Below are 144,179 nucleotides of genomic sequence, written 5' to 3'. Positions count from 1 at the left end.
TAGGAACTGTGAATACTCCAAATTTGTTTTTATTTTTCAAGATTGTTTTGGCTATCAAGACTTCTTTCAATTGTGTAAGAATTCAAAAACTGGCTTTTGTGTTTCTGAAAAAAAAAAAAAGATCATTGGAATTTTGATAGGCGTTGCATTGAATCTATAGATTGCTTTCCTAGTATTAACATCCTAATGATATTGTCTCATTTACTCATGAGCAGACATGTCTTTGCATTTAAATATTTAGGTATTTAATTTCTGTCAGGAATTTTTACATTTCCAGTATACAGATATTTTACCTCTTTGGTTAAATCTATTCCTATGCATTTTATTCTTTTAGATGCAATCAAATTGTTTCCTTAATTTGCTTTTTTTGATTGTTCATTGCTTCTGAATAGAAACACAATTAACTGTTTTCCAGTTTTATCAAGAAATAATTGACACACATTACTATGTAAGTTCAAGGTATACAGCATGATGGTTTGATTTTTATATATTGTGAAAAGATTACCACAATAGGTTCAGCTAGCACCCATCTTCTCACATAGATACAATAAAAAGAAAAGGGAAAAAAGGAAAAATATTTTCTCCTTGTGATGAGAACTTCTAGGATTTTCTCTTTTAACTTCCCTGTATATCATATAGCAGTTTTAGCTATAGTCATCATGTTATACATTATATCCCTAATATTTGTTTATCTTATAACTAGAAATGTGTACCTTTTGACCACCTTCCTCCAATTCTCCCACCCCCGCACCCTCACCTTTGGTAACCACAAGTCTGATCTCTTTTTCTACATGTTTTTGTTTTGTTTTGTTTAGATTCCACATGTGGGATTACGCAGTATTTGTCTTTCGCTGTCTGACTTATTTCACTTAATATAATGCCCTCAACGTCCAACCATGTTGTAGTAGGTTTTTCTTCTTTTTTATGGCTGAATAATATTCTATTGTATACATGTATACTGCACCTTCTTTATCTAGTCATCCATCAGTGAACAATTAGGTTGTTTCCATGTCTTGGCTATTGTAAATAATGTTGTTATGAACATGGAGGTGTAGATATCTTTTCAAGTTAGTGTTTATGTTTCCTTGGATACATTCCCAGAAGTAGAATTCCTGGATCATATGGTGGTTCTGTGTCTAATTTTTTTGAGGGTCCTCCTACTGTATTTAATAGTGGCTGCTCCCTCTTACAATTGCACCAACAGTGCACAAGTGTTCCTTTTCCTCCACGTCTACTACAATATCAGTTATCTCTTATCTTTCTGATGATGGCCATTCCAACAGGTGTGAGGTGATATCTCATGATGGTTTTGATTTCCATTTCCCTAATGACTAGTGACATTGAGTATCTTTTCATGCACCCATTGGCCTTTCATGTGTCTTCTTTGTAGAAATGTCTATTCAGGTCTTTTGCCCACTTTTTTTTAAAGTTTGTTTGTTTGTTTGTTTATTTATTTAGAGTGTGCGTGCACATGGGAGGAGCAGAGAAAGAGGGAGAAAGAGAGAATCCCAGGCAAGCTCTGCACTGTCAGCATGAGCCGAATGCAGGGCTCAACTCACAAACCATAAGATCATGACCTGAGCCAAAATCAAGAGTCAGATTCTTAACTGACTAAGGCCACACAGGTGCCCCTCTTTGCCCAGTTTTGTTTTTTTTTTTTTCACTATTGAGTTATATGGGTTCCTTATATATTTTGGATATTATTCCCTTTTCAAATATGTGATTTGCAAATATTTTTCCCCCTTCTGTAGTTTTTCTTTCTACTTTGTTGATGGTTTCTTTTATTGGAAACATAATTGATTTTTTGGAGTATTTATCTTGTTCCCTCCAACTCTGCTGAATACACTTAATAGCTTTAGCAGAGTTTGTGTGTGTGAGTCTTTAGAATGGAGTCTTTAGAATTTCTATATATAGGATCATGTCATCTGCACATAGGGATGGTTTTACTTTTTTCTTTCTAATTTAGGTAAATTTTATTTCTTTATGTTGCCTAATTGCCCCACCTTTCACCTTTGAGTATGATGTTAGCTGTGGGTTTTCATAAATATCTTTTATCATATTAAGGAAGCTTGCATCTATTCCTAGTTTTCTGGGTATTTTTATGATGAAAGGATGATGGGTTTTTTTCAAGTACTTTTTCTGCATCCATTGAGACTATCATGTGTGTGTGTTTTTTTCACCCTCAATCCATTCATGTGGTGTGTTAAATTGATTTTCTTGTTTGAATCACACTTGAATTCTGGGTATAAATCCCACTTGGTCATGATGTATAACCATTTTAATATACCATTTAATTCAGTTTCCTAGTATTTTGTTCATGGTTTTTACATCTCTATTGATAATGAATATTTATCTGCAGTTTTATTTTCTTGTAATGTCTTTGATATCATGGTAATACTGTCCTCTTAGAATGATACTCTAAATTCTGGAAGAGTTTGGAAAGAATTGCCATATATACTTTTTTAAATATTTGGTATAATTTACTAGTGAAGTCTTCTGGTCTTATGCTTCTCTTTGGGAGGCTTTTGATTATTGATACAATCTCCTTACTGGATATGGACATTTTCAGATTTTCTATTTCTTCTTAAGGCATTTTTGGTAGTTTGTGTTTCCAGGAATTCATTTATGTTGTGTAGGTTATCCTCAGATTTACTGAAATATAATTATTCATAGTATTTTTTATAATCATTCGTGTTTCTGTAAGATTAGTTGTAAGGATTCTACTGAAATTCCAATTTTAGTTACTTAAGTCTTTTTCCCCCTTATTCTAGGTAAAGGTTTGTCAATTTTGTTGATATGCTTTTGTTTTTGTTAGTTTTATACATTAACTTTTTTTTTAAGTAGGCTTCATGCCCAGCATGGAGCCCAACGCTGCTTGAACTTACAACCCTGAGATCAAGATCTAAGCTGAGATCAAGGGTCAGATACAACCTATTGAGCCACCCAGGTGTGCCCTTCTCTGTTAACTTTCTGTTCTCTGTTTCTTTTAGTTCCACTCTAATCTTTATTATTCCTCCTTCTACTAGCTTTGAGTTTAATTTGTCTTTTTAAAAAATTCCTTATGGTGCAAGTTAAATTATTCCTTAAAGGTATTTTTTTCTTTTGGGGGGGCTGGGTGACTCAGTTGGTTAAGCATTGACTTTGGTGACCTGATGCTCAGTGAGCTCAAGCCCCACTTTGGGTGAGCATGAGACCTGCTATGAGTTCTGCACAGTCTCTCCCTCTCTCTACACCTCGTGGGATTCTCTCTCTCTCCTTTCTCTCTCTACCCCCTGCTCACTCACACTCTCTGTCTCAAAAATAATGTGTGTGTGTGTGCACATTAAATGTTGAAAGAATCAGCCATATACATCCCACCAAAGAATATAAAGAAGTGGTCAAAAATAAACACACTCAAGCTCAGGGGGAAAGCAAACCTAAATTTAAAAAAAATATTTTTTATTTTTTAATATATGCATTTACACCACACACTTCCCTCTTAACATTTTTTCTCCTTTATCCCATAAGTTTTGGTATGCTGTGTTTCATTTTCGTTTGTCTCAAAGTATTTTCCAATTTCCCTTGTGATTTCTTCTGTGACCCATTGGTTGTTTAAGAATTGGGGCATTGGGGTGGCTCAGTCAGTTAAGTGTCTGACTCTTAGTTTTGGCTCAGGTCATGATCTCATGGTTTATGGGTTCAAGCCCTGCATCAGACTCTGCACTGACAGCATGGAGCCTGCTTGGGATTCTCTCTCTCTCCCACCTCTCTCTGCCCTTCCCTGCTCACTCTCTCTCTCAAAATAAATAAATATGCATTAAAAAAAAGAATGGGCAATTTAATTCCACTTATTTGTGAATTTTCCAGTTTGTCTTCTGTTACTGGTTTCTAGTTCAATCCATTGTATAGGTATTTTGTGAATGATTTTACTGTGAAGATATTTTGTGTTGATTTAAATCTTTGGATATTTACTGAGATTTATTTTGTCCTCTAACATATGGTCTAACCTGGGAAATGTTCATGTACATTTGAGAAGAATGTATACTGTTCTGTTTTTGGTAGAGTGTTCAGTACATGGCTTTTAGGTCTAATTAGTTTATAGTATTGTTCGAGTCCTCTGTTTCTTCATTAATTTTTTTAGTCCAGTTCTCCCATCAATTATTAAAAGTGGTGTAGTAAGGGGTGCCTGAGTGGCTCAGTTGGTTAAGTGTCCAAATTCAGCTCAGGTCATCATTTCACAGTTCACGAATTCGAGCCCTGCATTGGGCTCTGTACTGACAGCTCAGAGTCTGGAGCCTGCTTCGTGTTCTGTGTCTCCCTCTCTCCCTGCCCCTCCCCTGCTCACTTTCTCTCTCTCTCTTTCTCTCTCTCTCTCTCTCTCAAATAAATAAAAACATTTTTAAAAGAGTTGTAGTAAGTCTCCAAATATTATGTAGAACTGTTTGTTTCATAATCTTTAGTTTTGGCTTCATATATTTAGGGGCTCTATGGTTAAACGTGTATATGTATATAATTATTATATGTTTTTGCTGAATTGACATTTTTATCAAAATATAATGTTCTTATTTGTCTTTTATAAACTTTTACTTTAAGCTTATTTTTTATGATATTAATATAACTACTTTAGCTTTTCTTTGTTTACCGTTTACAGGGAATATTTTTTTCCCCATCTTTTCACTTTCAAACATTTGTCTCTTCGTATCTTAAATGAGTGTTTTGTAGATATATAAATAGGTCAGGTCATTTTACTTATCCAATCTGCTAATCCCTGAATTTTGATTGCAGAGTTTAATTCATTTACATTTAAGTAATTACTGATAAGGAAGAATTTGCTTCTCCTTTTTTCTGTATGTCTGGTTTTTGTTGCTGTTGTCCCTTGATTCCCATATTGCTGCTTTTTTTTTAAATTTAGTTTAATTTTTGTAGTACAACATTTTGATTTCCTCCTTCTTTCCCTTTCTATATATTTTTTGTTTATTTTCTTAGTAATAGTTATAGGACTAAAATTAACATCTTAAACTTATAACAACCTAGGGGTGCCTGGGTGGCTCAGATGGTTAAGCGTCCGACTTTGGCTTGGGTCATGGTTTCCCAGTTCATGGGTTCTAGCCCCATGTCGGGTTCTGTGCTGACAGCTGGGAGCCTGGAGCAAGCTTTGGGTTCTGTGTCTCCCTCTCTCTGCCCCTCTCCTGCTCATGCTCTGTCTCTCTCTGTATCTCAAAAATAAATAAATAAATAAATAAATAAATAAATAAATAAATATATATTTAAAAAAAAAAACTGATAACAACCTAGTCTGAATAATACCAACTTAGTTTCAATAGTCCATAAATTCCTTTTTTCTGTACATCTGTATCTCTCCTCCTTATATTATTATCACCAAAGAATACATCTTTATTTGTTTGCTTGTTTGTTCATGCTTATTTTATATTATATCCTTATGGTGTGCTCATTAATATAGATTTATAATTTTGTTTTATGCATTTGACTTTTTCATCACATAATTTAAAAAATAGGAGTTACAAAGAGTATATTAAGACTGACTTTTCTATTTACATATGTGGTTACCTTTACCAGTGAGTTAGAGGAAACAAAGGCAAACACCTTGCATCAGTCCTTCAGGTAGCCTCCAGATAGGTTAGGAAAGAGAAGTACAAGTCTTTGAGAATAAGGTCTATTCTGTTCCCTCCAAAAGCAGAGACTATGTTCCCATATGTGAAATGTGGGCTGTGCTCTTCAAGAATCCTGCATAGTGGGAAAAGGGAGTCAGCAAAGGCAATTAGAAACATACAAATTGGGCACCTGGCTGGCTTAGTCAGCAGAGCATGTAACTCTTGATCCCAGGGTCATAAGTTCGAGCCCCATGTTAGGTTTAAAGCTTAGTTGGGAAGGAAGGAAAGAAGGAAGTACACAAAGGTTTCTTACCATTTTAATGTTGCCTTTTTCTTGATCCAATAGTCTCTTCATTGCTATAAACTTTTGCCTTTTTCCCAGAGTTCTGACAAAATAGATTCTGACAGTTTTTGTTCAATTTTTCAATGTTTCTGTGGTGGGATGGGCCCCTGAAGCTATCTACTCGACCATTTTTATTGGTGTCTCATCTCCTATTCTCTTTTAAAGCATGTACTTTAAGTCCATTCCAATGAAGTTTCATCCACACCACTTCACCAAGACTGTTCATTTCTAGATCACCTGTGACCTCCTATAATAAGGGCTCTGGTCACCAGTTCCAACATGTGTGCGTGTTTTTCCCTAAACATCCAACAATTCTCCAAAACCAACTGGGTATCCTACAATTCAACTCAATTCTGATACTATGTACCCAGAGATAGCATCAGATTCCATAGGTTAAGGGCTCAGTCTCACAAGACTGCCCTTTACTTCAGATGCCAATTGCAAACCCAGATTGTTACCTGTGCTTCTGACCCACTGGTTACAGGTTAGAGGTTCCCACAACCACCTCCTTAGGTTTCATTAATTTGCCAGAGTGGGCTTTAGATGCCAGTCATGAGTCCAGATCGATACTGGTACTTCTCACAGACTAGTTATAAGGCAAAGTTTCCCATGACCATTTCCATAGGTTCAATTAATTTGCTAAAATGGCCACAGAACTCAGGAAACCTATTCACTCACTAGATTACTTTCTTATTACAAAGGATTTTAAAGGATACAAATCAACAGCCAAATGAAGAGACACATAGGGTAAAGATCCCAAAAAACAGTTTCTGTGCTCATGGAATTTGAGCCTAGCATGGTGGTATATGGAAGTGTTCTGGTTTCCCAACCTGGAAACTTTCCAGATACCCTCCCCGCTTTTGTTATGAGGCTTCATTACATAGGGATTATTGATTTAATCACTGACTGCTGGTAATTGATTCAACTTCCAGACTCTCTCCCTTCCCTGATAATCAGAGGTGGGACTCAAACTTCCTCCCCTCTGTTCATGGTTGAATCCCCTGGCAACCATCCCCCATTCTTTCTTTATGGATTTGAAGCAATTTCAGGAACTGAGGACAAGACACCAAATATTAAAGCAAAAGATTTTCCCATTGCTGTTATCATTCAGGAAATTCCAAGTATTTGGGGAGCTATAAGCCAGAAATCATGGAGGAAGACCAAATATATATGAGAAATATATTCTGCTTATCTCAATGACCAAATATATATTTCTTATAAATCACAATATTGTGCCTCCTCACTTGTAAATCCTCATCTTACTTGATCTATCAGCCTTACTTAGCATTTTTCTCTTTTTAGATTCCAAAACTCACACTCTTGTTTCTCCTACCTTTCTTGTTGTTCCTTTTAATCTCTTTGGTCATTTCTTTCCCTTCTCATAAGTTGTAGTGGTCTAGAATGAGGGTGTCCTTATTTTCCCAGGACTTTCCTGGTTTTAAAACTGGAAGTCTCAGGGCGCCTGAGTGGCTCGGTCAGTTGAGCATCCAACCTCGGCTCAGGTCATGATCTCACAGTTCGTAAATTTGAGCCCTGCATTGGGCTCACTGCTGTCATCCTGTCAGTGTGGAGCCTGTTTTGGATCCTCTGTCTGCAACCCCCCACACCCCTCCCCTGCTTGTGCTCCCTCAAAAACTAAGTAAAATGTTTAAAAAAACCGGAAGTCTCTTATTCAGGAACTGAGTCCATCTCAAGCAAACTGGGAAGGTTGGTCACGTTTTCCAGAGACCATCACTTGACCCACTTCTCTTCTCTGTCTGCACTCATCCTTTGGGGATCTCATTTATTCATATGACTTTAGAACTCTCTCTTGGGGCGCCTAGGTGCTTCAGTTGGTTAAGTGTCCAACTCGATTTCAGCTCTGGTCATGATCTCACAGTTCATGGGTTCAAGTCCCACAATGGGCTCTGCACTGACAGTACAGAGCCTGCTTGGGATTCTCTCTCTCACTCTCTCTCTCTCTCTCTCTCTCTCTCTGCCCCTCCCCTGCTTGCACTCTCTCTCTCTCTCAAAATAAATAAATAAACTTTAAAAAAAAAAAAAGAACTCTCTCTTGAATTCTTCCTGATAATTGAAAGGTCTACTTGACTTCTCAAATGTATCCTATCCTACACTGAACTCCATGATCTCCTTCTACATATGCTGCTTCAGGAAACTTCCCCAGCACTGTTGATGATTCCCTCTGTTGATGGCAACTGTACCCTTTTAATTGCTCAAGCAAAATATCCCAAGGTCGCAATCTGTCATGAAATCTAATTGTATCTACAGAATATCTCCAGAATCTTAACAGTTATCACCACCTGCTCTGCTACCACCATGGTCAAAGCCTATCACCTGTCTTTCCCCCTGCAATAGAGTCCTAAATGATCTCTCTTCCTCTTTGTCTCCTTTGTCTATTCTCAATACAGCAGCCAGAATGATCCTTAAAAAAAAAAAACTTTTAAAAATGTTATTGTAGTAAGAGCACTTAACATGAGATCTAACCTCTTAATTTTTTTTTAAGTTTTCCTTTCAGTAGTCTTAATTACAAAGAAAAAGTGGTATATATAGCAGGTCTCTGTTTCTGAGGATGTGGAGATATGGAAATTTCCACTGTGGTGGGGACGTAAAATGGTGCAGCTGTTGTAGAAAACCATATGGAGATTCCTCAAAATATTAGAAATAGAACTACCATATGATCCATCAATCCTACATCTGAGTGTTGACTAAAAAAAAAAAAACCAGAAATTAGAATTTAAAAGAGATATTAGCATTCCGATGATCACCACAGAACAATCGTCAAGATGTGGGAACAACCCAAATGTTCAACAGATGAATGGATAAAGAAAATTTGGCTGATACACACAATAAAGTATTATTCAGCCTTAAAAAGAAAGAAATCCTACAGAATGTAACAACGTAAGGACATTATGCTAAGGGAAATAAGCTAGTCACAGGACAAAAGTGCATAATTCCACCTATATGACGTATCTACAAAACTCAGAGAGTAGAATGGTGGCTGCCAGGGGCTAAAGGAAGGAGGGTGAAATGGGGAGTTGCCAACCAAAGAACATAGAATGACCCTTGTAAGATATATCATTTCACCTAAATCACAGAGTTAAATCCAAAGCCCTTGCAAAGGTTACCTACCAGAATTAGACACCCCCTACTCAGGTGATTTCAGTTACTTCCCAAAGCACAGCCCTTATACGTCTCTAGTTTCCCCAAGATTCTCATCCCTAACCTACCCTGTATATTCTTTCTGCTGAGTGAATGCTTCACTGCACCCCATATCCTCCCAGCACAGTCCTTATGCTTTATGGAACTCCCACTCAAGGATCGGCAGACTCCTCCCCTCCTTCTCTAAACATTCCCTCCACCACTTTGCCTTAATTGAAGTCTGTCTGTCCTCTGCGGGCAGTAACCTCCTTCAGTTCGCCCAAGCAGAGGCTGTTTAGGCCCTCAGACTAAAGGTTGAGAGTTAGAATATAGTGCCCCTTCATATTCCTCCAATGCCAACTCTTGACCATAGTTCTCCATTCTTCTTTTTTTTTTTTTTTTTGAGATTTATAAAATTTAATTCTTAAACAGAAAAAGAATAGAAGTGGCTGGCCAAAAATTCAAATTGGGTATACCCCAGAACCCAGCCCCCCAGTCATCCACCTGCACATATATGTGTCCCTGTACATGTATACATGTACACAAATAGACTCATACTTGCATCTTTACAAAGCGTGTACACATATAAACACATAAGAGCGAGCAAACATCTCACATGCACACATGAAAGTCTGCTCATCTACATGATTTTTTTTGTAAAATGAGATCATGCTTTTCATAGTTTCAGTTTGTTAGTATACATTTTCTGAAGTAGTATATAGATACATACAGAAAAGTGCACCCATCAGTTTGACAAATTGTCTCAAAGAGAATATACACATTAATACTCTCTCACTGCTTATTGCTTTCACTTAGCACTGCATTGTGGAGATCTTCCCATCAATACATAGAATTCAAGCTAATCCCGTTTAATGAGTCCATTCTAGGGCTGAATGTATAATTTATTTAACTAGCCCTGAATCTTTAGGCTTTTTGCATTATTCTGTTAGAAAAATGCTATCGTTACTATTTTTTATTTATTTATTTATTTATTTATTTATTTATTTATTTATTTATTTAGAGAGCATACATGAGCAGGGGAGGAGCAGAGAGAGAGGGAGAGACAGAGAATCTCAAGCAGGCTCCACACTCAGTGCAGAGACAGACATTGGGGCTCAATCCCACCACCCTGGGATCATGATGAGCTGAAACCAAGAGTCTGACACTGAACTGACTGAGCCACCCAGGCACCCCGATACAATTATTCTTGTGTATGTCTGTTTGGCTATTTTTATGAACGTATCCAAGAGTGCAAATACTGGGTCCCCTAGCCATCTTATGACAACACGTCCACAAGTCCCCTTACAGCCTACTGTCCATTAGATGGCAGCCTGGGACTCCATCATCCCCATGGGGACTCATGAGCTCAGTTCTGGGCCTGCCTCTCCTGCCATCACCCCAGCCACCAGAGGAGCACCTCTGAACTTCCTAGCGATACCACTGCTCTTGTCATCAGGGCATTGCCAGTGGCTTCAAAGGATGGAGTGTCCTTGGGGTCCTCCTGTCAAACATAACCCCCTGGGGGACTGCTGGCCTCATAACATATGCCTTCCAGCATGTCCACTTCCCTCAGCTTCTTTACTTCTCCCACCTCCTGCCATGACAACTCAGGCATTTCACTTCACTTAGTGTTGGCCATCACTTTCTCTGGACTCCAAAGAGCTCCCTGGGCAGCAAGTTTGCCCATCCCTTGGGGTTAGGGTTACCACTTAAATTTGACTTTCAGGGGCTTCTGGGTGGCTCAGTCAGTTGGGCATCCTACTTCAGCTCAGGTCATGATCTCAGTCTGTGAGTTCGAGCCCCGCGTCAGGCTCTGTGCTAACAGCTCGGAGCCTGGAGCTTGCTTCAGATTCTGTGTCTGCCTCTCTCTCTGCCCCTCCCCTGCTCATGCTCTGTCTCTCTCTGTCTCAAAAATAAATGAAAACATTAAAAATTTTTTTTATTTTAAAATTTGACTTTCAGATAAACAACAAGTATGTTGCAGCAAAAATATGTCTCAAATATTGTATTAAACATACTTTTATTTAATATAGCAACCCTCCCTAGGGTCCTTGCCCGGGTTTTAAATCCTGTGTCCCCAAATCAAATAGATTCTTGCTTGTCCAGTCTTATATTCTGTTCCTCTTGATCAAACATCTTCAAAATCCAGTGATAGGGATACACCCTAGCTCATGTCAGGGTGTTCTAGGTAATGCTTGCAACGCCTTCCATATATATTCTCTTTCTCCCCTTATCAAGTCTAATACATTCCCGGACAGGTTTTGCTAGGATTTAATTATAGGCCTGAAGTCTAGAAGAGGAAGTAGAAGCGGTACCTATTGTTTTGTGGAGGAGAGGGCTCTGTAGCACCTTTGAGCACAGGGAAGCTCCAACTCTTCCTAGTGAAGGAGGGGCCCTCTCTGCAGGTTCTGAGGGTCCAGGTGGTCTGCAGAGCCATAATTTTCTGGAATTTGCATCCACATGTTTCCATCCCATGTTTCAGAATCCCAGGCTTTACCAGCCAACGCCCTGATTAGTGGTGTGCTAGTAAGCATTTAACAACTAGCTCTCAGAAAAGGAGGAGGAAATCTCCCTGAATCTTAGTATTTGTTGATTTCCAGGATATAAGTATACCACAGCAGCTGATTTTAGACTATGAATATGATACCATTGGACGTGAAGCTCTGAAGAGACACTAGCAATTGGTCCTTGAGAACTAGAAAGAACTGGGTCCAGCATACCACCATCACTGCCCTTAGCATAACCAGACTTTGGCTGTACAATTTAAACATCTCTGGAGCTCTGTCACTCTATCAGGCCTGTGTCTGTTACACAGCTGTGTCCACTCTTCTGCTGCAGGAGACAAGGGCCTCTTTGTCAGCTACTGAAGAGGCCATCTGCCTCTTACACTTAGACTGCTAATGGCCCTCAGTCTCCCATTGTCCTTCTGCAGGGCAGCAATACAACTTAGCAGTAGCCAGCCAACTCTGCATCCTTGTAGGCATTGTTCCCTCCATATTTTTCAAATACCTGAATGACACAACCTACAAGGATATTATCCTTCCCTGGCAGTTTCCCCAGGGTACCACCAATAAAATCTTTAGTAATTGAGCCCTCTTTGAGTCAGGGACTAGCTTAATCTCATATAGCACTCAGAATGACATTCTCTTTATCCACTAAAAGATAAATGAGCCAGTCTCTAAGCCCAATCTTACTGTCCGTTTTTTGAAAGACTCCTGGCACCATTAGAATTAGTTTTGGTCCTGTGAGAAGCAAATGTCAAAATGGGATTAGATGGGCAAAATATTTATCAAGGGATGTGTCTTTGAATTATAAATGGGAGGGAGTAGGTAAAGGTGGTGAGTGGTCAGACCATGATGCAGGTCTGAGTCTCATGAAGGAGAAGGGGAAGAAAGGAATTGGAAAGTATAATCACAACCTATAGTGCATTTCTGAGAAAGTTCCATCTGAGCTTATCCAGAAGTTGTAGGCCAGAGAACTGCATCTCACAGAAATGGCTTTTACTAAGACCCGGGAAACTCTCAGCTATTGACAGGTGGGAGGCGAGGGAAGGAAGGCAGCCATGCAGGTGTGGATCCAGAGGTCCTCAGTCAACCACACCACCAACAGCAAGGAGATCTGAGCCTTGCATTACACGGTTGCCATTTCTGTGTTTTCTGGAAAGTCTGTCTAAATTATATCTAAATGGAAACTGTGTCTAAAGACTTAATGGATCGAATTTAAGAATGTTTGTCTAGAATGGATCATTGGCAACGTTATGACCTCACACCGCATCAATTTAGAAGGCTCACAACATCTGGTATACCTGCAATTTGTGATGCTTACACTAACCCCTGGGTTTGGACCATAATAGTCTCATCAATGTAGTCATCCTGGATCACAGTCTTCCTCACCAGTGACCTCCCCCCTCACTGCCATCTCAGCCACCCATGACCACCGTCTTAATGTGAAACTTGTCATCTCTGAAATCCTGCCATCTCCAAAATAGTTACTCATATGAACATTCCCAGCCCCATGTATCCATTCATCAAGCACATTTCACAAGTGTTCTGCCTGGTTTGTTCCAGTGTTGATAATGTAACTATTTTCAATCTCATCAAGAAACAAATTGTGTGGGAAATGGCACATATTTCTAAAGAAACATTTACTATCTTTCAAGTTCTGTCCTTGATGTTGCAAATCATATTTAATTTTCAAAAAGTTCTCTGAGGCAGGTATGGTTACCCCTATTTTACAGGTAGCAAGTGACAGAGATGGGTATGAAACTGTGTCTGCTGACCCTGGAGCCCATACCCAGCTAATAGAGACAGTCTGGAAAGGCAGCCAGAGGAATTCATACTCAATGTGGTAAGTTAAAAAAAAAAAAAAAAAAAAAAAAAGGAACCAACAGGGATTATTAAATAGGGAAGTAATATAATTAAAACAGTATATTTAAAAAATTAGTTTGGTGATGATACGCAGTTGAGATTAAAGGAAAGAAAAATTGAAATCAGATCATTCAGAAGGCAAGCACAACTATCTAGAGGCTATGTGCAGGGGAACGGGGACAGGTGTAGCGAAGAATATAAGATTTAGAGACATTTTGAAGGAGAAATTAATGTAAAGCTGTTTGCCTAATATTTTAAGGCCACTGAAAGAGTTAACAGAGTCAAAGATAACTCCAGATTTCAAGGCAAGGTGACTGGGAAAATTGCATTGCCCTTAAAAGGATGGGGAGACGGGTGGCTGGTATGGGAGGTACATTTGTGAGTTTTGTGGATGGGCTGTTAGTGGAGTCATGAACATGGAGGTGTGCTTCTGAAGAGGCCATGAGCAGGGAAGGCAGAGGGCCAGAGGCCATGCTTTGGGGAAACTCTTCATTCAGAGGGTAGAGGGGGGAAAAGCCAAGACGCCAAAGGAAAATAATCGAAGGAGAGGTTGGATGAAAACCAGTCAGTGAAGGACCAAAGAAGCTAAGTGTATGGTATTGAAATCATATTATTCCAAAGATTTTTATATTCCCTGGAGTATTTAAAATTAAGGGCAGTATAGAGAATATTCAATTTAGCATTTTTGGTTGAATAATATCATTAATAATAGGGCTGTTTTTAAATGGAAATTTTTGCAACTGAGCCGAGGATGTGACATGTCCCACAATAAAAAAGGACTAGACACGGTTCCACAATTAAGATAAAAGAACCAGTAATTATAGAACAGCCAAATAGGTCTTCAGACAAAGAAAAGGCCTGCTCAGAAATAAGGTGTTTGGAGTCTGGCCATCCATTTATTCATCATTCCTGAAAGTATGGATACTTTTAGAACATCCTGTCCTCAGCCAGCAACCTTGACTCCCAGCTCCTTCTCTAAAATTGAGGCTCTGGAGATAGCTACCCCCCAAATACTGGCTTTTCTCCCGGACTGTGGCAAGTAAATATTGCTTTGGTTTCTTTTCTCTGAAAATTGTCAGATTTTACTTCTCTTATGCTCTTAAAACTCACACAGTTGTTACTGGTATTTAAGCTGTCTCTACACTGGAGTGTTGCGTTTTACAAATGTTTAGGCAAGAACTCACCAAAGTAAAAAATGAGCTAAGTGGATATGCCAAGCACATGAAACATAATAAATGAGAAGAGTGAAACCACCCCCCCCCCAAACTGGAAGCTGTTCAGCAAGCTTAGAACATAGAACATAGCCCCAAAGCCTGAATACTCCAAAGCAGTTACTTTGCAATATTGTGACTTATAATAAGCAATATATGTCTGGTCTTCTTCCTCATTTCTGGCAGTGTTCTTAAAACCCTTGGAATTTCCTAAGTGTTAAGAACCATAAAGTTGTCTTGATATTTATTTAACAAACCCTTTTCAACTACACCTGAGTTTATATTAGTGAGGTGACTTTTGAAAAGCCCCTAAGGATGGGGACTGGTGATTGGAGGCTTGGAACTTTCAGTCTCTCCCTCATGAGCTCCAGGGAGGGGGGGAGGGGCTGGCGATCGAATTCCACCACCTAAGGCCAGTGATTCCATCAATCATGCCTATGTAGTGAGGCCTCCATTAAACCATGAAAGGACAAGGTTTGAAGGGCTTCTGGGTTGCTAAACATGCGGAGAGCTGGCTCCTTGGGGACGTGGCATGGGAGCTCCACACCATTGCCTTGCTTTGTGTATCTCTTCTGCCTTGAAGTTCCTGAGTTCCATCCTTTTCTGATAAACTGGTAATCTAGTAAGTACAATGTTTCTCTGAATTCTGTGAGCCACTCTATCAAATTAATCACACCTAAGGAAGGGGCACTGGAGCCTTTCATCTATAACCAGTGGGTCAGAAGCACAGGTGATAACCTGGGCCTGCAGCTAACGTCCGAAGTGTGTGTGTGGAGGAGGTGGTCTTATAGTACTGAGCCCTTAACCTGAGGGGTCTGATGCTGTGTCCAGATAGATGATGTCAGAATTAAATTGTGGGACACCCAGCTGGTGTCTGAGCATCGAGTGCTTGGTGGTATGGGGAACCCCCACCACCACCACCATTGGAATTGGGTGCAGAACTCATACGCACACAAAGGCCATGCATGTTCAACAATCGTATCAATATTTCTTGTACTGTGTTCTAATGCAAGGCAACAGTCTCAGGGTTTTTCTTTTATTTTAGTTTTACAGACAATTATTTTCTAACCCACAACAAATTGGAAGCCTGTGTGTGTGTGTGTGTGTGTGGCTTTGGGCAGGGGCAGTGTGGAGAAAGCCATTAAAGCTACAGCAGGGAGAAGCAGAGCAGACATGGTGGTAGTGAAGAGCAGATAAGAAACCCCAACGCGCAGAAACAAGAACTAAAATGAGTAAGGTTGCCCGGAGTCCTTTATTGTCACAGCAAATGGGGCCGGTTGTCAAACATGACCTCTGTCGCCCCAACTTAAGTTCAGTGGGGACTCTCAGCCACAAAGAATCACTTAGATTATATGCCATATTTTTCCTGGCAGGAAATATATAGTATATTTAAGAAAGTTATCCATCCAGGGCACCTGGATGGCTCAGCTGGTTAGGCATCTTGCTTCATCTCAGGTCATGATCTCACAGTTCATGTGTTTGAGCCTCACATCAGGCTCACTGCTGTCAGCACAGAGCCCACTTTGGATCCTCTGTGCCCCTCCCCTGTTCGTGCCCTGTCTCTCTCTCTCTGTCTCTCTCAAAAATAAATAAAACAAAACAACAAAAAAGGAAAGCTATCCATCCAAAATGGTTAGCATTTTCCAAAAATGTTTTGAGGACTATAAAAGTAGAATTTGTGACTTCACATTTTTAATTAGCTTATTGTACCCCCACTAATGTTGGATAAATGAAGTTTTACTATGCTACAATTCCCCCGCTGTGTATAATGATGCCACACTGAATAATTTGAAATAGATGGAAATTGAAGTTTTTGAACCTTGACACAAAGATTTCTTTTTTAATTAAATATCCTACATATGTGTTAATAGATATGCCTGTAAGGTACATTTCCCTGTGCATGGAGTCGAGTCCAAATTTCTCATTGATTTATATATTAAATTCATATGCTTAAAAAACTTCCCAAAGTATTTTGTAAACAATAATAAAGTAATAAGACTAATCCAGTGCTTCTCAGAATCGGCAGCCAGGTGGTGTGGAACAACAGCATGGATTTCTTACGGCCCTGAGTCAAGTCTGGAGCCGATCAAAGGTTGTTAGTGTGGCCCTGAACAAGCCACTTTGCCCCCAGAATCTTGGCTTACTCATCTATAAATGATTCACCTATGTAGACGCTTTGCTTATTTCAGAAGCATTTCTAGAGCTTCTACTAAGCTGGTAGGTCTCCACCACACAAAGGTAAGCAACACAAGGCCTCTGGCTTAATAGGTTTTCAAAGGACCTTGAAACTATTTTGAACTTTGGGGACGAATAAATTCAGAAATGAATTCAAGACAAATGAGATTTTAGTTGCAAAATGCAAAAGCTTATGAAACTCACTTCCTGCTTATTGTCTAAGAAGAATCATGTTTCATTTCTCCTACCTAGGAAGTGCTAAACTCCAGTTTAGCCCGGGGTCCGTGCTGCCCCAGCACCACCTACTGGCTCCTGGGGGGACGGTCAGGCCAGCCCAGCCGCCTGCTTCCCCTTCCTGGCCGCCTTTACAGAGGCGGAGATGCTGCGGGGGACTGGAGTGCTGGAACATTGCGGTGTAGAAAGCTGGTTCTCACCGAAGCCCCAACCCCAATGGGCTAACACAGCAGCTTCCCAGACTGGCGGGACCTCGCCCATACAAAGCCCTGTGACTGCTTTAATTATTACAAGATGGGAATCATTATTTTATTAGAGCACAATATCTGATACAGGTAACAATAATAAGCTCACATAACTTAGAGCTGAAACTGGAACCTAGGTGTCTGACTCCCTGCCCTCTCAGTGTTTCCTCTACAGAGCTGTCTGGTAGAGGGTGATTAGGCAGGCACCTGCTTGCAATCCCCTGGGCACCCTCGTGCAACACGGCTGAGAGCCCCGTGTTAGCAGAGACCCCATGAATATTTACAGACAACTGAGGGCCCAGGTTTGCCCTTAGACCCCTCTTTTCTGATTCTTACTGGCTGTTCCTAGCATTTTACTAGAGTTAGGGATTTTCTATCAGAATTGTATCTGTTTCGGCTTTGAGGAAAAAATGAAATATTTGTTCCTGTAGAAAGACAAACTATACAGTGTTGAGCTGCCTGGATTCCTCCACAGAGCAGAGCCTGAGACAAAGGTTTGTGCATGGATAGTTGATGCCATGGGACGGGGGGGTGGTACGAGGGGCTCCAGGCAGGGAAGGAGAGAACCACTAAGGCAAGAACACGTTCTCCAAGGGTTTCCACCACGGCTACTGAAGTGCTGTCCAGCCTGAATCTTCTGAAGAGCCTTAGGAAATGTGTCTCAGAACTTGTCTCGCAGGGGATGGAGAACGGACCCTGGCCTATATCTCCCACACAGTCTCTGGCTTGTGCACTGCAGCCTCCAGCAGGCAGCAGGGCAGGGAGCAAACTCTGTGAACCAGCGAGATGTAGCCAGATCCCCGCCCCCCACCCCCCAGCAATGGCCTTGGAGAATGGCGCGATGCATGTTCAGGGATGATGCTGTTTTGGCTCTACAATAAAATATTTTGGACGTGTCATAGATGATTTATAACAACCACCTAAGTTATTAAAGCATTATTGATTGATTGGGTAGGTGGAAAAAGGTGGAAGCTTTGCTGGGGTTGGGAATAGGGTGGGCCCCCTTTCAGCCTATGTAAGTCTGCAAAAGAGTATCTCCGGTCACACCTGATGAGTGCGCTCTCAGACTGTGAGGTTAGCAGTGTTGCTGCGAATAATAATATTATATTTAGAAATCTGTTCTTGAAACCAAGGTTATGCATGAATGGTTCCTAAAAAACAAAGAGTTATTATTTATTTGGCTAATTATGTCTAACTAGGTAGCTAAATGCATAATAAGGATCCAAAGAGCATTTTACCACAGAGAGAGATTAATTGAATAATTAATAGCCTTCTCCATTTGGCCTGAATAATTAAAAAGTCCAAAGGAAGTACAGGCTGACTTCCATCACAACGAAACACCTCGAGGGCAGGACCAATGGCATATTAAAAGCAGTATTCAATATAACTAAGTTGCAGAACAACAGCAAACTATGTGAGCGTTCTCTTAAAGCTTATCACAACAATTTTAACCCTGAGGAATAAACATTGGATTTTTCAATACTGCCATGTTGCGGGTACATTTTGTGATCTGTTTGCTTCTTGTCCAGGCGGACAAAGTGTGTTAGTCCAGGAGCAAACCAGCCACTTCATTGTTAGGGTGGCATGTGGATAGGAAGGGAGAGCCAGTTACTGGCTTACTTATCGTGCACATTTCTGGAGATTATCACACCGGTTTTAAAAGCAAAAAGGACACATTAAATGAAAACAGATGGGAGTTTTTCTATAATAAGCTTCACTCCCTCTTTAAGTTCCTCTTTGTGATTTAGTATCTAAAATTCCCCTCACGTTATGTCGTAGTAGTGGGGATCCTGTATAGCATTGTTAGGCTGGTTGGTAGTACCTTGGAAGCCTCAACTTCAGCTATTAGCACTCTCTAGCACCAGGACCATCTCCTTCAGCACTTTTCCCTCTAATGATGGCTTACTGCCTGCAGGGCAACAAGAGTTTCTGGTGTATTAAATTACAAGCCAAGGGCTTTGGCTAAAATCCAAATGAAAATCATGGTTTCTCCACTCATCTCCTGTAACGATATAATTAAAATAGTTCCTTGATTAAAAGATCAACATTTTTATGGGGCGCTTGGGTGGCTCAGTCAGGTAAGGGTTTGACTTCTGCTCAGGTCATGATCTCACAGTTTGTGAGTTCAAGCCCCGCACTGGGTTCTGTGCTGACAGCCCAGAGCCTGGAGCCTGCTTCGGATTCTTTGTCTCCCTCTCTCTTTTCCTCCCCTGTTCACACTCTGTCTCTCTCTCTCTCAAAAATAAATGAAGATTAAAAAAATTTTTTAAAAAGGTCAACATTTTCTTATTGCAACGTCTCTTAAGACGCATCTTAGATTTGACATCAACTTTTTATATTATGTTGTCTGGTGCACTTTGCCATCAATTCCACCATACAATCAAGAAAATACTGAACTATATAAATCCAATATATCATTGTATTTCAGGAAGGTGCAGAGGAGTTTAAGAACAATGAAGTTTAAGGCAGTGCTTTTTAACTTTTTCCCTTCCAGCAAATCTGTAGGACCTGACTGTGATTACAGGTGTGGTGGAAATTTGGAAAGACTCCTGTATTGGGTGATTGCTTTTGCTCCTCCCTCCCCCCCGCCCCTCCCCTTCCCACACTTGAACCTTAAGGGACAAAGTCTACCCAAATTACAGCCCCTTCTCCCACCCTCTGCTGGGCCTTCCCTGCTCTACAGTTTGCAAATGTCACCATCTGACATACTAGATGCTTGGCTTATATATTGTGCTTTCCCCTCTCTCAATAAAGTTCCCAAGGATGGGAATCTTTGTTTTGTTTACTGATAAACTCTAAAAGTACATGCTGTTCTAGGCACATGGTAGGCTCAGGAAATATTGCTTGAATGACTAACCATTTGAATGGATAACCATTCTAATGGGGAAAGACGCATAAACAAACTGATGAATAAACCAAATAATTGCGGGTTATAACACCAAGTGATGAGAAAGTGAATCATCAGTGAGGCCCCTGAGGGGAGGGGAGACTTCTGGGAAAGGTGACTAGTGCAGACCCAGTGATGAGGGTGCCACAGCACGTGTGTTTTAGGCAGAGGCAGCAAGACGGAGTCCGGGAGGAAGATGAACAGCGAGGTTCATTCCAGGCTGTCACTGAGAGGGGAGGGAAAGATAGAGGCTGGGGGGAAAGTTGGAACCAGCTGGTGCTCAGCCCTGGGGGCCATGATAGAAAGTGCATTTTATTTCTAAAGCAATAGCATATCATTGAAGGATTTTGAAGTCACTTCATGAACTACCTGAACTAAAACTCTTGATTCTTTCTCCAGGGAAGTATGCACATTACCTCTGGTCTAAGCCAGAACTTGGTACCTATCTCACTAATCCTTAAGTATTAGGATTCCTTTTTTTCCTTCTTTATGGCTTCAAAACAAGAAATCCTTAGCAACATCTCTCAGGCCTTAGCAACAACCCCTATACATCTGTATAGCTCTAGGCTCTGTGATTTCACATTGTATCAAAACTCTTGTCTGTCTACTGCCTGGGGAGGGGGTTGCCTTCTTTACTAAAACATCGGTGTTCCTCTGTCTCTTTCTCTCTTCTGCATCCCCTCTCCCAACCTTCTCTCCACTTCTCTTTTAAATGACTGCTCCTGAGCTAATCTGAAAAGCCAGATTTGATTTGCATTGCTAACTTCTGGACTCCTATTCTCCTGTGAGAAGCAGGTTACAACCACTCAAGCATTCTCTATGCTAAACACAATTCCACACCTTTTCTTTTCCCCAAAGAGAATTTGCATTCCTTTCTTATATTAGCCCTCACCTTTTGGGAGAACTCACTGGCAGCCATCTATTGAAGACTGGACTGTCAAGACTCCCTTAGCACCTCCATAGCAATGGCTAAGATGCACCTGCGACTTTTTGGATTGCCCTGGCATAAAGTTCCCCCAGAGTTCTTTCTGAAGGCCTGGATGTCATCCCATAAAAACAAGTAACAAGCAATCTTTTCAACAAGGCTTTCTGAATGTAGATTTGGTTTCGTGTTGTTCTCGTAATAGACTTATGGTTCAGTCCTGCACTGAGCAATTTTAGCCTATCATAGGAACTAAACTGAAGCCAACAGCCACCAAATGATGACAAAGTTGTCATTCTGCCTGAAAGCACAGACTCTTTTCCTGGGTAGCATCCTGGAGATGAAAGGAAAAAGGTTTTATTTTTCCCCTCTCCAAGTGAGGGAAACTTCTCCAGCATACATAAGGGAAAAATGAGTCGATCACACATGTGAACATGGGCATTCTTATTGTAGCAAATCTTAAAAGACCGAGAGGCCAATGAAGTGCAAGTAGTCACATTTTTTTTTCTTTAAAGTCTATTTTTATTTTATTTATTGTGAGAGAGAGAGAGCAAGTGGGAGAGGGGCAGAGAGAGAGGGAGAGAGAATCCCAAGCAGGCTCCATGCTGTCAGCACAGAGTCCAATGTGGGGTTCATACTCATGAACGATGAGATCATGTCCTGAGCCGATATCAAGAGTCAGACACTTAATTGACTGAGCCACCCAGGTGCCCCAAGAAATCACATTTCTTTTTATTTTTTTTAATGTTCTTATTTATTTTTGAGAGAGAGAGAGAGAGCAAGCAAGCATGAGTGGGGAAGCGGCAGAGGGAGAGGGAGACAGAGAATCCAAAGCAGGCTCCAGGTTCTGAGCTGTCAGCCCAGGGTGCTCAACACAGGGCTCAAACTCACAAAACACGAGATCATGACCTGAGCTGAAGTCAGATGCTTAAGTGACTGAGCTACCCAGGCGCCCATCAAAATATAAAACTTCTAACTGAAAAAAATTACGTTGGTTGTACTTCATCAAACCTGCCTTTCTGGATTCAGATGCAAGCATGTCATATAAGTGTGTGTGTGTGTGTGTGTGTGTGTGTGTGCACGCGCGCGCATATTTACACTGTGACTTGGTCCCAAAAGGATTTTGGGTGGCTCCATCACACCATGTGATAAATAACCTAGGCTGTGCCAAATGCAGAATATGAACAAGGGTTCCAAATGACATCACATTAAACTTCATTTGACTTGTTAATAGCAAAGGCATTTAAATCAAAAGTCTTACTGTCTTCCAAGTGCTAGTGTTCCACACCTTCATAAACGGAACTATCTCTTTAGCTAGTCATCAGGTCCTCTGGGTGGCCAGTTTTCACTCAAATGAAAGCAATGTGGAAAAGCACATCGTTTACGATGTGTGCACTTAGTGTTATTGGTCACTTTCTAATTTCATACATGAGTAGGTACAGTCATATGTGTATGTGTTTTTCATCTCCTCTGACAAATTCCATGGGTGAATTATTTTTTCTCAAGAGAAAGTCTCTATTCTGTTGACTGTAACAGGAACATTAAATAAAATAGGGGAGAAATGGAAGTTAAAATGTTGTTTTATCCTGGAGCTAAAACATATTCATCCCAATATGGGATAGATACATATTATAATGATTAAGCACCTAAAAATGTAAACTACCCTGCCAAAGCATGTGCACTAGATGCAGCTTTTACTAAATAGAAAATATGACTGCTGGAAAAGCAAGACATGTTTTACCCCTGTGACATGTTGCTGACAAATTAAGAACAGCTTTATCCCAATGAAGATTTTGAGAATGTTTAAAAATCTCTTCGTGGAGTCTAAAAATTTGTCAAATCATAGCTGGACTCAAAATACCATAAGCAATAAGAAACCAAGTGAATATGCCATAGTTTGCTTGAAAATTTTGTTTTTTAGAATAAGGTTCTATGGAAAACAACCCTAAACAAATAGAACAATGCGTGTTACACTATTCAATTTGGTGTGTCTGCTGAAAGGATTATTTATTCTTACTATTTTATAGAATCCTTGGGGATATATTTGTTTGTTTTGCTATGTTTTTCAGGCATACTTTTAAGTGCCAAAATAATTTTAATGAATTTTTAATAATTTTTTCATTTCAATCTATCGCTCTAAATATGGTGAAGCAAAATATGGAGCTTTCTATCAAACCTTAACTGGAAAAAATAACAGACACAATTTTGGGGCCAAAGCTTTCACTTTGCCAGGCACATACATCCTTAGACATTTTCCCCATGTAAAGGTCTTCCATAATGATGGCCTTGAAAGGGCCTTGGATGCCTCCTTCTAAGATGAGATGTTTGTATCTTGTTACTTATTCCGGGGACACCTTTCTCTTCCAAGTAATGAAATAATTCTTAGAAGCTAATACACAATATTAAATCACTCAGGTAATACTCAGTCAGGATCCTAACTCCTCTTTAACTGCTTTTCCTATGCTGATTTGGAAGATAATTCTGAACAGAGAATTATGCCCAAGAATCACACTATCTATACTTGTTTTACATTTGAACTACATTATGATGGGTCCCTCAAATATGAGTACTTATAAACTAGTGATAAAATAGCAAAAACAGTCATCTCTGTCTCCGAGGGTTAGTGTAAGGATTACATGACATAATCCATGGAGCAGAGTCCTGGCATAAGATAAATCCTCAACATATGCTAGATTTTGTTAGTGTTGCTAGAGGCAGCAAAGCGACAACTCTTCTGCAGAGAACAATTGTACATTCTGCGTAAAATACAGGGATAAATATTTTAAATTGTATTGATGAGCCAGCAAGAGTGAAGGAATCCTGAGCTAAACACTAAATGAAAATGAGAATCCTGAGTGATAAGCAGGGGAATTAGGCTTTTGTGTTGAGGGCATATGTTCTTTTATCGGGTGGGGCAGGGGGTGGGTGAGGGGTGGCTATCTGTATGGAAGTCAAAGCCCAGGACCTACCTTGGGACATAAATGGAGGAATGTAAGAATAAACCCTCTGAGGACAGCTCCCATGTGGTGTGACAGAGACAGGGGAAATCTTGCCTCGTTCTGATGGGGACCTGAAAGTCAGCTAAGGAGAGGACAGTAGTCCTTACAGGATACCTCTCAAAATGAAGCAACAGGGACCAGTAGAGGCTCAGGGAGCTGAAGATCTACCTATGCAAAAGGCAGGTGGGGACAGTCTGCAGAGAGACACTGTTGAACCCTGCCAGTGGGAACAACTGACATCATCTATGCATCAATCTACTGCAGATGTCTACATAAGACGAACCCAAAAGAGAAAGTGGACTTCCCTATGGGCAAACTATCACCCAAACCAGAGAGTTCAGTGAGGGGCTGAAATAACTTCAATTGAAACGAAGAAAACTGTATCTTCTGTTTGCACGGCCTTATTACTGTAGTTTATATCCATTGAACTAATAATTACTGAGCACTTACTATGTGTTGAGAAATTGGGCTAGCCCATTATATACATGATCTCATTTAATTAGAACTCCATAAAGTACACACTCTTATTGTCTCCATTTTGCAGATGAGGACATTGAAGGCTAAAGGTTTAATAATTTGCTCATGGTTACACAGCTGGGAAATAACCCACGTGGATTCAAACCTAGGCAGGCCCATGTTCTTAACCATTATAGTTTTGTTTTTTCTTACAAGCTTTTCAGGGTATCTGTATTGAATGGAAGGAAGGAAGGGAATAAGGAAAGAAAGAAGGAAGGAAAGAGGGAAGGAAGGAGAGAAGGAAGGAAGGAAGGAAGGAAGGAAGGAAGGAAGGAAGGAAGGAAGGAAGGAAGGATACCTCTGCCTAAATCTGGCAACCTGAATGGCTAAATCTGCAATGTAAAGGTGAACCGGAAATGTGTCCTCTCCCTCCATTCCCAGGACTCCAGTGAAGGAAGTTGCCTGTCGCAAGTCTGGGTACTAGTGGGAAGAAAAAACACTTTCCCTCCCTCATCCCATATTTTATAGCCACCAATTGGACTTCACATGTTTTCAGTCTGAATTCATACTATTGGGTTGAATCAACAAACCTCAAGCCAAGAACTTTAATTCAAGCAACCCAGAATTGAGAAGGAACTCAGACAACCAGCAGATACAAGTGTAAATGCTCCAGAGGAGTCCACCTTCAACTCCATCTTCAAAGAACTTCCACAGATGAAAGTCTGAAAAACATGAGCTCACATTTTAAAATAATCTCTCTCTCTTTTTTTCTTTCTTTCCTTCTCTCACCCTCTCTTTCTCTCTCCCAATCTATCTTTCTATCTTTCTATCTATTTAATCACCTGTTTATCTATCTGAAAACAAAAAACATTGGGGTGCCTGGGTGCTCAGCTGGTTAAGTGTCTGACTCTTGGTTTCAGCTCAGGTCATGATGTCACAGTTTGTGGGTTTGAGCCCTGCATTATGCTCTTTGCTGATGGTGTAGAGCTTGCTTGGAATTCTCTCTCTCTCCCCCTCCCCCACTTGCTTTCTCTCTCTCTCTCTCTCTCTCTCTCTGTCTCTCTCTCTGCTTCTCTCTCTCAAAATAAATAAACAAAATTAAAAAAAAAAACAAATGTTGAGGAAGAGTCACACAAATCAACATAGATCTGCAAAGATTTAGGATATTATAATTAATATTTAGAAAGTATTAAATGTGTCTTTAATATGATAAAATATAAAAGAAGGGTCTAAAACATGTAAGCGGTGATCAACCTTTCTATATTTGTCTCATCTATATCTATATCTATATCTGTATGTAATTAAAAAGCATGTGAGCCCATGCTGGTATTTTGGATTCCAACCCAACACCCCAATTTCATCCTAACCTGTCCCCCTTTCTTATTTGTAACTCCTTTCTCTGACATTGAGAAACCTGACTCCCATACTCTGCATTATTTTATTTTCTCAATCCTAGAATACACCTAAAAGAGCTTCAGAATCTCTAACGCATGCCCTTGAGAAAAACAAATTTACTATCTCGAGTACAAGATTTGGGTACAATTCTTTCATAAAGCAAACTCACACTATACAACCAAGATACTGTTTTCCAAAGTGATCAGGTTATTTCTTCTTTCTCCACCTCTTCCGCTATGGTTATGTTGTTCATTTGTATTACCATTAGGCTCAATTGTCTGTTTGTACTCCATTTGATTTCCTCCCACAGCCTGGTGGACTTTAATTCTTTATCTTGGAAGTATGTGAAACATTACCATAAGCACATTTTGTTTAAAACCACAAAGACAAGATAGCCTATTATCACCATTTTATTCAACATTGTACTAGAGGTCTTAGCTGATATAATGAGGTCAGAAAGAGAAACAATGTTTACAAGGACTATGAAAAAAATACTCATTGTTTTTAAACAATATTATTGTCTATAGAGAATTCAAAAGAATTCTATAGATATCTTTTTATAATTACTAAGAGTTTAACAAGATAATTTGCCAAAAAAAAAAAAATCAAGATGAAAACCAATGGTATGCCTATACTGCAGTGACAAAAGTAACATATAATAAAAATACCATTTTAAAAGCATTAAAATATAAACTATATAGAAAAATCCAACAAAAGATGTAAAAGAACTTTATGGAGTTTATGAATGTTATGTAGAACTTTATGAATGTTATGTATGAGACATTATTGAGAGATGTTAAAGCACACCAAAATAAAGGGTGCTATATTACATGTCCAAAATTGGTATACTTAATAACATAGGCTTATCAGTTCTCCTCAACATAATCTACAGATTTCATGCATTCCAATCAAAATCCCAACAACTGAGGGAGGGAAGGTTAGGGTTCCTCTTAATGGATTTGACAAGATGAATCTAAAACAAAGAATAAACAAAATTACGCAAGACTCCTGAGAGAGAGGAGAACAAAATGGGGGACTTGTCCTACTAAATATTAGCACTTAATATATAACTATAACTAAGACTGAGTGGTACCTACACAGGAAACATCAAATGGAAGAAAATATCAAGCTCCGGAACATATCCACATGTATCTGAAAACCTGAGTTCCTACACAGCTGGCTTTGCAAATCAATAGAAAAAGAGTGGAATTTTCAACAAATGGAGCTGTGTCAAGTGATTATCCATATGGAAACAATGAAAATTGAATCTTATTTTTCATCAGACAAAAACAACTGTAGGTAGATTAAAAACTTAAATGTGAAGGGCAAAACCATAAATTCATAGAAGACTGAAAGGAAACTCCTTTTATAATCTCAGGGGAAGCAGAGTTCTCAAAAATAGACAAAATATCATAAATTTAAAAGGGAAATATTAATACATTTGACTACACTAAAATTAAGAAATCTGTTTATCGCACAACTTCAATTAGGTTAAAAGATAAGCCAAAACAAGGAGAAAATGGTTGCAATATACATAACCACCAGTATAAAGAATTCCTACACACCCCCACTCCAAAAGGCAAATAGTTATCTAGAAAAATAGACCCCAAACATGAACAGGCTGTTCATAGAAGAGGAAAAGATGATCAACCACATGAGCTATCAGAGAAGTGAAAATGAAAACAATGAGGTGCTATCTCATAGCCACCTGATTCCCCAAAGTTTAAAAATGCAATAATGCCCAAGTGTTGGGCAGGAAACGGAGTAACCAGAACTTCTACACTACTTGCAGGAGTGTAATGGGTATGATCAGTTTGGAAAACAACTTAACATTATCTGTTAAATTGAAAATGTACATACCTGTTAGAGAGGCCAGTCCTAGCTACCTGCCCTAGATACTTTTGCACATGTATGTCAAGGGATATATCCAAGGAAATATATAGCAAAAAATTAGCAGTGGTCTAAATTTTAGACAATAATAAAATGTATGCATTGAGGGTGGTCTAGTCATTCAATGAGCCTTTGCAGAACAATGAAAATGAATGAGCTACAGCCACACATATGCACTTGATTCCCTTCACATAAAGTGAAAGACATGAAAAACTATAGAAAGGATTGTTCAGGGATGAAACATACATGGAAAAACTATAAAAAAAGGTAAAGGAATGATAAACACAAAACTCATGTGAGTGGTTACCTGTGAAGGATAAAGGTAGGGGACAGGCTTAAAGAAGCTTCCAAATCAAAAGTAAGATTCTATTTCTTAAATGGAGTGTTAGGTGCATAAGTGTTTGTTGTCCCGCTATTCTGTATACCTTACACACATTACAGATGAGTTTATACCTGAGATTCAATAATGTATTAAGAATTTTTTTTAATTGTAGAATACAGTGTAACACTTTTTTAGTTAACCCATTCTCACAGACACAACTGCATACATTTGTGACTGTGTAGCTGTGTAGCTGAAGGGTCCACTCTGAAAACAGTGCCCACTTCTAAAAAGAAAGACTGACATTGTGGTTAGGTTTGGGGTCAAGGCAAATTTCGATATAGTTTTGTTTTTGAATTTTCTACAATGAGAATATATTTTTATATTAACTGTGTAACTTAAATAGATTTTATGAATTTGAAGAGAAGAAATTTGAAGAGAATTTGAAAGAAAGAAAGGAGAAAGGGAAGTGGGGAGGGAGGAAGAAAGGATGATGAGCAAAAAAAATTCAAAATAAAAATCAATATGCTCATAAGGAGACATCTAGTAAAAGGAAGAAGAAACTGAGGGTGGGGCTGCTCCCCCACTGTTGGGCAGGCTTCCGGGAGGGAGGTCACTTCCCCAAAGAGTGGCTGACCTTCACTGCTTCAGGGCCAGGGGTGTGGGGACAGGATTTAAATGACTCAGATGCTGGGTGAGTCACTTGGTTTCAGGAAAGGAAAAACCTGGGATTAGCTTCTCAGTGGAGTCACCTTTTCTGCTTTCAAGGTGTTTCTGCAAAAAGTATTCTATTAAGTATGGCTTTAAAAAAAAGTAGACACTTCAACTTCTATTGTTAATTATTCATCATGCATTTTTGCTTCTAGAGCACTGAGTCCTTAAAAAAATGAATTGTATTTTTTTAAACAGGTGAGGTTCAAATTTTATCTAACATTCTCCTGTGAGAAAATGTCACTTGTTGGTGAACGTTAGGTTCTGTCTCTTCTTGATTCCTCTCCTTGGCTGGTAAATGTTTTCCTTCAAGACAGTAATCAAATTCGCAAATGAAATGATTTTTAAATGTACTTAAAAATGCAATAAAGTAAGCCAATCGTTTGTTGTTTCTCCAAGCACAGGTTTGGTTTCAAGGCAAGAGAGACATTAATAAAGGCAGAAAGCTAATCTGTAACCCAAACGCTTTAATAAATAAAGAGAATAGCTTTAAAAGAGCAGAGAAAATGCACTGACCTTTTCAAGTCTCTCTGTAAATGCAATATTATTTATGACACGCAGATTTGTTAGCATGTTTCTAACCTTGAAGATCATCTATCCTAGGAGTCCTGTTCCATTTGGCTGACTTAAAGACAGTGATTGGAAGGCCAGCAAAGAGTCATCTTTGTCTCATTATTTGGAACAGTTGGCCACATCTGTTATGAAATCATAACCACAAATACATTACTGCATAGACTGTGTTTTTAATTTTTCATAAGTTGTAAATTATATGTGCTTTATAAATGAAGTAATATGTAGCAGACATTTTAAGAATGAAAGGGAAAGGAAGAAGGGGAAAAGGGAGCGGTAAGAGAGGGGAAAGAAAGATGGATGGTCTTCTTCTAGGAGCTTAACAACATCCCCTATGGCCACAGCAGGCAGAGAACATGGTGATTAGGATGGTGACTGCTCATCCTGCAGATGGAACAGACCAGTGGCCAGTGGATCTCAGCACATGCTCAGGGAATTTATTATGCAGCCATTTATGGGTTAAAAAGCAAGAGTTGAAATCATCTGTGGTCAACCCCAAGTGCCCTGAAGTAAGATGCAGACGTCCTGTTGTCTGAATGTTGCAGAAGAGAATGCAAGCGGACAATTAACACTCTGGAGAAGGGCTTCCACAAGTTTTGGTGATAGTGGCTTGGAGACGGACCCATATGACTCATTGTGTGTGAGGGTGTGTGGCTCTTATTACACGATATAGGTTTATTCATTCTAAACAAGTCCTTTTTCCAGTCCCATGAAGTCCCAAGTTTAAAGAATATTTCTGGGTGTTAGACATCTGAACTGGGTAGACTCTGTGACTCTAAGAGTCAAAATTCTAACACCCAGAATGAGCAAGATTAGGTGCAATCTCTCTTACATAATATTTTTTCTTAATGAACCAGGTTTCTATATCTGAGTGTACTGCAGTAGGTTTCCAGAGTACTTTCCACATGTGACTTGGGTTATAGTTACTTGTGTAGTTAGCATATTTCCCCACAAACATGCCAAACTCCAGGCGGGCAGGGCTACCTCAACTTTCTATCTCCTCTAGTGCTCAGAACCGAATAGTGTTAATAATGATGATGGTGATGACGATGATAGTGATGATGGTGATGATGATGATGGTGATGGTTGTGCTGGTGATGGTGATGACAGTGGTGGTGATGATGATTATGGTGAAGATGATGATGATGATGATGTGTGATGATGATGGTGGTAATGAAAGCTAACACATTTATGCTCACTATTTACAAAACATTCTTCTAAGTGTTTTATATTTATTGATTCATTTAATCCTAATGACAACCTTTTGAGGTGGGTACTATGATTTTCCCCATTTTACAGATAAAGAAACTAAAGCATGGAGAGGTTAAATAGAGTATCCAGTTCCCGGTAATTTTGTAGTAAATATTTGCTCAATGGAACTTGAATTTTATCTTTTTGAAATAGGCTTAGTGACATTAGTCTAATTTAATTTTTATATACATAAAAATATATTCCTATTTTGATTTTTTACTTGTCTCAGAAATTAAGGTATTTTCCACAATATTTATCTGAAGACTGGTTCATGATAGTTTCAAAACAATACAAAAAATAAAACAGAACTCTTGTGCTACCTATTTGACTATTTCTGATGTTTTACTATCTTTCTGATGGTTTTAGCTTATCATAATTAATAACAAAATTTCACTTTTGTCTATGTGCTCAGCATATTCCATCTTGTGTTAAATGGTCAACAAAAACTGTCAGTCTTTTGCCTGTAATTTCTTTTCTTTTCCCCAGAGGCTAATATTGTTAAGTCACTGTTGTTAAAAATTATCTGCTTATGAAGAAAAGAGAGATAAAAAAAACACTAGACCATGAGGGGAGAATTAGAGAACTGAATGATTCAATGAAATGTAATAATAGCTGTATCTTAGGAGTTCCAAAAGAAAAAGAAGAGAGAGAGAAAGGGGCAGAAAGTTTACTTGAACAAATTATAACTGAAAACTTCCCCAATCCAGGGAAGGAAACAGACATCCAAATATAGGAGGCACAGAGAAATCCCTTCGGTGTAACAGGAATAGGTCTTCTCCATGACATATTATAGTGAAACTGGCAAAATACAAAGATAAATAGAGAATTCTGAAAGCAGCTAGGGACAAATGGGCCTGAACCTAGAAGAGTAGACACATAAAGATAGTAGCAGACCTGTCCACTGAAGCTTGGCAGGCCAGAAGGGAGTGGCAGGAAATATTCAATGTGCTGAATAGGAAAAATATGCAGCCAAGAATCTTTTATCCAGCAAAGCTGTCATTCAGAATAGAAGGGGAGATAAAGACTTTCCCAGACAAATAAGAACTGTAGGAGTTCATGACCATTAAACTAGCTGCAAGATATTCTTAGGGGGACTCTGTGAGTGGAATTCTGCAAAGACTACAAAGAACCAGAGACATCACCATAAGCATGAAACCTACAAATAACACAATGACACTAAATCCATATCTTTCAATAATAACACTGAATATAAATGGACTAAATGCGCCATCAAAATACATAGGGTATCAGAATGGATAATAAAACAAGATCCATCTATATGCTGTCTACAAGAGACCCATTTTAGACCTGAGGACACCTTCAGATTGAAAATGAGGGGATGGAGAACCATCTATCGGGCTACTGGATGCCAAAAGAAAGCTGGATGAACCATCTATCATGCTACTGGATGCCAAGAGTAGCCATACTTATATCAGACAAACTAGACTTTAAAGGTTGTAACAAGAGATGAAGAAGGACATTATATCATAATTATGGGGTCTATCCATCAAGAAGAGCTAACAATTATAAATGTTTATGTACCCAACTTGGAGGCACCCAAATGTATAAAACAACCACAAATATAAGCAATATTATTGATAACAATGTGGCAATTATAGGTGACCTTAATATTCCACTTACAACAATGGACAGATCATCTAGGCAGAAAATCAGTAAAGAAACAATGGCCCTAAATGATACACTGGATTAGATGGACTTGACAGATATATTCAGAACTTTTCATCCAAAAGCAGCAGAATACACATCCTTTCAAGTGCACATGGAACATTCTCCAGGATAGATCACATACTGGGTCACAAAACATCCCTCAACAAATATAAAAGAATTGAGATCATATCATGTATATTTTCAGTTCACAATGCTATGAAACTTGAAATCAACCACAAGAAAGTTTGAAAACCTCTAAATGCATGGAGGTTAAAGAACATCCTTGGGCGCCTGGGTGGCACAGTTGGTTAAGCGTCCGACTTCAGCCAGGTCACGATCTCGCGGTCCATGAGTTCGAGCCCCGCGTCAGGCTCTGGGCTGATGGCTTGGAGCCTGGAGCCTGTTTCCGATTCTGTGTCTCCCTCTCTCTCTGACCCTCCCCCGTTCATGCTCTGTCTCTCTCTGTCCCAAAAATAATAAATAAATAAATAAATAAATAAATAAATAAATAAATAAATAAAGAACATCCTACTAAAGAATGAATGGGTCAACCAGGCAATTAAAGAAGAAACTTAAAAATATATGGAAGCAAATGAAAATGAAAACAAAACACATCCAAACCCTTTGGGATACAACAAAGGCAGTCCTAAGAGAAAAATGCATTGCAATCCAGGCCTATCTCAAGAAACTAGAAAAACCCAAAATACAAAATCTAATAGCACACCTAAAGGAACTAGAAGCAGAACAGCAAAGAAACCCCAAGGCCAGCAGAAGAAGAGAAATAATAAAGTTTAGAGCAGAAATAAACAATATAGAATCCAAAAAATCCATAGAACATATCAATGAAACGAAGAGCTGGTTTTTTGAAAAAATAAAAAAAATTGATAAGCTCCTACCTAGACTTCTCAAAAAGAAAAGAGAGAGGACCCAAATAGATAAAATTATAAATGAAAAAGGATATACACAACCAATCCCTCAGAAATACAAGCAATTATCAGAGAATACTATGAAAAATTATATGCTAAGAAACCAGACAACCTGGAAGAAATGAACAAATTCCTAGACACCCACACGCTACCAAAACTTCTTCCATGGGAATAAATAGAAAATTTAACAGAGCTAGTGAAGAAATTGAATCAGTTATCAAAAATCTCCTAACAAATAAGAGTCCAGGACCAGATGGCTTCCCAGGGGAATTCTACCAGACATTTAAAGCAGAGTTAACACCTATCCTTTTCAAGCTCTTCCAAAAAATAGAATAGAAGGACAGCTTCCAGATTCATTCTATGAAGCCAACATTACCTTGATTCCCAAACCAGATGAAGACCCAACTAAAAAGGAGAATTACAGGCTAATATCCCTGATAAACATGGATACAAAAATTCTCAACAAGATACTAGCAAACTGAATTCAACAGTATATTAAAAGAATTATTCTCCGTGATCAAGTGGGATTCATTCCTGGCCTACAGCGCTGGTTCAATACTTGCTAATCAATCAATGTGGTACATCACATTAATAGAAGAAAGGATAAGAACCATATGATCCTCTCAATACATGCAGAAAAAGCATTTGACAAAATTCAGCATCCTTTCTTAATAAAAACCCTCAAGAAAGTTGGATAGAAGGAACATACCTTAACACCATAAAAGCCATAGATGAAAGCCATATATGAAAAGCCATATATTAACACTAATATCCCCAATGGGGAAAAACTGAGAGCTTTCCCCTGAGATCAGGAACTCGACAGGGATGTCCACTCTCCCCATGGTTGTTTAACATAGTGTTGGAAGTCCTAGCCTCAGCAATCAGACAACAAAATGAAATAAAAGGCATCAAAATTGGCAAAGAAGTCAAACTTTCATTTTTTACACATGACATGATACTCTACGTGGAAAACCTGAAAGGCTCTACCAAAAAGCTGCTGGAGCATACACATGAATTCAGCAAAGTCACAGGATACAAAATCAATGTACAGAAATCAGCTGCATTTCTACACACCAATAATGAAGCAACAGAAAGAGAAATCAAGAAATTGATCCCATTTACAACTGCACCAAGAACCATAACATACCTAGGAATAAACCTAATCAAAAATGTAAAAGATCTGTATGCTGAAAACTCTAGAAAACTCATGAAGGATATTGAAGAAGACACAAAGAAATGGGAAAATATTCCATGTTCATGGATTGCAAGAATAAATATTGTTAAAATGTCAACACTTCTCAAAGCAACCTACACATTCAGTACAATCCCAATCAAAATTGCACTAGCATTCCTCTCAAAGCTAGAACAAACAGTCCTAAAATTTGTATGGAACCACAAAATACCCCAAATAGCCAAAGTAATGTTGAAAAAGAAAACCAACGCGGGAGGCATCACAATCCCAGACTTTAGTCTCTACTACAAAGCTGTAATCATCAAGCCAGTGTGGTATTGGCACAAAAGCAGACACATAGGCCAATGGGATAGAATAAAGATCCCGGAAATGGACCCACAAATGTATCGCCAACTGATCTTTGACAAAGAGGGAAAGAGTATGCAACGGAAAAAAAAAAGTCTCTTTAGCAAATGGCGCTGGGAGAACTGGACAGCAACATGCAGAAGAATGAAACTTGACTACTTTCTTACATCATACAAAATACACTCAAAATGGATGAAAGACCTAAATGTGAGAGGAAACCATCAAAACCCTAGAGGAGGAAATAGGCAATAACCTCTTTGACCTCAGCCGCAGGAATTTCTTGTTTGACATGTCTCCAAGGCAAGGAAAATAAAACCAAAAATGAACTATTGGGACCTGATCAAGATAAAAAGCTTCTGCACTGCATGGAAACAATCAACAAAACTGAAAAGCAACTTACGAAATGGGAAAAGATATTTGCAAATGACATATCAGATAAAGGGTTAGTATCCAAAATCTATAAAGAACTTACCAAACTCAACACCCGAAAAACAAATAATCCAGTGAAGAAATGGGCCGAAATCATGAATAGACACTATTCCAAAGAAGACATCCAGATGACCAATAGACACATGAAAAGCTGCTCAACATCACTCATCATCAGGGAAATACAAATCAAAACCGCATTGAGATACCACCTCACACCAACCAGAGTGGCTAAAATTAACAACTCAGGAAACAACAGATGTTGGCGAGGATGTGGAGAAATAGGAACCTGCTTGCACTGTTGGTGGAAATGCAAACTGGGGCAGCCACTCTGGAAACACTGTGGAAGTTCCTCAAAAAATTAAAAATAGGTCTACCCTACGACCCAGCAATAGCACTACTAGGAATTTATCCAAAGGATACAGGAATGCTGATTCATAGGGCCACATGTACCCCAATGTTTATAGCAGTGCTTTCAACAATAGCCAAATTATGGAAAGGGTCTAAATGTTGGTCAACTGATGAATGGATAAAGAAGATGTGTTTTATATATACAATGGAATACCTGTTGGCAATGAGAAAGAATGAAATCATGCCATTTGCAGCAACGTGGATGGAACTGGAGGGTATTATGCTAAGTAAAATAAATAAGTCAGGGAAAGAAAGATCATATGTTTTCACTCATATGTGGAACATGAGAAACTTAACAGAAGACCATGGGGGAAGGGAAGGGGAAAAAATAGTTACAAACAGAGAGGAAGGGAGGGAGGCAAACCATAAGAGACTCAAATACAGAGAACAAACTGAGGGTTGATGGGCATGGGGGTGGGGGAGAGGGGAAAATGGGTGATGGGCATTGAGGATACCAATGTTGAGATGAGCACTGGGTTTTGTATGTAAGTGATGAATCACAGGAATCTACTCCCAAAACCAAGAGCACAGTATACACACTGTATGTTAGCCAACTTGACAATAAATTATATTAAAAAGAAAGAAAAGAAAAAACAATTATCTGCTTATGTCACTTCCCAGTGTAACCCCATGAGATATAGCTTCACATTGCTCACAGGCAAGAGATGAAAGTCAGTTGGGATGCTCCAGCAAATGTGGGGATACCAAATAGGTGGCTGGTGCAGATTAATTTGTCTTTTGTGAACAAATATGCAAGCAATGTGATACTAGCTGATACACGCTTTGGAGAAAATGGTAAACCAGGTGGAGTGTTTGGTGTGTACATGCATGTGTGTGTGTGTGTCTACCATTGTGTTTTCTTTGATGTGTACATTCGTACAGGACAAGGCAATCAGCCAAATACCCTGAGCAGATTTTCATAAAGTTTTATGATCTTTGAGCCACAGTTACACAGAACTGTTTTCAAAATGCCTTTCCCCCACTATCCCTTGCATAAAATATAGAAAAAGCAAATTATCAGCCTTTTATGCAGCTTGGTTATGATTCAACAGTTCAAAATGTCCTTATTTCAAACTGGCCTGAGGGAAGTCTGACTAAAATCAAGACTTTGGGGAGACAAGTGACATGACACTAAGCAAATTCTGAAGCTCACTGTTTATCTTTTTCCAATTTTGGATCCCATATGTGTACTTCTTTCTAGATTGTCTAGAATCAAGCTGATTTTTTTTTTTTCCTTCAAGGATATTCTGTAAGCCTGGTGCTTGCTGCCAATGGCCACCCCCCGGAGAGCAAGGGGCACACTGACAGGAGAAAGGGCTGTGCCGAGCCAGCATCATGGGGCTCATTAACCCAAGCTCTTCAATATGGCTGGAGGTGAGAATAGAACTTTACACTAGAAAACCTCCTTACAGTCCCAGGAATTGAGAAAAATAAATCAGACTCCATTTTTAGAAATTAAAATAAAAAGAAATTTCTTAATAAAAAGAAAAAAACAATCTTCTCTCTTTATCCTATGTCCATAGATGGAGAGGGAATGGTAGGGGTAGTGGAGATTTATTGGTTCCAAACAAAGATCACCCTTGGGACGTTATCTTATGTGGCTCATATATATGGCAAATAGATTTTTTAAACCAGAAGATGTGACATATATTCATAGGATGGAATTTTTTAACCGAAACTATCTGGAAAAATATAACTAATGTGGTAATATTGTTCAGGTTCTCCCAGAGGCAGACCCTGAGACAAGGATTTGAACACACATGGTTAATTTGCCAGGTGAAGCCAGGAGACACTGGTAGGGGAATGGGGAAGTGAGACAAGAAAGGAAGCACATGAAGTTCTCAAGCCACTAGGAGGCAGCATCCAGCAAGCCAGCCTGGGAGTTCATGCCAGTTGAGGGGTAGAGACCGTGAGGGTATTTATTACCCAGGAGCTGCCCATGCGCACTGGTTGAGGTATGCTTCCAGGAGTCTATCTTCCTGGCCCTTCTGGCTCACCCTGGAAGAAAGCTAAGAACCAAGTAGATCCTTGCTGTCGAAAAAAAAACCAAAAATCCCATAAGCATTGTCACAAACGGTGGCAGGCGTTTGCAGTAAGTAGTTTTGCTGAGTGAAGGTGAGTGTCAGGGGTATGAGCAAGGTACCCATCCTGGTGCTACAAGCGGTTACAGCGCATGTAATGCACTTCGCTGACCAGATAACGGGACTGCTTCATGAGGCTTTTCCTTTCCCTCAGTCACCTGGAAATGTTTTATTTTTTATTTGTTTATTTGTTTAAGTTTATTGTGAGAGAGAGGGAGAGTGTGAACAGAGGAAGGGCAGAGAGAGAAGGAGAGAAGGAGAATCCCAAGCAGGCTCCATATTGTCAGTGCAGACACTGACGTGGGGTTGGATCTCACAAGTGGGGAGATCGTGACCTGAGCGGAAATCAAGAGCCGGATGCTCAACGGTCTGAGCAACTTGCAGACCCCTGCAACGGCATCTTGCAGGTGCCCCAGGAAATATTTTATTTTTAACACATAACCAGTACCTTGACCATGCTTAGCACTCAGGAATTCAAACCAATTGCTGAATAAATGAATGAATGAAGAATTGGCTTCTATAATAAGCTGAGAATACTCGACTTGTTTCCTCTCTTCTTCCTTCTCCCATGTACATCCCAGGGGTAGTACTGTGACTCACTTGCCCTACTGCTACCATGGTGAGTATGTCAAAGCTCTGGATGAGCAGTACCTCATCCTCTAATAGTTGTGGATGTCACCCAATGACACACAGGCAGGTGGCAGTGTCTTCTTTCTCCAGGATCTTGGGAAACCTGGTGAAACCATGGGATCTAACAGTGGTATCCTTAGACCGAGACAGATTAGTGTTTCCCACATCAAAGTTCAGGGCAAGGTATGCTCAGTGTTTATGGGGATAGACCTGCAACACGCAGAACTGCTCTTTGGTGATGACATTCAGATCTCATACAAACCTTTCCTGGGCACCTACTAGGTGTTGAGCACTGTTCCAGGTGCCTGCACATTGATTACAGCATTTAACCTGTGACCGTGGGCTAGGATTTCTGTTAAAGAGAGGGGGCACCATTCTCAGGGCCCCCCAGGTCTGGCTGGCTGGATTGGATACTGGAGACACTGAACTCAACAGTGTCAAGATGGGCAATCGCACACACTCTTTGTTTAGCACAGCCTTGTGTTGTCGTTGTTTTTAACTGATGCCATTGGGCAGGGCAGGGCCACTCCAGTTTGCGCCGTTTCTCCACACCTCACAGTGGGTGGTAACCAGCACTTCACTTACCTACCGAGGCTCTGGCCTGGCCTTGGGACAACTCGGTTGTGCACCCTTTGAACTATAGCTTCCAGCAGTATATGTCCATGGAGATCCAGGGAGGAATGGGTATCGTTTTGGCCAGCTTTCTCTGTCACCATGACCATCCTCTTTCCCTGCTAAGAGTAAAGTTGGGGGAAACCTTGGAAGGATGGGTGGTAAAAAGGGCAAGGTGGTTGGGGGAGGGACCCTCAATCTCCTCAAACCAGCCTGAGGACCGACCTGTGCACACTATGGTCCAAGCTTTCATATTTCTCCCACATCTGGTAACTTCCTTCTCCCAGCACCGTCTCGTGAACTTTATCCCTGGATGTGCCTCTCAACCCCTCTTGCTCCAGAAACTCTCCCATTTTCTCTGTCCTGAAATTTAAAACCCAGTCTTTTTTCTGCCCACCCCACCCCCCACTGCTGTTCCTCACCCTAAGTAGAGGGTTTGCAATCACAGCAGGAGTGCAGGAGGAGGTCTTTGTTTCTTTAATACAGCCAAGCTAGAGGGAAGAGGTCAGCTCTGGCCCTCTCTGTGTTGCAGAGTTGAGAATGGGATACCTAAGGGACCGCTTGCCTCAGGGATGGGGGTTTGGGGCCCAGAAAGAAGACCATAGCTTGCACCTTCATGTTAGGATCTCCACATCTCCTCACTAAAATATAACTGGGTGATGCTGAGAAGTTAGAGGCAGCTGATGGGTAGTGGCAGTGAGGTCAACCTCATATTTTGTTTTTTATCTGTTTTTAATGGAGCTGGATGCGAAGAAGGGTAAATGATTAACTCAGGGGATTAAAGAGTTATTCGATGAAAATAGTTTGTAAGCATCATCTGAAAGTAACAGAAATCTGTGGTGATTAGATTCTAAATAGGAGGGGGGGGTGTTATACATGCCTTCATAATAAGGAAGAGTTTACTCAACACTTGGAACTTTCTAACCAGCATGAGCTCATCCAAAAATGTGCTAAAGCAGCATTTCCTTTGGAGGGACACATCAACGGGGGGATGGTATCATTAGAAGAGGGAGGTATTGAAACTCAGTCCTCTAAGGACCTGTAAAACTACCCTGCATAATTGGGGAAGTAATCCAAGTGGCACACACCGGTGCCTGAACAAATTACCCAGAAATTGACTGTCTTCAGTGCAAACTAATTTAATCTCCTCAGAATTTAGCCTTCTTGGCAAAGCTGTGCTTCCCCAGAGGAGAAAAAGTGAGTGAATTAAACAGCAGTTTCCCCCAGGTACGCTAGCCTACTGACTCCAGGAAAAAGTCTACAGGCCAATCAGAAATAAAGGGATTCATTTTACATATTTGGCAAAGAGCATGGTGTTTGCCTTGGCTCCCTTAAAGCAGCCTTTGCAGCAGCCGGATTTATACGGTGATGGTTTACTGCAGAGGAAAATGACAACTGGCTGCAGGCAGCCTCCCACTTTGACGAGCTAGGGGACTGTTCCTGAGGCACTCATTATACTCCTCCAGACTTCTTCCAGCTCTGGGTACCCCACGATTCTGTGTACACAGTCACCTGAAGCGAGGTAGACCCCGGTGCTGTTTGTAGCCCCTCCAAGTTAACATCTGCTTTTGTTTTCTTTATGCGCATAAAATGTTCAGGATTAACATTATGCTTTTTCATATTCTCTCTGAAATTGACACAAAATCATGAAGTGGCTGAAGGCTGTGAGCTGGGTTGTGGAAGTTGATGACAGAAACCTCAGTGACCCCAGAAGGTGTAGAAACACAGTAACAGCAGGTGAAAAGCTGATAGAGTTAAACACATAGTTGTTTCAGAGAACATCTGCCTCTCTTATTTGCTTTCAAAAGAAAAACTATGAACCAGTGTTGGCTCCTTGAAGGATACATAGTTGCTTTGGGGTGTGTGTGTGTGGGGGGGGGGGTTAAAAAAAAAAACAGCAAAATTTGCCATCATAGCCATTTTTAAATGCACAGTTCAGCAGTGTTAAGCCTATTCACATTGCCGTGAAACAGATTTCCAGAACTTTTTCATCTTGTAAAACTGAAAATCTGTAACCATTCAACAAGAACTTCCCCCATACCCACTACCCATTGTCACCCACCATTCTACCTTCTGTCTCTAAGATTTAACTATTTTAGGTACCTCCTATAAGTGGAATTGTAAAGTGGTTGTCTTTCTGAGTCTGGCTTATTTCCTTAGCATAATGTTTTCAAGGTTCATCTATGTTGTAGCATGTGACAGAATTTCCTTTCTTTTCAATGTTGGATAATATTCCATTGTATGTATATGTCACATTTTGTTTATCCATTCATGTGTTGATGGACATTTAGGTTGCTTCTATTTTTTTGCTATTGCGAATAGCGATGCTAAGAACATTGGGTGCACCAATCTCTCAGACTTTTCTTTCAAGTATTGTGTATGTATCCAGATGTGGAATTGCTGGATCATATGGCATTTCTATTTTTAATTTTCAGAGGACACTGCAAACTGTTTTCCATAGCAGTTGCACTATTTTATAATCTTACCAACAGTGTATGAACAGGGGTTCCAATTTCTCCACATCCTCATTGACACTTCTTGCTAATGGGTATGAGGTGTTATTTTAGTGTGATTTTGATTTGCAATTCTCTGATAATTAGTGATAGTGAACATCTTTTCATGTGCTTATTAGCCATTTGCATATCATCTTTGGAGACATGTCTACTCAAGTCCTTTGCCCATATTTTAACTGGATTATTTATTTATTTATAAGATTTATATTTCTTTTTTTTTTGTATGTAATTTATTGTCAAATTGGTTTTCATACAACACCCAGTGCTCAACCCAACAGGTGCCCTCCTCAATGTCCATCAGCCATTTTCCCCTCCACCCTACCCCCCATCAACCCTCAGTTTATTCTCAGTATTTAAGGGTCTCTTATGGTTTGCCTCCTTCCCTCTCTATAACTTTTTTTTTCACCCTTCCCCTCCCCCCTGGTCTTCTGTTAAGTTTCTCAGGATCCACGTATGAATGAAAACATATGGTATCTGTCTTTCTCTGCCTGACTTATTTCACTTAGCATAACACTCTCCAGTTCCATCCATGTTGCTAAAAATGGGAAGATTTCATTCTTCTCATTGCCAAGTAGTATTCCATTGTATGTATAAACCACATCTTCTTTATCCATTCATCAGTTGATGGACATTTAGGCTCTTTCCATAATTTAGCTATTGTTGAAAGTGCTGATAAACATTGGGGTACAAGTGCCCCTTATGCATCAGCACTCCTGTATCCCTTGGGTAAATTCCTAGCAGTGCTACTCCTGGGTCATAGGGTAGGTCTATTTTTAATTTTTTGAGGAACCTCCACACTGTTTTCCAGAGTGGTTGCACCAGTTTGCATTCCACCAACAGTGCAAGAGGGTTCCCATTTCTCCACATCCTCATCAGCATCTGTAGTCTCCTGATTTGTTCATTTTAGCCACTCTGACCGGTGTGAGGTGGTATCTCAGTGTGGTTTTGATTTGTATTTCCCTGATGAAGAGTGACGTTGAGCATCTTCTCATGTGCCTCTTGGCCATCTGGATGTCTTCTTTAGAGAAGTGTCTATTCATGTTTTCTGCCCATTTCTTCACTGGATTATTTGTTTTTTGGGTGTGGAGTTTGGTGAATTCTTTATAGATTTTGGATACTAGCCCTTTGTCCGATATGTCATTTGCAAATATCTTTTCCCATTCCATCGGTTGCCTTTTAGTTTTGTTGATTGTTTCCATGCAGTGCAGAAGTTTTTATCTTCATGATGTCCCAATAGTTCATCTTTGTTTTTAGTTCTCTTGCCTTTGGTGATGTGTCAAGTAAGAAATTGCTGTGGCTGAGGTCAGAGAGGTTTTTTCCTGATTTCTCCTCTATGGTTTTAATGGTTTCCTGTGTCACATTCAGGTCCTTCATCCATTTTAAGCTTATTTTTGTGTATGGTGTAAGAAAGTATTCCGGTTTCAATCTTCTGCATGTTGCTGTCCAGTTCTCCCAGCACCATTTGTTAGAGACTGTCTTTTTTCCATTGGGTATTCTTTCCTGCTTTGTCAAAGATTAGTTGGCCATACGTTTGTGGGTCCAATTCTGGAGTCTCTATTCTATTTCATTGGTCTATGTGTCTGTTTTTGTGCCAATACCATCGTGTCTTAATGATTACAGCTTTGTAGTAGAGGCTAAAGTCTGGAATTGTGATGTCTCCCACTTTGGTCTATTCAGGATCTTTTGTGGTTCCATACAAATTTTAGGATTGCTTGTTCTAGCTTCAAGAAGAATGCTGGTGCAATTATGATTGGGATTGCATTGAATGTGTAGATTGCTTTGGGAAGTATTGACATTTTAACAATATTTATTCTTCCAATCCATGAGCATGGAATGTTTTTCCATTTCTTTGTACCTTCTTCAATTTCTTTCATAAGCTTTCTACAGTTTTTGGCATACAGATATTTTACATCTTTGGTTAGGTTTATTCCTAGGTATTTTATGATTCTTGGTGCAATTGTGAATGGGATCAGTTTCTTTATTTGTCTTTCTGTTGCTTCATTATTAGTGTATAAGAATGCAACTGATTTCTGTACATTAATTTTGTATCCTGTGACTTTGCTGAATTCATGTATCAGTTCTAGCAGACTTTTGGTGGAGCCTGTTGGGTTTTCCACATATAGTATCATGTCATCTGCAAAAAGTGAAAGCTTAACTTCATCTTTGCCAATTTTGATGCCTTTGATTTCATTTTGTTGTCTGATTGCTGATACCAGAACTTCCAACACTGTGTTAAACAACAGTGGTGAGAGTGGATATCCCTGTCGTGTTCCTGATCTCAGGGGGAAAGCTCTCAGTTTTTCCACATTGAGGATGATATTAGCTGTGGGATTTTCATAAATGGCTTTTATGATGTTTAAGTATGTTCCTTCTATCCCAACTTTCTCGAGGGTTTATATTAATAAAGGATGCTGAATTTTGTCAAATGCTTTTTCTGCATTGATTGACAGGATCATATGGTTCTTATCTTTTCTTTTATTAATGTGATGTATCACATTGACTGATTGGTGAATGTTGAACCAGCCCTGCAGCCCAGGGATGAATCCCACTTGATCATGGTGAATAATTCTTTTTATATGCTGTTGAATTAGATTTGCTAGTATCTTGTTGAGAATTTTTGTGTCCATATTTATGAGGGATATTGGCCTGTAGTTCTCTTTATTTGCTGTGTCTCTGGTTTTGGAATCAAGGTAATGCTGGCTTCATAGAATGAGTCTGGAAGTTTTACTTCCCTTTCTATTTTTTGGAACAGCTTGAGAAGGATAGGTATTATCTCTGCTTTAAATGTCTGGTAGAATTCCCCAGGGAAGCCATCTGGTCCTGGACTCTTACTTGTTGGGAGATTTTTGATAACTGATTCAATTTCATCACTGGTTATGGGTCTGTTCAAATATTCTATTTCTTCCTGTTTGAGTTTTGGAAGTGCGTGGGTGCTTAGGAATTTGTCCATTTCTTCCAGGTTGTCCAGTTTGTTGGCATATAATTTTTCATAGTATTCCCTGATAATTGCTTGTATTTCTGAGGGATTGGTTGTAATAATTCCATTTTCATTCGTGATTTTATCTATTTGGGTCCTCTCCCTTTTCTTTTTGAGAAGCCTGGCTAGAGGTTTATCAATTTTGTTTATTTTTTCAAAAACCAACTCTTGGTTTCATTGATCTGCTCTACTGTTTTTTTAGATTCCATATTGTTTATTTCTGATCTGATCTTTATTATTTCTCTTCTTCTGCTGGGTTTGGGGTGCCTTTGCTGTTCTGCTTCTATTTCCTTTAGGTGTGCTGTTAGATTTAGTATTTGGGGTTTTTCTTGTTTCTTGAGATAGGCCTGGATTACAATGTATTTTCCTTCGCTGCATCCCAAAGCGTTTGGATTGTTGTATTTTCATTTTCACTTGTTTCCACATATTTTTAAATTTCTTCTCTAATTGCCTGGTTGACCCATTCATTCTTTAGTAGGATGTTATTTTACCTCCATGCTTTTGAAGGTTTTCCAGACTTTTTCCTGTGGTTGATTTCAAGTTTCATAGCATTATGATCTGAAAGTGTGCATGGTATGATCTCAATTTTTTTATACTTATTAAGGGCTTTTTTGTGACCCTTAACTGGATTATTTAATTTTTAGTTGTTGAATTATAGGAGTTCTTTATATTTTATGGATATTAACCCCTTATCAAGTATATAGCTTGCAAATCATTTCTCTCATTCTATAGGCTGCCTTTTCACTCTGCTGACTATGTCTTTTGATGAACAAAAGTTAAGTTACATGTAGTTCCATTTGTCTATTTTTGCTTTCGTTGCCTGTGCTTTTAGTGTCGCATCCAAGAAATCATTGTTAAATCCAATGTCATGAAGCTTTCCCTTATGTTTTATTTTAGGAGTTTTAGTTTGGGGACTTAAATTTAGGTCTCTGATTTATTTTGAGTTAATTTCTATATATGATATAAGATAAGGATCCACAGTCCTACTTTTGCTTTTGGATGTCTAGTTTTCCCAACACCATTTGTTGAAGAGAGTGTCCTTTCCTCATTGAGTGGTCTTAGCACCCTATCAAAGATCATTTAATCATATACAGGAGGGTTTATTTTTGGAGTTTCTATTCTATTCTACTGGTCTATTTGTCCGTCTTTATGTCAGTGCCACATTGTGTGGATTGCTGCAGATTTGTAATAAGTTTTGAACAAGGAAGTGTGGACCTTTGCACCATTTTTGGTTAGGTGTTGTGTGTGACATCATTGGAGTCTGAATCTTGAACTTCTGAGAAGAGCATCCAGGCTTCAAAGTTCTTACCAGCACAAGGAATTAATATGGTGGAGAAATAGGGGGACCAGGATTTCTCTCATCCTTCAAACACAGCTGTATTGAGGTCAGAACACTTGGAACACCCAGGAAATCAATCTGCAGAGAGACAGAAAAGTCTCCACAGGTGGAGGGAGACAACTTGGCAAGACAGAGGTATGTGTTTGTGAATTGGGGGAGATAAAACAACGTAGGTACAGAGAGGAGGGAACCCCTTCTGTGGAGAGACAAAAGGGAGAGAAAGAGAGGCTTCTGGAAGTATGGTATTGTGTCAGGACAAGAGAAAAACCTCTCTGGACCATGGAATGGAAAACGGAAAATACGGAGAGTGCCAGTTTCTACTTTGCAAACAGCCTTAGGAGCTGAAGATCTGAGTTTTCAAAAGTGCTTGATTTTCTCCAGACCAAAGCCCATGCCTGTGCATGCCCCTGGGGTGGGTGGTAGGGAGCCTTCCTGGGGAGGGGTAGCATTCTCAAGGGCATACTGGGAGGGAACAGTCCCCTCCCTGGAGTACTGTGGGAAGAGGGTTTATTGTCCCCCAAGGACTAAAGACCTTGCATGTGCCAGCCAATGGCCCTTTATGGGCAGGGTGGAGTGGTGCTACCCCAGAACAGAATCCACACAGTGCAAGGCCCCTTAAGACCTCAGGTTTTGAATCCCAGCCAAGAGCCTGGGAGGCACAGGACACTGTGGAGCAGGACAAGCCAACTGTCCACCCTTACTCTGTGCAGGCTGCCTGAACACAGTGATTTGAGATACCCAGTCCGGGGAAGAGAGATTGGGGTGTCACCATTTTTCTTCCCATCACCAATGCAGTGTGGCTTCAGGTAACAGGACAGCAGCCCCCAGTGGAGGCGTGACCTGCTTACACCAAACCCCGCCCCCTCTGTGCCTGGTAACTGCTGTCTACTAGAGCAGGACTGACACTGAATGAACCAGACAGCCTCTCCTCCAGACCAGCACAGCCACCCAGTCCCAGGCACCAACAGATGACTGTTCTGTGGTTTTGTGTTAGTCTCTCTCTCTTATCTTATCTCTTTTCTTTATGTGCTTTCTTTTCTCTTTTCTTTTCCTTTCTACCCTCTTGCCAACCCTCCCCCCCACCCCCCCACCCCGCCCCACTTTGGAATCAAGCTCATAGTTTCTTATTTGATTTTTGGTCAATTCTTACTATATATATTTTCTTTCTTTCTCTCTTCTGTTTGTTTAATCAGGCATTTTTAATCTATTCTTTTTATACCTTTTCTATATCTCCTTCTTTATTTTCCTTTCTCTCTCTCTCTGTCTGGATTAAACCTTATAGTTTCTTTGATTTTCTGCTTGGTCTTTTTTTTCCCACCCCTTTCATTTTTCTCTTTGCATGGGATCACGTTCCCTGCCTTTTCCTTTTTTCCAGGGTTACTTCAACTAACAAATCAAAGCACACCTGTTAGAAGGCCTAAACAATACACCACTACCAGCAAGGAGAAGCTTTGCAGAGGACTGACCAATGGGATAGAGCAGCCAAGTACACAACAGCAGAGTGCACACAACACACTCCAAAACACTTCCTGAAGTGCCAGTCCCTGGACAGTGTATGACCCCTTTTTAATATAGTAATTTTCACAGATGCAGGACATATAACAAGCTATTAAAACACATAAAATACAGAAACCTAGCCAAAATTGTGAAATGGAAGAATTCCCCTCAAAAGAAATTCCAGGAAGAAAAGACAGCCAGAGAATTGCTCAAAACAGATGTAAACAATATATCTGAACAATTTAGAATAATAGTCATGAGACTAATAACTGGACTTGAAAAAAGCATAGAAGACAACACAGAATCTATTGCTACAGAGATCAAAGACCTAAGAAATAGTCATGGTGGGTTAAGAAATGCTATAAACAAGATGCAAAATAAACTAGATACAGTGACAGCAAGGATGGAAGAAGCAGAGGAGAAAACAGGTAAAATAGAAGATAAAATAATGGAAGATGATGAAGCTGGAAAAAGAGGGAAAGGAAATTACTAGACCTCAAGGGGAGAATTAGAGAGCTAAGTGATTCAATGTAATGAAATAATATCTGTATCATAGGAGTTTCAGAAGAAGAAGAAAGAGAGAAAGGGGTAGGAGGTTTATTCGAATAAATTATAGCTGAGAACTTCCCTAATCTGGGGAAGGAAACAGGCATCCAAGTCCAAGAAACAAGGAGAGCTCCCTTCAGGATCAATAAAAACAGGTTAAAACCATGACCTATCATAGTGAAACTGTCAAAATACAAAGATAAAGAGAGAATTTTGAAAGCAGCTAGGGACAAATGGTCCTTAACCTACAAGGGTAGACACATAAGGGTAGTTAAACAGACCTGTCCACTGAAACTTAGCAGGCCAGAAGGGACTGATAGGAAATATTCAGTGTGCTGAATGGGAAAAATATGCAGTCAAGAAGACTCTATCCAACAAGGCTGGCATTCAGAATAGAAGGAGAGATCAAGGCTTTCCCACACAAACAAAAACTAAAGGAGTTCATGACCACTAAACCAGCCCTGTAGGAGATACTAAGGAGGACTCTGTGAGTAGAAAGCAGCAAAGCCTACAAAGGACCAGAGACATCACCACAAGTATGAAACCTACAGTTAACACAATGACACTAAATCCATACCTTTCAATAATAACACTGAATGTAAATGTACTAAATGCTCCATCAAAAGACATAGGGTATCAGAATGGAAAAAAAAAAAAAAAACAAGATCCATCTATATGCTGTCTACAAGAAACTCATTTGAGACCTGAGGACACCTGCAGATTGATAATGAGGGTATGAGAACCATCTATCATGCTACTGGATATCAAAAGAAAGCCAGAGAAGTCATACTCATATCAGACAAACTAGATTTTAAAACAAAAACTATACCAAGAAATGAAGAAGGGCATTATATCATAATTAAGGGATCTATCCATCAAGAAAAGCTAATAATTATAAATGTTTATATCCCCAATGTGGAAGAACTCAAATATATAAATCAATTAATCATAAACGTAAATAAATGTATAGGTAATAATACCATGATTGTAGGGGACTTTAATCCTCCACCTACAACAATGGAAAAATCACCTAGGCAGAAAATCAATAAGGCAACAATGGCTCTGAATGACACATTGGACCAGATGGACATAACAGATACATTCAGAACTTTTCATCCAAAAGCGGCAGAATACACATTCTTCCCAAGTGCACATGGAACATTCTCCAAAATAGATCACATACTGGGTCACAAAACATCCCTCAACAGGTATAAAAGGATTGAGATTATACCATGCACATTTTCAGATTGCAACGCTATGAAACTTGAACTCAACCACAAGAAAAACTGTGGAAAGTCCACAAATAAATGGAAGTTAAAGAACATCCTACTAAAGAATGAATGGGTCAACAGGGAAATTAAAGAAGAAATTTAAAAATATATGGAAGTAGGTGAAAATGAAAGTACAACAATCCAGCAAAGGTGGTCCTAAGAGGAAAATACATTGCTATTCAGACCTATATCAAGAAGCAAGAAAGGTCCCAAATACGCAACCTAACCTCATACCTAAAGGAACTAGAAAGCAGCAAAAAAAGCCCATAGCCATCAGAAAAAGAGAAATAATAAAGGGTAGAGCAGAAATAAACAATATAGAATAAAAAAAAAACAGTAAAACAGATCAAAGAATCTAAGATCTGGTTTGTTGAAAGAATAAAAAAAATTGATAAACCCCTAGCCAGACTTCTCAAAAAGAAAAGAGAGAGGACTCAAATAGATAAAGTCATGAATGAATGAGGAGAAATAAGGAAGTGTGAGTTCTCCAACTTTTTCTTCATTTGCAAAATTTTTTTTGACTATTCAAGTTGAGATTTCATATGGATTTTAGGCTGAAGTTTTCTGTTTCTTTAAAAAATGCTATTGGAACCTTGAATGGGGGTGTACTGAATCTCTATCACTTTGGGTATTACAGTCGTCTTAACAATATTAAATCTTCCAGTCCGTGAGCATGAAATGTCTTTTCATTTGTTTGTGTCTTTTTAAACTTTTTTCAGAGATATTTTATACTTTTCAATGTACAAGCCTTTCACCACTTTGGTTAGGTCTATTCCTAAATATTTTATTATTACTAATGTTATTATACATGGAATTGTTCTCTTTATTTTCTTTTTGGATTGTTCATCGTTATTGTGTAGAAATACAACTAATTTTTGTGTGTTGATTTTGTATCCTACAACTTTGCTGAATTTATTTGTTCTAACATTTTTTTTTTGTGGAATCTTTAGGTTTTTTACATGTAAGATCATGTCATCTGCAAACATACAATTTTACTTCTTTTTCAACTTAGATGATTTTTATTTATGTTTCTTGCCTAATTGCTCTGGCTAGGACTTCCAATACTATGTTGAATAGAAGTACAAGTGGTGAGTCTGGTATCCATGCCTTGCTCCCGATATTAGAGAAACAGCTTTCAGTCTTTCACCATTGAGTATGGTACTAGTTGTGGCCTTTATTATGTTGAGGTAATTATCTTCTAATTGTAGTTTTTTAGTGTTTTTGAAACACATGGAAAGATGTTGAATCTTGTCAAATGTCTTTTCTGCATCAGTTGTAATGATCATGTGGGGTTTTCTTCTTCATTCTGTTAATGTGGTGAATTACATGGTTTGATTTTCATATGTTGAACCATCCTTGCCTTCTAGGAATAAATCCCACTTGGTCATGGTGTAAATCCTTTTAATATACTATTGAATTGGGCTTACTAGTATTTTGTTGAGGATTTTTGCATCAGTGTCATCAAGATATTGGTCCATAGTTCTCTTTTATTATAGCTTTTTTGTCTAACTTTGGTATTGAGACAATGCTTGCCTCAAACAATGAACTTGGAAGTGTTCCCTTCACTTCAATTTTTAAGAGTTTCAGGACAGTTGATGTTAATTCTTTAAATGTTTGGCAGGACTCCCCAGTGAAGCCATCTGATACTGGGGTTTTTCTTTGCTGGAAGGTTTTTGATTACTGGATCAATCTCCTTACTATTTATAGGTCTGTTCAGACTTTCTATTTCTTCATGATTCACTCTTCGTTGAGTGTTTATTTCTTTGCATTTGTTCATTCCTTCCAGGTTATCAAATTTGCTTTGCTTTCATTGCATTCCATAGGTTTTGGTATTTTGTGTTTTTGTTTTCATTTGCCTCAAAGTGTTTTCTATTTTCCGTTGTAATTTCTTCTTTAATCCACTGGTTGTTGAAGAGTGTGTTGCTTAATTTCCACATATTTGTGGATTTTCAGTTTTTCTTATACTACAGATTTCTAGTTTCATTCCATTGTCATCAGAAAAGATGGTTTATATGATTTCAGTCTTCTTGAATTTGCTAAACTTGTTTTGTGACCTCATATGTGGTCTATCCTGAAGAATGTTCCCTGTGCACTTGAGGAGTGTGTATATTCTAATGCTTTTGGTTGGTGTTTTGTGTATGTCTGGTTTGTCAAACTGATCTAGAGTTATTCCAGTACTATAGTATTCATCTACTATCTAATTATTCTACCCATTATTGAAAGGGTCAGGGAGGTTGTAGTCTTCTCCTGTTAGTGTGTTTCTCTCTCCCTTCAATTCCACCAATGTTTGCTTCATATATTTAGGGGCTCTGAGATTTGGTGCATAAATATTTAAATTGTTATGTATTCTTGGGGAATTAACTTTTTTATCATTATATAACAGCTTTTGACTTAAAGTCTAATGGTATGATAGTTGTATAGTCACTCCTACTCTCTTTCAGTTACCATGAGCATAGAATATCTTCTTCCATCCTTTCACTTTCAGTCTGTGTGTGTCTTTAAATCTAAAGTGAATATCTTATAGACCATATATAGTTGAATTCTTCTTTTTTTAATCCATTCATCCAATCTATGTTTTTTGATTGAGGAGTTTAATCCATTTAAATTTAAGGTAATTACTGATGGGGAAGGACTTGTTTCCATTTTGTTATTTTCTATATGATTTGTAGCTTTTTCATCCCCTTTCCTCTTGCAATGCCTTCCATTGTGTTTTAGATTTCTTTTTGTAGTGACAAACTTTTATTCTTTTTTCATTTCTCTTGTATGTATTCTATAGATATTTTCTTTGTGATTACCATTGCAGTAACATAAAATATCCTAAAGTTATTGCATTCTCCTTTTTTTTAAATTTACAACATTTCTATTTTAAACTGATAACAACTTACTTTCTATCACAAAAACTCCAACATTTTAAACCTCGATCCTCCCACATTTTATATTGTTTATATTACAAATTACAATTGTATACACAATTACACAGATTTATAGGTATTTATTTATTTATTTATTTATTTATTTATTTATTTTAATGCTTATTTATTTTTGAGAATAGAGAGCATGAGTGGCGGAGGGGCAGAAAGAGAGAGGGAGAGGGAGAATCCCAAGAAAGTTCCACACTGCCAGTGCAAAGCCTGATGCAGGGCTCGGTCTCATGAATTGTGAGATCATGACCTGAACCCAAATCAAGATTTGGGCGCTCAGCTGACTGAGCCACCCAGGTGCCCCCAGATTTACAGGATTTTTATTGTCTTTTAAATTCTATGCACCTTTTTTTTTTCAACTTCAAGGACTCCTTTAACATTACTTATAGAGTAGATCTATTAGTAATAAATTCCCCCAGGTTTTGTTTATTTAGGACTGTCTTAATTTCTTTTTCATTTTCAAAAGACAGTTTTGTTGGATACTGTATTGTTTTTACCAGTTTTTTTTTTCTTTCAGTACTTTGAATATATTATCCCACTCCCTTTTGACCTGCAAGTGTACTGTGCTCGCTTCGGCAGCACATATACTGACCTGCAAGTGTACCACTATGAAATCCTCTGGTAGGCTTAGGGAGCTTCCCTTGTATGTAGCAAATTGCTTTTCTCTTGCTGCTTTCAATATTCTTTGTCTTTAACTTTAGACATTTTGATTATAATGTGTCCCTGTGTGGTTCTCTTTGGTTTTAGTTAGATTTTTTGAGATTCTTGAATTTATATGTCCTAGTTTGATTTTTTGAGCTTACTTAATTTATAGGTTCATTGTTTTTCTCGGATTTGAGTGATTTTGTCCATTATATCTTCAAGTAAACTCTTCTTTCCTTTCTCTCTCTCCTCTCCTTTTGGGATTCCCATAATGTGCATGCCTGGTCAGCTTGGCAAACAGGGAAAAGACCAGTGTAGTCAGAAATGGTAGACCAGAATGAGAATAGTGAGCAGTGAGGTTGGATAGGGGGCCAAATGTGTAGGGCTTCATAGGCTTTTGTAAAGATGTTGATTTTCACCCTGAATAACACAAGAAGTTGATGGAAGATTTTAAGCAAAGGAATGAGATCATTTGGCTGTTTCATTGAGAAGAGCTTATTGCAGGGAAAGAAGGGATAGTGGGTGAGAACAGAAGCAAGGAGTACAGTTAGGACAGTAGTACAATGATACAGGGGAGAGGGAAGTTGACTTGACTTGAACTGGAATGGTATCAGTGGAGGGGTAAGAGGGGGTGTTTCTAACACTGAATTAATGCATCCAGTGCTATTGGTTGGCCAAGCAAATGAGGGCTTAGAATTTGCCACTGAATTTGGAAATATGTTCACTTCCTTTGTCAAATAACTTTGACTATAGTCATTTTGCTGGACTGGTGGGCTCAAAAAGCTGAGGGAAGGACAGTCAAGATAGACTGGAAGGAGAGAATAGGTAAAGATGAACACTACTTTTAGGGCATTTGCTTTAAGTGGAAAGAAAGTAGTGGGGCAGTAGCCAGGGTGATTAGTGGGTTCAGGAGAGGTTTGTTTTTTGTTTTTTGGTTTTTTTTGTTTGTGTGTGTGTGTGTGTGTGTATGTATTTATTTATTTATTATTAAATTTTATTTTTAAAATTTACATCCAAATCAGTTAGCATATAGTGTAACAATGATTTCAGGAGTAGATTCCTTAATGCCCCTTATCCATTTAGCCCAACCCCCTCCCACAACCCCTCCAGTAAATCTCTGTTTGTTCTCCATGTTTAAGGGTATCTTATGTTTTGTCCCCCTCCCTGTTTCTACATTATTTTTGCTTCCCTTCCCTTGTGTTCATCTGTTCTGTGTCTTAAAGTCCTCATATGGGTGAAGTCATATGATATTTGTCTTTCTCTGACTGATTAATTTCGCTTAGCATAATACCCTCCAGTTCCATCCACATAGTTGCAAATAACAAGATTCCATTCTTTTGGATTGCCAAGTAATACTCCAAGTAATACTTGTATATATATACCACATCTTCTTTATCAATTCATCCATTTATGGACATTTGGGTCTCTTTCCATACTTTGGCTATTGTTGATAGTGCTGCTATAAACATGGGGGTGCATGTGTCCCTTTGAAACAGCATACCTGTATCCCTTGGATAAATACCTACTAATGCAGTTGCTGGGTCGTAGGGTAGTTCTATTTTTAATTTTTTGAGGAATCTCTGTACTGATTTCCAGAGTGGCTGCACCAGCTTGCATTCCCACCAGCAATGCAAAAGAAATCCTCTTTCTCTGCATCTTCGCCAACATCTGTTGTTGCTTGAGTTGTTAATGTTAGCCATTCTGACAAGGGTGAGGTGGTATCTCATTGTGGTTTTGATTTGTAGTTCCCTGATGATGAGTGATGTTGAGTATTTTTTCATCTACCGGCTGGACATCTGGATGTCTTCTTTGGAGAAGTGTCTATTCATGTCTTTTGCCCATTTCTTCACTTGATTATTTGCTTTTTTGGGTGTTGAATTTGATAAGTTCTTTATAGATTTTGGATACTAACCCTTTATCTGATATGTCGTTTGTGAATATCTTCTCTCATTCTTTCAGTTGCCTTTTAGTTTTGCTGATTGTTTCCTTCACTGTGCAGAAGGTTTTTTATTTTGATGAGTTCACAATAGTTCATTTTTTGCTTTTGTTTTCCTTGCCTCAGGAGATGTGTTGAGTAAGAAGTTGCTGCGGCCAAGATCAAAGAGGTTTTTGACTGCTTTCTCCTCAAGGATTTTGATGGCTTCTTGCCTTACATTCAGGTCTTTCATCCATTTTGAGTTTATTTTTGTGTATGGTATAAGAAAATGGTCCAGGTTCACTCTTCTGCATGTCATTGTCCAGTTTTCCCAGCATCACTTGCTGAAGAGACTGTCTTTATTCCATTGGATATTCTTTCCTGCTCTGTCAAAGATTCGTTGCCCATAGGTTTGTGGGTCCATTTCTGGGTTCTCTATTCTGTTCCATTGATCTGAGTGTCTTTTCTTGTGCCAGTACCATACTGTCTTGATGATTACAACTTTGTAGTATAGCTTGAACTCCGGGATTGTGATGCCTCCTGCTTTGGTTTTCTTTTTCAAGATTGCTTTGGCTATTCAGGGTCTCTTCTGGTTCCATACAAATTTTAGGATTATTTGTTCTAGGTCTCTGAAGAATGCTGGTTTTATTTTGATAGGGATTGCATTGAATATGTAGATTGCTTTGGGTAGTATCCACTTTTTAACAAAATTTGTTCTCCTTATCCAGGACCATGGAATCTTTTTCCATTTTTCTTGTGTCTTCTTCAATTTCTTTCATAAGCTTTGTATAGTTTTCAGTGTATAGATTTTTTCATCTCTTTGGTTCGATTTATTGATAGGTATTTTATGGTTTTTGGTGCAACTGTAAGTGGAATCAATTCCTTGATTTCTCTTTCTGTTGCTTCATTGTTGGTATATAAGAATGCAACCGATTTCTGTGCGTTGATTTTATATCCTGCAACTTTTCTGAATTCATGAATCAGTTCTAGCAGTTTTTTGGTGCAATCTTTTGGGTTTTCCATATAGAGTATCATGTCATCTGCAAAGAGAGAAGGTTTGGCCTCCTCCTGGTCAATTTGGATGGCTTTTATTTCTTTGTGTTGTCTGATTACACAGGCTAAGGTTTCCAATCCTATGTTGAATAACAGTGGTGAGACTGGACATCCCTACCCTGTTCCTGACCTTAGGGGGAAAGCTGTCAGTTTTTCCCCGTTGAAGATGATATTAGCATTAGGTCTTTCATGTATGGCTTTTATGATCTTGAGGTATGCTCCTTCTATCCCTACTTTCTTGAGGGTTTTTATCAAGAAAAGATGCTGTATTTTGTCAAATGCTTTCTCTGCATCTATTGAGAGGATCATATGGTTCTTGTCCTTTCTTTTACTGAGGTAATGAATCACATTAATTGTTTTGCAGATATTGAACCAGACCTGCATCCCAGGTATAAATCCCGCTTGGTCGTGGTAAATAATTTTCTTAATGTATTGTTGGATCCGGTTGGCTAATATCTTGTTGAGGCTTTTTGCATCCATGTTTATCAGGGAAATTGGTCTATAGTTCTCCTTTTTAAGGGGGTCTCCGTCTGGTTCTGGAATCAAGGTAATGCTGGCTTCCTAGGAAGAGTTTGGAATTTTTCCTTCCATTTCTATTTTTTGGAACAGCTTCAAGAGAATACGTGTTAAATCTTTCTTAAATGTTTGGGAATTCCCCTGGAAAGCCATCTGGCCCTGGACTCTTGTTTTTTGGCAGATTTTTGATTACTAATTTGATTTCTTTACTGGTTATGGGTCTGTTCAGATTTTCTATTTCTTCCTGTTTTAGTTTTGTTAGTGTATATGTTTCTAGGAATTTTTCCATTTCTTCCAGATTGCCCATTTTATTGGCATATAATTGCTTATAATATTCTGTTATGTTATTTTTATCCCTGCTGTGTTGGTTGTGATCTCTCCTCTTTCATTCTTGATTTTATTTATTTGGGTCCTTTCCTTTTTCTTTTTAATCAAACTGGCTACTGGTTTACCAATTTTGTTAATTCTTTCAAAGAACCAGCTACTGGTTTTTTGTTTTTTTGTTTTTTTGTTTTTTTTGGTTATTGTTGTTGTTTCAATAGCATTAATTTCTCCTCTAATATTTATTATTTATTATTTCCTGTCTTCTGCTGGTTTGGGGTTTTACTTGCTGTTCTTTTTCCAGCTCTTTAAGTCATAAGGTTAGGTTATGTATCTGAGACCCTTCTTCCTTCTTTAGGAAGGCCTGGATTGTTATATACTTTCCTCTTATGACTGCCTTTGCTACATCCGAGGTTTTGGGTTGTGGTGTTATCATTTTCATTGGCTTCCATGAACTTTTTAACTTCCTCGTTAACTTCTTGATTAGCCCAGTCATTCTTTAGTACAATGTTCTTTAGTCTCCAAGTATTTGTTACCTTTCCAAATTTTTTCTTGTGGTTGATTTTGAGTTTCATAGCGTTGTTGTCTGAAAATATGCACGGTATGATCTCGAACTTCTTGTACTTGTTGAGGGCTGATTTGTGTCCCAATATATGGTCTTTTCTGGAGAACGTTCCATGTGAACTGGAGAAGAATGTGTATTCTGCTGCTTTAGGGTGAAATGCTCTGAATATATCTGTTAAGTCCATCTGGTCCAGTGTGTCATTCAAAGCCATTGTTTCCTTGTTGATTTTTGGATTAGATGATCTGTCCATTGCTGTGAGTGGGGTGTTGAAGTCTCCTACTATTATGGTATTACTATCGATGAGTTTATTTATGTTTGTGATTAATTGATTTATATATTTGGGTGCTCTCACATTTGGCACATAAATGTTTACAATTGTTAGGTCTTCTTGGTGGATAGACCCCTTGATTATGATATAATGGCCTTCTGCATCTCTTGATACAATCTTTATTTTAAAGTCTAGATTGTCTGATATAAGTATGGCTATTCTGGCTTTCTTTTGTTAACCATTAGCATGGTAGATGGTTCCCCATCCCCTTATTTTCAATCTGAAGGTGTCTTTAGGTCTAAAGTGTGTCTCCTGTAAACAGCATATAGATGGATCTTGTTTTCTTATCCATTCTGTTACCCTATGTCTTTTGATTGGAGCATTGAGTCCATTGACATGTAGAGTGAGTACTGAAAGATATGAATTTATTGCCATTATGTTGCTTGTAGAGTTGGAGTTTCTGGTGGTATTCTCTGGGCCTTTCTAATCTTTGTTGCTTTTGGTATTTATTTATTTGTTGTTGTTGCTGTTATTTCATCTTTTCCCCCCCTTAGAGACTCCCCCTTAAAATTTCTTGCAGGGATGGTTTAGTTTAATTTTAATTTTTGTTTGGGAAACTTTTTATCTCTCCTTCTGTTTTGAATGACAGCCTTGCTGGATAAAGAATTCTTGGCTACATATTTTTCTGATTCAGCACACTGAATATATCCTGCCACTCCTTTCTGGCCTACTACGTTTTTGTGGATAGGTCTGCTGCAAACCTGATCTGTCTTCCCTTGTAGGTTAAGGACTTTTTTTCCCTCGCTGCTTTCATGATTCTCTCCTTGCCTGGGTATTTTGTGATTTTGACTATGATATGCCTTGTTGATAGTCGTTTTTTGTTGAATCTAATGGGAGTCCTCTGTGCTTCCTGGATTTTGATGTCTGTGTCTTTCCCCAGGTTAGGAATGTTTTCTATTATGATTTGCTCACATAACCCTTCTACCCCTGTTTCTCTCTATTCCTCTGCTGGGACCCCTATGATTCTGATGTTGTTCCTTTTTAATGAGTGACTGATTTCTCTAATTCTTAAATTATGCTCTTTTGCCTTAATCTCTCTCTTTTTTTCTGCTTCATTATTCTTTATAAGTTTGTTCTCTATATCACTGATTCTCTGTTCTGCCTCAACCATCCTTGCCGCCGTGGCATCCACTTGAGATTGCAGCTCAGTTATAGCATTTTTTATTTCATCCTGACTAGCTTTTGCTCCCTTTATATCCGCAGAAGGTGATTCTAATCTATTTTTGACTCCAGCTAGTATTCTTATTATCATGATTCTAAATTCTGGTTCAGACATCTTGCTTGTATCTGTATTGGTTAAGTCCCTGGCTGTCATTTCTTCCTGCTCTTTCTTTTGGGGTGAATTCCTTTGTTTCATCACTTTGAAGGGAGAAAAGGAACTAATGAGGCAAAAAAAAAATTAAAATATAAATGAAATTAAAATTAAAAAAATATTAAAATTAAAAAATTAAAAAGAAACACACACACAAATCGAATAAATGATGCTAGATCCTAGGTGTGTTTTGGTCTGGGTGCTGAAAGGGGCTTGATAGATTAGAGAAAAAAGGGGAAAGAAAAAAGAAGGAAATCATTTGAAAATTTGAAAAAATAAATACACTGAAGTAGACTAAAATGAAGTGAAGGAAGTAAAATAGGATTTGAAAAAATTACACAAAATTAAAAAATATAGTAGAAAAAATTGAAGAAATATTTTTAATAAAAATTGAAAATAAAAATGAATTTTTCTCTTTCTGTATTCAAGAAAAAGAAAAGGTATGAAAAAGAGATAAAAGAATAAAGAAAAAAAGGAAAGAAAGAAAATTGAATAGATGGACCAGAAAACAGAGTGAAATATGACTGAAATTACTTCATTTTCCCCTAGAAGTCAAACTATGAAGTGCTTTATAGTCTGTAAAGTAAGCAGGCGGAGAGACTTGTGTTCCTGAAGAGCCAGGTTGGCCTAGTTGGGCGGGGCTTAGCGTAATGGCTCCGTTCTCCACTACATGGTTCTATTTAGCTTACGGGGGTGGATTGCTGTGGCGCTTGTAGGTGCGCGTGTGCGGGAGCAGTAAAAATGGCATCACCCAGCTACCCAGTCTCTGGTATCGGAACTTTGTTCTCCCTGATGAGCAATCGCACACCCGTCCTTTGTCTTCGGCTTCCATACAGTCCCTGCTTTTACACAGCCTGTGACCAAGCTCCAGGCAGAACCTCCCTCCTGAGCTTTGTCTCTGATGCAGCTGTTTTTCCAGGCCCCTTACTTCTGTGGGACTGTGGCTTTGACCCATTCTTCCCCGCTGCAGAGGGTCTCACCGAGCAATGGCCGGGTGCCGGCTGCACCCAGGAACATTCGCAGGCTGTGCTGCTGCCGACACCCAGAGACTGCAGCCAGGTGCCAGCCCGCCCCAGAGAAAGTTTGTGAAATTGTGTAGCAGCAGCATTTCAGGGATTCTGGAAAATCACAACACACATCTGGCACCAGGCTTCACCCTTAACGACTTTGTTCCAAGACCAGCAAATGTGGTTGCTCTCCCGGGTCCACTGGGACCTTCCCTTTGGGAGGGAGTCACACAGCCTTAACCAGGTGTCCTCCCAGCAGGGGAACCTGCCTCTCCCTGTGTGGCCTGAAGAACCCCAGACTCCATTCTGCTCATGGGGTTCGCCCTTCTCACCAGGTATGGAGCTGTGGAGTTTCAGACTCTGTTCTCCCCCTGTTTATATTCTTAATGGAATTTAAACCCTTTCCTTTCTCCTTTCTCCTTTCTCCCTTTTTAGTTCAGTCCCTGGGGCTGTTTCCACTTTTCCTCTTTCTCTCCAGCTGCTTTTGGGGTGGGGTGCTTTTCCCATATCCCCCCCCCCAATCTCTGTCCTCTCTTCACACACAAAAGCAGCTCCCTGCCCTCTGCGGCTTCTCTCTCCCAGTTCACCTCTCTGTGCTGCGTACCTGCTGAATTCTGTGGTTCAGGTTGTGTAGATTGTTGTGTTAATCCTCAGATCAGTTTTCTAGGTGTGCAGGATGGTTTGGTGTTGGTCTGGCTGTATTTCATGGAGGCAAGACACACAAGAAACTTCCATGCTGTTCTACCTTCTTGGCTCCTCCTTGAGAAGTTTTGTTTTAAAATGAAATAATTCCACATTTATAATATGGGAAGATTTGGTAGAGAGAAAACTACTGATGATGCAAGAGATTTTATATTAAAGAAAAGGTTTTCCCCAAACAATACCAACTTTTATGGCATGCCATGAGATCCATTCAGATATTTTCCATTCCTTTCCAGCCTGTTCTGTTCTATTCCATTCAGCGCTGGTCATGCCATTTGAAATTGCTTTCACAACTTGAGATTTGAACAAAGTACTGTATCCACCATGCTGCCTAATTTAAGTTTCTTCTTCTTGCTAAGAATTGTCTTTCTGTGACAGTACCTACAATGGGGAAGGCTTTGCTCAGAAAAGTCAGCTTAGGACAGTTACAGACTTGAGAAGCTCAAAAATGTTTTGATAGAACATTAAGAAACTCAGTACACTATTACTCAAGTAGGACTTTTCATTTGATTAAAGTGCTAACATCACCTCCATTGAGTCCATGGGTCCAATGTCAACCACCTACAGAGGTACTGGCTAATCCAAAAGAACAAGTAATAAGAAGTGATGAAATATTCATCTGTGTTGTAATAGTGTTTGTTTTGTGCAGCCTTGATATGTGCTTTCACCCTCCTAATAGGAATCTTTGGCGTTTTAACACACTGAATTGACATTTTAAATTGAGTGGTTGGGTAAAGCTTCTTTTCTAAGGACATGTGATTCTCTTAATATGTGTGGGAATGTTACATTAATTATTCCTAATGGTATAACAATAAAGAATAATGCACACATGAGAGTATAAGAGATACATTAACAATTAAAATCATTTTTGAGTATATTGTGCTCATGTATACACACACACACACACACACACACACACACACACACACATCAGCCAGATTATTTTATAACTGTCGCCTCAACACATATTCACTAAGTGAATGAATGAACAAATGAATCGATGAAGAATCAAATGGATGTGTGAATAAGGCCACCTGGGTGGCTCAGTCAGGTAAGTATCCAACTTCAGCTCAGGTCATGATCTCATGGCCCGTGAGTTTGAGTCCTGCATCAGGCTCTTTGCTGACAGCTCAGAGCCTGGAGGCTCCTTTGGATTCTGTGTCTCCCTCTCTGTCTCTACCCCTCCTCCACTCATACTCTGTCTCTATCTCAAAAATAAATAAACATTAAAAAAAATTTTAAATAATTTTTAAAAAATGGATGAGTGAAAAAAAAAATGGATGATGAAGTCTACCTAATTTACCAAGGTCTGAGGTTTGGCCAACTTTTCAGCTTAGGTTTTCTTCCCCACCCCTCCCCTCACCCCGAATCTATTTAGAAAAAATGACTTTTAACTATCTCAAATGGGGGTGTGATGTGACTCTATATCATATAAATGACCATGAACTTTAAAAAAGAATAAGGTGTTTTTAGAATGGTAATGTTACCATGCTACCTTCCCATTTGACCCCAAACCATCCAATAAGGTTGGCTTGTGATAAGAGCATTGTGCATGAATTCTTATCTTAGAGAAGAAATAAAGCATTCTTATTCAAACTGTGTTGAATGTGGAAGTGCAAAGATGTTAAACTTGAGTAAACTGTGTTATTCAAATTCACATCAGGGGCGCCTGAGTGGCTCAGTGGGTTGAGCATCCAACTTCGGCTTAGGTCATGATCTCACAGCTCGTGGGTTCGAGCCCCTGGAGCCTGTTCAGATTCTGTGTCTCCCTCTCTCTCTGCCCCTAACCCACTCACATTCCATCTCTGTCTCTCTCAAAAATAAATAAACATTAAAAAATTTTTTTATTAAAAAAAATTCACATCAACACTTTCATCTTTGCTCACATTCCTCCTTGTGTTGAGACATTGAGATGATACATCATCAAAACAGAAAACTAAGTACACAAATAATCACCAGTACAGGTTCTACTTCCTGTGAGAATGCAAAGATGCTAACTAAGGGCTGATGTGCAGAGTGGACTTCCTTCCTGGGTTTAAGGAGGGTTTGGATTGATGCCACTGGCCCACCACTGGTTGAGTACCTTCAGTTAATTTTCCAAGAAGTGATGATGTAGTTGTGATGGCCTAATTTGCCCAGTTTCACTTGGGACAAAAACCATGCATTTCTGCAATGGCTGGCTAGAGAAATGAAGCCCAGCCTACAGATGTGGATGGGGTCAAGTAAAACAAAAGAACTGAAGTAGGTATCAAATATGCTACATACGCTCCATGAGCACCAACCCGTCCTCAGCGAAGCTGATCTAATTACTTCTACACATAAAGAAATAGTAGCTGGGGTGAAGGCCAGACCTTGCATATTGGAATGCAAGGTTGGAAAGCAGGGAATAGGAGGGATTCTGGTTGGAGACAACCATTATCTGACTTTAATGACCCAAGTAACAACTTTCCAGTCAGCAAAGAGTTAGATAGTGAGCAATGACACATGAAATCATAAAACCACTGTGATGTTGATGCCAGTGCTAATGGGACGAGAGATTGCCAGTCTGTGCTTGTCACTGTCCTGTAGGCAAAGCTTGATGGCTCCATTTGGAAGAGCTCCTTTCCAAGGCAGAGATGCAGCAGGCTCTAAAGTGAACCTGTGAGACGTGAATTTTATAGACTTAGGAATTCTTTGGCTTTGTTTTATCTCATGTCATATGACTTAAGAACATTTTACAAATATCTGGAACTTACATCATTGTCTAAACTGGTCCTCAAACTTCAGCCTGCATCAGAACCACATGGAGAGCTTTTCAGAACAGATTGTGGATCCCAGACACAGAGTTTCTCATTTGGTAAGGTATGCTACTGGTGGGGTGGGGATTGGGGGGAGGCGCACTTTGAAGATGACTGGCCTAATGCAATACAAAAGAAAGAGGGTCTTTTCTCGCTGACAAGTTGTCTTAGAGCAATTTGTGGTTTGCTAAGTAAACCTCTATAAGCAGTTCTTTAGAAGCAAGGATATATACACATAGATACAAAACCGAACTGTAAGGGTTCAAACAGAAGAGCAGAGCCAGTAGGAGATATTAAATATGATGCAGTTGTGGGGGCTAGTTAAGCAAGCCTAATGTCTATAGGACAGTTGATCAAGAAAGTATTATGGGAGAGCCTGGGTGGCTCAGTCTTGATATTGGCTCAGGTCATGATCTTGCAGTTGTGAGATCGAACGCTGTGTCAAGTTCCGTGCTGAGTGTGGAGTCTGCTTGGGATTCTTGTTCTCTCTCTCTGTCTCTTTCTGCCCTCCCCCCCACTAGCGTGCACAGTCTCTCAAAATAAATAAATAAACTTTTAAAAACAAAAGAGTATCATGAACAGGTTGGAACTCCACAGGGAAAAAGTTGTTTGGGGTCCCTCAGCTTAGGAAGTTTTTTGGGGTCCCTCAGCTTTCTTTTAAAGGGCTCTCCAGATTAGGGCAGGTCCATGAAGGATAATATCCCTTTAATTTTTTTTAATTTTTATTTATTTAAATGATCCCTATACCCCATGTGGGGCTGGAACTCATAACCCTGAGGTCAAGACTCACATGCTCTTCCAACTGACCCAGGGTGCCCCCCCATCCCTTTAACTAACTTAAAGTCAACTAATTGGGGATTTTAATCACATTTGCAAAATACCTTCACAGCAGCAACTAGATCAGTGCTTGGCTGTATAACTGGGACTGTAGTTCAACCTATCCAAGCTGATATATCCAAAACTTATCACACACCTCTATACAAATCAGTCAGTTCGGCTTTTGAGGATGAACAGAAACTGTGGAATAAAATTATTTTCTTTTCTTTGTTATAACCAACAGCACCACACATTTCATAAAAGTCAATAATCACTCCTAAATTATATCTTTTCCTCAGCACCAGCAATAGTTGGACATACACACAAAAAAAAAAAAAAAAAAAAAAACGGAGTGGAAAGGGCATTGACCTTGTAGAAAGGTGGAACTTCATGCACATCCACCTCTATTTCTTTTACAAGCGTGTCCTTGAACATGTTCCTTAAAATTCTTGATCCTCACTCTTCTGAGATGTAAACATGAAAGACTCTGTCCACACTGTTTAGAGCAAGAGAGCTTCAGGAGCTCAGAGACATCTTGTGGCTCACTGTAGATGGTTGATGACAGCAGGGCTGTTCTCCTTACCTCTGGGTGTGAGTACACCTTCTCCAGAGTGAGACTTTGGGACTTAACCAAACCACTTGTCTGTATCAGTGGAACTTAGCCCTGGTCATATAAGAGAATTGCCTGAGAGGTTTTAAAACTATCCGTGACAGGTCCCAGCCCAGACTAATAGAGTCAGAATCTTTCCAGGCAGGGCCTATACACCTTGTAAAAGCTCTCCAAGCGATTCTCATATATAGTCAAGGACAAGACCCACTCAAGTTGCCTGGGTGGCTCAGTCAGTTGAGCGTACAACTTCCACTCAGGTCATGATCTCGTCGTGGTTTGTGAGTTCGAGCCCCACATCGCAGAGCCTGCTTAGGACTATCTCTCTCTTCCTCTCTCTCTGCCCCTCCCTGATTTGCACTCTCTCACTTCCAAAATAAATACATAAACTTTAAAAACAAAATAAGACCCCCTCACTGAGGCTAGTTAGCACCTGCACCTCCACCCCATCTCACACCCATTGCCTAAACCTACAGCCTAGCTGTCCCTTGTTCCAAAAGCACTCTATTCATTGTTGAAATAGTCTTTCCTTTCTTGGTGATACTGATTTTTAAAATAACCTAACACAACGGAAACAAAATCCAACTTGAAAACCTTAAGTTATCCCTTCTTTCACCTCTTCATTTAAAACCAACACAGGTGACACCTTCCATGATTAAAATTCATGTCAGAAGTACCTACATTGTATAAAATACGATGAAGCTAAACTTTATTTTTCAAATGATGATATTTACATTTTAAAGACAGGGCTTCTTTTAATGTGATATTAAAATGGAACGTTTCGGGGCGCCTGGGTGGCTCAGTCGGTTAAGCGTCCGACTTCAGCTCGGGTCATGATCTTGTGGTCCGCGAGTTCGAGCCCCGCGTCGGGCTCTGGGCTGATGGCTCAGAGCCTGGAGCCTGCTTCTGATTCTGTGTCTCCCTCTCTCTCTGCCCCTCCCCCGTTCATGCTGTGTCTCTCTCTGTCTCAAAAATAAATAAATGTTAAAAAAAAAATTTTTAAATGGAACGTTTCATTTTTCATTAATGTCTTTATTTTTATATATGCCCATAAAAGATTATACACACACACACACACACACACACACACACACACACACACATATATATATATATATATAAATGGTGGTCTAGCAATCTGTATCCACATGCACACACAGAAAGTAGGAGGCGTAGAGAGGGGGAAGATTTGTTGGAAAAGATGTAATTAGAAATAGACATCAATCTATATATTTTCATCAAATGATGAACAATACTATACTATACTATACTATACTGCATCTTCATTTCACCCATACAGGTCTATTTATTAGTATGTGACATGGTTTTATCATTTGGTATTAGAAAGAGACAAAAGGCGGGGCACCTGGGTGGCTCAGTCGGCTAAGCATCCGACTTCAGCTCAGGTCATGAACTCATAGCTTTTGAGTTCAACTCCCACGTCAGGCTCTGTGCTAACAGCTTGAAGCTTGGAGTCTGGAGCCTGCTTCTGATTCTGTGTCTCCCTCTCTCTCTGCCCCTCCCCCTCTCATGCTCTGTCTCTCTCTCTCTCTCTCTCTCTCTCTCTCCAAAGTAAATAAATATTTAAAAAAGAGAGACAAAGAGAAATGGTGAGGATAGCTGTATCAGGATTGTGGTTGGAAGCAAATAGTGGAAGATACAATAAAAATGATACAAGCAAGTAGATTAGTTTGCCTGGAGTCTCCTAACAAACTACTATAAATTGGAGGGGGTGGGGACGGGGGCGTTGAAACAATCTTCTACTGGTGTCTCACAGTTGTGGAGGGCAGAAGTCCAAAATCAATACGTTGGCAGGGCGATGCTTCCTCTGAAGTCTCTTGGAGAACAATCCCTCCTTGCCTCTTCCTGCTTTGGTGGCTCTGGGTGTTCCCATGGCTACATCATTCTAGGATCTGCCTTTGTCTCCATGTGGTCTTCTCCTTTTATCCTTGTGTCTTCTGTCTCTTTTGAGGATATTTGTCATTGGATTTAGGGTGCACCTGGATAGCCCAGGATGACCTTATTTCAAGATTCTTTACATCTGCAAAGAAGCTTTCTCCAAATAAGGTCACATTCCCATGTTCCAGGTGTCAGGATATTGACATACCTTTGTGGGGGCCACCATTCAACCCACCACAAGTAAAAGGTTTATATGTCTCGAGTAACAAGAAGTCCTGGGTAGGCCACCTCTTTCCTTCTTTTCTCCTGGCCACAGTGCAAAGATTTTCATCTTTAGGCTTGGAAGCCTCATCACTGCATGATGCTTGATGCATCCCTAAGCAACACATCCATGGTCCCGGCAGGAAGACTGAGGATGGGCAAGACATCCAAAGGAGGCAAGCAAACAGGGCCTGTCCACTTCAGAAAATCTTTCCTGGAAGTCTCACCTGGTGACTCCAACTTGCATTTCATCCACTAGAACTGGATCATATGGCCACCCCTGGCTATAGCCGGTCTGGAGAAGTGAACATCTTATCTTCCCAGCCCCTGTAACAGAGGAAGGCAAGGATATAAGAATTGTGGATGGCTTGTGAGTGGTCAATCCTTAGCGTCTTCTGCAACTATTGAAAGGGAGAACATAATATTGGCTTAAGACCTAGATCCTTCAGGAACTTCCCAGTGACATGCTAGAAATAGAGCGGAACACCTCCTTCCACATGTCAACACTATTTGGGTTTGGCTCCCCTGTATGGATGCTGGACATTTATGTAATATTTTCTGAATATTGATGATACATGTTTTGAGTCTTTAGATTAAGGGGTACCAATAAGATTGCCAGATTTGCAGATAAAATATAAGACACCAATTAAGCTTGAAATTGGATAAACACTGAATGAGTTTTTAGTATAAATATGTCCCAAATATTGCATGGGATAATCCAATGTTAATCTGAAATTTGAATTTAACTGAGTATCTTGTATTTTACATGGCAATCCTAGGTAGGAACCTCTATCATGGGCCAGAGTATTCACCCTTCACCCATGGACTAACCCTTCAGGGGTAAGATTACTGCCTATTCCTACCATTGTAAAGATAAGTTTTAAAGTTAAGATTGATGGGCGCCTGGGTGGCTCAGTCGGTTAAGCATCTGACTGCAGCTCAGGTCATGATCTCACATTCATGAGTTTGAAGCCCCACATCAGGCTTTGTGCTGACAGCTCAAGAGCCTGGAGCCTGCTTCAGATTCTGTGTCTCCCTCTGTCTCTGCCGCTCCCCTGCTCATACTCTGTCTCTCTCTTGCGCTCTCAAAAATAAATGAACATTTAAAAATTTTTTAAGTTAACATTGATGACACCATTTATGGGAACCATGATTTGAGAGGAAGAAAGAACTGATCACTTCCAAAGAGAAATATTTATAATTCAGAGATATTCCTTTTAAACATTAGCCTTTTGGGGCGCCTGGGTGGCTCAGTCGGTTAAGCAGCTGACTTCGGCTAGGGTCATGATCTCGCGGTCCGTGAGTTTGAGTCCCGCATCAGGCTCTGTGCTGACAGCTCAGAGCCTGGAGCCTGTTTCAGATTCTGTGTCTCCCTCTCTCTGACCCTCCCCCATTCATGCTCTGTCTCTCTCTGTCTCAAAAATAAATAAACATTAAAAAAAAATTAAAAAAATAAAAATAAAAAAAAACCATTAGCCTTGTCCCTTTTTAAAATGTTTATTTGTTTTTGAGAAAGAGTGAGAGAGAGAGGCAGAGACAGAGGGAGAGAGAAAATCCCAAGCAGGCTCTGCACTGTCAGCACAGAGCTTGACACGGGGCTCAAACTCAAGAACCATGAGATCATGACTTGAGCTGAAATTGAGTAGGTCGCTTAACCGACTGAGCCACCCAGGCGCCCCTAGCCTTGTCCTTTGAGGGACAACCCACAACCTAGGTAAGCAAGTTCATTCTATGAGGAAGATTATCTGTTCCCCAAATCTATTTAAGTAGTCTCAGGCTATGATCAAGGTATAGGCTTATAGGTTTCTAGATGATGAGTCTAATGTGTGGATGCTAAAGGCTCTAGGAATACACTGTTATAATGAATCTGTTATAATTTTGCAACATTTAAAAAATCTTCTATTGGGAATTAAGGTCCAACCTTCAGGATAAATAATTGTACAGAATCCAGGGCAAGCCCATTGTCGTTGTTGTCATTGTTTGTTTTGAGACATATTTTATCTAAAATACATTATTGGCATTTGTGCTGTTTTGCTACTAAAGAATGACTTCTAACCTGGCAGGGAAAGCCTCTGGAAAGAAGTGAAAACTAATTTTACCTGCTGTGGGGTCATTTAACAAATGAGCTTCTCCTCACCCTCCACCCCCATGGGCTTTCACAGAGAGATGTGAGAAAAATGGGATAATCAATATTACTGCAAAGAGAAAATATATATAACATTAGACAAGAGTATGGTCTCACTAATTTGTGTGCTACATTAGGAGAAAGGAGAAATAACTTCTTCTCATTGATTTTAGAAAGTATATAATTGAGGCCAAAGTTTATCATGAAATTGGTTAAAAAAAAATGCACCTGAAAAAAAAACACTTGTCTTGAGAATGAACGTAGACAATGGTCAATGTCAAGTCACTGCACCGTTATAGGTCAGCAAGTGGGGACAAAATTGGGTAAGGAAATTAGAAACTTAATGTACAGATGTCAAATGTTCTAAAGGTAAAAATCACTTCTATTTAAAATACTTGGGCCACAAAACTGACACTGATTGGAGTAGATTTCTATATCTGCTTCAAAATCCACATAAATTCCAGAGACAGTTCCAAGAGTACACACTGCTACTTTCCAAATAATTTCTTTGTATTCTTATTAAATTTGGATGTCATTCCTACCCATTTGGACTCCCAAATCCCTCTCTCCATGGATTTGTGTACATTGATGCCCAGTGACAATAAAAGCTCTGTATGTGCTTGGAAAAGCTTTAACGTGATAATGGCAGAGTGGAAAAATCCATCTGTCATTGCTGCTAGCCACACTTCCCACGTTTGCCCACTACAGGGCATTTGCCTTCTTTCCCACTGCAGTGCCTATGAACTTGGGATTTTTCCACCACAAGAAAAAAAACGAATAAAGAACTTCAAATACAATTAGTCTAAAATAGACTTACTTAGCTGTGGAATGTAATTCACAAAGAATGTTATTGACTTTAAGAGAGGGCATAGGTTTTTGTGTTCATGGTTATAATATTTTGTCTGGGATTATAGTCACATGAGCCTTCAATATCATTTCCCTTCCCAAAACATAATGCTGACAACTAACTAGCAGGGACTGGCCAACTAGAGGACCATTGAGTGTGTCACATCTAGTGAAAACTCATTAATCCTGTGGTTTAAAAATTCTCTCTTACATAGTGGGCAGAAAAAAATTTTTTTGGTCTAGGTATTTTCTTCCTCCTCTTGTACCAGTCTAATTTCCTGGAAAGGGCAAAAATGGACTAAGCTCAGGCAGCCAGCTGGAAGGTTGGCTTTAGAAAATGCTCTTAGCTCTATGGCAACAACAAACAGAATATGAAGGCAGAAATAGTGAGGGCTGTGACTTTCACCACGAATGTTTGTTTGCTTTGGAAGGGGCCCTACCTATTGTCAGGGCTCAGGAGTATTAGGCACAAGGAACAGCCAGAAATGGATCCCCCATCTCTTTTGCTTTGGGGTGTGGTTCTTTCTGAAGAAGAGAAAATGGCAGAATCTAGATAGGTGACCAGAGGAAGATGAGGTGAATAATCACTCCATGTATCAGAGCAGTCTTGTCATTACACCATCAACAACAACAACAACAAAACAATGGTGGCTACCATTTACTGACTACCCGTTATAGGCCAGATATTTTTAGATGGCAAAACTGAGGCTTTGAGGGGTAAAGTAACTTATCCAAAGTGAAAGTGTCATTCACCTCCTGGCCTCTCTAGACTCCAGACCAGTGCCAAGAGTATGGATAGAATGCTCCCCAATTTTACAATAATATTCCCACTATTTCTTCAGTGTTTCTTCTTGTTGTCCTCCCCACCACCATATACACAGCATTCCCCTTAACCTAGAGGGACTTGGCTTGGTGGGTATGTACCTTGAATTTCTTATCACATAAGACTGGACCACATTCAGAAGTGTTCTTTGAAGTTAGAAACTTAATGTGCAGATGTCGAATATTCTAAAGGTAAAATTCACTTCTATTTAAAATTCATGGTCCACAAAACTGACACTGATTGGAATATATTGCTGTATCTGCTTTAAAATCCATATAAACTCCAGAGGCATTGGGGCACCTGGGTGGCTCAGTTGGTTAAGCATCCGACTTTGGCTCAGGACATGATCTCATGGCTCCTGAGTTCGAGCCCCACATCGGGCTCTGTACTGACAGCTCAGAACCTGGAGCCTGCTTCAGATTCTGTGGCTCCCTCTCTCTCTCTGTCCCCCTCCCCTTGCTTGTGCTCTTTCTCTCTCTATCTTGCAAAAATGAATAAACACTAAAAATAAAAATTAAAAAACGTCATGGTGTTTGGATTTTTAGGTTGTGGGTTTGAGACTCAGATATTGCTCATTTCCTTCCTTACTCTACTCAACTAATATTTATTGAGTGTCACAAGCTAATTAATTATGAATCTATGAAAGCCTTAAGGGCTCCTCAGTTGTACAGGCCCTTTTCAAAGTCCCAGAAGAGGCTCACTTGGACACACATTTTTGTGAAATTTGCAATAAGAAGTTATTTTCACTATAATCAGGAGAACTGTCACTTTCCACTCAGATTTCCCCACACGTTTTCTGGGAACGGAGGTCTGCTGGCATTTTGAGGGGTCTGGCTAAGGGAGAGCTGACTGAGGATGCAGGTTGCTGCTAACCATCCTGGGGTAGCAAGAGTTTCTGGAAATATGCTACCATTGCCTGCTGCAGCAATCCTCCCAAGGTTTTGGCACAAAAGTGCAAGGTCAGTGGTCACTATGAATGTGTCCTACAGCAAAGCATGTGGGTAGGAAGGAGAAACTAGCAGGAGCCAGCCTTTGGAAAATTCTTCCAATCATGAGGTATGTAAAACTCAAAATAGTCATATCCATTCTCATAGTCTCCTGGTTAAAATGAAAGCTATCTCTGGTCAGGAATGTACTAAAATGTGGCAAATACATGCACCAGGAAATGCTTTCTTTTTGATGAGAATTACATGTTCTAGATGTTATTGGATTTCCTACTTTTGAAGGATACAAACCCATATACCAAAAACAGTGAATTTGTGTGTGAAGTTGCAAATATTATCCCCACTGGCATTTCCAAAGATAGCATGAATCTTCCATCAGGCCATTACAATGAGGACATCACTGACAAACTGTTGAGTGTCATCATTTCAAAGAGTGTTTAAGATGGTCACTGCACAAGAACTTGAAATCTGATAAGCCTATATGAAAGAAACCTGATAGATGTTTTTCCAAATTAGACATCAATCTATTAACTTATGCGACAATAACAAGCTGTAAAACTGAACCATCAATACAAACCAACCAATAAATCGATCAAGCAATCGATTAAAAAAGAGCAAAAGAGGAGTGCTTGGGTGGCTCAGTCAGTTGAGCGTCCGACTCTTGATTTTGGCTAAGGTCATGATCCCAGAGTTGTGAGATCAAGCCTGACATCAGGCTCTGGGGTGAATGTGGAGCCCGCTTAAAATTCTCTCTCTCTCTCTCTCTCTCTCTCTCTCTGCCCCTTTCCCTCACTAGTGTGCTCTCTCTCTCTCCAAAATATAATAATAATAATAATAATAATAATAATAATAATAATAATAATATTGGGGGGTGCCTGGGTGGCTCACTCAATTAAGCAGTCAACTCTTGATTTCAGCTTGAGTCATGATCTCATGGTTCCTGAGCTCAAGCCCTGCATAGGGCTCTGCACTGACAGCCGGACACTGCTTGGAGTTCTCTCTCTCCCTCTCTCTCTGCTCCTTCCCTGCTCATAAACTTTCTCTCTCAAAAATAAATAAATAAAACCTTTTTAAAAATTTTTAATGAACAAAACAAAACAAAACTATACCAGAGGAGAAGCCAAATTACCTTTTAATTTTCTCTATAGAAAATATTATAAAAATATTGTCATAAAAAGAGGTATTAAAAGGGATATAGCCCAAAATATAGAGAAAAAGTATCACAGACATGAATAGGCAGTAAATAAATGTCATTTTCTTGGACTTGGTGATTTTTATGCCAGTTTTGACTATTTAAAAAATAATTATTATGATTTCTAATGTAAATATCCAGTTTTATGCCTAATTTTGTATTGGTCATTTTGTATTTTTTTTTTTTAAGAGGGTCCTTCAGATTGTGTACTGTATAAGTTTCAGGGCCCATAAACCTGAAGGGATCTCCCACTAAGAACCAGTGACAGACAATGTGAATACAAAAATTCCCTTCCCTTCTGGAACTACATTCTGACAACATCAGCTATTAGATAACTATGTAAAATGAAACACACAGTAAGTTAGATGATGGTAAATGCTCAGGAGAAAATAAAAGTATGGAAAGGGGGTAAAAATGGTATGGAGGGGGATTTGCAACTTTAGGTACCACAAGGGAAGACTATTGAGGAGACCCATACCACCAAGAAAGAAGGGGTGTGGTAAGGAGTTTGGGGGCAGAGTGGGTGTCAGTCAGAGTGAAGAAGTCAGTTCCAGTTAAGAGTATCTGAGTGGGGAGAGAGAGAGAGAGAGAGAGAGAGAGAGAGAGAGAGAAGGAAAGAGAGAAATGGGAATAAACAGGAGAAATGAGGTCAGAAAGCCCAAAGGAGCAGGGACCCACAGATAGCACAGTGCCTTTGGCCATTATAGCCATGCTGGCTGTTACTGAGTGGCAAGGGAAATTATTGGAAAGTTTGGGGCAGCAGATTGACATGATCTGTCTTAACATTGTAACAGAATCACTCCAACTGCTGTTTTGAAAATAAACCAAAGGCAACAAGTGAGGAAGCTGGGAGCCAGTTGGAAGGGATTGCAATGAGCAGGGGAGAGGCGGTGGTGATGTGGACCAGGGTGGCGTGCAACTGGGAAGGTGTGGCTAGATGCAGGACAGAATTTGAAGGCAGAGCTGATGGGCTTTGCTGACATAATAGAGGGGGGTTTGAGAGAAAGAACAGAACCACAGATGACGGCAAGGTTTTTGTCAGCATGAACTGGGAGTGGAAGCGTGAAGTTACCCTTTACTTCAGTAGGTAAGGCTGTGACAAAAGTAGTTTGCTGGCCTTTTTTTATGTTAAATTTGAGGTGCTGTCGAGTAGGTAGTTGAATATATGAGCATATATATGGGCTGGAGATACAAGATGGAGCTTTCTACGTGCGTAGGAGTGTGTGTGCATGAGCACGTTTTGTTTAGTTTATTTATTTATTTTGAGAGAGAGAGCATGAGCAGCAGAGGGGCAGAGAGAGAGGGAGAGAGAATCCCAAGCAGGCTCTGCACTGTCAGCACAGAGCCCTACTCAGGGTCTGATCCCATGAACCGTGAGATCATGACCTGAACAGAAATCAAGAGTCGGAGGCTTAACCAACTGAGCCACCCAGGCACCGCCATGTGAGCACTTTTCCCCAGGGTTGGAGGAGGGCTAACACAACAACAATAACAACAAAAACTGGGCAGAACACTGATGCTGAGTTTCCATGATTTTTCTAGCATTCACCCAAGTTCTAAACATTTTACAAACATTAACTCTATCATAACATTCTCTACGTGACAATTACGCCATGGTTTGTGTCCTGTCCCAGGATTCCAAAAAACGGGTGAACTATTAGGAATCTCTCTCACGCACTGCTGGTTTCATCATTTTAAAAGATTTCCAAACCCATATGGTGTATGGAACTCCACAGAAGCCAAAACCTGAAATTGCTTTTTTTATTGAATTTTTGTCTCTTCATTTCCTGCACACACTGGGGGTTGGGGGGTTTGTTTTTATGACTTTATTCTTCACACAGTTGGTGAGTGCTGGCACTTAAAAAATATTTTTAATAAAAAAAATGGAAAAAGCTACACTGAATCCTGAATAGTGCCCCAGTTCTTTAGTACTTTTGCCATTTTCTGGGCGCTCAATGCTAAATTGGTTACTGACTAGCTCCTGAAGAATACCCAGTCAAGAAATTGATGGATGAGGAGATAGTCTCCAGAAATTGATATATGAGGGAAATTTTTCCAAAGGACGTGCTCAGCATTTGTTCCTTTAAGTTTTCCAAACTTCTTGAAATGAGGTAGATCACATGAAAGCCATCCAATATCCATATGTCATTATATATACCTCCACCAGAGGCATCTTTGGTAAGGTGGAATTAATTCAACAAGGAAAATGTACCCAAAAAATCAATTACTCAAAAAACAGCTTTTTGTTTGTTCATAATATTGCATTTGAGAATGTTGCCATGGTACTTGACTTAATGGTTGTTAATTTCTCTTTCCATATAGATAATATCTATCTTTTCCTTTTTTTAAGTGTATTTATTTATTTTGAGAGAGAGAGAGAGAGAGAGCACGAACAGGGAAAGGGCAGAGGGAGAGAGAGAGAATCCCAAACAGGGTCCATGCTCAGTGCAAAGCCTGACACAGGGGCTCGAACCCACAAACCGTTAGATTATGACCTGAGCTGAAATTAAGAATGGGGCCCTTAACCAAGTGAGCCACCCAGACACCCTTATCTTTTCTTTTTATATGAACATTCATTTTACAATTTTTTGCATGTAATAGCCACTTGATAAATATTTTTTACTGAATTATTTAAAGCTAAGTCAACACTTCATTGTAATAATAACAGCTAATATTTACTGAGGAATTTCAATGTTCCAGGCACTATGCTGTGTGCCTTATAGGTTCAGTCATTCAGTCTTTGAAATAACCCTATAGGCAAATCCTATCTCTTTCCTCCTTTACAGGTTATGGAATCTAGATACGAAAGAGTCAAGGAACTTGCCCAGGATCAGAGTAGCTAGTAGAATTTCAATGTAAGCAGTCTGGATTTAGAGCTGGTAGGTGCCCTTACACAGGATTCTAGTACTGCCTTCCAGCAGAGTATGTTGCCAATAAACACATCATGCAGTTTTACACCTCATGAAAAGCCTCGCTTTTTTTGAAGGCTCAGATGAAGTTATGCATATGCATTATGCATATATGCAAAACTCTGGAAATTGTTTTGGTAGTTTTATTACTTTAGTTTTCCAGATGGACAAAGGGGTGCATTCCATGCTGACCCTCCCTAAATGAGAACCTCCTGTTTCCCTAGTGAGTATTTGGATCAATTTCAGCAATAAATAAGGATATAGTGAGTCTTCATTAACAGTTGGGCCATCAGGGTCTGTGCAGGGTCCCTTGTCCCTTTCTTTCTGCTGTCAGTCACAGGTGCTATCTCGGGGCTCTAGTTTAGAAGCCCTTCTCCAGCGTGACATGTACTTTCCATCTTGCCTGTTGCAAATCATTGGGTTCTTCTGCTGGGTATTGAGTCTTGCCCTTTATTGCTTTTCCTCTTATTGAGCCATCACACACCCAGAGGCAAAAATAAAGAAAGCACGTTACTACTGCATTCTTACTTGGAGAGAATGAAATCTGTGAACAGGACCCCATGAATAAACATTTGTACCAAAGCAAGACACTATCACAATTCACAATTAAGAGACCAAGGACATGAGAGAAACATGTCAAAGGGAAGAAAGCAGAGAAAAATGGCACTGGGCTACCAGCGAGTTCTGATAAGGATTGTTAGCTTTCAAAAAAGAAAATACCTTAAGGTCCCTCATAATATCCTTATACTTTTCCTTTTCTCTCAAGCCACATAATGTTAAAATACAGTGAATTTCGGGGATCTGCTTCATTATATCATGTTCCTTCCTCACAAGATTCACTGTTTAACCCACAGGCAACATGTAACGGAAGACGTGATTCTGACATTCACATGACTTTCCCTCTGGCACAGTTAGGCTAGAAGTATAAGAAGGCTGTGCGTTGTGTCACCAAAGGTATACGTTTTTAACCCCGAAGCCACTTTAACTCTCTCAATAGCCTATTAATTAGATACTTGAATCCCCAGGTCCTGGCCTCTAAACCCAGCAAGCTGGTGAGTGTCTTCAGGATTTTTGTACTATTCCAATATACAAATATATTGGTTAGATTCTTCTACATCACATTCTGTATCTTCCCTAAACTATGTCCTTGCCAGACTCTCTCCTCCGGATTCTAAGCAACTTGAGGCCAAGAACCTGTTAAGTCCATATTTGAATCCATCCCCAGACTTTACAGATGCTCAATAAATATTAAACTGAAATACACTCAATATTTATAATGCCTAAAAACTTTTCTTTTGATGGGCAATATTATGATTCCCTTTCACCCACCTTCAAGTTTATAAATCATATCATTATTACCAAAGATGAGTAAGAGTTTGTTCTGGAAAGGAACATATGTAAATGAGGGTATGAATGACTATTTTCAATTTCATGCAGAGGATATACACGGCAACCACCAATTTGCATTGTAAATATTATAATTAGAACAGAGACAGTCCCTGGCAATCTTTGAGAAAAGTGTGCTGAAACAGTTTTAGAGAAAGCTTCTATTTTCCTAAGCAACCTGTGTAGAGATTTAATCTAGAGATTATTTAGGTCAGAGATGAGATTTGATAAAGCCTTAGCAAACCCCATCCACTTGTGAGTCCTCCACCTGAAGAACATGAAAGAAATTTATTTCATTTCGTAAATATTTACTTGGGCTAGTTTCCTTTATACTGTAAATCTTGTTATTTTTTTCCAACAGCATCCAAGGACCAAACCCCCTGTCTATTAGAAATGATCCTACATCATCCTAACATTTTATGCAAAACTGATCTTAAAAATAACCACTAGATGGCAATGAATCGGCATACAAATGTAGGTCTTGGGACAACTCCCATTAATTGTTCCAAGGGGCAAGAAGAGAACTAACTCCTCATAGATGCTTAACACCTTCCTCTCCTCAGCATCTGCATACACCTGAAGGATCCCAGAAACCATGGCTCACCATCGAGGGGGTGGCTTGATGGGGTTGGTGAACAGGGACATGACAGAAGCCGGCAGAGAAACTCCAGGCTGAGTGAAATGAGCACATGAGCTTTGCAATCAGACAGACCTGAGTTTGAGTCTTTGCTCTATCACTCGCTTGATAATTGGGATGGTGGGATGAATTGCTTAATTTTGCTGGGCGTCAGCATCCCCAGCATTTAAATGGTAATATTAATACCTCATTCATAGGGCACAGTGATGATATTTGTGCAGCATTTTCATGTGAAAGGTACTTAGTAAGTGGCTGCTATTATGGGGCTATGGTTTGTTACCTGAAACCATTGGGATCAGATTTGTTTTAGAATTCAGAATTTTCAAATCTTTAAATGATAAAGCATAACTTATATACCTGTGCTTCGGGGTAGATGGGCAGCATTCCATGATCAAACACGTTTCTATTTCTGTAGGAAAATATGTTCATGCCAAATGGAATAAATAATATACCCAATTATCAGCATGAGCCAGGTTTTGTCACCAATGAGTTAGAAAAATGCTTGGTTTTCAGAGCAAAAAGCTTTTGGAATTGTAGATAAGGGACTGCGGCCCAAAGTATCCATTTATAAACCATTTCTGCCAGGTCCTATGGGCGTGTTACAGAACCTATTAGCCGCATGCCTTGAGGGAAGGGTGGGAAGAATGTTGATCTGGTCCCTTTTATTACCAGGCAGTCCTCAGTCCTTCTGGGTAAACTATTGTGCTAACTACTAGTCTACAGAATTTTGTTTTCAGAATTTGCACCCGACAAAATGACCACAAAAAAGCGAAGGAAAATACATAATGTTCTGTACCTGAAGAGAAAGGCTTATCATAGAGAAGGCATTAAGAGCTCAAAATCAGAATAATAGCATTTACCAAGTAAAGTTATATTCTAACATTTTCTTCCCGGCAAGTCTTACTTTAAAAGGCATTGATAGAGACATATAGTAGCACGTTCTAGGAAAGATATTACTTCAAAGCTATTGAAATCTTATTTTGGGGAGCTCGTCTGTTCTTAGCATGTCACATTCAAATTTCTCCTTAATGTTTTTAACAAAGTGTTTTCAATCTTTCCATTTGTGCTTAGGCAGCCTCTCCTCTTAGACTGTCAACACTCAAGGACAGAAACCAGCCTTTCTTCTGTTTTTCTTTCTTTGTAACCTGAGGAAGCTTATAACTTGTATAGCACTGTGTTTGAAGAAGATGTTAGATAAATGCTAGCTTTCTTAGCTCTAAATAGGACAGATGCCTCCATCATAATTCAGATATTCTAGGGGAATAAGACACATTTGGGAGTTACATTAACTCTTTCAGAAAACAAATACATCATATATAGCCCAGAGAAAGACATTTCTCTTAATGGTTTGAAAGAGCTGGACGCAGAGCTTATAACAGTAAATAAATCTGCCTTACTATAACCTGGAATAGGATTTCTCCTGCATTTTATATACATGGGATCTAAAATGAAAACTTATCCTAAATAGCAGTAGCATAAATTAAGAACAATTTCAGGTGTGTTTTCTCAAAATTGGTAGCATGGGAGAACCATGTCCACAGCTCTGCACACAGCCGCCTGTGATGTTTCTGAACAAGAAAAGTCAAGTCATGTTGCATTGTTTTGGGGAAAAGCATCACTCCATCAGTGGAGGTTGACAACAGTGAACGGAATAAGAAAGTGATCATGGACTTCCCTAGATGAAAAATCTCTGATGGTCCTCAAAAGCCCAGAGGAGAAAGTCCAAATTCCTCATCAGAACAGTCATGGCTCGTCACGATCTGTTCTCAACCTACCCTTTCTTGGTCTCATCTTTCTATTTGTAACCCACTTTGGAATTATTTGTTCCATGTCCTTGCATTTTCTTAAACTCTGTCTCTGAGCCTTTTCTTCGCTTTGAATGCCCTTTTCCCCACCTCTATGCCTCTCTCCGCTTCTCTGCTTATGATAAATAGTCCACTCATTCTTTGAGTCTTGGTGCACATGAACTTTCTGGGCCATAGCACATTCAGTTTTAAAACATTTTAATCATCCTGTATATTTATCTACTCACTTGTGAACCCTAACAGGTTTGAGGGAAGAAATACTTTTTACTTATCTTTCCATCCTAGTACTGAACACAGTTACCTGAGGATTCATGGACATTTGATAAGTGTGTGCTATTATTGATGGAAAGTTGAGCCAAGCATGGTCTGACTCACTGGTATAGGACCTGTGATGAATGTTTTAAGAGAAGTACATGACTTTCCCTTTGTTACCTTGTTCTTCTACTCTTGAAATCCTAATTTACAGATGAGGAGACTGGGACCAGCTCAAGGTTATGCAGCTCATAAGTAACAGAGTCTTGGCCTTATGTCAGGTATCCAGTTGCCGGTGTAGTGTGCTTTCCATGGGTCTGGCTTCAGCAAACAAAAAGGCACTGAGATCGCTTCATTCTCCCATGTCAGCATCCCCATGTGGTACCACTTAATGGTTTTCCAAGTGACTCTGTGGGTAAACATAAAATATGGTATGTTCTTCTCTCTTCTTTCTCTTAACTGGGTAAGTTAATATCCCAGAGGGAATTATTTAGACATATGGAAGAATTATTAGAGGGAGTACAGTTTGCTAAATCTCAGTGGGGATGGACTGTTCCAGGGGTTTTGCTTTGTAAGATTCATGCAATCCTAGCGGCTGTTTTTCAAGCTATTGGCCGATGGAGGACGGGGGAATCAATGACTTCCTTGTATCTGCAGAAATGTAGGAGCGTCCCTTGACTCTTAGAATACATCTATGTCGGGCGTTCATATTTCAGTTCTGTGTTTTTCCCATTAATTTCAAAGGAAACAGTGCAAATAAATATATTTGCTTTAACATTTTTGGATTGTGCAAATAGAACACAAAATGTCACATTTATCATTCATTTGAATGACTAGGTTAATTTTCCAGCATATTCTTGGCTGCAGTGAAAATTATATATCTTATATCTAACTTGGTAAAAGTCCACCTTTGTCGTTTGTCACAATTTTTGCCATGTTCAATTCTCTAGTTGCTTTGTGAGGAGTTTTCTAAACGACTGTCTCAAAAAGTCAGCCAACAGACGCTCAGTTAAGATAAACAAAGTTTCCATTGTCTTGCTTAGGTGTATCAATTTTGTTCACCCTATGGTTCCTCATTCTCAAAACTGTTATCCTGAAAATCCATACTATGGCTAGTCTCTTGTTAACTACTATTGGTAGTTTTCTTTTTTGAATGCTTTATTTACAATATTTTTGTTTTTGTGGACTTAACTTTTTTTTATTACGGAAAATTCAAAATATGTTCAAAAGTAGGGATAATCAGCCGTTGTGTACTCCTCATCCAGCTTCAATGATTATCAACTCTTGGCCATTCTTTTCCCCCTGTGCTCCCACCCAACACCTGCCCTCTCTGAATCATTTTGAAGCAAATTTCAAATGTCAAATCATATCATCTGTGTTCTCTATGTATCTTCTTAAAAAAAATAAGGATTTCCCTTTTTAAACATTTAAATGTTTATTGATTTAAACATCAATAACCACCATCTCACCCCCTGCCCCTGCCAGGAGTAATCCCACAATCTTACTGACTCTCCAGTCAGTATTCATATTTCCCTAATTGTACTAAATGTGGTTTTTAGATTTCGTTTCTTTGAGTCAGGATCCAGACAAGGATCACACATAACAGTTGATTTCTCAGTCATTGAAGGCCTCTGAACTTAGCGGCTCTCCTACTTTTCCCAGCCCCGCCCCTTTCCTCATAAACAGGGTTGTTTGTTCTGCAGTTTCTCACAATGTGGATTTGCTGGTGGTATCCCTGTGGTGTCCTGTAACACGTTTGTTCCCCTGTCACGTGTGCTCCTTGTCAAATGGTGTTATATCTGGATGCTTGATTAGATTCTAGTTATTTCCCTCCTCCCTCTTCTCCACAAGACTTCATAGATCACACTATTCACTTCCACGAGATAGATACTGTCTGTTGGACTCCTTTATATAATGTTAACTACATTGATGACCATTGATTGGATCTTTGGAAAGACAGGATAAATGCTTGATTCTTTCGTTTTGGCTACTGGTAAAATGATTTGGTTTGCTAGTGTTCTCAAACATAACCAAACACTAAACATAGTTGATGTGTTGCAATTTTCTGCATTATTACTCTTACTAATGCTCTAATTGTCCTATGTTTAGTCAATGGGAGCTTATGTAATTAGGATCCTGAGTCCTTTGATATGATCCTAATTATATTTGAAAAGTTCTCTGATAGCTGCTTTGAAAAGATGTTCTAAGCCTGCTTCCTTTCAGTGAGAAATGGTATGTAGAGATCACAATCCGGGTTGTGTGGTTACTCATTGCTCCTAGATTGGTCTTTGTTTCTAGCCCTTTCAGTAAACAGAACTAGGAAAAATGTATTGCTTTTTAAAGATAAAACACATTAGAGGTTTATACTGATATTTCCACTTTAAGTTCAGTAATTAATCAATCCTCTATCTTTATCTCCTTTCTCCCACACCAAAAATCTCTGTATTCAGTGATAGGAACATAATTATCTTCTCACATTATACACAATTGTCTCAGAATAATGATATTAAGACTCCCACAAACATTATTTTACTAAAAAAATGTTTTTAAATTATATTATTATTATTAGCTATTATTTTTTCACTTAAGATATAGCCTACTAGAGTTGCTCAAAGTAAAGTTGCTAGGAAAAGTTCTCTGTTCCTGGGTATGCCACCAACCAGATACTTAATTATAATATTACACATGATTTTAGGATTTATACTTTTTGCTTTGATTGAGCTACATTTTGTTTAGTTACATATTTAAGGAAATTTAGTGTTACTCTGTCCCCTCTACCCTACCTTACCCCTCCTCCTCCTAGAATTAACCATTTCAACTACCTTTGTTCTATTTGTATTTGTTTATTCTTTCATTGTTTTTTAAACACAAGCAAACATTATTTATATATTTAGATTTTCGTGTCAAGTGTAAATTTATTTCCTTCATGTTTTATTCACTTTCTCTCTTTCATATATCTTTGGGTATTTAGAAAGGTGAGCTTTTAAAAAATAATGATCTCTTAATTTTAGTTATTATTTTTGCTGTGGGTAAATTCTTATCAAAACAATTCCCCATGACTGTCATGACAGATATATTGCAGTTACTGATTATTGTGGGATTGGTATATGCTTTTCTGAAATCATGTATCCTGTTAAGACTGTCCCTTCAGCCACCTACAAGCAGTGTGCTTTTTCTTTCTGATGGGACAAGTGTTTGTTCACAGCAAAAATGAAACCAATAGAAATATCTAGTACCTGTATCTCCATGTTATCAAGGATTAAGTAAATTACTAGACATACAGAAAGAGCTACTGGATTTAAAGAAAAGCCCCAATAGGGGCGCCTGGGTGGCGCAGTCGGTTAAGCGTCCGACTTCAGCCAGGTCACGATCTCGCGGTCCGTGAGTTCGAGCCCCGCGTCAGGCTCTGGGCTGATGGCTCGGAGCCTGGAGCCTGTTTCCGATTCTGTGTCTCCCTCTCTCTGACCCTCCCCTGTTCATGCTCTGTCTCTCTCTGTCCCAAAAATAAAAAAAAATAAAAAAAAAAAACGTTGAAAAAAAAATTAAAAAAAATAAAAATAAAAATAAAAAAAAATAAAGAAAAGCCCCAATCATTTTCTGTATCATGCTAGTCACGGACATATTTTTGTAGTTGTTGCATTTGGAGTGATTTTACACACAGGTAAAATATCTATGCACTTTGCTACATCTTCTGGAGTAGCATATTGATTCTTTTTGACCTAGTGTGTGTAGGTTGGCTAGGTTAACTATAAATTTTACTTCGGTAAGTACTTCAGTAACAAAGAATTTGTTACTAAAAGGAGCATTAGGTCTTAAAGGGTTGAGACTCAATGTTCTGAAGTACTTGTCTCCAAATGCTGCATTTTATCAAATCAAAGATGCTATCAATTGTAAGATGTGCCACTAAGAAAGATAAAAAATGAGGCCAATTAAACTATGAATTGTTTCCCATTGCAAAACTTCTGATTTTGGAGATGTTGAAACATGAAAAAATATATGGCTTCAAACTGATGAAATATTGGAATAATATCAATTATAATAAGAGCAGCTTCTCTTATGCATCAACTAGATTCTGTGAGCATTACAGGTATTATCTCACTTAATCCTCACAACAAAAATGCTAAGTTAGCACCTAAAGAAACAGAAGGATACAATATTTTCCCAAGGTCATGAATTAAGTATGTGGGAGAACCAGGATTTGATAGATCTAACTTTATTCATTTCTCAAGGTCCAGTTGCTGTCTCTCCTTCCAAGTTGCTCTCAGGGTAGAAGATGCCCATGATTCCTCTTAGTTCTTGGGAAAATGTGAGATAGATAGACTTTCCTGAAGTCCAGTCCCCCTTCCTTGAGCAGAAAGAAGCAGGGTAGGTGTGGAATCTGAAGAAGGAAGGTGCCTCCCTTCTCCCATGTGGGGTCACAACAGATGATGAGGTCATGGTGCTGTGTCAGGGGGACAGGCACACCAGAGTAAACATGACCTTCCATTTCAGTGGCTTACACATTCTTTGACTAGGACACAAGTGTAGAAATATATATATTTTTCATTAAAAAAATTGAGGCAAAATTCATATAACATGAAATTGGCCATTTTAAAGCATACAATCCAGTGGCATTTAGTACACCCACAATGTTGTGCAACCACCATTTCTCACCAGTTCCAAAATACTGTCATCACCCCCCAGGGACACTCCATGCCAGTTAAGGAGTCGTTCCCCAAGCCGCTGACAACCACTAATCTGCTTCTTTTCTCTGTGGATTTACATACTCTGGGTAGTCCTTTGTAAGTGGAATCATATGATATGTGGGCTTTAATGTCTGGCTTCTTTCACTTTAGAACAGTGTTTTAGAGGTTCATCCATGTGTTGTATTATGTATCAATACGTCGTTCTTTTTTTTGGCTGAATAATAATTAATTGTACAGATATACCACATCTCGTTTATCCATTCATCCATTGACTTTTGATTTGTTTCTACCCCCTGGCTATTGTGAATAGTGATGCTGTGAACATTTGTGTACAAGTATTTGTTTCAATACCTAGTTTCAATTTTTGTGAGTATATGTCCGGGAGTGAAATTGCTGGGTCATATGGTAATTCTATGTTTAACTTTTTGAGGGAACTGCCAAACTGTTTTCCACAACAGCTGCACTGTTTTACATTACCACCAGCTATGTAAAAGGGTTCCAATTTCTTCCCATCCATGTCAATACTTGTAATTCTCCATTGTCTTTAAATATAACCATCCTAGTGGGTATAAAGAGATACATTTTAAAAATTATTTACCTTTTACATTATAACCTAGTATATATATACAAACAAAACATAAGTGAAATAAGAGCTTTACAAAATAATAAATGTTGTACTCTGATATTTTCTATTCTGTCCTAGTATGGTCTATCCTTTTCCATTTTTCTTAAAAAAATGCTAGTAGAAACTCACTAAATTGTTTCATTATCTAAGGTTGTTGCCCACTGTTAGAAAATCACTGTTCTATTTGGGTACACAAATTTTTCTAGGAGCTTTTTTGTATTTACATGAAAAATAAGAATGATTTCCTTTTGTGAATACTAAAAGACATTTTACCGTACAGCCAAAAACAAACAAAAATAAATAAAAAACAAAAAACACCATAGTTATAATTTACATCATCAGCAAAGTATGTTGAATAACTCCGTGTAATTGGAAGAGTGCTGGCCCCAAGGTTAGAAAGCTGGGGTTAGTTCTGACTCTGAAACTTTCTCTGTGTCCTTGAACAAATAATTTCTCTGGGATTCATTTTTGCAGCCGGCAAATGAAGGTAACAATGGACCACGCACCCACGTGGAGGCTTGTTGATGAACAGTGGGTAATAGCATAGTGAATGTGGTTATGGTTTGAAAACAGTGAAATGCTGTAAACAATGAATTGTTACTGAAATGTTTCCACTGGAGCCTGCTTGTAGAGCACTAGTCGATCACAGTGAATAAATGTGAATAAATAGCAACCGCCAGGACAACCGTCCTCATTGCCTACTTGCTGTATGCCAGGCAGGGTTCTAAGATCTCTGCCTGCATTAAATAATTTAGTTCCCATAATAGTCCTATGAGGTAAGGACCATTAACATTAGCCTCTTTTGACAAATGAGAAAAACAAGGCACAAGGTAACTTGGTAACAAGGAACTTTACCAAAATTTAATCTCTAGTCAGTGGCACAATTAGGTTTGAACCAGAAAGTCTAGTTCATGTGCCTGAATGCTTAACCCTTATATTACACTCCCTATTTAAGTAAGACAGAAATCAGAATTTTATATTAGTATGTCTGAGCATTTATAAAGTTTCCTGTAGCAGTAAGTATCTCTGCAAACTAAATGCTTGAGAATAATCAGTGAAGAAAACAATGTACATTTTTCTTGCTCAGTTTTGTGGAAACAAGAATATAATCAGCAAGTCCCTGCAAGGAAGGATTAAATATTAGCTTTAAAGCTTATGGACTAACAGTATTTTTTGAAAGTGTATGTATAGGTGTATGGGAGCATGCGTGTGTGTGTGTGCATGCGTGTGTGTGTGTGCATGTGTGTATGCATTTGTCCATGCAAACTTCAAAGAGAGATGACCGGCTCCTAGCAGGGGTAAAGTTTGTTCGGGAACATAAAGGAAACCCAAGAAGAGACAAGACCAGTGTCTTGGCTCAGTCCTGCCCTCCTGACCACATGCTGACATTAAACATGCCCCATCCTGGGAATGACGCTTATGGCCTGGCATCATGAGAGCCTGTCCAGCCTGCGGGCCAGAGATAACTCTAAATCTAGCCTTTGATGCCGACACTAGCTAAGGCTTCCATCAGTTGAGGAGACTGGTAATTTTCAACTGGAGTGACCAGAGAACTGGGAGACTCTTGCTTTGATTTATTAGGCAGATCAGTTGGTCTAAGTGTCCTGGAAGTGAGCGTAAACGACTAAGGGACTTTCTGAGAGCTGAGCCACTAATCCTCAGCAGGAGGTGCTGTGTGTGTAGAAAGGGTGCTTTCTCTCATCTGCCCTTCCTATAGGAAGACTTCACTGTCGGACACCTTCCTCTTCAGCACCGCTCAGGGATGCTGTCCAAAATCTATGTTTCTAATGAATTGTGTTGCCAGACTGAGCAAGAGACAGGCTCCTTTTTGGACCTGGGTGAACTGGGCTAATCAGAAACAGGCCCATCTCATTCCCTAGCCAGCTCTGCTGAGGCCAGAAAGAGAGCCTTGACCTTGGGCTCCTATAGGACCTTGGGGTCCTATATCATGCTCCGTTTGGCCATGGCTGGGAAAGGCCTCCCTCCATGTTTGCATAACTGAAAAAAGATTTTGTTGGCTTACCAACTGCTGTCTCTTTAATGTGTTTCTGAATTAAGAGGAATGGATGTTTTTTAAAGGTTCATCTCTTTCATTATTAATGCAGAATGACTTCCTGCTGACAAATTCAGATTTTTATGAGGTTGCTCTGCCGATGCAGGCCTCTGCCATCAGTGCTCAAGTACAGCATGCATCCAGTTTAGTGCACGGCCCTTCTCACTCCTGCTGCTAGCAGTGGCTCAGCTCTGAGTGTGAAGAGAGAAGCCACTGAACTCATTTGCTTCTAGCCTGTGAACCTCTCTGTAGGTTTCAGAATACCTGGGTCTGAATAGAGAGGGCTCAAAATACCTTCTCCGGCTGGAAAACTCCTGCACAGTGGGAGAGAGAAGTTCCCAGCCCCACTTCACAGACACCCGGGATTCCTGAAGTCTGAGGGTTTCTCTCATTCTTCTTTCAACTAAAAGCTCAAGCATGAAACAACAAAGGCTCACAGAGAGAGAGATCACGACCTGGCACTATGAGTAGGAATGTGTCCTGAATCCCTCATGAAACTCCATCATATTACACGTCATTTATGGCCCATTTGGTCTGTTTTCTGTGGTTAATACTCATAGACTATGGGGCATAAATTCTCAGATTGTTCAAAGATGAATTAACCGTTCAAATGGGCTGGTTTATGGCTTATGTTAGTAGTTCATTCTAGACTGCTTCCTTTTTTTTTTTTTTTTTTTTTTTGTATTTCTTCCTATTTTTTTCCCCCCTCTCAAGTGTATCTACTTCAGGAAGTATGGAGAGAAAAGAGCCTGGTGGGAAAATTGTATCAAGTGATAATGACATTGTCTTTATGGAAAAAATTCTGGGGCAAACAGATTTTGGGTTTTACTGTTAAGCTAACATTAGATTACCTATCCTAACAAGATTTAAGCATCTTGTTTTTCTAAATGCTCTTTCATTTGTGTTAAAACAGGGGAAAATATGACATCTAACCCTTTTTTTCCTGAGAAAATAATCACCATCCTCGATGCTTTGCCAACAACAATCCTCCCCCCAACCCCATCCCCACCCCCCAGCAACCACCATTTATTATAGGAGCTACAGTATCTGCAATTTGGGAAAACCACGACCCTAGCCGGGGGTATTTGTTTGATCTTGCCTTTGGCACGAGAGCTCTTTGAGCATGTGAGATGCATGCCAGTGTGTGCACACGTATGTGTGTGCTCTGTGTATATGTGTGTTAATTTAAAGCAAAGACACTATCAGAAATCATCCCAACTGTTTATGGAAAATGAGTTTTCCATTTTTATTTTCCAGACCTTCCGTAGTTTCGGTTTTTTCGTTTTGCATTTAAGTATCAACCACCTACTATTGAAAAACAATTTCAGAGTCATTCATTAGAAAGATTAGACCTATTTAGTATTTGCCATTAAACAGTTTTTTCTTAGGTTAACCATTTGCTTATAACTTTTTGAAAAGTAGGTTTGCTTAGTTAAGTTGTGATTTTCCAAAGGCTTTTTTTTTTTTTTAGAAAGACAGTAGGGAGCAAAACTGACAGCGTGGCAAGCGTGGATAGGGAGAGATGACAGAGAAGCCCACCCTTTTAACATATAGAATTTTGATATAAAAGACCAAGACAGAAACCCACCAAAACCTTCCTTTGTTTTCTGTGTTTGCTGATTGCTCTGTGTGGAGCCATATGGAACGTTTTCATGCTATCACAGGGAAACAGCACACTCCAGGGTGGATTCTGATTTCTGTGGCTAAAATCTCTATCTCTTCTTTCCAGAAACAGAAACACAAATGAGGTCTGATGTCCTTCTGGTTGAAAACATACTGGAAGAAAAAAGTTTGCTTGAAATAAACACACACACGCAAACAAATAGATATAAATAAAACTAAGGACATGTGAATAAGATGTGGATTGTATCAATGTCAATTTCATAGTTGTGAAATTGTACCATGGTTTTACAAGATGTTACCATTGGGGAATCTGGGAAATAAATACAGAAGATCTTGCTGTATTATTTCCCACAATTGCATGTGAATCTATAATTATCTCAAAGTAAAAAGCTTGTATTTTTTAAAGAGTAATAAGACAGAAAACTATATATTGCTTTAAAAATAAAAAGATGAAAATAATTTACTTAAAAGCATTTGAAAGGCAACATGGCTTTTTTTTTTTTTGCTAATTTTTTATAAAGTATTTATATGTTATCATAGCACCTAAAACATGAAAGAAAGCAGACAGAGTAAAATTTATTTGTAAATTCAGAGCTTAAAATAATTTCAGTGGATTAAACCCCAATAACCTTAATTATAGTGAGAAATACGAAAATAAGTTTTAACCTCTTTTTGTGTAATTTATGTTGAAATGCATTTTATCCCAATGAACAACATCTTAGATAGAAATGAAAATTTGGTAACTTTGGATGGGAAAAACAGTGCAATTACATAAATCCATTAGCCTTAATGGCTATAAAAAAGGTCTTTGCCAGTACAAGGAACAGAACATGTTTACTTTTCAGGGATGAGAGAGAGTCTAAGAATAGCTGTTAATGCTTCAGAATGTAATGTGGGTTTGAGATGAAAAGACAATAGCTACACACTTAACTAACTATATTGTCTATTGCAGTGGGTAGACAGGTTGGAAAAAAGCAAAGCCAATCAATTCATTTTCCCTGTATTGCCTTATTCAGATGATACATTTTAAACTTATTTTGAGATAACGGAGAAAATATATGAATGTGTGTGTGTGTGTGCATACTTTTTTGTGTGTGTGTGTGTGTGTGTGTATATGTACATATACACACACACACACACACATATATATATATATATATGTTTATATATAATTATTAAGATGCAGTTGAAAGAAATAACACAGAGCAATCCCACGTGCCCTTCCCCAATGGTAACATCTTGCATGACTATACTATAGTATCACAATCAAGAAATTGATATTGATACAAGCTACCCACCTTCCTGGCAAATGATAGGGGTTTGATTCACCATTAAGTGTAGTCACCATCTGTCATCATACAATGTTATTACAATAGTAGTGACTATATTCCCTTTTCATATATGTACTTTTCATCTCCATGACTTACATATTTTACAACTGAAAGTTTGTACCTCTTAATCCTCTGTATCTATCTCACCCATCCACCCCCACCTCCCCTCTGGCAACCACCAGTTGTTCCCTATATTTAAGAATATGTTTTGGGGTGCCTGGGTGGCTCAATCGGTTGAGCGTCCACCTTCGGCTCACTTCATGACCTCATGGTTCGTGGGTTCGAGCCCCGTGTCAGACTCTGTGCTGACAGCTCAGAGCCTGGAGTCAGCCTTGGATTCTGGGTCTCCCTCTCCCTCTGCCCTCCCCCCAAATAATAAATAAACATTAAAACTTTTTTTTTTTTAAATCTGTTTCTTTGTTTTTTTTGGTTTGTTCATTTGCTTTCTTTTTTACATTCCACTTATAAATGAAATCATTTGCTATTTGTTTTTCTGTCTGACTTATTTCACTTAGCCTAATACCCTCTAGATCGATCCATGTTATCACAAATAACAAGACCTCATTTTCTTAATGGCTGGATAATATTCCATATATATATATATATATATATATATATATATATATATAACCACATCTTCTTTATCCATTCATCTACTGATGGACACTTAGGTTGCTTTCATATCTTGGCTATTGTAAATAATGCTGCAATAAACAGAGGTGTGCATATATCTTTTTGAATTAGTGTTTTCATTTTCTTTAGGTAACTACCCAATAGTAGAATTACTGGATCATATGGTATTTCTGTTTTTAATGTTTTGAGGGAACTTCATACTGTTTTCCACAGTGGCTACCAGTTTGCATTCCTACCAACAGTGCATGAGGCTTCCTTTTTCTTCACATCCAACCAACACTTGTTATTTCTTCTTTTGATTTTAGCTGTTCTGACAGGTGTAAGGTGCTATCTTACTATGTTTTTGATTTGAATTTCCCTGATGATCAGTGAGGTTGAGCACCTTTTCATGTGTCTATTGGGTATCTGTATGTCTGTTTGGGAAAGTGTCTATTTAGTTCCTCTGCCTGTATCAATCAGATTAGCTGAGTTTTGGCTATGGAGTTGTATAAGTTCTTTATATTTGAGATATTAACCTTTACTGGATATATCATTTGCAAATATCTCCTCCGGTTCACGAGGTTGCCCTTTTGTTTTGTTACTGGTTTCCTTCACTATGCAAAAGCTTTTAATTTTGCTGTTGTCCCAATAGTTTAATTTTGCCTCAGAAGACATAGAAAAGTGTGGTTAAGGCCAATGTCAAAGAGATAACTGCCTATGTTTTCTTTTACTGTAGTTTTAATGTTGTTGAACCAACAGTTGATTAACAGCTAGCATACTTTTCAAAAATCACACCCTACACCCTGTATTAACTATTTTTAAAGTTTGTTTTAATTATAGGTTCAGAGGATTTTTCTTCCCTTATTCTTTCCCTTCCTACCCTTTGCTTCTTCTCCTCTCCTTTTTTTTTAAATGATTTTAAATAAGAAACAAATTGCTTTAGATATTTTCTGACATATATTGATGTCATTATAAAGCTGAGAGACAGATTATTTGTAGCAACGTTCTTACAGACTAGACTTCATAGTCCAGGGGAATAATTAAATCCCCAGTGAAAGATACCTTGCTACCTAAGAGCCTGTCAAAGACTTTGAGATGTATTAAATCCCTACTACAACACGACAAAGCTAAACAGACAACCTGAACTTGAGATTTAGTTTTGATGTGTTGTTTTATGAGGCTCAGCGAAAGCATTGATGTTGAAATAAAAGGGATTTCCCTTTAAAATCTTTCCCTTGAGAAAATGACTTGGAGAAGGAGATTGGGTCTCATTTCTGTCCAATCCAGATGGGACTCAAAGGAGGAGTTCCAGGCCATGGCAGCTGTCCACACAATGGAATGTTTCTTCCATAAGAAAGAACCTGGCACTTGGCAGTGTTGAGTGGAAAGAACACTCTCAACAGGGTACATGACAGGATTGGAGGGGTAAGAAAGGGCTCGTTTGATTGAAATTGAGTGAAAGGTAGACCTTTCACTCATTTGAGTAAAAAGGTAGACCTTGAGGGGTTTTAAGCAGCAGATGATGAGATGATTTAGACGGTGGAGACAATGGATTGAAGGTGACAGGGGAATTGGCAGGGAGGTCATTTTGAAAACCATTGCTGAAGTTCAGGTTAGAGACGGTGGCTGGGTTGAACTGGCATCAGTGGAGATGAGGAAAAAAGATGGACAAATTTGGGATAAATTTTGATGGTCAAATCTACTAGATTTGGTGATAGATTGGCAGAAGGTGAAGTTGAGAAGTGTGGATTTCTGGTGCGAATGACCAGTTGATTGAAATGCCATTTAATGAGTATGCCAGCTGACGAGATGGGGTACTACTGAGTGACAATATTTGGATTTCTAGTGTTTCTACAGAAAAGACTAGTACCTTTCTAGCAGAGGTACTAACTGCCTTTGTCCCAGTCTTCGTTTTCAAGGATGTTTGTATAGCCAACAGTCATAAGATAGAGATCACCTCTCTCTCTGGAGGAGCAAAGGAGAGGCTCACTTCGTGCTTAGGATGAAAGATCTGTGTCCCCTGTGCTGCAGGGTCCATCTCTGTATCACAGCATGCCATGTCTGCACGTCCCCTGGCCTTCTGCACTTCCCTGGGGGAACTGAGGCTTGCAGCAGAAAAGCAAATGCTGATACTCCAGTAACCATATTGCTGTGAAAAATAAACTATCCTTTCCTTCAGATCCAGGAGGAGAGCCCTTGAAACTGTCTTCAACCAGAATCCATGAAACAGTGGCGCGTTAACTTAGCGGGGAAACAGGGCAAAATATAGGCCTCTTCACAGCTCTTGACAGTCACCATTCCCTCCATATATGGACAGGTGAACTTAAGTTCAGACAGCCACGTGCAGCTGTCTGGTAAATGGCTGGTAAATGGCTCGGTAAACTCATGGTTGCCTCCATCCAAAGCATGAGCTCTCACCCACTGTCTCATGATTGTAGAAGGGGACCAGATTGGAAAAGAGGAAGGAACGTGGCTGATGGAAGATCTTACGGCTCCCAGAGGGAAGCAGAGAAAGGTTTAATGCAGATCATTGAAAGCTCTGGGCTTCTTGCCGAACCCACTCGTCTCACTCGCTGTTTTGGATTTTGTAGTGGATTCTGGGATGCTCCACCCAGATCTTACCTTCAGAAAGGAAATAACCATTTCCCTGATGCTGGAAGTATTAGCAAGTACAGGCCCCCTACCGAGTCCTTCTCCATAAACTGTCAGGCCGAAGACTGCTGCCTTACTTGAACACTTGTCCAGTTCCAGGTCCATGGGGCAGGCTGCTTGGAGATGCGGGCCAACATGAGGCAGCAAGTGATGTTCTGGAGTTTCTGCTTCGAGGTCGAGCAGCTCTGATCTTAGCTCCAGAGCTGCCTGAAGGAGAGACTCAAATTTTCTGCCTTTTTTACACTAACATCACAGTTCAAGTCCTTCCTCCCATCAAACCTTCCTTCACTCCCCACAGTGCTGATCTTGAGAACATCCTCACTAATTGCCAGTACACTTCTCAGCACATAAACTATGGTAAATACTTCCTGGGGAGCACACCTAAAGCAGATCTCCTACAAATCGTGATATGAAGCAAATGGTCATATAGAAAATGTGCAAAATATTTTGCATGCTTTAAATTGCAATTTTTGTTATCTGTAGCTTTACCTAACTCATTTAAAATATCACTTATAAGCTCGTCAAAATCCTATAGTTAATCCAAACTTTAATAATTACATTAAAGTGTAAAAAATTATATTTATTAAAGCATTCCAGTTGTGACAATTTTGTAGTATCTTCATTGAATTGCTTTTCCTGACACTTTATTCTACAAATAAGTAAAAAGCAATAGGAAAATCATTAGCTTATCACATAATGCCCTGATGGAAATTTTAGTATAATTGAATTTCTATTTTCCCTTGAGATACAAATACTGTGAATGTTTCACAGATTATGTAAATGGAACAGTGGGAACCATTTGCAAGTCATACAGTCTAAAGCATCTTAGAAAATTATATTAACCTCCTTTCCTATAGAGAGAGGCAAGAAGGTAATATGCTTGTCGGAATGGACAAGTTGGGATTTTGTGCAACCTCTCAAGAACAGATTTTTGAGGGGGACGGTGATAATGAATGCACGAAACACCCTCTTCCTGGCTTCTGACTTGAGAATAAACCCATGAGGGCAAGGCCGGTGAGAACCAAGACTGGGTAGGGCAGTACTGGGCCCATGTTATATCATTAGTGTTATGGAGTCCAACCTTTTCTCAAAGGATGCCATCAGCCTTATTTCATCTACACAAAGTTGTACAAACACATCTACATGATGATTTTCCTGAGGATTAAAGGGCTGGCATGGCCGTGAGGAATGTTTCGGATTCCAAAATGAACTGATAAACTAACAACCATCTCTCCACGCCACCCACACCACCCATAAGTTTTGTCCTGTTTTAAAGTTTATTTATTTTTGAGAGAGAGAGAGAGAGAGCTGAAGAGGGGCAGAGAGACAGGGAGACACAGAATCTGAAACAGGCTCCAGGCTCTGAGCTGTCAGCACAGAACCTGACTGGGGACTCAAACCCACGGACCCTGAGATCATGACCTGAGCCAAAGTCGGAAGCTCAACCGACTGAGCCACCCAGGTACCCAAGTTTTGTCCTGTTTGATAAGCCAACCAATCAGCTTCTTATCCTGTTGAGAGAGTTTTGATTTTCAAACTGTGCCAAAGGGCAGACTATTTCTTGATTGCATAAAAGGACAATCAACACTAAAATAAAATATTTTATTTTATTGTTTTTCAGTTTATTTATTTATTTTGAGAGAGAGAGAGAGCATGCTCTCACTCACATGAATGAATGGGGGAGAGGCAGAGGGAGAGAGAGAGAGAGAGAGAGAGAGAATCCCAGACAGGCTCCATGCTGTCAGTGCAGACTCAAACTCATTACTCCTGAGATCATGACTCAAGAGTCAGTCGCTTAACCGACTGAGTCACCCAGGCGCCCTAAAATAAATAATATTTTAAAGGTTCATTTTTTAGGGGCACCTGGATGGCTCAGTCAGTTAAGAGTCCGACTTCAGTTAAGGTCATGATCTTGCAGTTCATGAGTTGGAGCCCCGCATCGGGCTCTGTGCTGACAGCTCAGAGCCTGGAGCCTGCTTTGGATTCTGGGTCTCCCTCTGTCTCTGCCCCTCCCCCATTTGTTTTCTGTCTGTCTGTCTGTCTCTCTCTCTTTCTCTCTCTGTCTCTCAAAAATAAACATTAAAATTTTTGATAAAATAAAGCTTCATTTTTAAAAGTTTTACATGAAAAATGCACATTTCTCCTGAATAAATGCATTGTGTTTCATCCTTGTAATGCAACCAGTTGAACCAGTTATTTTTTAACCAAAAGAATGTTATGCAAAGCCCAATACTCAACTCAGTCATGTAAACAAACAAGGCAAGCAAAATGATTCAGAGTGTGCTGAAAATTTAGCTTAGTTAGAGCAAATCTCCTACGTAATGCAACAACCTTCAAATTGAGAAAGAAATCCCAGAGATAATAAATAGTGTTAATGCAGACATAAAGGATTGTTTGGTTTAAACCCTTGCATAACTTATGAAAAGTTACGTACAATCAACAGAGTTGCATTGTGCTCTAAACAACTAATATATTGCTTCATATTGCTAGTATCATAGCTTCCAGTCATTAGACCAAAAATAAGATAAGAGATTGAGCAAGTTTCTATGAAGGAGCCACAGAAATTCCATCCACAGAGATACTTAAGTTGACACTAAGCAGAAATTTTAGAAATGCATTATTAGGGGATCATTTTCCCTAACGGAATAAAAAGCTTCGATATTTAAGAAACTAGCAGCTTACGAGGTGCTTTATTGTTACCTAAACTCATCATTATTGCTCAGCAGTTTTCTAGCAGAGGAACAGAGGCAGATGTTTAGCCAATTGAAATTCAGGTGGTAAAAATGAAAGAGGAATTATCTTGAGGTCAGCATTCCAACTCAGAGATAGTGTAGTGTGTGTGTGTGTGTGTGTGTGTGTGTGTGTGTGTGTGTGTGTGTGTTAAGGATCAAGGACTCTTTTGTTTTTAATTTTTTTTATGTTTGTTTATTTTGAGAGAGACAGAGTGCAAGCTGGAGGAGGGGCAGAGAGAGGGGGAGACAAAATCCAAAGCAGGCTCCAGGCTCTGAGCTGTCAGCACAGAGCCCCACATGGGGCTTGAACTCACAAACTGTGAGATCTTGAGCTGAGCTGAAGTCGGATGCTCAACCAACTGAGCCACCCAGGCACCATAAGGATCAATGACTCTTAATGAGACCTAAGATTCCAAAGTTTTCCTAAGGAAGGAAATGTACTTGAAATGCCTAATATAATGGCGAAAATGTGAAAAGGTCAATATATGTCGGTCTCTGACTCTACATAAATGGAGTATTGCCCGTATATGTGTCCATCACCTAGGATGAAATGATTTCAGGCAGGCTGGGATTGCAGCTATAGAAAATTCCAAGAAGAGTTCTTTGAAATCTGACTGCTCTTGGAGTCAGTACCCCTTACAGATACTTCAGAAGTTTGCTGGAGAAATATTCTTTCTGGCTGTTCTGAGCTGTGCTCAGGGATCATTTGGGAATCTTGGAAGCTGGGCAGAATTTCCTGATAGCCAAAGATTAAAAACAATATAGGGCAACATGGAGAAGAAAAGGTGTGGGCTTCTTCTGTGTGGGTGAAAAAAGATAGCTATGACAGTCACGAATCAAATTTAAACACGTCTTCACGTCCACCAGATTTGGATGCTTTTATGATACATTTTAATACTGAACTTTGGAAATTAATATCCTGGATTACAGAAATGAATCTGGTTCTTCCACTTTGCATGGGCCTTTCTTTCAGTGTTTACCATTCAGAAACAATGGAGATCCCAAATAGGATAAGATAAGACTAAATCACAGGAGCAGATCTGAAAAGATGCCTCTTTGTGAAGCAAGTTAGTGCAAGTTCCTTTGTTCTAATTGTGTAGGTAGAAGAAACCATTGAAACAGAACCACATTGATATCCTACAATATCAAGACTGCACGTTTCTTGTGGATTAAGGGAAAGGTTGCTTTCATTTCCTTTTTCCTTGTATTGAGAAAGCTCAGTTGCTTTCTTTCTACTTGAGATACCAAGCAGGAGTAAGCCATAGTCTCTAAAAACTGGCATTGCCTTCAGCAGCATCATGGGCACCTAGTGGATGGGGTTAATGGGAATGTTTACATTTAATTGATCAAAGAAAAGTACTTTTACCTTTTGTTGGCTTTCCTGTGTCTAAAATACAACTGTTGGGGCGCCTGGGTGGCTCAGTCGGTTGAGTGTCCGACTTTGGCTCAGGTCATGATCTCATATCTCGTGAGTTCAAGCCCCATGTCGGGCTCTGTGCTGACAGCTCAGAGCCTGGATCCTGTTTCTGCTTCTGTGTCTCCCTCTCTTTCTGCCCCTAACCCACTTGTATTCTGTCTCTGTCTCTCTCTAAAAAATGAATAAACATTAAAAAATAAAATAAAATAAAATAAATAAAATAAAATAAAATACATCAACCATTGACACTCAAATTCAATGAACTGTCCTAGTCTAAATGACAGCCATTCATATAACATAACTGTCTTCACAAAATGAAGAAATGTAGAGAGGTTTTCTGAATGGTAGAGTGGTGATAAAGGAAAAGTACTGAATGGGGATCAGGTGAGCCAGGATTTAATTTCATCTGGGCCATCTAATAGTTTTAGATGCTTCTCCTACTCATATCAGCTCCATCTCTGTGGTTCACAGATTACTCATTTGCAAAATTAAGAGTAAAAACCTTGAGTTCTAGAATTGCATGAGTTTTGTGGACTCTAAACATCCTTTTTGATTGACTTCTAGACTCAAAATGCCATTCGCATTTATTGAAATTCATAGTCCAAGCAAGGGAAGTAATAAGGAAAAGGACTTTGCTAAGGTAGAAGTGATCTGTTGTCCTTTCCTTTTTATATTTGCAAATGGTTGGGGCAGAAAGTGCTGTGTGTTCATGTGTGGGCATATATCTAGTCATGAATTTGAGATGAAAAATCCATCTGGAGAAAACTCACCTTATAACATTTTGCATGCGTCTATACCCTATTTCACTCTATACTCAACTTGGAATAAACACTGTGCTCTCAGCCAAGGATGAGTATATCCAGCATTAGTCATAACTATCCTGTTTCACCCACTCAGGAGAAGCCCATGCCCTTTCTGCTCTGTGTTGCCCTATATTGTTTTCAATCTTTTGCTGTAGGGAAATTCTGCCCAGCTTCCAAGATTCCCAAATGATCCCTGAGCACAGAACAGCCAGAAAAAATATCTCTCCAGGAGGTTTCTTAAGTATCTGTCTGTAAGGACAATTGACTCCAAGAGCAATCGGGCTTCAAAGAACTCTGCTTGGAATTTTCTATAGCTGCAATCCCAGCCTGACAGTAATAAATCCATACTAGGCACCTGGACGGCAGGCAGTACCTCCATCTACACATAGTCACAAACTGAAATTGTACTGAGGCTTCCTCCTAGTCTGGCCATTAAACTAGGCATTTCATGTATGTTTCCTTGCTTAGTCCCATGACAACATGGTGAATGAGACAATTATCTACATTTTCTATGGCGGGAGTATGGCCCAAACAAACCCATTAGGTTACTCCTGTAGCATGCCCTTTTAGCTTCCCTCTTGACTGTGGATCAATTATGTCTTTGCGAGCTGACCTTCATTCCCTTGGTTTATGTGTATAAACCTCAGATGTTACTGCATTTTATATTGTTAAAAAACAAAATTCAACCAAGTAAATTTGAAGATCTAATTGACTTTACTAAGCGATTCATGAATTGGATAGCATTCTATCTAACAAGTAGAAGAAAGCTCTGAGGAGTTGTACAAAATGGAAGTTTTTATAGGAAGGAGGGCGGGGCAAAGGTCATTAGCAAATGAAGAGAAATGATTGTTCCAGGCAAGGTCACTATTCCTTCAGGGGAAGGGCCAGCGGTCTTATTCCAGGTGAATTACCTCATCTTCTTTTGTAGAGATGGAGAGGGCCCATGTGACAGATTACCTCTTGATGCTGATCAGAAAATTCCTGACTGGTCCACTAAGACTACATTTCTTTCTTTCTTTCTTTCTTTCTTTCTTTCTTTCTTTCTTTCTTTCTTTCTTCTTTTAATGTTTAGTTATTTATTTCTGAGAGAGAGAGAGAGAGAGAGAGAGAGCACACACGTGAGCTGGGGAGGGCCGGAGAGAGAGAGAGTGAGAGAGAATTCCAAGCAGGCTCCACGCCCAGCATGAAGCCCCACTTGGGGCTGGATCTAATGAGATCATGACCTGAGCAGACATCAAAAGTCAGATGCTTAATGGACTGAGCCGCCCAAGTGTCCCAAGACTACATTTGTAGGGGAGGTTGAAACTGCAGTTAGGTTAGGTATTAGCCTTGGTTTGGTGACTTGGCCTAAATGATACCATTTTGGACCTGTGTGCGCTTTTTCATAATATCTACCAGAACTATTTGCACAATGGTATGTAAACCACTAGCCTTTTGAATAAAAGTCTGCCCTGTTGCTAATGTGCAATCAATCAATCAATCAATCAATTAATGTTTGGGGAGCATTGACCACTGGAGCCTTTGCATCTGATTGAAGATGTTGCAGTCTTAACTACTTGGCACACTGCCATTTGTACTGAGGGTCACAATATCTGACAGATTACTGGTTAAGAGTATTTTAACTCTTTACCTTAGAAGAAGGCTTTGAATCCTCTGCTGACATGCTTGTTTCATGCAGTTTCCAGACAAGTCACAAAAACACCCAAGGTGAAACTCAAGCTGAGCAAAAGCAAGAGCATGAGCCAGTGCCTGAACAGAGGAAAGGGAGTAGAAGTAATTCCAGTAAGAGATCTGATCATCATTTCAAGTAACACTTTTATATTGACAAGATATGCAGTTGGGCTGTGACAAAATTATTTTTGAGACTTTGTAATGGTAAAGCTTTATTTTATCTTTTTAAATTTTTTTTTTAGTGTTTATGATTTTTAAGAGAGAGACAGAGAGCAAACAGGGAAGGGGCAGGGAGAGAGGGAGACACAGAACCAGAAGCAGGCTCTAGGTTCTGAGCTGTCAGCAAAGAGCCAAATGAGGGACTCAAACTCACAGACCAGGAGATCATGACCTGAGCTGTAGTTGGCTGCCTAACCGACTGAGCCACCCAGGCCCCCCTGTAATGGTAAAGCTTTTAAAGAAATGTAGTCAAGACTAAAAAAGACAAGCCTCCCATATCCTGTTTAGTCTCCAGCAGGCTAGTTTGCAAAACACAAGGCTCAGTTTGTGCATACCTAATTTGGGCAGCCAGTTGATTGTCTTAGAAAACAGCTCAAAATTGAGCTATCCCAGCTGCTTATTTATAATTCTGCAATAATCCTCTGTTTGTGGGTCTCAACCTGCCAGGAGAACACGGGGTAAGGCATAGTACAAAGAGCAATTTTCTTGAAAATCAAGAAACCTCAATTTCCTTTCTCGTGGAGTGTTTCTAAGGGATGAAAAGTGGGAAAGGAAACTAACGTTTACTATTGTTTCATTTAATTCCTTCAACACGTTGAAGGGTATTATTACCTCTGTTCCCTAAACAAAGAAGGCTCAGAGAAGATGATTCACTTGCCCTCCTCACCCACGATTTGGGGGCACAGGCTGGTACTTGGTGCTGACTCATATCCAGTGCCAACTCTCCTACACCCCAGAGATGCAGGAGAAGAAAATGTTCCTTAAAACTCAAGTGTGTTGGACACCTTAAAATATCCTTATGAATTATTACTTAAATTATTTTGGCATAATAATTCCACTGAAAACAAAAACCTTAAAGTCTCTACTATACATATGGATCACTAGCATTCTGCCCTTTTTCTTTTTTTCATTTTTTCCCTGAAAAATTGTAAAATGGTAAGTCTTGGCTATGTGGGAGAGGGTTGGTACTTTATACACTTGCTTTAAACTTAAGATCTTCTTTTTCCTTCTAAATAGACTTCAGTTTTTAGAAGAGTTTTAGATTCACAGCAAACTTGCGCAGAAGGTATGGAGGTTTCCCATCTACTCCCTCCCTGTATACAGCCTCCCTCAGTATCAATATCCTGCACCAGGGCGGTACATTTGTTACAGTCAATGAACCAACATAGACATGTCATTAACAACGAAAGTCAATAGTTTACAGTAAGTTTCACATTGGTGGTATTCATTCTCTGGGCCTGGACAAATGTATAACGGATGACATAAATCAACCATTACAGTATCATACAGAGTATTTTCACTAAGAATCACTAAGTATTTTCCTAAGAATCCTCTGTGCTCCGCCTGTTCATCCCTACCCACCCTTACCCCTCAACCACCGATCTTTTTATTGTCTCCATGGTTTTGCCTTTTCCGGAATGTCATATAGTTGGGATCATCACTATATAGCTTTGTTGGATTGACTTCTTTCATTAATGATATGCATTGAAAGTTTCTCCATAGCTTGTCATGGCTTGATAGCTCATTTCTTTTTAGTGCTGAATAATATTCCATTGACTGGATGTACCATGGGTTACTCATCCATTCACCTACTGAGGGACATCTCGGTTGCTTCTTGGTTTCGACAATTATGAATTGCTGTAAATACCTATCTGCAGGCCTTTGTGTAGACATAATTTTCACATCAAGGAAACAGATACCAAGAAGCAAGATTGTTGGATGATAGGGTAACAGTTTGCTTAATTGTGTAAGAAACCACCAAGTTGTCTTCCAAAGTGGCTGTATGGCTTTAGAAGGATAGCATTCCCACCAGCAGTGAATGAGAGTTCCTGTTCCTCCCCATCCTCACCAGCATTTGGTATTGTCAGTGTTCCAGATTTTGGCCATTCCGATAGACATATGGTGATCTCTCACTATTGTTTTCATTTGCATTTCCCTGATGGCATATGATGGGGAGCATCCTTGTCTATCCTTATTTAGTATATCTTTGGTGAGGTGTGTGTTTAGGTCTCTTGCTCATTTTCTGATTGGATTGCTCATTGTCTTGCTGCTGAGTTTTTATGAGTTCTTTTATGTGTTCTTATTGCTGAATTTATAGTTTGGATAACAACACTTACCAGATATGTCTTTTGCAAGTATTTTCTCCCAGTTTGTGGCTTGCCTTCTCATTCTTCTGATAGTGTCTTTCTCAGAGCAGAAGTTTTAAATTTTTTTTTTCAACTTTTTTTATTTATTTTTGGGACAGAGAGAGACAGACAGAGCATGAACGGGGGAGGGGCAGAGAGAGGGAGACACAGAATCAGAAACAGGCTCCAGGTTCGGAGCCATCAGCCCAGAGCCCGACGCGGGGCTCGAACTCACGGACCGCGAGATCGTGACCTGGCTGAAGTCGGACGCTTAACCGACTGCGCCACCCAGGCGCCCCAGAAGTTTTAAATTTTAATGAAATTTGGCTTCTCAATTCTTTCTTTCTTTCTTACAGTTTTTATTTTATTTTTTTATTTTTAATGTTTATTTATTTATTGAGAGAGAGAGAGAGAGAATGAGTGGGGGAGGTGCAGAGAGAGAGGGAGAGAGAATCCCAAGCAGGCTCTGTGCTATCAGTGCAGAGTCTGAAGCAGGGCTCAGTCTCACAAATCATGAGATCATGCCTTTGGTGGTGTATCTAAAGAGTTTAAAATCTTTTTTAAATAACAGAATATGTGTTTGTGATTCAAAATGTATTCATGCATCAGACCATAAGAGGGTTAGATAATTTGAAAGCATAATTTGAAATTTTCAGGGCCTTCTAATAAATAGGCTTTAATTTGGATAAGACATTAAATATGAAAAGTGAATATTCATAACTTTTCTTTTGTGAGATTCAGAAAGTTGGCAGCAATGTCTCCTATTTCATTAACTTTTCTGAGTCAGAAGGCAAAGGTGCCTTGAATCACCTAGCAAATCATCATACAAAGATGTGAAGTCAAACGTCATTATTTCACTGAGCCCGATGGGCCGCAGCAGGCAGGCCAGACAACAACCTTGTCTAAACGTTTGACAGATTTGGAATTTTTCTTGCCATGGTCATTTAAACATGTAGTAGGTTTGTCCTAGTATCTGTCACACAGAAAGGTCCTTCTATCTACTTTTAACAGACACACAGCAAAGGCTGCAAGAATGAGTCATGCTCACGGACACGATGCCATAGAAAGGGTTTTGGCATCACAGTCCTCTGAAGCAGAGAAAACTGTGCCCGTCCCCAGGGACCTGCCTATAAAGTTTTACTTCGTCTTCCTCCCACTAACTGCTGCTACCATTCTACAGAATATCTTGTAAGCTAAGGACAGAGTCTTTTGGAAACTAACAAAATAAGGCCAAGAAACTGAATCCTTAGGGGTATGAAATGTTAATGTGCTAGGAATTTCTTTAATAAGAAACAATTTGAATTCCTTGTATTACATAAGCGAGGCCTAAAAACAACAACTCAGTTCTAGGCTTTCCCCTGTCCCTTTGGAAAATGCCCTGAATTTTTTCCTATCAATGCAATGTAATTATACAGGTCATGGGTTAAATATATATATTAATTTTATATGTTTATTTATTTTTAAGAGAGAGTGAGGGCACACAAGCACAAGGGGAGGGACAGAGAGAGAGAAGGAGACACAGAATCTGAAGCAGGCTCCAGGCTCTGAGCTGTCAGCACAGAGCCCGATGCGGGGCTCAAACTCACAAACCGTGAGATCATGACCTGAGCTGAAGTCAGACACTTCAGCTGAGCCACCCAGGTGCCCCAGGTGAAATATATTTTTAAGGCACATCGCAGTTTAGTTGGTCACAGTGTGTCAGAAGAAAAAAAAAAAAGGTGATTTGAAAGAATTCTCAGTGGGATAACACTAAGCAGTTATTTCTTGCTCATCAAACCAGTGTAACTGCAAACAAGTCAATACATGTACTCAGAGGAAGACGTCTACCCTCTTCCTAAGAGAGGGGTAAGTTTTCCTCCTCTGGAATTAAAATATTCCTATGAGATTAAATTATTGCTTGAAATATGGGGAAACTCAGACTGCCTGAGTGTCAGCTAAGATGCTTTTGACTGCAAATCTAACTTAAAATGGCTTCAGTGATAAGGGAAGGTATTACTCAACTGGCAGTCCAAAATGGGACGGTTCCAAAGTTGGCTTCATCTAGCGGCTGTGCGTTTTTAGCTACTCCCTCCTTCCGGTCTTACCCTAGGCTGGCTTCACTCAGGGGCAGAAATGAACGTACCAGCCCCAGCCTCATATCCATGGACACCACTATATCCTGGGGAAGAGGCCGCTGGAGCCTCTAGCACAAATTGTATCACACACATGTGAGAGTATTGTGTTCTGACTGACTTCAGCCTGAAGTCCTTGAACCAGTCTTTGAAAAACAGCCTGAGATGAGCTTGATTGAGCTAAAGTAAACAGCGTCCACTCCTCAACCCATTTCCCACACAATGGCGAGGGGTGGAAGGGACACTGAACATGCCCTTGCAATGGTCACATATATTCATGAAATCCTAGCCAATGTTTCGTGTATCACAGCAAATACCTAAGAGCATTATATATATATATGTTTTGGATGAGAGGGGTTTTTCAGAGAAACTCACTGTAAGAAAAGGAAAGGCAACATTATTCGTAATTGTAGGGTTTAAGCTTAACTAAGAAGCGTGCACCCTGCCTCTCTTGTGCTACATTTTTCTTCTCATGCTGTAACCGTTGACTTTTCTGCCCTATAGGCCACTCCTTGAGTGCCCTGTGCATCCTCTGGGCCTCCCACCCCGTCTCTCACTGCAGCCACTGCTGAAGTGAAAGAGGCACTGAGCAGGTTGGAGCTTGCTTCCTGCTTGGGGTTTCTCTACAGATACCTACAGGAGCCTGCTGGGCAGTGTAGGGGAGTTAATGCCCACAGGCCCACTTTTGACTAATATGGGATGGGAACTGAGGGTCATTAGTTTCTTATTATGTCCTCTGGGCAGACAGCTCCATGAGCACATCCTCAGAAAGTTGATGGGTTAAGCCCTCTAAGCATCTTGTATTGGCTTTCCATCTTCCCCCCTCTTTCATTCCCCTGTGCCTCACTTCTGCTCCCTGGGATCACTTCCCAAATAAATGCCTGCCTCAAGGCTTGGAGTCAGGCTGTGCTTTCAGGGATGTCCCGGGAAAATGGCAGTAGGTCATAGGTGACACTTATGTAGACTATGCATATGGCAAACATAAATGTTACATTGCAAATACACACAGGAGCCCCCAAACTTCTGCAGACTAGAGCAAACTCAAGTCTTGGCTTCTGTGCAAAAACTAGATTCCCCATTCTTTGAGGCATCCTATATAATGCTCCTCTCTCTCCACACACCCCACCCCCGTCTTTCTCCCCACATCCCACCATCTCATCATTTTTGCCATTTCCTGCCCATGTGTTGCCCTGTTTATGTGCATTCAGAGAGAGTTAAAGTAGCTCACGAGAAGCCTGAAGTGGGGGTAGAGATGGGGAAACAAAAGTGGAGGTACCAGAAGTGCCTGGGTGGCTCAGTCGGTTGAGCAGCCAACTTTGGCTCAGGTCATAATCTCACAGCTTGAAGGCTCATGAGTTCGAGCCCCGCGTCAGGCTTTGTGCTGACAGTTCAGAGCCTGAAGCCTGCTTCTGATTCTGTGTCTCCCTCTCTCTCTGCTCCTCCCCTGTTTGCTCTCTGTCTCTCTCTCTGTGTTTCTCTTTCAAAAATAAATAAACATTAAAAAAAAATTTTTTAAGTGGAGGAACCAGACAGACAAGCTCATGTGGCCGGGGGGGGGGGGGGGGGGGCGGGGAGGGGCGGGGGGGGGCGTTGGTGGGGGATGAGCCATGTGAGAAAAGACACCAGCTGGAAGGTTTGCAACAATTCCATATTCCAGACTCACTCCTGGTAAAAACCTATCTTTGTTTCCTTCCCTGTTCTCCCAAGAAAGGTGGTAATTCCAGATGAAGGGAGGTCATAAGGACTTGATAAAAAAAAAAAAAAAAAAGCAGCATCTAAAGTGTTTCTAGCCCAGGCATTCTATAAATACCTCCTGTAGTTATTGGGTTAATTTTTCCCTTAGGCCCTTCTTGTTCCCCAAAGTTTAAAGCAGCATCTTCTCCTTTATAATCTCCCGACAACCTTTGCTACAAGCTGATGTTATTTCATGTGAAGCTGGGCAAATGTTTACCATGACGAGACCATTAGTTGGAGTTGTAGGGGCAGCAAACTAAATTTTCTCACTTCCTTCATCCAAGAAAGGTTGATGGAAGTACAAAGCGCTGAGCAAATGCTTAGTTGTTCTGAGCACACAGCACTGCCTCGATGGCAGAAGGGAAAGAGAGAAAAGCAGAACAGAGCAGAAACAACACTACCTGCACCCAGGAGACATTCAATGTCATTGTCAGTCTCTCTAAACTCTTCCTGGGATTTTCCCAAAGGTGTTGTGTTTTTTTTGTTTTTTTTTTTTATTGTTTTTAATGTTTTATTTATTTTTGACAGAGAGAGAGAGACAGAGCATGAGCAGGGGAGGGTCAGAGAGAGAGGGAGACACAGAATCCGAAGCACGCTCCAGGCTCCAATGCATCAGCACAGAGCCCGATGCGGGGCTCGAACTCACAGACTGCGAGATCATGACCTGAGCCGAAGTCAGACGCTCAACCGACTGAGCCACCCAGGCGCCCCTTCCCAAAGGTTTCAATTCCTGCCTTAAGGGGTACCCTACACACAGTGGAGTGTAAGAACACCACATGTTAACCAATATTTTCTCCCCAAGAGGTCAGGATGGAAAAAAAGACTCACATGAGCACACCAGGCATGTTGTTTTCAGCAAACATCTTTATTTCTATTCAGGGTGATCTGAGCTGGAGGCAGGCCAAAAGAACTTCAGAGAAACTTATTTGTAGTTTTCATATCTTAAGACCATATATATGTATTCTCTGCCCCCCCAAATTGATTGAGGTATAATTGACAAAATAAAAATTGTGTATATTTAAGGTGTACAACGTGATTTGATACAAGCATGCAGGTGAAATGGGTACCACAAGCAAGTTGATCAGTATATCCATCACCTCACATAGTTTCCATTTTCCATGTGTGTGGTGAAAATGCTTAGGATCTACTCTCTTAGCAAATTTCGAGTGTATAACACAGTATTATTAACTGTGCTCACTGAGCTGTGCATTAAATCCTCAGAACTTATTCATCCTATAATTGGAAGTTTGTACCCTTTGACTAACATTTCCCATTTCCTCCATGCTCCACTCTGGGAAGCCACCATTCTACTCTGTATTTCTATCAGTTTGACTTTTTTTTTTTTTTTTTTTTTTTTTAAGATTCTACATGTAAGTGATAGAACATTCGTCTTTCTCTGTCTGGTTTATTTCACTTGGTAGTGTTCTCCAGGTTTACCCTAATGTTGCTGCAAATGGCAGGACTTTCTTCTTTCTTATGGCTGAACACTCTTCCATGCATATCCGTCTTCTTCATCCATTCATCTGTTGACGGGCACTTCAGTTGTTTCCACATCTTCACTATTATGAATAATGCTGCAGTGGACATGGAAATGCAGATATCTCTTTGAGACATTGATTTCATTTCCTGTCGTTATATCCCCAGCAGTAGGATTGCTGGAACATACGGTAATGCTACTTTTCATTTTTTGAGGAACCTCCACACTGTTTTCCACAGTGGCTGCACCAGTTTACATTTCCACCAACAGTGCACAAGTGTCCCCTTTTCTCCAAATTCTCACCAACACTTGTTATTTCCCCCCATCCCCGGCCCACCCCACTCTCGCTCTCTCTTTGCCAATAATAGCCACTCTGAGGAGTGAGGTGATATTTCAGTGTGGTTATGATCTGCATTTCTTTGAGGATCAGTAAAGTTATCTTTTCATGTACCTGCTGGCCATTTGTATATTTCCTTTGGAAAACTGTCTATTCAGTTTCTTTGCCCTTTTAAAAAATTTTTTTAATGTTTATTTATTTTTGACAGAGACAGAGACAGAATGTGAGTGGGTTATGGGCAGAGAGAGATGGAGACACAGAATCCAAAGCAAGCTCCAGGCTCTGAGCTATCAGCACAGAGCCCAACGCGGAGCTCGAACTCACGAGATGTGAGATCATGACCTGAGCTGAAGTCGGACGCTCAACCGACTGAGCCACCCAGGCGCCCCTCTTTGCCCTTTTTAAAAATTTAAACACATTTTTAATTTAAAATTGTTTCACTAATGGTGTTGGGGAAAATGGATATCCATAGGCAAAAGAATGAAATTGGACCCTTATCTTACACTATTCACAAAAATTAATTTGAAGTGGATTAAAAACTTAAATGTGAGATGTGAAACTATAAAACTCTTAGAAGAAAACATAGGGAAAAAACTCCCTGACAATGGTCTTAGAAATGACTTTTCCTTCCCCTTTCTTTCTTTCTTTCTTTCTTTCTTTCTTTCTTTCTTTCGGGGTGAATATGATGCCCAAAGCACAGGCAATAAAATAAAAAATAAACAAATGGGACCACATCAAACTAAAAGCTTCTGCACAGCAAAGATAATAGTTAAGAAAATGAAAAGACAACCTGTGGAATGGGAGAAGATATTTACAAACCATGTATCTGATAAGGGGTTACTATCTGAAATACATAAGGAACTTGTAAAACTCAATGGAAAAAAAAAAGAAAAAAGAAAAAAAAAAACAAAATCCATATAAACAAATTCTTAATAAAAACAAAAAAGTTATTCCCTAGCTTATCTCATAGTTAGGTTGCATGTAGTTTATGTTCAACTAATTGTTATGGTTAGTGATTTTATTTACAATATTCATAGAAATAAATTGTACATGTTTCTTATGATGTAGTAAATAAACTTTTTCCTGAATGACTTTGAAATCTGAAAGAAAGTATTAGCAAAATTTGAGCTGTTGTAATTATAGGTCTAAGAAAGACCCATTCTATATTATCTGTATGGCAAAACTTGTGAGCAGAATTTCCTTTATTTATAATTCATTTGTGGTTATACCTTGGGGGTCTTAGAAGCTACTCATGTGTTTTCAAAACCTCTCTCGGGTTTAAAATTCTTCTGAGTAAGGAAAGAAAGCAGCCTAGGCATATGGAAAAGTTCCTTATCTTGAGTGGCCATTAATGGAATCAAAACAGAGCCTAAAGTCAGCTTTACTAGACAAAAACAGTCAGGAGCCACACAATAACATCAAACTTCAACATTGTTAGTCAAACCTCCTGTTTCTCAACCCTGAGTCTTAGTAGGACATTTGAGTTAGTAAATACATGAAGGGAAGTAATGATTCATTGTTGCTATTTCTATCATTCAAAACAGAAAATTACTAAGAGTGTTTCAGTAGATACTTTTTTTCCCCTTTTTGATATATTAACTATTAGGAATAAAATAGTAAGCAGGAGATCTTCTAGTAGTGACGGGGAGGGGATTTTAACAGAGAAGATGGTACTCCTTTTGGAAACAACCTTAAAGACATGGTTGGGGTAGTTTTGTTCCTGATAGTGGCCTCTTATAAAAGGGTTACCAGTTGCTTGGTCCCCTTGGATTATGTCCTTTTCTTGGTCACCATTATCAGTATCGGAGTTGGAACTCTAATTTAGGACATAGCATATGAGCATAGAACATTGAGAATAAAGACTGGAAGGGAAGAAATTCAGTGTTTTATCAATTGAAAAGAAAAATGTTTTGATATGACAAAGTAAAGTAGTATGTAATATACTCTTTATAATTAAATGTCAAACCTCAACAAAATATGAAACCAATGGGAAAAATAAAACAAAATGTCAGTCTGTGTTGTATTAACTTTTTAATCCTGGCATCTTACAACTTTATTTTGGCCTCTCTCAGTTGCACAGCTGATCTATTATATGTATACACCTCTTCAGTCTCTTCCTCTCTAGTTGGTTTTTTTCTATTAATATCCACATAATGGAAAAATATCTCTGATCTACTTCTTTTTGACACTCTATGATGTTAATATGTCCTTTTTCTGAAATAATAGTGGACTTCTCTTTCTGAGATTATCATGATAGTCATTCCTTTGGAAGCATCCTCTCCTCCCTTCTTCCCTGAATCATTATGTTTTTATATTTTTGCTCCCTTTCCTGGGTCAGCACCTCTGTGGGCCGGTCCCGAGGCAGCCTGGGCCCCACACCATGGAGGTGACATTGCCAGTGACTGGAGCTCTCAAGGCCTTACTTCCCTGATCTGTACAATGGAGAAAACAACAGCAATAACAATAATAGTCCATGCATAGGCTTTTAGGATTCACATAATAGCCAATATTTACTGGACATCTACTGTGCCCGGCATAGTGCTGCATGCTTATCTAGGTTACCTAGTTCATTCCTTGTAACTATTTGGGGCACCTGGGTGGCTCTGTCGGTTGAGCATTCTATGCTTGATTTGGCTCAGGTTATGATCTTGTGGTTGTGGGATTGAGTCCCAAGTCGGGCTCTGAGCTGACAGTACAGAGCCTGCTCAGGATTCTCTCTCTCCCTCTCTCTCTGCCCCTCCCCTGCTTGTGCTGCCTCTCTCTCTCTCTCTCTCTCTCTCTCTCAAAAATAAATTAGAAAACTTAAAAAAAATAACTATAGAGCTGACCTCCAAGATAAAAGCTATTTTTATCCCATGCCACACATAGGAAAATTAATGTTCAGAGAAGTGAACTCACTTACCCCATTACTGCCAGCCAGCCAGTGTGGCAGCTGGGATAGGAGTTCAAGAAGTGTGAGTCGCAGGCCTTCCCTCATACGTCCCTTACCATATTCCCGTCATGAAACGTGTAGCAGAATAAGTGACACAACAGCACTTGCTCAGTAAATGTTTATTATTTATTATTATCTTCTTTTTTTTCATGACTTTATTGCATTATTTAGAATTCAATCCAGGCAGTGAGAGTGGAGGACCACCCAAACCTCCGGCTGTTCCAGACCACTCTGTGGGCCATCATGGCACCCGGGGCATGTCCAAGGGTAGTCTTCCCACAGGGAACTGCCTGCTAGTTTACCTGCCTCTGGAATAATGGGACATCTCTCTGCTCTGCACCCTGACTGCCTAACACAGTTTAGGAATTCAGTAGGAAGCTGATGCATGAGGGAACATATGAATGTCTCAGTAAATGAAACAGCTATCTCCCTTTGATCTTTCTGGAAAGCAGCAAGTGGTTTCCTCTACATTTCTTTTTGAAGTAAGCCACTGCCTGAGCACCTCTCCACCAATGTCTCAGAGAGATCAGTGGTGATATCAGAGTCAGTAAAGACAATCAAGATCTGAGATAATATTTATTTTCTAACCAATAACAAACTCAACATTTAATTAGTAAAGCTCTGTATGTTTTTTGTTTATTAAAAAAATCAAATTGATGTTTTAATGAGTTTTTTCATAATGTTGAGGAAACAAAATAGACTTCTTCAAATGTTTTATCTAAAATACAAATGAACAAATTCCTACAAGTTCACAACCTTTATCTGTGCAGAGTCAGGACACCTCTTCGATGAGATCAGGATAATTTGTTTTATGTGATTTGCAGTTTCTGGTAATGACTCTCCCATGTTCAAATAGTCTAATTTTACATCATATCTTTGAAAGAGCTGGGGGAAGTATGTATTTCTAGCAGACGGAGCTGACTACTGTCAAATTCTCCCAACTTCTTTCAGTTTTCTGGAAACAATTCTGAGGTATGCATAACTTGATGGATTTATTATTAGCTCAGCCGTGAGTCATTCTGATGCCTGACACTGCTGAGTTTGGTGGGAGTTGGGATTATCAAAAATGACTCAGAATGGATCTGGACACAGTCAAGTCACAAAACCCAGTCTCAGTTAGAGTACTTTTGCTTCCTTTCAATCTGCAGGCACACACCAGATCCCCTCCTCCACCTCCACCAGCCCCATTACCTCGGGGCTCCGGAATCACCTTCCACCATCTACCAGCCAGTGGTCTGCAAATTCAGCTGCCCTGATCCCAGTGGGAGTGCAAGAAAGAAAATCTTAGAACTTCTATTTATGGTTATTTTAATACATTTTATTATAAAACATTTTTTTTAATGTTTATTTATTGGGGGTGGGGGAGGGGCAGAGAGAGGGAGACACTGAATCCAAAGCAGGCTCCAGGCTCTGAGCTGTCAGCCCAGAGCCTGATGTAGGGCTCTGACTCACGAACCCATGAGTAATGACCTGAGCTGAAGTCGGATGCTTAACCGACTGAGCCACCCAGGCACCCCTTAATACCTTTTAAGTTCAATTTTCATCTATTCTTTAAAAATATACATAATATATTTACAGTTTATAAATAAATATACATGTATTGAAGATGCTCAAAACATTCTTACCAGTGGGGTATATCCCAATAATAATAACAAAAGAATAGGTTTTAACCGATAAGGATGTATGAGAAGACAGTAATCAGCCAGGGAAAGCCGGATGTTTTTGATTGGCTATATGTGATGCATATGCTTTGTTCCCCACTGACTTGGGTAGAGCGCAGACTGATAGCATTGTCAGGTACCATGAGGGGTCACATGACTGGAAGAAGCAGGGTCCTGGGGACTTTGAGAAGTGAGGACTTCGTGTAGGAAAGACAAATGACAGCGCACCCAGTCGTCGTCCTTCTGAAAGGTAGTTCTGGAGGCAATTTGATTTCCTTGAAAAGGAGAAGGAAGGTCCCCTTAAAAAATTTCAGCAGGTTATTTACAGAAGGAGCAAATCTCTAATTTGAGTACTGCTCTCTTTATGAAAATTTTGAAACAGTACAAATTCCCAAGCTTAATCTTTCTGGAAAAACTCCTATATCGTCATTATACTGCAGAACATGCCTGCGCTGGGGAATCAATGAACTTGAAAAACCAAATCCTTTCGTAATAATAATTCTGAAGCTTTTTATCTCTATATGATATGAGGAGAGCAGTGATGATCCCTTCAGAGAAAGCCCGAGGGATATGAAAACTTGGGTTGTTTTCAGGTTCACTTCTGTGGAGGACATATTGAGGACTTCTTTCTCTCATGCCACCTTGCATGTGGGCAGGAGAGGTTGGGACCACTTCCTGGGTGATGCAGAATAGGATGAAGCCAGCTAGAATACCTTGTGGTTGAGTGTGTTGCTTTCACACCATCTTTAGAAAGAGTTGGTTGGAAAGCTACTGGATTGGCATGTCAGTTATTTTCCCCCAAGACACAGACTTTTAGTAACTTATGCATTCCCCTTCTGCAGTCTGTTAATTTGCCTGAAATTTTATTACCAAAGGCAAAAATTATTGAATAAAAATCCTTACTTGATCTTTATTTTTCAGTTTAACTAAGAAAACCTGAGGCCATTTTTTTTTTTAAGTAAGAGATTTCAGTCCAAAGTGGAGGTATCCAAGGTATACAAAACTGGCTTTTTATTTTAGAACAGTTTTATTTTGTAAAGGATGGTCCAGTGTCCCAAGGCCAGATATTTTGAACCTTGTTTCCTATATCAGGGAGGAAGGAAATCTGCAGGTTAACCCTGAATGACAACGAGGTTATTCTGGCTCAGAGTTTTTGAATTGGGATCCGGGCTTAAATAAGACAAATTATAAGCCATAGAAACACTTACCTCAATGGCCAGGGAAAATCCCCAAGGAAAGAAGAGAGAGACAGGGGATAGAATACACTGAAGAGCAATTTCCTTCTAATCTTTTGGACGATTGATGCTATTTAACATGAAATGTGTAGGCACCTGACCACAATTAGGGTGATTCACTGCTAGGAAGCTTGCATTATAGTTTAGGACATGAATAAATGAGCCTTGGTATAATACCATGCAAAGAAAAATTTAGAAAGCCTGTCAGCATTTCCATTCCATTAAATTTACATTTTATGAATGGATGAAGAGGAAAATATTAATACAGAAAGTACAGGGCTAAACATTTACCGTATAGGTTCACTTAGCTTTCTGCCTATCAAGACACTTTTTGTTTTAGAAGGACGTTGGTCAGTTGATCTCACTTCAAATAAAATAAGATTTACTGCTGAGGTTCTCATAAATGTCTTTGAAATGCACTAGGAAAAACTCTTTTATTTCTTTATTTTCTTATACTTAAGAAACAATATAATTCAAAAGCAAAAACTCAATGCATGTGGGTTGGTACGCAGGGTGAGAAAGAGACACAGTGTTTAAACTTTCAGGCTAATCTGCCTTTAAGAGTGTAAGGAGTGTTTTATGGTGTTGCAATGTGGAGGCTATGTGGAGGCTACGGTTAGAAATATCAGGAGTCAGCCCACACACCCTTTGCCTGTATTATAGATTTTATTTCATGTTCCTCCCTTTCCTAAAGCTTTTATCTGTCCTCTACACTGCCTGAAAGTCATTTAGTATGTTTTGGGGAACCAGCCATCTCCTTTGGACGTGCAACTTCAAAAAGACTGGCTGACAGCATACGGATGATAGCGGCTTCTAGCAGAAATGGCTCTATGCTTTCTCAGCTTCACATGTAACACTTGAACAAGAAGAGGACTGTCCATCAAAGGATGATTCTAGAGACAGTAGATGTTTTTACTCACACTGGTCCATAATGGATGGCAATTTTATAGCCACAGACTATGTTTAAAGCCTCCACACTCCTTTCCACATTGATGGTTCGACACCCCAATATTCAGCCACTTCTAGAAATAGGTGTTTTGTTGTCCCCCCACAACTATAAACAGCCAGCCTTTACTGACACTAACACTGTGATGGGATGGCCACCTGTGAATTACTACGGTGTAGAACTACAGCATCTGAAACAGGAGAAGGCCCCAGTCAAACCCACATCCCAGGACCCATGTCAATATTCCTTCCACATCCAACCTTTCCAGGAACACAGCTTGCCTGCTGACAAGCTAAGGAACTTAGCTGTGTGTTTTTACTTAACCTTTCTGTTCAAAACCTCTGAGCCATCCTTGACAACGCTTTCTTCCTAGCTGAACAAAGACTCACTGAGGGTATATTATACAACAAGCAATGTGCCAGCTACAGAATCACATGCACTAACACCGGGTGAATGGAGGCATGTTACAGCTCACCTGTATTGCCCTCTGAGGTTCCAGAGCACCAGGTGAGGTCATTGTGTCCTTCCTCCATAAGGCACAGTCATGGCTATGACTAATGTCACTTGACTCTTTCTACCTGTAGTTCTGTAGTTGTCCCCACCTCCTATCAGGTCAACCATCAAAGTGTTAGGTAGAAGCTAGACACAAGCAGTGGAAGGAATGTCCTAAGGCAGAGACCCTCATGGTGGAGACATGAGCCGGAGACGGAGTCCCTCAGGATGGAGACATGAGCTGGAGGCAAGGACAGTGATAAACAAGCTGCACATTAAAAGCCTGGGAGCTCAACAGCCTGAACTTGGGGCTTCCGGTAGACCTTGGGGCTGACAGATGAAGAGCCACAGGTGCAGAACATGTGCTCTCCCCTTTCACTTCTACCCCAGGGTAACCCTAAGACTCGTTATAATGCGTTTGCATTACAGGGACAGCACTCCCCCCATGGAGAAAGGCTGCCATGACAGTTCTGGTACAATCCTTGTGGAAAGAGTCCCCCAAATGATTGGAAGCAGCTTCCATTAGCAACCACCCACTGTACCTCACAGATCCTCCCAGCCCAGAGACCCAAGAATATCCAATCCCAAAACAATTTAAGGCCTGGTTCTCCGGGAACATGCCTGCTCTCCCACTTTGAGAATGTACTTTCATTTTTATTTTATTTAAAAAAAAAAAATTAAGTTCATTTAAGTAATCTCCACACCTGACCTGGGGCCTGAACTCACGACCCTGAGATCGAGAGTCACATACTCTACTGACTAAGCCAGCCAGGTGCCCCTGTATTTTCACTTTAATAAACCGCTTTATGCTTGATACTTTCCTTCTGGCTGGCTTTATTCTGAGTGCGGATCCCCATGTGAATCTTCTGCAGGGGAATCCAAGGACCTGGAGCTCTATTCACATAATTCAGACTCCCCTGACCCTAACAAAAGGGTGTCTGTTCACACTGTATAAGGACCTGTTCTCTACCCCCTGCCACGCCCTGGTCTAGTCTCTTGGTACTGATTCTGTGGCTATTTCAGTATTTGCAATGTAGTCTCCTCTCCCTCCTTCCATCTGCCCTGCACACAATACAAGTAGAGCAATCTCCCATCACACAGATTGAGAAGGCATTCTTTTTCTCGTTCCCCGGGAGCTTCTTACTATGGCCCAACATATCATTCTGGCAGTAGCTACAACTATCCTCTGGGGCTCACCGCGCTGCCTCATCAACCTTGAATATATATTCCTTCTTCCCCTTCTGCCTTTCTTCATTCTGTTCTCTAGTCTGGAAATTCCAACCTCAACTCCCGTGAAAAGCTGGCTTCCAGTGATTTGCCCATGTTGAGTTAGTGTGTGGCCTCTGGTGTCCTAGAGTCCTCTGGACAGACCTCTTTTGCCACACTTGACACATTGAATTCTAAATGTTGCTCATGTTTCTGTCTCCTTGCTACGACACTGAGGTCATTAAGGTGAAGAACTCTCTATTACCAGCCCATGACAAAGTCCCTGGTATAGAGTGGTATTCAGCATATATATGAAATCACCCAACATGCTAACTGCACAGTCAAAAGATTTGGCTGTTTTTGTAACACTGAATGTTTTAGAAGAGACTATTTCTTTTAATAGGCTTACCCTTTCGCAAATAACTGATCAGTAGCGTGGTGTATAGCATAGCAAATCAATGGCATATTTCCTGAAAAGGTAGTTATTTATCTTAAGACCCAGGCTATAAATATCACTTGGATTTTGGTTCAAATAGTAAGTTTATTTTTAATTCGTAAAAATCCATTTCAAAAAAAGATAAATGACATTGTGGGAATTTAATTGCTTGAGATGTTCACTTTCACCAGAGTAGAAGTGAAACAATGAACTGAAGTGAATTCACTGGCCAGACATTCAATCTGTTGTGGATATTTGGAAAAAGTGGGAGGTCACCTGAGTGGTTCAGTCAGTTGAGCGTCCGACTCTTGCTTTCTGCTCACCTCACCATCTCACAGTTTTTGGGTTTGAACCCAGCATCGGGCTCAGTGCTGACAGTGTGGAGGCTGCTTGGGTTTCTCTCTCCTTCTCTCCCCCACCCATGCTCACTCTATCTCCCAAAATAGATAAATAAACATTTTTTTAAAAGCCTCAATTTGCAGTGCAGTAAAACCCTGGATTGCAAGTAACTTGTTCTGTGAGTGTTCCACAAGATGAGCAGACATTTCTAATAAATTCTAATTTGATAAACGAGCAACGTCTTGCGATACGAGTAGTACGTGATGCAGAACATCCCATGATCGCAACTGAGTCAATGGTTCTTCTCTCTCTCCCTGTGGGATTATGTGTGATCGCCAACACAAGATCCTCTAAATCCTCAAAAAGAGGCAAAAGCAAATGTCATTTGATAGGTTTCTTGTTAAGGTTGCATGAAAAGAAAAAAGACCCCATTGAGCCAATAGATAGCAGCGATTCCATTAGTGATAGTGAAAATCGTCCCACGAAATAACCCTCCTCTCTCTCGTCTGCCTCACACCAGCCATGAAGGTTTTCAAACGTAAGTGTGGGTTAATTTGTTTATTTTTCTTTACATTTTGTATTTTCTTTATTATTTTGTGTTATATTACAGTATTGTGATCATTTTTATATGAATATTTTTGGGTCGTGGAATGAATCATCTGAGTTTCCATTATTTCTTATGGGCAAATTAGCTTTGAAATACAAGTGCTTTGGATTGCAAGCATGTTTCCAGAACAAATTATGCTCATGAACTAAGGTTTTACTGTATTTGCTAATTTCCACAGTGTAAACACTCCCACCTTGGTCAGTTTCGAGCCACCAACGTAAGGTGTCTGAACACATTTGGGAACTGGTGCGAGCCGACTCCAGCACCAGCTCATAACTGTGTGGACAGAAGGCACTCAGAGGAGGCAAATAAAAACGCTCCAGAATCCTGCTTCTCTGGGGGTTGCGTCCTTGTTATTTCTTTGTTTTGATTAAGAAGATGGAGTTTAAGACCAACCTGGCAAGAGTACTGGCTCTGCCCTAGAGGTTTGGTGCTGGCCAAGTTGCTCAGACTCACTAGACCTCCGTTTTCTCACCAGCAAACGGGGCTGGTGATACCAGTAACAACCTTTCAGGGTTGTTGGAGAAATCACACTGCATGCCAAGGGCTTTATGTAGCACCTGGCACTTTTGAGCACCTAGCAGATGTTATCAGTTGATGTTGGTGACAAGGTAGTAACAATAATCCTTTTCTCTCGGTATAGTCTCCTGGGGATGCAAGTGCTAGGTTTTGGTGTTAGCTCCCTGGCTTGTGACTTCTGGCTTCTACAGACCCCAGTTCCCGTGTCTGGGATCTCAGTCAGTTTCTTTGATTTCTTTGCCTCATGCTTTATTTTGCTTTTGTGTGGGTCTCTGGGTGCTGGTCAGTTCCATTGACTTTGTCTACTTAACCTTTTATGGTTTCTGAGTTTTCATTTCCACTTGGTCTGCCTCATCACTGCCCAGTTCCCTTGAACTTCATCAAAAATATGTGGATGATTCTTTTTTTAAAAAAAACAGTTCTTGGTGGTGATTATCATTTCTCATTTTTAACAACTTCTAACCTGTGGCATAATAAAGAAAGTGCCAGATTGTCCCCAATGCTGAATTTGAGACCAAGTGCCTCAAATGTAATAAAGCGTGGATCCCAATTAAGAATTTTTTTGAACTTAAAATAATAATGTTAAGAATAAACCCCTATTTTCTTAGTGAACAGCAGTTTATATATGTTAGCTCATTTATTTTTAAAACAACTCTTTGGGGTAGGTATAATTATTCCCAATTTACAGATGAAGACACTGAGGCACAAAGAGGTTAAGTAATTTGTTATATAGGCCACATAGCTTATGGAATATTTAAAGTTTAAAATGAGATCAGAACCCAGAAGAAGCTGCCTCCATAGACTGAGTTCACTTCTTTTCTCTACTCAACTTGTGTAACTTTTTGGATATTTTTTTTCCTGAAATATGCTTACCATTATGTTAATTCCATTAACCACAATTTGAGGTAACACTAAAATCTTCTATTGTGATATTTTCCACTTACTTTCAGTTCGTTTTCCAGCATTTTATTACATTCTTATTAATGATAGGAGTGCCTAAGTGGCAAATGCACAGTGAGTGGAAACTATGAAGCTCTTACCAGTAGACACCCAAGGTCTACATCTTATCCATGTCTGGGGTTGAAGATACAGTACGAGTGTCAGGCACAGCAGAAATGTACGTGGACTCAACTTGAGATGTTCCTGCGATACATAAAATACACTTAATTAATGTGGGTGTGAAAGAGACAATCAACACTCAGAAATCGCCTATTGAAAACATAACAAATAAGGCGTGAAAAAGCCATTCGTATTACTGGAGAGGAACAAAGCACAGCAGATCGCAATATTCTCCCGCTGTGGTAGCAGATGCTGGGAAAAGTTAAGGCAGCGGGCCATTGATTGGAGGTCCACCCGATTCTCCAAAACGGCAGAAGCTCTGGCTTCTTATGGAAACAGACCGAGAATAACCTTGACTAAAGATCATTGGAAAGCAGAGTGATTTTCTAAATAATCAGGTTTTTACTTTTATGCAAATTAAGCCAGAGTCAGCCAGAGGTGTTGGCATTTTCATCTGTCTGATGACTGGGGGACCTGTGTCTGTCCCAGGACTCTGCTTGTACTCAGAGTACAAGTACTCTACTTGTACCCCAACTGCCCCATCTTCCTTTTGCCTCTGCAGGCAAGTGCCATGTGCAAATTCCTTTCCTTCCCCCTGCCTTGTTCCAGAAGGCTCTGAGCCCAGCATGGACCAGGCACTGCACTCTGCATTTTGCTGTGTGTTCTCATCTAATCCTCTCAATGAGTCTCCGAGGTAGGCATCAAGCTCCCCTTTTACAATGGAGAGAGCTGAGATGTCAAGAGATTAATTAAGGAGACTGCTTAAGGCCAGAGACAAGTACCTGGTAGAGCCCACACTTAGATCTCTAGAACTGGGTACCCATGGACTTCCATTTACAGAGATGCTTACTGCCAGCCACGTGTCTTCTTGCCCAGCTATAGGCCAAAGGATGCATTTCTCTTCTTTTATACCCTGCATGGAGTCCACATTCAATTTTTTAATTAAAAAAATATACACACACACACAACAATTTAGGGTGACATCGCAAGTTTAATTTCCTTTTATTACCCCTTCCTATTATTTAATCTTTTCCCTTCCTCCCCCCTTTCTTTCTTTCCTTTCTCTTCCTTCCTCTCTTTTTCTTCCTTCCTTCCCTTTCCTTCCTTCCTTCTACCTTCTCTCCCTACCTCCCTCCTTCCTTCTTCTTTCTTTCTTTCTTTCTTTCTTTCTTTCTTTCTTTCCTTCTTTCCTTTCAAACACCCTCAATGCATAGGATTGACAGATTAATCAGTCCTGATTAATGAAGGTTTAATGAATTAATGATGATTGAAGGTTTGTGTCTGTCTAAGGCTCTGCAGTGACTCAGCCCCAACTGCTCACTACCTGGGAGCATTTGGTAAGAAATCAGAGAGAATAAATCTCAATCTGAGAAATCATTAATGGTCCATTAGTCACTTTCTGAGTAAATAGTTACTCCTGCAAATGCCATCATTCCGGAATCTACTTCTCCACGGATGTGAAGTGTGTAAGTGAATCCATGAAAGTGGTTTTGGCCCTGAACACACAGAGGAGAGGTAATGGTGCGGTAATGCAGAAATGTTCTTGGAACTATCAAAATTCCCTACCATCAAGTAGATATTGTTTCATACAAAGGAATACTCATGAGCCAGAAGAAAAAGAAAAATGGTTATTATTGTACAACATGAAAGAGATTCAAAATAGAAAGAGATTCTACTGTAGTTTCTACACGTTATCTTGGCCATTAATGTAACTTCATGGTTGGGTTGTGAGAAGCTATATTCGGTCTCATTCTTTAATATTTAATAGAAATCTGATTTTTAAAGCTGAGCAGTTCACATGGATCCAGTTAACAAGGCTCATGGCTTTGCTGCACAGGATCATTTGTACTGTAGATACACAGCTTTATAAATGAGCAGTGTTACCAAAGCATAACCGATGCTTACTGCGTTGCTGTTTTATTTAATCTTACACTGTTATACTGCCAAGGATCTCTCTCTCTGCCCCCATGTTAAAGGAGATTCTGTGAGAGGGATTGAGGCCCACAGGTGAGTTACTGGGGAAGTTCTCCAGTTCTCTTTGTTCACATTTCGTCAGTGCTGGCAGTGTGCCCAATTCCTGCTGCTGAGTACTGCTCAGAGCTGGGTGCTTTATAAGCACACAGTGTATGTGAATAACAAGACAGCCTCTGAAATCCTCCAGGACGTCCAGGCACTCATGGCCAGTGAGAACAGAGGCCCTGGGAGCCAAGGAGGGAGGCAAGCAATGGAGGATGTGTCACCTCATGGGGGAAATATACATGGGTGACCTACTGTGCTCCTCTGTCTGGTAGGTGTCCTGCAACAGAAATTAAGTCAATCCAGTCCCTGCCACCCTGCAATTACACCTTCTTGTAATTACAGTTGCCCATGCCTGTGTTTTGCTTGCTTCCTTTCTCATGTTCCCATGGTGAACGGTTTACAGAATGGGACCATGCATTCCTTCATTCATTTAACAAACAGGAGATGGGACCCCAGTATTGTGCGTCTTTTACAATCTCCCACTGTGAGTCCAAGCTAGTCCGTGTTTCTCCAGGCATCTGTGCGCACGTGTGAGTGTGTGCAGAGGTGTGTGTGTGTGTGTGTGTGTGTGTGTGTGTGTGGTGTACATACAAAATAGGGGTGTGCTAATGCAGCTTTAGAGGAACCAAAGAGAATTCTCAAGGCCATTTAAACTCCTATCTTCAGGAAAGTCAATTTCCTCTACGAATAGGCAACCAAAACAAATCTGGACTTCCAGAGCTCCATATGTTTAAGGTGGGAGGCAGCAACTTAGTTAAAAATTCAACCAATTACCATGCGCTTCTGTTTCCTAAGGGATGTGTGTTCCGGAAGAGAAAACATTAGCATCCTATCCATCAAAGTAGAGAACACATTGTTTTATCTCTTTCCCTAGGAGTTTCAGGAATTTCCATTATATCCTGTGGGAATTGAAACATCCTTCAAAGGTAATCTGCTTCATGTTTCACCCTCTATCTTATCTACCATGCATTCTTTATGCATATGCTGATATCAAGGAAGGGATCTTTATTTAGAATGATATTGTTTGGAAATCAACAGTTTGGCATCAGTTGACATACTCTCTCACTTAAAATATTTATAGCCAGAAAAACTTCAACGTTTCATAACATCTACTTGGACTTCTGATAAAGCTTTAAGGACATGATTACTACATATCTGGTTGCAGAACCTAACGGCCAGTGTGTCTGATCTGATCAATTTCAGGGCAATGATTGGAACTCCTTCAATCATGTGTCCATCTGAGTTATGCTCGTTTGCATTGACAAGACAGAACTTTGATATGTGTTAAAAGTGTGGGTTTGGGGAATGCTGCTATGGTGGTTGCAAATGTTGGAGAGCCAAGAGTTGGTTAACAATTAACAGAAAAGTGATGGAACACACAGACTGTGGCCATAATAGCTGGGGAGTCACTGTAAGAAGAAACTGGGGGAGGTGTAAGTAAGGAGCAGAGAGAATCTGGAATTAATCAGAGCAGAAACTGTGTAGTTTGCGGATAGGCACCCGAGTTGGGGTGGGGTGCTGGTATGGTACTCAGAGAGACAGACAGTCCAAAGAGTCTGGGTGGGGGGGATTATTTTTCTGTCTTGTGTTGCTACTATCACCCTTAGCTAAATAATATCATTCACTAGAGGCAACTCATTTCCAAATAAGAAACTCCATTGGAAAAAAAAAAAAAAGAATCGATGTTCAAAATTCAAAAATATGCATTATGTGTTATGAATATTTTATATATTGTAGACTCATCTTCCTCTCAAACCCTGAAAAATTTCTCGGCATGCTGTGCAATGTATTGCCTATTCTATTGTACAGAATGATAAATTCAGGAGCTATACCTTAGTGCATTATTATTTTGCTTACTGGCAAACAAAGAAGCAGTAACGGGAAACTAATCTTTCTAAAAAATAATCATGTTCACTAATATGGTTGCCTGTGGGTAAAATATGGCCCACAACATTCTGTAGATTTTGGGTTTTGACCCCTCAGTGGTTTATTTTAATTTTTTGAATGTTTATTTATTTTTGAGAAAGAGAGAGAGGGAGAGAGAGGCAGCGAACACAAGCGGGGGAAGGGCAGAGAGAGAGAGGGAGGCATAGAATCTGAAGCAGACTCCAGGCTCTGAGCTGTCAGCACAGAGGCCAACGTGGTGCCCAAACTCATCAGCCTTGAGATCATGACCTGAGCCAAAGATGGATGCTCAACTGACTGAGCAACCCAGGTGCCCCTTAAAATACTGAATACAAATGTCTTTAGGCTGATCAAGTTTTCTCCATGCCTACAGGGTTCTTCCACTCCTGGTTTAATCTTTGCAGATCCATATACATATCTGAATTCTGTGGCCCCAACACTTACAAGTGCTCAATAAATGCATAAAACAAGCTAACATTCATTGAAGGCTCACTATTTTGCAGGCATAGCCCTTTGAGCTAAGTACTATTTTACCTTCCATTCTAATGTACAGACAGACCCTACGAAAGTTGCCCCAGGCCACCCAGCTGGTAAAGGGCAGAGTCTGGGTTACAAACTCCAGGAGCTGCCTCCATGTCCACAATGTAGTGAACCCTCTTTCACTTTATGGAGGATTCGTATTCAAACTGGGTTCCTAGTACAGCCCAAGTTTGACCTCCTTTGTAGATCAGATTCGGAAATGCCTGAAACCCTCATGTGTGCTTGCAGGGGCACAGGAGATGAATTGTCTGAGACCTGAGAGGCTGACCAGAAAAGACCCTCCTCTGGTCATAAGCTCAGCCTTGCAGCCAAGTGCTAGCTATGCGATTTGTGGGGCCCAATGCAAAATGAAGGCATGGGGCGAATGTGGAAAACACAGGAGCAGGTGCAGTTAAAATATAAGACATGAAATGTGTTCTGTCCCTCTCCAGCCTCTTCTAACCTGTAATGGTGGTTTTTGTTTGCTATTTAATGTGCTCTCTCATGGAGAGAGGGACATTCCTAGGGGGAGTGCAGGCTCCCAGGTGCCTGGTGGTTCTGCCCGTGAGGCTCCTGTGGCCATGGGTGACTGGATTCCCTCCTCCTGCCCCCGCCCCGCCAACAGCTGCTGCAACCACAGCCAGCCGTGGCCTCCCAGGGTGGGGAAGTCCAAGTGCCATGGGCCCATCACACAGTGCACAGCGAGTGGATGATTCAGTGAGTGAATGCATGGATGAAGCATTTCATGAATCACTTTCCAAGCACCAACAGCAATAAGAGCACCAAGAACCCTCCGTGGGACACACTAACCCAAACTGTGACTCAGACACTCCTTCAGTCTAGGCTTCTCTGCATCCATAAGGTCTCCAAAGACCACAGGGCACCTGGACATCTTGATGGGTCTAGTGGCAGGTGGGAAGGTATCCAGAATCTGGAAGCACTGGGAGCAGTCCCACGGTGTAGAGGCATAATAGAGAGACTGAGCCAAAAGGTAGGCAGGTGAAGTGTGTTCACCTGAGCTGCAGGTATAAATGGAGGAGGGAGAGGAGACATCCCAGACAGTTCATAGGTATATTTATCCACAGCTGTGCTACTTCAATTCTCTCAGCCTCACTTCATCATTTAAAACATTGCATATTGGAACATGACAACCTTGAGCAGTTATTGTAAGGATTAAATGTTTAGACGTTATGTAAGAATGCTTACAACATTTCTGCAACACAGAAAACAATATGCAAACCTTAGGCATTTCAAAAAATTTTTTTAATGTTTATTTATTTTTGAGAGAGAGAGAGAGAGAGAGAGAGAGAGAGAGCATGAGCAGGGAATAGAGACAGAGAGAGGGAGACAGAATCCAAAGTAGGTTTCAGGCTCTGAACTGTCAGTGCAAAGCCCGACGTGGGGCTCAAACCCACGGTCCATGAGACCATGACCTGAGCCAAAATCCGACACTTAACTGACTAAGCCACCCAGACACCCCTTAGGCATTTTTTAAAGTTTATTTATTTATTTATTTTTAGAGAGAGAGAGAATCCCAACCAGGCTCCACGCTGTCAGTGCAGAGCCTGATGTGGGGCTTGATCCCACAAACTGTGAGGTCATGACCTGAGCCGAAATCAGGAGTCAGATGCTTAACCTACTGAGGCACCCAGGTGCCTCAAGCCTTAGGCATTTTTTTTTCATTTATTATTTATCATTATTTTCAACCAAAACTAACACTTGGATGCCTAGTCAATATTTAGTAATCAGGAGGTAATTGAAGTATTCCAAGATGTTCGAGACTTTGTAAGGCAAAAAATGTTGACAAAATAATCTATCCTGTGAAAGGCAGGGTGACAGGTGCTGTGGGACATCCAAAATGACATGACATAGTCCTTACTCTCAAGGATGTCTAGAGTGCTTGGAGAGGTCACATGGAAGTAAAGAACACTAGAAAGAAGACAGGGTTATTGAATTGTATGGACAATGAGTGCTACAGGAGCTAAGATGGCAGAAGCCAAGGAGGGTCTCATCAGCAGGTCCATGGGAGTCATACCCTGTAAGATGGGAGGTCCCCAATATCAAAGGATAATTTTTAGGTAGGTAAAATCATGACTCTCTTAAAAATGTCTTATGAACACATGTCAAGATTTTATTTCACTTATGAATTAGTGAGGGAATCATTCAAATTTAAAAAAAACAAAAGTTCAAGAGAGGATCCAAAGAACATATATATGCACTTAGGAATACTGAAATAAATAAATAGATGCAAACTGGCCTCTTCCAGGTGGGAAATCAATTATATCTCCACCAGAACAAAATTCATTTGCATCTTCTCTGTGGACAAAAATCACTGGAAATTACTATCAGTTTTCTACGATTTACAGAGTTATAAATTAACTCAAGGACAAGCAAGGCGCAGGCCCCAAAGAAGCAGATAATCCCGAGGGGTGTGCCCAGCATCCCACCGAAAGGTTACTCAGCGTGATAGTTAATTTAATGTGTCACCTGGACTGGCCACCAGTGCCTGGGCGTTTGGTCAAACACTGTAGTTCATGTGTCTATGAGATGTTTCTGGATGAGATTAGCATCCAAATCAGTAGACTGAGTAAAGTAGACTGCCCTCTGTGATGTGGTGGGCCTCATTCAATCTGCTGAAGACCCGAAAGGAACAAAAAGGTAGAGTGAGGGGAGGTACTCCTCCTGACTCTTCCTGCCTTCAGACTTCAACCGTAATATGAGCTCTTCCCTGGTGCCCATCTTGCTGGCCTTTGAACCAGAACTGCACCATCGGCCCTCCTGGGTCTCCAGCTTGCAGTCCAACTGCAGATCCTGGGACTTCTCAGCATTCATAATCGCATGAGCCAATTCCTTATTATATTTGTATAATTTATGTGTAATTTGTGTAATTATACACAACATATGTATAGCACTACTGTTAGTTCTGTTTCTCTCTAGAACCTTGACTACACCCAGTAATCTTCTCTACTGTACCCATTTCAAAGTGTGGTCATTTTTCCTGACTCCTGTGCAGTCAGGAATGTGCAAGGAGTCGTGGAAGAGATGCACCTGTTTGTCACCATGGACACAGAGAAGAGAGGAAGGTTCACAGATGGCATTGGCTGGCATTGCCTGGACTTCTTTTATCAGACAGTGGGTAGTTCCTACCAGGCTAGAGGCAGCTCAGGACCTCTCAGGCTTTAGGAGCCTCCTAGGCTCCTAGGCTTTAAAGACCTCCTAGGGCTTTAGGAGACAGCCAGCTCTTTCTGCTAAAGGGTCCAAACAGCCTCTGGCCATTTGAACACCTTAAGGTGTATCACTTATTTGCACCTTGCTCAAGGTCAAACAGGGGCTGCGTTCACCAGAGTCATTTCCTACTTCATGAAAGTTGAAGGCAAGACAATAAAGAAGTGGGTCTCCATGGAGGAGGGGAGTAGCTATGTAGTATTTACAAGGTTATAGGAAATTCATTCCATTTCTTGTGGATGTCACAGCAATCCTACAAGGTTAGTAGCATTGGCCCCCATTTTCCACAGGAGGAACTGAGATAGGAAGTTGTTTTCCCAGAGTGAGACTTACAGGGGTAGAGACTTACTCCAGGCTTTATACCTGGACCAGGAGTCAGGAAAGGAGGGCTGTGTTTTGTCCGGGGACAAGGTGGTGGTCAGAGTGTTGAGGCCTGAAGGTGGCAGGTGCTAAAGATTTTACCCTGGCCGTGATTTGATGCAAGGTCGCTGCGTCGGTTGTCTAAGTGTGGCTTCACCACTGGGCGTGGCAGATGGGCCAGTGAATCCCTGGGAAGGCCAGAGAGCGTTCCCAACATTGCTGCTTATAGCTGCAGGTGAGTTGCTTCATCCTGCCGAACTTCTGTTACCTTATCTATGAAACAGACGGGTTTGGGCAAGAACACTTCTCAGGCCTTTTCCAACAATAGTGCCGTGTGACTCTAAGAATCTCAGAAGGTAACTGAAAACAGTAACGTGCAGTTGAAACCAGCTTGTCACAAGCACTGGGGAAAATATGTTTTAAAACAGTGAGTTCTATCCAAAGAGGAACTCAGCTCCTCTGTAAGTGAAGCCTGCCAATTCTCTCTGCCCGGTTAAATACAATCCTTCTCAGCATTTACTTCCCTCCAGGTTAATAAACATCATGGAGTAGGATACTTTCAGGATACAGTTCCTTGTTAAGCTTTTTAAGGGCATCTTTGGTATTGGTCCGTTGGTATTGGTGTGACCGAGAGGCAAAGAGGTCTGTGGCTGGCACTCTGGACACCACAAACCTGGGGGTTATTGACTATCCAGCTGTCTCCTCTGGTTACCGCCGACCTTCCGGCAGCCCCGGTGCCATTAGCCTACACCGCCGTGACAGGTCTGCTCAGACTTTTCACCTTCACTGTTGATTATAAAAACCCAGCTGGAGGCTGCTCTATGCAAACCCACAAGCTTAGCATCAAATGAAGGGCAAGTCAGCCAGCAGATGAGGTAAGCGCTTGAGAAAACTGACTCTGGGTCTGGGCCCGGTTTTTACCACATTTCCAGGAGTCAATCCTCCAGCCGGGCCAGGCCGAGATCACACAGCCAGCATGTATGTTCCAGCCCTCCCACCTCCTGACTGGGGAGGCTGGGTCTCCCTTCCCTGACGCCAGTGCTCAGGCCATTGAGGGAAGACATGCAGGAAATGTATCAGCTGATGAAGCTCCAAAGAAATCCCTACTTTCTAAAGCCTTCTCCTAAACCGTGACATTTTTCCTAAAAACCCCCAGGCATTTGCCAAATGTTATAGGTCATATGTGGTGAACACAATATCCAAAAAACAAAAACAAAAACAAAAACACCTGGATACTTATCTGTTCATTCAGTCACTATTCAAGGAACAGATATCGTGCACTATTCTGTGCCATGCACCCTTCCAACAACAGGTGATATAATAGCGACAGTCTCTGACCTCCTGGAACTTGCATTCTACTGGGGAGAGTCAGACAATGAGCAAATGAATGTTTGATATGAAGAAATATGCAGAAAAATAAGGTAGAGAAAAGGGTTTAAAGGGTGATGGAAGGATGTTATTTTATTCATGACGTCCAATAAGGTGACATTTAAACAGAGATCTGATTGAAGGAAAAAGTTGCCCATGAAGTGACATTCCAGGCAGCAAGTACAAAGGTCCTGTGGCTCATATGTGCTTGCAAGTGGGTGGAACAGCACGGAGGCCCTTGTAGCTGGACTGAGTGGTCAAAGGGAGAGTAGGAGATGAAGCCACAAAAGAGGGTAGGGGGATGGAAGCACAGATCAGAATGAAGCTTCTGACCCATAGTGAGGACATTAGCTATAGGAAGCCATCACTGGGTTTGGGACAAATGAGTGACATCCTCTGACTTATATATTTAAAAGCTCATTCAGACTGCTGTGTGAAAAATAGAATTAAGAGGCTCTGGGATAGAAGAGAGACAATTATCAGGCTGCTGCACTCATCTAAATCAGAACATCTCTAAATTTAACGTACAAATGGACAACCTGGGGACCAGATAAGATGCAGTTCTGACTCGTCTTGTCTAAAGTGAGACTGAGATCCTGCATGTCTAACAAGCACCTGGGCAAGGCTGGTTCCACTGCTCCACACACCACACCCTGAGTAGCAAGGGTCTCCGTGATACGGAAGAGTGCCCCATGATAGGTAGCAGTGAAATTGATGAGCAAACTTCAGATTCCGGATGCACTTTGAAGGAAGAACCAACAGGGTTGTTGGTGGACTGGAGGTGAGGTGAGAGAAGAGTTAATGGTGTTTTGGACCACACACTGGAAACACAGAGCTACCGGGTATGGAGCAGGGAGAATACAGGAAGAATTGGGTTGGGGTAAAAAAAAAAAAAAAATCAAGAGTTTAATTTTGGTTATGTTAAGTTAGAGATGCCTGTTAGAAATCCCAGTGAAGGTACTGAGTAAGCATTTGGGAATATAACCCCAGAATTCAGAGACAAAGTCTGGGCTTGAGATAAAACTCTGAGAATCACCAGCTTGTACAGTTGACCCTTGAACAACTCGGGGGTTCTGGGAATGACCGCACAGTTGAAACTTTGTGTGTAACTTTTGACTTCACAACTTAACTACTCAGTATAGGCTTAACTGCCAATAGCCTACTGTTCTTGTTGACTGGAAGCCTTACCAATGACATAAGTAGTCAATTAACCCATATTTTGCATATTGTATATATTACATACTGTATTCTTACAATAAAGCAGGCTAGAGAAAAGAAAATGTTATTGAGAAAATTGTAAGGAAGAGGAAATACAGTTAAACAGTACTATACTTGGGGCGCCTGGGTGGCTCAGTCAGTTAAGCGGCCGACTTCAGCTCAGGTCATGATCTCGCGGTCCGTGAGTTCAAGCCTCACATCGGGCTCTGTGCTGACAGCTCAGAGCCTGGAGCCTGTTTCGGATTCTGTGTCTCCCTCTCTCTCTGATCCTTCCCCATTCATGCTCTGTCTCTCTCTGTCTCAAAAATAAATAAACGTTAAAAAAAATTTTTTTAAAACAGTACTATACTGTATTTATTGAAAAAAAAAATCTGTGTATAAATGGACCTGAGTGGTTCAAACCCAAGTTGTTCAAGGTCGGCAGTAGTCTATATTTAAAGCCCTGTTGCTGGACAAGATCACAGAAGGTATGAATCTGGATAGAGAAAAATACTGAGGGCTCAGCCTTGGTGTGCTGTAGTATTTGGAAGCTGGGAAGATAGAGAGGCTCCAGTAGGTGTGTGAAAAGCTTCCAGTGAGGGAGGACAAGAGATAAGGATCTGGAAATCAAATGAACAAAGAATTTCCAGAAGGAGGGTCATCACCTCCAACAATGGTGCTATAGATCAGTATATGAGGACAGAGAATGAACTGTTGGATTTGGTGACTTGGAGTCCGCCAGTGGCCTTGATGACAGCAGTGTCAGTGGAGTGGCAGGGAGTGTTTTGGGTGGGGGGGGGGAAGCCTGGTTAGAGGTGGCTCAAGAGAGAATGGAAAGGGTAGAGGTACAGGCAGAATCTGGACAATTCTTTAAAGCAATTTTGCTGTAAAATGGAACTGAGAAATCAGGCAGTAGTTGGAGAGAAATTATTTTAGTAAGATGTAATGTTACAGCATACCATCGTTCTGAGGGGAATAATGCAGGTTAGAGAGAAAAACCAGTGATTCAGAAGGCGGAGGCGATTTGAAAATGATTGTCCTGGAGTGGATGACAGGGCTTGGCCACAGATAAGCACATGGGCCATTGTGTCATGTACCAGGAGAGAAGGCAGAGTGTGTACACAGATGCAGGTGGGTGGTAGATCTACTCATCAAGGCATGTAGAAGTTCTGTTCTAACTCTGTTTTTTCAAATAAGATGCAAGTTCATCAGCTAAGAGTGATGCCCAACTGGGAAGTCAGACCAAAGTTAAGTAAAAAGGTCCCTGTTTTCACAGGATCATGTTCCAAGCGTGAGGCCAACAGACTAACCATTGTGATAGAATGTTCTGGGGGCTGTGGCAGAGGTAAGGACCGGATGCCATGGGATCACGTGGAAGACCGCTAAAACCAGCACGGGTACATCAGACAAACCTCCCACCCACGCACCCCATGTCAAGGTGACATGACCCAATGGGAGTTGGCCATGCAGGGGTTGAGTGTGGAAATAACATTCCTGGAAGAGTGCCCTGCTGAGGCTGAGATTGCCTGGCACTTCTGGACCCCAGTCTGCCCACCAAAGCCATATTCCTGCTAAACTGAGAGAAACCAGGACTGCCACCATGGAGGTGTGGTTCCTGTGAGGCCAAAGGCAGCAGCACAAGGGAAGAGTGGGGGCTGAAGCCCAGCACATGGGAGGCCAGCCTGACTCTGTGTCTGTGAGGTTGCATTTGCCCCAAGTGGGGTTCCGTGCTTCTAATCTGTCCACGCCAAGAAGAGCCGTTTGCATTTTCTAACTGGTATAACGTTGTCCTACAGGCTGGGGAACCCAGCTAACCTCTCTAGCTTTTCAGTATACTTCAGAGTTGCAAGCAATTTTACTGGGTACTGAGTAAAAGAAACAACTCACTGAACTACTTTAGTTATGGTAGCAAAAGTCTTAGGTGAGCCTCCCTACACTTGGGTTGGTGTTCTACCTCCTTAGAAGCTCGGAGTTTTGAAGATGGGAGGGCAGCCCCACTCCCTTGGCATTGGAGGCCACACCAGCCTCTCTGGATTTCTACAGACTGGGAGGCTGGGAGCAGGGAGGGGACACAAGCATGTGGCATGAGGTACTTCAGGCTCAAGGCAACAGAGCAAGACCATCTGTTCCCCACGTGACCGCTGAAGGCTGCATGCCATCCTTCAGACCCGGCTGTGGATGCAGGAAGGGGAAGCCAAGAGACAACCAGGCAGGTGACTCGAGGGTGCCAGCACTGCATGGTACGCTCCATCGAGTCAGGAACCAGGAAGTAGGCATACAGTAGGTGCTCAATGAATGTCTGGTGAGTGAATGGCGGCCGGAGTGGACAACAAACAGTTCCTAAAGAGTAAGCTCGAATCTCCACAGGACACAGGGGAGGTAAAGGAGTGTGAGAGGTGGGGGCAAAGAGACAGGAAATTAGTGCTCAGGGTGGGAAGTTTAAGACTCCAGAAATTCTAACGGGCTGTGTTCATCATCATCATCATTACTGGCACGTACTCCCTCAGGGTGGTACGGCTTGGAAAGCAGTTATTATACTGATAGGCAGCACATAATTACGCTGTTGGAGCTTGGAAAATTTGTTCTCCGACTAATTAAACTTTATGTATCTAGCTGTTCCCTAAACATTATTCTAATATTGCGCTAGGAACATGACCACCTTATGCACCATGGGCACCATTAGATTGCCATTAGCGCCCACCAGGGAATATTTTCTGATGTGTGCTGATAAACTCCCAAGACAGATGAAGCCGAGACAGAAGGGAGCACCCCATAAAACAAATCTTATTGGACTTTCATTTTGAGCGTTTGGCATTCATAGTTAAAATGATAACGTAGAGCCCTTTTGCTCAACACATAAAACTCAGGGAGCACTATGAGAGCTCCGTCTTTTTATCAGCATCTCATATGCTAGAAAAATGCAACTCTACTGGAGACTGTGTGGCAGTGGAAAGTAAATAGGTTTTACAACTCCAGCTGTGAAATACCCTTGAGCTAAAATCCTGGAGCAGTCGTGAAAACTCCAGTTGTCAGTTTGTCGATGTCATTTCAGAAAGAGTTTTTGAGGATTTACATTGATGTAGAGACCTGATAGTCACCTGTGAAGAATAATGATAGTCCTTTAAAGCAAAGGAAGTCAAACAAACTGCACTGTATACTTTGCAATGTCGAGCATTTTGTTTTATTTATTTGTTTAATAGTGTTAATTTAATTTAATTTTATTTGAGAGAGAGAGAGAGAGTGCACATGAGTGGGGGAGGGGGCAGAGGGAGTGAGAGAGAAAGAGAGAGAATCTTAAGCAGGTTCCACACTCAGCAGGGAGCCCAACACGCGGCTCCATCCTACGACCCTGGGATCATGACCTGATCCGAAATCAAGAGTCGGATGCTCGACCGACTGAGCCATCCAGGCACCCCTCCAGCGTATAATTTAAAACAATCTAATACCTATGTGAAGATATAAACAACGCCATGTACCTTCAGAACACATTGAGAAGACAAGCTGTCACCCTTAGAGATGACTGCCATGCACGACATTTCCTAGGAGAAGACCCTTAGAAAGTAAGACTGGAAGGCTGTACAAATATTCTCGCCCAGCTGCAGCCTCAGCCTAGCACTCACTTAAGGCAACAACAACAACAACAACAGCATTCATTGTTGTCAACTCATCCTATTTTCTGTTCTAGCACGTTAAAAAATACTTAGATATTTGCTGAAGTTACTAAGGAATTTTGAATAACTGAACAATAGCATAACTTATAAAATGTAATGAGAAGTCATTAGAAGCTGCTTGTAATATTTCCTGGCTGAAGGTTAGAAATTAAAGAAACTTCCTTGGCTGGGGCTAACACCCTCGAGAAGGGCGGCGTGACCATCACCTGGTGGTCACAGCACAGGACTTGGCTCCAGTGTCACGGAGAGGCCGGGTGAGCAGCTGGGTTTGCAATTCTTGCCCGCACTTCATCTGCATGACCCTGTTCTCTGACATCTCCAAAGTGGCTCTAAATTTCCTGAGAGCAAGATTTATTTTTAAAATATCAGAACTGTAGTTGGAAAATAGATTTTGGATGTATAAATCATAACATGGTAGTTTGGTTTGGCCAGGATCTTGTCTCCCTCTTAACAAATCATTTCTGAAATACAAGCTAACATGAAAACGTGCAATGCTTTGTAAACATGGTGTACTGAATCTGGGTAACTGGATCTCTTGGCTGCCTGCAAAGCCCAGAAACTTCCCTCTGAGCCATCCTGTGCCTCATCGATCCATGTGCTTCAGAGAAGCCAACGTCCTTAGGGATAGCTGGCATTTTAAAGCTCTAACAGGAACAGTGATAGTCACCAAAACCCAGTCTCCCATGAGGAGGCAAGTGAAACTGAGGATGGAAAGGAATCAACAGATGGAACAAAAAGGAGGAGAACAAACAGTTGTTGAGCACTTCCCGTGTGCCAGAGGCTTTATACACCTTGTCTCATGTATCTCTCATCAGAACCCTACACGCTGGATTTCGTTATTCTCAATTTATAGACTGGAATGCTTCAAGTAGAAAAAGTTGAATGAGATGCCCTAAATTACTCATAAAGCTAGATGAGCACCTAAGGGAGGATTTATCTCTTATTCATTACTCACGAGAGAAATATTTGCATACTTGGGGTTAGTGAGGACTTCCTCAGTACCAAGCATTGTGTTAGTCATCCAAATGGAAACAATAGATAAGGCTCAGGCTCTGGAGAGACCAGTGAGCTTCAACAATCCTTCCCCACAGCTAGAAATCTCTGCATATGCCTCAGCCTTCTTCCTAGAACTTTAACCATGTCCAAAGGCATCCAAAATCATAGAAAGACAGCTGCGGTGTAACGCGTACTTAATTTGTGCCGATTGTTAGTTCTTCAGAGAATCCAAAAGAAACAAGAATTTGAAACAACAAATATATCCAAAGATTGAACCCAGGGCCATTTGGAATTTGCTACAGTATGGCAAAAATAGTTTGGTAACTTGCCCCAAGCCTGAATATTCAGCGTATGAACATTCTCAAATTGATCTCCACCACCAGGACCTAACTTCCTGCCCAGGGTGGGAGCTTGGGAAAGTCAGAGCCCCAAAAGTGGCCCCATAGACAGCTTTTTGTGTACATTCTACAGAGAAAAGTAAACAGCTTCTGAAGTTCCTGTAGATATGGTCCGATCTCTGTTTTGGACAGCAGATTTGATTGATAAGCCAAATACACAGCACATTTCTCTATGATTTCCAGAGTTTACTACTGGCTAACATTTAAGCTCAAATTTCAAAAGGAAAAATACTTTTACCTTTTCAGTTTTATTTATTCAACCGGGGTAGGCAACAGGATAAGTAGGCAACTTGACATTTACATTTTAACTGCTCATTATGCTGACAATTCCCCCATTGTTCTTCAGAATTACTGTAACTGCTTAGTCTCGAATCAGAATCAATGTTTTTCCTCTAGGACTTTCTTTCTATCTGCTGAGAAGGGATATTTCTTGCTCTCGAGAAGATTCTGTTACCTCAAAGTCACCACAGGTGAACTAAATTGTTCTTTTATGAGGCCTTCAAAAATATTTCGATGATATTGCAATGGCCTCCTCTGATCAAAAGACTGGAGAGAGGAAGTTGGGAGAGTGAAGTGAAGGAGGGATTGAAGCACAAAGCAGAAGCGTTGTGCCTGTGGAAAGGAGCAGCCTTGCAGATGCGGGGCCGCTGCATGGGTGCGGATTCCCTTCATCCGCTGGGGAATGTTGTTACCAGACGACCTCACTCCCTAGCCTGGTTGGTTAACTGAGATGTCACTAACCCCCCAAAAATGATCACCGAGAGAATCAGCAACAAGCAGTGTCATATTTTTCTGTAGACAAGGAGAAGTCTCCCTAAACACACAGCATTCCTGTGGGGCCTGCGCCCTCTCTTCCCCGCCGGGTGCAGGCGCTTCCTGGCAGGCCTCCCCGGGCGGCAGCTGCTTGGCCACCTGACAGCTGAGGACTTAGCCAGCTGCCACTTGTTTCCGCTACATCCAGAGGTGACAAGGACAGCAGTTCCCAAGGGCTGAGCGCCAGTGCAGAAACACCAAAGAGAGAATGAGAGCCACGATTTGTAGGACAGCTAAGGCATCCCGGGAACTCTGTCAACACCTCCTGAACAGCACCGGGTTATTGGTCGTTTGGATCACTTATTGAATTAATGGATTCTTGCCTTACCCCACCCAACCCGACAGATTTTAAGCACCTTGTGCCATTCGTTTAACACTTTTCTTTATGCCTGTGTGAAGCCAGTGACACAGAGGAATGAGAATTAGTTCTTGTCCCAAAGAATATTCTAAGGGTGAAATCAACACTATAAATGAGTAAACAATACAGTTTGATGGCAATTGGGGCATGAAGTGGTTAGAATCAGAGGGGAGAATGGTAATAATTGTGTGTTGGACTTCATAGGGCTTTGAACAGTGATGGGTATGGAACCCCGGATGTCCTAGGGTAGGTGGTGGGCCAGCCAAGCCTTAACATGAATGCTGGGAGAGCCTGAGTTTGCACCCTAGCCACTGTGTGAGTTTGCATGGCCCCAACCTCTTGTCTGTGCTCTTTTCCAAAATGGAGGCATCGGACACCTAATCTTGTAATCTCTTCCATCTAAAAATGTTGTTTGGGGGAACCTGGGTGGCTCAGTTGGTTAAGCTTCTGATTCTTTTTATTATTTTTAATGTTTATTTAACTTTGAGAGAGAGACAGAGAGAAACAGTGTGAGTGGGGGAAGGGCAGAGAGACAGAATCCAAAGCAGGTTCCAGGTTCTGAGCTGTCAGCACAGAGCCTGACTCAGGGCTCGAACTCACCAGCGGTGAGATCATGACCTGAGCTAAAGTCAGAAGCTTAACCAGACTAAGCCACCCAGGCACTCCTAAGCTTCTGACTCTTGATTTCAGCTCAGGTCATGATCTCATGGTCATGAGACTGAGCCCTGCCTCCAGCTCTGAGCCGACAGCATGGAGCCTACTTGGGATTCTCTCTCTTCCTCTCCCTCTGCCCCTCCCCTGCTCGCTCAACCTCCCCCCCACCTCAAAAAATAAAAAAATAAAATAAAATAAATAAATAAATAAAAATGTTATGTTTTTGTAAAACACTTTGTCTGGTATGTATGAATAATGCTGGCTTTTGTGTGGGTGTAGTCTAAAAGTATCACAACGTCACACAGAGGCCCTTTCTATATGTTTTGCTTAATGACAGTAATGGTTGCTGAGATCTTGATGTGAAATACACCAAGCACTTCACTCACATAAAACACCTTCAGTGTGCCCATGATCCTATAGAAGAGGCACTATAATTATAATCTTCGATTTGCACGTGAAGATGTGGAGACCCAGAGAGGTCAGCTCACTTACCCAGGGTCACACAGCCAGTACACGGCAGAGCTGGGACAGAGATGGAGACAGCCCCCAGAGCCTCTGTTCTCAACCATCACTTCCTATGACTTTCTGGAGTTGCCTGTAAGCAGCCATGGAGGGATGCTAGCTCCCTGCACCATAAGAAGCTTCACTCTGAAGCAGCGATAAGGAGAAAGAAGGAAAGACTTAGAGACTACGGTGACTAAAAACACTTGATAGGAGCGGAAATAAACAAAAGAAGGGGCGCCTGGGTGGCTCAGTTGGTTGAGCATCTGACTTCGGCTCATGTCATGAGCTTGTGGTTCGTGAGTTTGAGCCCCACATCAGGCTCTGTGCTGACAGCTCAGAGCCTGGAGCCTGCTTCAGATTCTGTGTCTCCCACTCTCTCTACCCCTCCCCCACTCTCACTGTGTGTGTGTGTGTCTCTCTCTCTCTCAAAAATAAATAAAAAAATTTTTTAAAATAAACAAAAGAAAAGGTAGAATCAGAGAAGAGTGTCAAAGGGTATGGTGTCTGGTTCCTGGGAGCGTGAATCAGAGGAGTAGCCCTGGAACCGGAATGTGGCTTTGGACCTCAGTTTGGAACAGCTGACTTGGTGGCAAGGGGACCTGAGATTCAGGAATAGTATAAAAATCTGCACCCAGCTCTCATTAATATTATTTATTAGCCAAAGCACTCCTTGTCACTGACAGCGCAAACCACGTTTGATGACTGCAAGGTGTCACTGGGCATTCTGAAGGGGCATGAGCTACCTGAATAAAATGTTTTCTGCAATTCGATTTAAATTAAAAAAAAATTTTTTTTTTACATTTATATATTTTTGAGAGGCAGAGAGAGACAGAGCACAAGTAGGGAAGGGGCAGAGAGAGAGGGAGACACAGAATCCGAAGCAGGCTCCAGGCTCTGAGCTGTCAGCACAGAGCCCGACGCGGGGCTCAAACCCACAAACCATGAGATCATGACCTTAGCTAAGTCAGAAGCTCAACTGACTGAGCCACCCAGGTGCCCCTCGATTTAAATTTAGTAAACATCTGTTGAGAATCTAATACATGTTGGGTACTGTGAAGTGATTCTGTACTTGCCATTTTATCCCCAAGTTCAATGTGAAATGAGGCGTCACTATGACTAGAGTGTAGCCTGACTCATTGTTTATCATAATGTGAATTAGAATCACTACTGTTTATCCAACATCTCTTTTGCAGGAACTTTAAATAAAGAATGTCATTTATCCCCCCAAGATAACCCTATGAGGCCTGAATAATCATTCTTATTCTGTAGATGGAAACAAATATCAAATAAACTCAGCTCTCCCCCAAGGCCTTAAACCCAGTGAGGTGGAACAGAGAGGGACTTGAAAACAGACAACCAAACAAGAGCAGAATTAAATATCTACTGAGATGAGACTATTTTATAAAACAAAAATTAGTGAAAAGATAAGGAATCTTGCCAAATTGTCTTTTCCCTACACAGCAGGGAAAGGGGGTTCAACACGGAAATAGACTCACGCAATGGTAGTCAACTGACCTTTGATAAAAAGCAAAGCGATTCAATGGAGAAAAAAATACTTTTCAACAAATGGTGTGGAACAACTGGACATCGACATGAGAGAAAACGAACTTTGGACACAGAGCTTATATCTTTGACAAAAATTAATTCAAACTGGATCATGGGCTTAACATAAAACAGAAAAGTATAAAAGTCATAGAATAATGTAGGAGAAAATTTAGGTGATCTGGGGCTGGTGACAACTTTTTAAGACATGACACTAGAGGGGGGCCTGGGTGGCTCGGTTAAGTATCTGACTTCCACTCAGGTCCTGATCTCCTGGCTTGTGAGTTCAAGCCCTGTGTCGGGCTCTGTGCTGACAGCTCAGAGGGGGACAGTCTATCCCCACAAGTGGCAGAAGAATGGGACCCCTCACGGTAAGATGCTTTCCAGAAACGGCAAACCCAAGGGAACTAGTAAGACCATATTTCTACAGGCTTTTTAAAAGGGCTAAGGTAAGATTTCCTTTTGCTTGTATAAATGGCAAAACCCAGCCTGACCCCAGGTCTGTGTGATTTGAAAAGCCTGCTTCAGATTCTGTGTCTCCCTTTCTCTCTGCTCCTTCCTTGCTCGTGCTCTCCCTCAAAATTAAATGAACATTTAAAAAAATGTTTTTTAAAAACATGACACTAGAAGAACAATTTGTGAAAAAACAAACTGTTATGCTGGACTTCATTAAAATTAAAAACTGCTCTGTTGTAAACACTATTAAGAGAATGAGAAGGCAAACTGTAAACTGTATGTATCCAAAATATACAAAGAACGCTTAAAACATAACAAAAGAAGGCAAATAACTACATTGAAAAATGGGCAAAGACCTGAACAAGCCACCTCACCTAAGAACATTCACAGATGGAGAGTAAGCATATAAAAAGATGCTGCAGGGGCACCTAGGTGGCTCAGATCAGTTGAGCATGCAACTCTTGATTTTGGCTCAGGGCATGATCCCAGGGTTGTGAGATCAAGCCCCACATTGCGCTCCATGCTGAGCATGGACGCTGCTTAAGATTTTCTCTCTCTCTGCCCATTCTGCCCATCTCCCCTGCTCACACTCAATCTCTCTTAAAAAAAAAAAAGAGGAAAAAAGAAAAGATGCTGCACATCATAAGTCAATGCAAATTAAAACAACGAGATACCATTAGACACCAGTTAGAAGGGTGAATCTCTAGAACACTGACCATACCAAATGCTAGTGAGGATGGAGACCCACAGGGACTTCCATTCATGGCTGGCAAGAATGAAAAATGACATGGCCACTTCAGAAGACAGTTTGGCAGTTTCTTACAAGCTGAACATAGTCTTAGCATATGATCCAGCAGCTGTGCTCACAGGTATCCATCCCATTGAATTGAAAGCGATGTCACACAAAAACCTGCACACAAATGTTTACAGCAGCTTTATTCATAATTACCCCAAATGGAGAGAAACCACGTTGTCCTTCCACAGGTGAATGGATACACAAACTGTGGGAACAATGAAATATTGCTCAGTGATAAAAAGAAATGAGACATCAGGCTATGAATAGACACAGAAAGCTTAAATGTGCATTGCTAGGTGAAACCAGTAGGAAAAGGCTACCTACAGTATGATTCCAACTATATGACATTCTGGAAACACCAAAACTATAGAGATAGTAGAAAATATCCGTGGTGGCCAGAGGTATAAAGGGAGGGAGGAATAGATGGAACATGTGGCATTTTTAGGGCAGTACAACTCTTCTAGATGACACTGTCATGGTGGATACGTGTCATACATTTGTCAAAACACATAAGATGTACAACACAAAGAGTGATCCCTCATTCAAACTATGGACTTCAGTTAGTAACAGCATATCAACATTGGTTCAACAGTTGTAATATGTACCACGCAAATGACAGATGTTAATAATAGGGGAAAACCGCAAGAAGAAAGGGGGTATGTGAAAATATATTTTCCATGAAATTTTTCTGTAAACCTAAAAATGCTCTAAAAAATAAATTCTATTTAAAAATTTTTTTAAAAAAACATCTGGTGATGTGAGAAGAACTACCCATGCTCACCCTAGGGAAATGCATGCATTCAACCAAGTTCTGGTAGACATTCCCAGGTAGAACACAAAAGACACGTCCCAACATTTGTGATTGTTATCTTACTATCAGATTAGACTATACCTCCTCCAAATACTATGTCTCCTATTTGGATCCTTTGTAATGGATCCTTTTGGTCACAGGGACCAGCACACCCACACAGTTCACAGAAATGAAAAGATAATGAGACCTGGATCCTCTCTCTTGCTGTAAGATGTGTACCCCACGGACACATCACTGTCCCCTGATGGAACACCAGGGAAGCTAGAAGAACCAGCAGAGGGAGGAGTATGGAGGCTATCAGGATGGGTCCAGGGCACAGGGACCACCCTGTGAACGGCAGTGAATTTTCTCCTGGGGGCAGCACATACAGTTTTGGATGGGGAGCTCTAGAAAGGATGTCCCTTTGACCATGACTGTTAGAGTGGTAAGGTCAGGAGTTGGAGACCTCTTCCTGGTGACGGGTCTTCAAGTGCCTTCCTAGAGACTCAGGCAAAGTACAAAGTGGCAAGAAGTTTAATCTTTCTTTTATCATATTGCAATTCTCTACCGAAATGGCCTCAATGCTTCAGTAAAGAAGTTTTACCTGCACAACCTAATCGACAATTTTGAGCAAAGCAAAGAAACTAGATCTAAATAGAGGCACTTAAACTCTGGAGCCCATCGGGATGACCTGAGCAGCTTACAAAAGGTACTGATGCCTGAGGTTCACCCCCAGAATTTCATTGATCTGGGATGAGATCAGGGATTAGGATCTTTTGAAATTTCCCAGGTGGTTCCAATGCACAGACAAGTTTGAGAACCATGAGGCAGGAAGCACAGGAGGCTTGTTGTACTTCACCTCTTTTCAGGCTCCTGGGGGGAGGGGCATCTGTCCATTCCATGGGCTATGACCCAGCAGAGTCCAGCACATGGCCAGTGACTAGGGGAAAATAGTCTACCCCCACAAGTGGCAGAAGAATGGGAACCCTCACGGTAAGACACTTTCCAGAAAAGACAAACCCAAGAGAACTAGTAAGACCACATTTCTACAGGCTTTTTAAAAGGGCTAAAGTAAGCTTTTCTTTTGCTTGTGTAAATGGCAAAACCCAGCCTGACCCCCAGGTCTGTGTGATTTGAAATCTCATGCTCCTTTTCAAAGCCCCAGGGAAGCAGAGATTAGTCAGTTTTGGTTTTCTCTGGCCATTTTGCTGCAGCCACACGAAAGAATATGACAAGGAACCCAGAAGCTTACAGAATTTATTTTCAGATATCTGACAGGACTTCCGTTCTGTAGACTGTACTCATTTTAGAAGTCACAGGGATGATCACGCAGTTATTGGCTATGTACGTGCAGTAAGACTTCTAATCAGGAATGCTTAGGAGAGGACAGTGCTATGAGCTGACAGTGAGCCCCAAGGAGTCTAAAAATTCACACCTGCTTAAGATTTTTTTAAATCAGAGATAGAGAACTAAATTTAGCAATTTTAAGGCACTCGGTGCAGGAATGCTCACCAAAAAGCAGAGAATAAAAGCGAACAAGAAAATCGGTAACTCGGTGCTTCATTTTGTCAGAATTAAACCATAGTACAAAGTGTCTGCATGGAGCTCAGCGACACTATGGTGTCCTCGACGTCCTATATAGCAGGGGAACAGACATATACCCTGCACCATCCTTCTCAATAAAGACCTGGGGCTATCTGTCCACCAGCATTGGATTAGGTCTCATCACCCCTGACACACTAGGTGAAAGCAGATATCATACCTGATGGGAACTGAGGCAGGCATGTGGCATATTAAGGACATTGGAGTGCCCTTCTAAAATGGTCTCAGTCCTTCGGTAAGGAGAAACAATCTCGCTTTACCATCTGACAGACAATACTGAGCAGACCAACAGGACTAGATTGAGGTTGAGGCGCCTAGCCTTGGCTCCCCATCATAATGATCTGATAAGACTTTAGAGACGTGGATGCCTGAGTGGCACCACCAGAGCCTCAGTTACCTGCCTTCTGTAACTGTGAAGTGCCAGACCAAGGTCAATACAACCGAGCAGTCAGGAAGTTGCAGTGGCTATCAAACTTTTCCAAGCAAAATTTCATGGCAATCTGCTAGGCTGAGGGACAGGTGAAAGAAGCAGTCTCTGAGTGAAGTGTTCTGCTCAGATCCTTCTATTAATGCCTATCGATATCATGATCATTGTTAACTGGGTTATTTAGGAAAATGAACAAGAGCAGCATTTGGAAGAACAATTTCTTAATTTTTTTTAAAGTCTATTAATTTATTTTGAGACTGGGGGAGGGGCAGAGAGAGAGAGAGAGGAATAGAGGGAGACAGAGAATCCTAAGCAGGCTCCATACTGTCTGTGCAGAGCCTGACGCGGGGGCTCAAACCCATGAAACTGTGAGATCATGACCTGAGCTGAAACCAAGAGTCCGACGCTTAACCTACTGAGCCACCCAAGCACCCCTGGAAGAACAATTTCCTCTACTGAGCAAAGAATATACGGAAACTGCATAAAGGGAGACATGATGCAGATAGATGTAGTTCTAAGAAGCAAACATTTGTTGAGTACTTGCTATACACTAAAATGCTGAGGAAGAAACACTCAAAGGACACACTGCCTCTGTCTAAAGGGGCTCACAACTTACAATAGGTGACAGACATGGAAAGACACAATGCCCACTTAATGCTTATTGCTACTCCAGGCTGATATGGAAGATGTGGGAGTGCAGAGCCCATGCTGGGGTTTGTGGAGGTTTCCAGAAGAAGGAAATGCCTGAGCTAGGTCATGGAGGACAAGTCAGCTAGGTGGAGATCATGGAAAGGATGCTCCAGGCAATGGGCCAGAGTGAACAAAGAAAGATGCAAAGTCAAACAAGAGCTGGTGGATGAATGCAGGAGTCCTGAGGGGTTTTCCAGATCTGTTGTGCACGTGTTACTGCTGGATCATCACTTGTGTGGAAAATAATGTCCAGAGAGCATTAGAACCAAGGCTGGTAGCCAAGCACCCCTTCTCGCATTCCCCCGCTGTCTCCCTGTATCCTCCATAGACTGCCCTCTTGGGATGCGCCCTCCCCTTTCCATCTTCTCTATATTGTCTCCATGCTGGGATTGCTGCCCAATCCATGGCCAGCTCTGGGGACATGAAGCACGCACTTATCAGTGCTTTGGGGTTAAACACATCGTCACCAAGTTTATCTTGAGTGGGATTGTTACAACATTCTCTCTATCTTTTCTACTGTGGAGTAGAAAGGCCAAAATTTGGTCCAGAT

Source organism: Panthera tigris, chromosome D3, assembly GCF_018350195.1.
Source record: "Panthera tigris isolate Pti1 chromosome D3, P.tigris_Pti1_mat1.1, whole genome shotgun sequence".
NCBI classification, from domain to species: domain Eukaryota; kingdom Metazoa; phylum Chordata; class Mammalia; order Carnivora; family Felidae; genus Panthera; species Panthera tigris.
Note: the sequence above shows the minus strand (reverse complement) of the source record.